This window comes from Oratosquilla oratoria, chromosome 1 (assembly GCF_046742065.1).
Source record: "Oratosquilla oratoria isolate Oo_2021 chromosome 1, ASM4674206v1, whole genome shotgun sequence".
Classification (NCBI taxonomy): Eukaryota; Metazoa; Arthropoda; class Malacostraca; order Stomatopoda; family Squillidae; genus Oratosquilla; species Oratosquilla oratoria.
In genome coordinates, this window is record NC_134777.1 from 100,293,403 (window position 1) to 100,437,581 (window position 144,179).

A 144,179-nucleotide genomic window follows, 5' to 3' on the forward strand; every position below is an offset into this window, starting at 1 on the left:
AATTATACAGCGAAGACGAAATAAACGTGAAAGAACAGAACGTAACTCCGACAACTGAAAGACACAGCAGAGCCTCATAGGAAGCGTCTTATCTTTGCCGGGAAAGAAAAAAATATATATAAAAAATAAAATGAAAAATAAATTAAAATGAAATAAAATAAAATAAAATAAAAATAAAATAAGATAACATAAAATTAAATTAAATTAAATCAAATAGAAATAAAAAACGAAGGGGAGAGAGAGAGAGAGAGAGAGAGAGAGAGAGAGAGAGAGAGAGAGAGAGAGAGAGAGAGAGAAATAGAGAAATAGAGAAATAGAGATAGAGAAAGAGAAAGAGAGAAAGCTTCGAGCCTCTCTCCTCGTGCGGCATTGCACCTTATTATATCATCCGAATTGATCGTCTCCTTATCAAAGAGTAGTTACGAAAGGTATGTAGCCTTCCGGGACTTTAGAAGTGGATGACATAATAATAATAGTCGGCAGGAAACATAAAAACCATCCTTCGCCTGTAGGGCCAGCCTAGGGTCAGGAGGGCAGCCAGAGATCAGGGGGAAGGAGAGGGAGGAGGAAGAGGAGGAGGAAGAGGAGGAGGAAGAGGAGGAGGAAGAGCAGGAAGAAAAGTCGAGAGGAAGAGAGAAAAAGGACAGAGAGGGGAGGAAGACGAGGAGGCGGAAATAGAGGAGGAGGAGAAGGATGAAGAGCAAGAGTAGGCTTAGGAGGTGGAAGAGGAAAGGAAGGGGAGATGGAGAAGAAAAAGAGATGGAGAAGGGAGAAATAAGAGAAGAGGGAGAGCCTCAGGAGAAGGAGGAATAAAAGGAGGTGGTGGAGGAGGAGGTCAGAGGAGAGAGAGGAGCCACAAAAAGAAAGCTGAAGGAGACGGAGGAGGAGGAGGAGGAGCAGCGACGGGAGGAAAAGAGGAAAGACGGGGAGTGGAGGGAGAGTAGTGGGAGAAGGAAAAGAGGAATACGATGAGAAGAAAGAGTAGAGGGCGTACGAAGAGAGGAAGACTAGATAAAGAGGAGTATCAAAAGAAGAAAGGAGGAGGAGGAGGAAAACGTGAGAAGAGGGGAGTATTAGAGGATTAGAAGGTAAAGACGTACCAAAAGGAGAGAGAGAAGAAGGGGGGAAGAGGGAGGACAAAGAGGAGGAGAAGGGGGAGGTGGTCGAAGAGGTCAGGAGTGGCAGAAGGAAAATGAGGAGGAGGAGGAGGAGGAGGAGGAGGAGGAAGAGGAGGAAGAGGAAGAACTAGATAAAGATAAAGATGATGAATGAGACAAGGAATACATATAGACTGAAGTGGAGGAATAAAGTGGGTAAGAAGGAGCGAACGCAGGGACTTGCGGGGTGAGGAGGAAAGGGAAAAGGAGGAGTAGGAAGGAAAGTAAGAGGAGGAGGAGGAACAAGAGGAGGAAGGAGGATGGAGAGGAGGAAGGAGGATGGAGAGGAGCAAACAGACACGAGGAGCCTGTCTGTACAAGAAAAGGAGGAGGTTGAGACAGGAAGCAACGAGGTAATAACGCAGGCAATAGGAGGGAATTGTCGCAAAATGAAGAGGTGAGAGGAGAAAGAGGAAAAGAGAGGAGTGAAGTGAAGAGGACTGGTGAGAGAGTACAGTAGATTCCAAGGGGGTAGGAGAAAAGAAAAAGAGTTTGAGGAGATCAACAAGAGAGTGGAACAGAGTAGGAGGAAAGGTAGGATGGGAAAGAGGAGGAAGAGGAGGAGAAGGAAGAGAAAGAGGATGGGGAGGAGTAGGAGGAAAAGGATGAGGAGGGGGAGAAAGAGTTAAAAGAGAAGGACGAATAGAAAGAGGAAAAAGAAGAGGAGGGGGAGAGGCAAGAGGAGAAGGACGAGGAAGAGAGGAAGGGAGAAAAGGAAAAGAGGAGATTGGAGGGAAAAGATGGACGAAGAGTGAAAAGAAAGTACACTAGAGGTGGAATGCAAGGAACGTGATGAAAGTGGGAGAGAGGAAGAGGATGATGGGGCGGTGGGACAGACAAACGGACAGACAGACCTAAACACTGATAGATGGAGAAACAGACAGACAGACAAGTAGACTAAAACAGAAAGAGTCAGACACAAATTCACAGACAAGCAGAAGGTTGAGACTTACACGCACACGCACACCCAACAACCCATATACACACACACACACACACACACACACAAACATATACACATGGACAAGGACAGAGAGACAAATACTCAAACACACACACACACATACGAATACACACAAAAACGCACAAACATGTACATACACAAGCACACACATACATACACACACGCATACATAAAACCTTGTTTGTGACAAAAAATCAGTCTAATGTCATTCCTCTTTATATACGAGAGGAACATATTCGTCGATACTGAGATGTTGTTAGCCTTAGCTTTTGTGCCAGTTGACGATATTTGTGGAGTGTGAATCTTTGCCTTCAGAATTGGAAGACTTAATTCATTTCCAAGATACATGGATGATGTGTTTAAACCAGGATTATGGAGTGTTTTTGATCGAGTTAAGAGAGACCCACCAAAGACCAACAATTCATTAAGAAGATTGGCACCAAAGTCTTCAAGTATCATTGGGTCATAACAACACAACATTTGATAAGTTTGTAGACTTTTTTTCACAAGGATGGGGTTGGCAGGAGTGAGGGAGGAGTAGCACTTTTCGTTAAAAATACAATAAATTGTATTACCAACAATTTGATTAAGGAAGAGGGTAGTACGGAATTTATTTGGGTGGAGATTATAGGCTAGAAAAAGAAACTTATTATTGGCGTTCTCTATAGACTTCCTAACCTCAGCATTGAAATTCGCAGGGCGTCCCAATACAAAAACGTTGTCATCATGGGAAATTTTAATCATAGAAACATTGACTGGGAAATTTTAGTAGATCAAGAAGCGATATTTTTCTTAGATGTTGTGAAGGATAACTTCCTAAAACAAATGATTACCGATCTTACGAAGGGAGAGAATACCCTGGACTTACTCTTAACTAATAATGAGCACCTAACGAGTAACATAAAAGTTGGTGATAGTCTAGGCTCTAGCGATCATCAAGAAATAAGAATTAAAAAGTACGAATAACGTTCAAGTACCGGACTTCAGGAGAGTCAATTTTGACAAGATAAGAAACTATAGGAGACATTTGGTCACTTCGGGACCGACCCAGGAGGCTATGAAGGGGTCAGATATACGATCAGTCCGGACATCATTAGCGCGGTCAGCGGTCGGAACATGGAGGGTATGTGTACTTTGGGTCAGATCACTTGCGTGCGCGGGGTCAACAGCCAGGTCAGCGATTTGGACGAAATGTATAGTAACCTAACAGATTTAATTCTAAATGCACAGAATAAATTTATTCCCCTCAAGTCAGTACGGAAGAATAGTAATACTCCCAAATGGATGACGGACAGGCTGAAACATGAGATCAGAATAAAAAGAGGACTTTACGTAAGAATAAAAAACGGGAAAATACACCTTAGATCCAAATATAACGATATGGCAAAACTGGTTAAAAAAAACACGCGCACAGCAAAACGTAACTATGAAATTAAGGTTGCCAGACAAGCGAGATCCAACCCAAAGGGCTTCTTTCATGTCTACATAACAAAAAATAAGGAAAGGATAGGCCCAATTCAGAATGACGAAAATGTCATGATAGACTCGGGGGGGAAAAGGAGTGAGGCGTTTAACAAATATTTTCTCTCGGTGCTTACTAAGGAGATGTTAGATAAGGTACCTGACTGCGATCCGATTTTCAGTGGGGGATGAAGAAAGTTGACTATCTAATATCAGCATTCGTAGGGTAGTAGTCAAGCAGATTGAAATACTTAAAGCTACAAAATACCCGGGTCCAGACAATTTTTTTTCCGAGAGTGCTTAAAGAGTGTAAATTTGAAATCTGCGACCAGTTAACAGAAATATTCAATAAGTCGGTAGACACTGGTTTTGTGCCTAATGCTTGGAGGCAGGAAAATGTTGTTCCTGTTTTCAAAAAGTGAGATAAATCGCCTATATGCTACAGGCCAATCAGTTAGACATCAGTTATAGATAAAATGTTTGAATCAATAACAGTTAATAGACTCGGAGAACACATCGAGACATAATTTGATTCGTGACACACACAATGGTTTCTCCAAAGGGTAAGTCGTGTGTGACTAATCTTCTATCCTTTTACACTAAACTATATAAGGCGTCAGATAACAATGATAGTTACGATGACTTTAGCAAAGCGTTCGACAAGGTTCCCCACCAGAGACTACTGAATAAAATCAAAGTCCATGGCATAGGAGGAAAAGTGTTAGAATGAATTCGAGATTGGATCAGTGACAGAAAACAGTGGGTCACTATAAATGGTGTAAAATCCAAATGGGGGATGTTTCTAGTGGGGTCCCCTAGGGCTCGGTTTTGGGTCCCTTATTGTTCATTATGTATTTAAACGACTTGGACAATGGGATTAATACTGATGTTAGTAAGTTTGCGGACGACACTAAAATAGGACGCCAAATTAGATCAGGAGACGACGCCAAGATTCTGCAGGACGATCTTAAACAAATTGTTCGCATGGTCGGTGAAATGGCATATGAACTTCAATATCTCAAAGTGCAGCGTGTTAAACGTGGGGCTACACAACCCCGAAAATAGATTAGCTTAGATAACACGTTTTTAGAGAAAACTGAGTGCGAGAGAGACTTGGGAGTTTAGTGAGTCCTGACCTTAAATCCAAGAAATAGTGCATTAGCGCCTGGAATAAAGCAAAGCATTAGGTTTCATTGCTAGGACGGTTACAAAAACAACTGCAGAGGTAATTATAACACTCTATCTAGCGTTGGACCCATCCTTGACTATGCGGTACAGTTTTGGTCTCAGTCTTATAAAATGGACATCAATTCACTAGAATCAGTACAGAGGAGAATGACCAAAATGATACATGGGCTCAGAAATTTACCTTACGAAGAGAGGCTTAGGCACCTTAATTTAAACTCTCTGGAAAGACGCGAGTGCGGGGTAATCTAATAGAGATGTTTAAGTGGATCAAAGGCTTACACAAGGGTGACGCAAACAAGGTCATTATATCAAGACAACAGGGCAGGACTCGCAGTAATGGATTTAAACTGGGCAAATGTAGATTTAAGAAGGAAATAGGCAAGAATTGGTTTATCAATAGGGTGGTCAACGAATGGAATAGACTTAGTAACCATGTAGTGAGCGCTGATACTATCAGTTGCTTTAGGAAACGGTTAGACAAGTTTATGGACCGGGATGGCAGGTGGTAATGGACACTTTTGTTCTTATGTTCTTATAAACACTTTAATAAATATGTTTCCTTGCGCTGAATCACCCTAACGCAAGAGTGCGAACAAGTTCCCAAATTGAACTACAAAAGTGAATTAGTATTCGTATTTCTATAAAAAAAAAAGTTTTTTATTTAGTATGCTATTTTAATCGCTGTTTTGTTTGTTTTTGTTTTTGTGTTTTGTTTTTTTCCTTGCGCTGAATTATCTTTACGCTGAATTGTCATGCACTAAATTGTCGGCGCGGAACTATCGGAGCGGAATTGTTCGGCGCGGTTTTGTCGGCTTACCCCCCCCCCCACACACACACACAACTGAACATACTCGCGCACACGCACCCACTCATATGCACAAGCGTGGGCGCGCACGCACACACACACACACACACACACACACACACACAATAACACGACACGGTGGCGCGGTTGGTAGAGTCCCCGACTGTCACTACGGCGCTCCGGGTTCGAATCCTGCCCAGGGCTGAAATAATTTCAGTATCGCTGCACTTCGAGTCGTTACTCCAACTCTCGTGGGCGGGGAGTTGGGTGTGTGTGTGCGTGTAAGGTCACAACATTACCCATAGATCGGGAGGGAAATTGTTGTCGATCACGAGTCCAGCACGTGATCCAAAGGCCAAGGTTAATACACACACACACAAACCCACACACAATCATACGAGCTCTAAGCTCTCATTCGGGAGGTTAATACCTGTCGATCACGAGTCCAACACGTAATCCAAGACCATGGTGAATCACAAACCCACGCGCGTGACGCACACACAAACATATACACGATTCAACGGCGCAGTAGTAACAGTCGCGACCGCTACCCCCAGCGGTCCAAGTTCGAATCCCGCCCAGGGCTGAAATAATTTCAGTATCGCTGTGCTGCGAGTCGTTACTCCAATTCTCGTGGGCGAGGAGTTGGGTGTGTGTGTGTGTGAGGTCACAGCATTACCCATAGATCGATCATATATGAGCTCTGAGCTCTCATCCGGGACTGGTAACAGCTGTCAATCACGAGTCCAACAAGTGATCCAAGACCATGGAATATGTAAGCCACACAATCAAGTACACAAACACACACACACGCACGCACACACACAAAATGGGAAGAAATGAGTAGTGGCGTCCCACAGGGGTCAGTAGTAGCTCCGATAATGTTTGCTGTATATGTGAATGACATGGACGAAAGTATTGAATGTTACATGAACTTCTTTGCGGATGTAGCAAAGTTATTAAAGAGAATAAACTCCGAAATAGACTGTGAGTCATTACACAGTGATTTGAACAAAGTCTCAGAGTGGAGCAAGAGATGGGAAGTAGAATTCAACATCAAGAAATGCAGTATAATCGAATTTGGGAAAACCAAGAATAGGATATCAGGAGAGTATAAAACTGACGGAAAAGAAGTAAAGAAAGTAAATTCTGAAAGGGACCTAGGAGTAATCATCCCCAAAGACATGTCGCCAGATAAACATATAAATAAAAGTCGGAGAAACATACAATTTGTTGAGATCAATAAAGGTGCCTTTTAAATACTTGGATAAGGAAATGATAGAAAATATATATTACAAACACTGATAAGACCAAAACTGGAATATGCAGCACTGATATGGTCACCCAGTGCAAAAAAGAATGTAAGAAAATTAGAAAATATACAAAGAGACAAAGACAAAGAATACAAAGACAAAGATGGCCCCAACACTTTCAAACTTGACATTTAAACAAAGACTGGCCGAACTGGAATTGCCGACCCTGGAACAAAGAGAACGAGGGGACCTACTAACCATCTACAGAATTATGAAAGGAAAAGAACGCGTTGATAGAGAGGAATTATTAACGTGGGACAGAGAGGACATGCAAGGGGACATGCAATGAAACTCAAAAAGGACAGCTACAGAAGAGACCTGAAAAAGAACAGCTTCCCACACAGAGTGATAGATATCTGGAACAAATTGGACGAAAAAATAGTGTGTGCAAACACAATACAAGAATTTAAATCAAACTTGATCTTGCGAGATACAAAAACGGGTCACCACGAGCATAGCTCCCCTTCCCGTAAAATACAACTAGGTAAATACACACACGCGCTCAAGCACACACACATACACACACACAAACACACACACACAAGCACATACACACAATCATACACACAAACACACATACACACACACACACACACACACACACACACACACACACACACAAGCAAGGATAACACACGCAAGCATACACACATGCACATGCGCGCGCGCACACACACACACACACACACACACATAAGCTCGGTGGCGCAATTGGTAAAGCACTGAACTGCCACGATAGTGGCCTGGAGTTCCTGGTTCGAATCCTGCTCTGAGCTCTCTTCCAGGAGGGAAATAGCTGTTGATCACGAGTCCAACACGTGATCCAAAGACCAAGTGAATACACACACACACACACACACACACAAGCAAGCAAGGACAACACAAGCATACACACATGCACAAACACACATAGCTCCCCTTCCCGTAAAATACAACTATAAATACATACACGCATGCACAAACACATACACACACATACACAAAAATATAAGCAGACATATAGACAAACAGGCAGAGGGACAGACAGACTGACAGGTAGAGAGTCAGACAGACAGACGAACGGACAGACGCGGATAGGAAGACGGACAGACGGACAGGTAGACAAGACAGACAAGTAGGTAGACGGACAGACAGACGGAAAGGCAGACAGACAGAAAAAACAGACAGAATGTAAAGAAAGACGAGGAGGGAAGAAGAGAGGAGAGGAGAGGAAAGGAGAGGAGAGGAGAGGAGAGAAGAGAGGAGAAGAGAAGAGAGGAGAGGAGAGGAAAAGAGAGGAGGGTAACCGAGAGAAGAGAGTGCGAGGAATTACGTCGCCAACGCGACGTGCGAGTGTCGCTCCGACGGTTCTGTGCATCGACATTTTGGCTGGATGTAAACAAGACCTCCCATATTTATGTCTGGAAATGCGCGTAATATAACGGGAGTTCACCCCTCTGGTGGCTGTATTTACCTCGTATACTACAGGGCGATTTTATTCATATGTGGAAATCCTTATAAATGTCAACGCATTAGTAATATTAATTTCACTTTTTTTATTCTTTTTAAGATTTGATTTTGGTGACTTTATTTTAATGCCTAATACGATTTTATTCAGTTGAGGGGGTGAGGAAGGGGGAAACCCAAGGACCAATTAAGAATTTAAAGCAATCGCTGAAGACCAACACCATTCCCCACCCCAAAGCCCGTTTTGCCTTTTGCTGTGAGTCGGCCCCTCTAATGAATGAAATCGCACCTCATCCGCTGGCATTAGACTAGTAAATGGCGCCGTCATAGCACAGGGGTTAACCTCATCTGGACCAAGTGGTACTTTATCTTTTGATTTGGCTTCCGCCAGATTTTTGTTTTGTTTTTCCTTGTGTTAACTCCCCCTCCCCCCTATGTTTAAATGTGATTTTCTCTTTCCATTTATGATTGTTGAGTAATGTTTTATATGGTTTGAGCTTCATTTGTTCACAATTACCTTTTTTTTTTCTACATATTTCAAAGGGCGTCAAAGAAAGACCAAAAGGGCACAAAGATAAAATGAGGATCTCCCTGAAAAGAAAAAAGAAAAAAAAAACAGAACCTAGCAATTCGAAAACAGGTGCTGGTATATGGAAAGATGGAAAGTGTCTTGAAAATCTCAGACACTGGGAAAGTATCAAGAGGAAGTGAGTACCAGAGCCTCCCAGTGAAAGGGAAGAACAACAGATTGACTCCTGCAAGAGATAATTCTACAGAAAAAAAGCGAGACGTTTCAGAAAACTGAGTGTTGTTGTTGTCGTTCCCTAGACTGTCTGTCCGAGCAGTCCCGTCTCCCCAAGGAATGCCATAGCCGAAACTGGGTTTTCCCACAAATCCTTTATAGAGCGTATGTTGTGTTGTTTGCGTGCATGATTGTGTATAATGCAGTCTTCCATTATGTGTTGTATGGTATGGGGTGAAGTGTTACATCCTGGGCAGCTGTTCACAATGCGGTCATCCAGCCTCTTCTGGTAGCTTAGAAGTGCTGGGTGGTGACCGCATCGCAGTCTGGCCAAGTGGACTCTGTCCTTTCGTGGGAGAGAGGATTCAGAAGGGTGGATATCAGGGGGTCTGGCATGCAGCAGTGTGTTGTCTTTCAGTGTGTTAATGGAGCGGTGAGTGATATGATTATGAATATGTTTCCGGAGGCTGGTATTTGGTGGTTGTGGAGGAAGAGAAGAGAGTATCTGTGCGTGATAAAGGTCTTTGGGTGTTGTTTTAATGTTTCTTGGTGTGTGTGGGTGTTCTGCTATGTAGTGTAGCGGGTGTAATGTGTTTGTGGTGGCTGCGGCAAGTGTTTGTGTGCCTCTCATGTCGAGGTGGTCCTTGACTTTGAGGACTTTTTTTTCATGGTGTAAATGGTCTGTAGGTGTTGTATTTGTGCAGCCTGTAATTGTTTTTAGGGCTTTGTTTTGTATGATTTGAAGGGTGTTGTGGTGTGTCTCACTGAGATTAGGAGCCCATGCAGGACTCACATAATTCAACACTGAGCGTATGCATTGTTTGTATATTGTTATATTAGTTTCTTTGTTTTGTCCAAATGTTGTTCCAGTGATTGACTTAAGTGCGTTAAGTCTGGGTGTGCATTTGTTTTTTATGTTTGTGATGTGTTGTTTGAAAGACATGGATGTATCGTATGTTACACCAAGAATTTTCGGTGTGTTTGTGTGTGGTATCAGAGTGTTGTTGATGTAGAGATGAGGTATGTATTTGTGTTCTTTTGTCCAGTTTGTGAGAAGTGTTGCTGTAGATTTGGTTGGAGCTATTTTGAGTCTGTTTGTGATGAACCATGTGTTGAGTGTGTCAAGGTATGGCTGGATTATTTCTGCAGCTTTGTCTGTGTTACGATGTGTGCATGTGATTGTTATGTCGTCTGCGTAGGAAGAGATTTGTATTTCTGAGGTGTCTGGCGTGGGTAAGTCATGCATGTATAGATTAAATAGTGTGGGGGATAGAACTGAGCCCTGTGGTACTCCGTTCTTAATGTTTCTGATGTGCGATGAGTGTTGGTTGGTCTGCTGAGGAGGAAAGGTTTGCATTTACTAAGCTCAAAGAAACACTGACTGTGAACACGGAGACAGAAAAAAGAAGGTACGAGATGTAATCCTACGACATACAAAAGGCTCAGTTTCTTGAAAACAAAATAAATAAATAAATTGGATTCCATTTTGTTCAGGAGCAAATTGAGGCAAATCACTCCAAACGTAAGAAGCGAACTTCATCTATCCAAGGGTGAACAAGTATGAACTCAACATCTGAATTGGAGTTAGAAAATGATGAAGACGGTACAGAACACCTAATTTTAATGAAGCCGTTCTAGCAATAGCCGAGATATGACAAATTTTGCCAGACAAAAGTAAACAATTGATGGTTTCATCCGTTTGAGAGGAACGATATCATCTGTAAATATTATCCCTGTTTTGGAAAGCACGAGAAAATCTGTAGTTAAACTAAAGATCTAGGGTTACAAAAATATATGTAGAATGTATCCATCTATACCTGAAGTAATCACTTCCGTAGTGCATCACTGAGGGCTTTCCACTAAGCAGCACAGGTGACACAAGCGCCTGCACGAGAGGAGATGTGGAACAATAGTGGAGTAGTAGATGTAACAGGAATGAGGTTATGATCGGAGACACCCAAAAGAGAAGAGTTTGACAGAATAAATAGAGGGATGATAAATAGGCCTGTCTCCATGACGGTCAGGGTGATGAACAAGCTGTTCTAAGATGATATCTTTCTGATATCCAAGCTAATATATCGTCTTTTGTACAAGGTCTGTATATGGGTGAACCTTCCATCTGTCAACATAACCCTTGTAGTCATGAAAATACACGAGCCCATCCACCAACGTCAAGGTTTCACTTCCCAGATATGCCTCAAAAGATCTAAATACTGGACATTAAACAACCTAAAAAAAATGAGGATCTCCACCTACAACGCAAGAACCCTGGCAAAAGACCACATGCTGGAGAGTTTGATGGAAGAAATAAAGAACACGAACTATGACACCGTGGGACTGAATGAAGTTCAAAGGGAGGAAGAAAAGTTAATTTAGTTTTAAGACAATCACCACCTGTTCTACTATTCATGTAAGAGGAAGGAAAATTCCAGTGGAGAATTAATCTTGGTAAATAGTAAGATTGCTAGTACATATATACATATACCTGGATTATGGGTCATCCCTGCATCTTGTCCACTGCCCTGGATCAGAAGCAGTGTCACAAGACACAGCACATCCACAGCAAGGCCGCTTCATTAATTGGGCAATCCCCCTCATGCAGAAAAGGAGATGGGGAGAAATCCTTTCAGGCTCCTTCATTTCTCATACATACTCCTTCACCCCCCCATCCCCCACCCACTTCCCCTCATGCATCACAGCATCTTTCATACACAATCATTCTCCATTCACCCCTATCTTGTCCTCTCCCATCCTTCCTCAACAAACATTCCCGTCTTTCCCAATGCCCCTTTTACTCCATCCATCTCATCCTAGGTCGCCCCGTCATGTTCACTCCTTCCACACCTTCAATCATTCTTTCCATATATCCAAATCATCCCAATATTCTTTTATCAACCCTATCTCCCAGCTCCCTTTCCACCCCTGTTCTCCTCCTCACCTCCTCATTTCTCACTTTATCTAGCCTAGTAATCCCAACCATAATTCTCAAGCATTTCATCTCAAAACACATTCAAACTCCTTCTCTCTTCCTCTCTTATGTTCCATGTTTCTGCCCCGTACAGTGCTGTTGGCATAACCACTCATTCATACAAACTCTTCTTAGCATCCATTCCCAAATGTCTATTTCTCATTACATTTTTTAATCCACCAAGGCATTTACTCGCTATTCTCAATCTACATTCTACCTCCACCCCCACTCCTCCCTTTCCTGCCACATTCACACCCAAGTATCTAAAACTATCCACTTCCTCCAATCTCTCTTCCTAAATACTCACTTCCAGTCTGCTGCCACTTTTTCCCCTTGTACATCTCATCACCTTTTACCCTCACAAACAACAAAGGATTACAAAGGCGGAGCATGCCGACAGGAGACCTTTTGATCCATATCTAGGTCGGATGCCAAAAAAAAAAAAAAAAAAAAAAAAAAAAAAAAAAAAAAAAAAAAAAAAAAAAAAAAAAAAAAAAAAAAAAAAAAAAAAAAAAAAAAAAAAAAATCATATTAGTAATAAAATAATAAATAAAAACTATAATAATGTAAATAACAAATAAAATACATAAATAAATGCATTGGTATAGTTAAAATGATAAACAAACAGGTAAATAGTAAATAATAAATTAACATATAACTAATAATAAATTAAAATCACAGACAAATGATAAAACAAAAACAAATAATATAAGATAAATTATAATCATTACAGCATCTTACTTAAGTATTTATCTAAATGATTCTTAAAGCTTTGAACTGAACTACATTGCACTACCTGTGCAGGAAGTTTATTCCATTCATTAACTACACGGTTGGCAAAGTTGTTTCTACCTACTTCCAAATTTAATCTATTTCCGGACAGTTTGAGACCATTGTTTCTTGTCTGATTCTCATTCAATGTGAAAATTTGGTCACTTTTGATGTTGTCAATTCCCTTTAAAATCTTAAAGACCTGTATCAAGTCACCTCTGAGTCTACGCTTTTTTAGGGGAAACAGATTCATGTGCTTTAGTCGATTTTCGTATGATTTATTTTTGATATTTGGAATCAGTTTTGTGGCTCGCCGTTGTACTTTTTCCAGTCTGTCAATGTCTTTAATGAGATTCGGTGACCATACGGAAACAGCATATTCCAAATGTGGACGAACTAACGATTTATATAGCTTGTTAATGAGTGATGGACTTTTGAAATCAAAAGATCGCGCAATCAGTCCCAGAATCTTATTTGCTTTCTCAGAGGCTGAAATACATTGCTTGGATGATTTGAGGTCGTTACTGATAATTACGCCGAGATCTTTTTCACTATCCACTTTTGTTAACGAATTTCCAAATAACTTGTAATCGTACTTACTGTTATTTTTACCTATGTGCATTACCTTGCATTTACTTGTGTTATATTTCATTAGCCACTTTTCAGACCATTGCTGTAATTGATCTAAATCTTCTTGAATATCTAATTGGTTTGAATGATCATTTGCCACTCCGCACAGTTTTGTATCATCAGCAAATTTGGAAACAGTAGATTTTAGTCCATGGTCTATATCATTTATATATACTATGAATAGAAGTGGCCCAAGAACGGAACCCTGAGGAACTCCACTTGCAACACTTTTCCATCCAGAAGTTTTTCCATTTAAAACAACTCTCTGTTTTCGACCATTCAACCAATTACTAGTCCAACCTAATAGGCTACCACTTATTCCATGCAAAGCTAGTTTAGTAAGTAGTCTTTCGTGTGGGACGGTATCAAAACAATTGGGTTAGCTCCCACTTTCTCCATTTTCTCTAACCATCTCCAATCCCTGACCCACTACCCTTGCATTCACCTCTCGCACCACCCCATCCATGTATAAATTGAACAGCCATGGTGACATAACACATCCCTGATGAAGTACCACCTTTACCTCAAACAACTCTCTCCATTTCTAATCCCAACACAAACATCTACTACTATTGTAAAAACTCTTGACTGCTTTTAACAGCTTTCCTATCCAATATATCTGCATAACCTCCCATAGTGCCATCCTGTCTACCCTGTCATAAGCCTTTTCTAAATCCATAAAAGCCCAAAAAACATCCTTATCTTTTCCTATAGCTTTCTCACATATCTGTCTTACCACAAAAATCTGATCTCCACAACCTCTACCTGTCCTAAACCCACACTTTCCTCACCAATTATTCCCTCTGTTCCTCTCCTAATCCACTCAATCAAGATCCTCCCATAAGCCTTCCCAACTACATTTAACAAGCTGATCCCTCTGAAACTATTACACTCACACTTGTCCCCCTTTCCCCTGTAAAATGGAACTATACAGGCACTCATCCAGTCCTCCGGCACTCTAACCTCTCTCAAAGGGTTACAAAGGCGGGCCATGCCGACAGAAGACCTTTTGGTCCATAACTAGGTCGGATGTGAAAAAATATATGATAAAAAAGATGAAATAAAATAACAATTAAATAACATTAAATAACCTCACCAGACAGTCCACCATCACTGTACCTCCTTTTTTCAGACATTCTGCATGGCAGCCATCCAACCCAGTTGCCTTACCTGCTCTCATCATCTTAACAGCTGCCTTCACATCATCCTTCCTTATTTCTCCATTTTCCTCACTCATCATGGTAATTTTCTTGGTACTTCCACTGCAACTATCTTTCCCTCCCTATCCTCCTTCACATTTAGCAACTCACTAAAATACTCTGCCCACCTTTCTCTCATGCCCTTCTCTTCCATTATCATCTCGCCATCTGAACCTTTTATCTTTTCTTCTCTACTTGATTCGCTTCCTATTTCTCTTTTAATTTCTTTCCAAAACATTTTTTCATTACTTTCAATTTTTTTTTGTCATACTCTTACCCCAATTCACATCTGCTCTCCTCTTTGCCTCCTTAATCTGCTTTACTTCTCATCTCTTTACTTTGTACCTTTCATATGATTCCTCGTCCTAATTTGTAACCAATCTATGAAAGCCTGCTTCTTCTCTTCTACACCCTTCTTTGCTTCCTCATTCCACCACTCACTGCCCTTCTATTTCCTCCCATCCTCCTTGTTCCACACACCATCTTTGCACACCCTATGACTCACTCCTTGAACCATCCTCATTCCTCCTCCACTCCTAGTTTTACTCTATCCTTCACTTCCTCCCAATCCTCTCTCAGCTTCTTCTTATCCTCCTTCTCCTTTTCTTTCTCATTTAAGCAGTTCACTCTAAGTACCTCCCAACCTCCTGCCCTTTTCTTTTTATCTCCACCTATTCTCCACTCTCAACTTACCTTCCACCAAAAAATGATCTGATATTCCCCCACTCTCTCCCCTTAGAAAATGTACATCCTTAACTTTTCCTACTATACTCCTGGTTACCACAATATAGTCCATTAACACTCTACCACCCTTCCATCCACCACTCTCTCCCATGTGTACTTAAGCTTGACTTTCTTCCAAAACACTTTATTTGCTATCATCATCTCTCTTTCAAGACACATCTCCAACATCAACTCTCCACTACAATTTTTTTCCTGGAACTCCATACTTCCCAATCACTCCATCTATTGGTTCATTTCCTACCATAGCATTAAGGCCTTCCAATAAAATTACATTGACATTTCTCCCTAAACCCTTTATGCATTCATTTAAATCCATCCAAAAAACCTCCCTTTCTTCTACACTCTTCTCACTACCAGGCCTATACGCATTTACAAAAACCCATATCTCCTTTCCCAGTTTCACCTTCATCCACATTAACCTTGAAGAAACCTCCTTCCACTCCACTACACGCTTACCTATCTCTTCACTTACTAGTATAGCCACCCCTTCTCTCACTCATCCTCTCTCCACTCCTGAGAACTTCCCATCTACACTCCCAAACTCACACTCACCCCTCCCTTTCAACTTAGTTTCACTCAATGCCAACACATCCATCTTTCTTCTCACGAACATACTGCCTATCTCCTCCCTTTTACTCTCATCTGTACATCCACGAACATTAAAAGACCCAAACCTTGGGGTACTGATTGGAAAACTCTGATCCTCTTATGCCTTTACTTTTTTAGGAATGTCCTCTTTGGGGCTACAGGTAGCAGGAAGTGGGAAGCTTGGTGGCAGCATTCTTTTTCACCAGCACAAGGTAGACGAAAATAGGAAATGAACAGTCAGAGAAATGGTACAGGACAGTAACAAGGGGTTGGGGGACCGCATAACGGAGGGACAGTCACAGTATAATAAAAGTGTCATCATTTCTCTTTGAACAGAGTCTCCTCTATCACAGACAAAATGATGTGTGGCTCTGGTCCATAGGGGCGCCCCATATAGACCCTAAAGTATCAACTGCATGCTACTTTGCCACAATAACATGCAGCCAATACCCCAGACAGGGTAGTAAAATTCAGTAGTGCATTAGATAGGGTACATTGGATTGTGCTGAGTGTATGTACAATGTACATACATACGTATACCAAAGGCCCCCCTTACAAGGGAGGAAGCCAAAAAAACAAAGGCATAAAAATCATTCCCACCCATTCCATCCCTCATACACTCCACTCCCCTCCACCCTCTACCCTCCCTCTTATCTTGGCACCTCCTGCATGACAGGTCATCCCTGCATCTTGTCCAGTACCCTGGGTCAGAAGCAATGTCGCAAGACACAGCACATCCACAGCAAGGCCGCTTCATTAAATCAGCGACCCCCCTCCCAGTCCCCTCATGCAGAAAAGGAGAAGACGGGGAGAAATCCCTTCGGGCTGCGTCCAATTTTTCTCACACATACTACCTCACCCCCCATTCCACCTCATGCATCACATCATCCATATACAACCATTCTCCATTCACTCTTATCTTCTGTCCTCTCTTGTCCTTCCTCAATAGACATTCCCCTCTTCCCCAGCCATCCATCTCATCCTAGGTCGCCCCCTCATGTTTACTCCCTCCACACCTCTTTTACTAGTCTTTCTTCACATGATCATTCTTTCCTTATGTCCAAACCAACCCAACACTTTCATCAACCCTTCTCCCAACTCCCTTACCACCCCTGTTCTCCTCATCACCTCCTCATTTCTCATTCTATCTAGCCTAGTTACCCCAACCATACTTCTCAGACACCTCATCTCAAACACATTCAAACTCCTTCTCTCTTCCTCTCTTATGTTCCATGTTTCTGCCCCATATAGTGCTGTTGGCACAATCACTCCTTCGTACAGTCTCCTCTTAGCATCCATTCCCAAATCTCTATTTCTAATTACACTTTTTAATCCGCCAAGGCATTTACTCGCTTCTCTCAATCTACATTCTACCTCCACCTCCACTCTCTTTCCTGCCAGATTTGCATCCAAATATCTAAAACTATCCACTTTCTCCAGTCAATCTCCCTTAATGCTCACTTCCGGTCTGCTGCCACTTTCACCCCTTGTACACCTCATCACCTTACTTTTACCCACATTTATCTTCAACTTCCTTCTTTCACACATTCTCCCAAACTATCACTAACTTCCTCAATCCCTCCTCTGATCCTACTACAAGCATAGCATCATCTGCAAACAACAGCTGACTCACCTCCTACTTTTCTCCATTTTCTTTAACCATCTCCAATCCCTGAACCACCATCCTTGCATTTACCTCTCACACCACCCCATCTATGTATAGGTTAAACAGCCAGGGCGACATAACACATCCCTAATGAAGTCCCATCTTTACCTCGAACCACTCACTCTCTCCATTTCTCATCCTGACACCCACTCTACTACTCTTGTAAAAACTCTTGACTGCTCCTAAAAGCTTTCCTCCTATCCCACATATCTGCAAAACCTCCCACTGCCTTCCTGTCTACCTTGTCATAAGCCTTTTCTAAATCCATAAATGCCCAAAAAACATCCTTACCTTTTCCTATAGCTTTCTCACATATCCATCTTACCACAAAAATCTGATCTACACAACCTCTACCTGTCCTAACGCCACACTGTTCCTCACCAATTACTCCCTCTGTTCCTCTCCTAATCCTCTCAATCAAGATCCTCCCACAAGCCTTTCAACTACACCAAGCTAATCCCTCTGAAACTACTATACTCACACTTATCCCCTTTTCCCTTGTACAGTGGAACTATACAGGCACTCCTCCAGTCCTCTGGCATTCTACCCTCTCTCAAACAAACACTAAATAACCTCACCAGCCAGTCCACCATCACTGTACCTCCTTTTTTCAGACATTCTGCATGGCATCCATTCAGACCAGGTGCCTTACCTGCTCTCATCATCTTAACAGCTGCCTTCACTTCATCTTTCCTTATTTCTCCTCCATTTTCCTCACTCATCACGATAATTTTCTTAGCACTTCCCACTACAACTACCTTTCCCTCCCTATCCTCTTTCACATTTAGCAACTCTCTAAAAAAAATCTGCCCATCATCCTCTTACTGCCTTCTCTTCCATTATCATCTCTCCATCTGCTACCTTTTCTTCTCTACTTGATTCGCCTCCTCTTCCTCTCTTAATTTCTTTCCAAAACATCTTTTTATTACTTTCAAAATTTTCTGTCATACTCTTACCCCATTTCACATCTGCTCTCCTCTTTGCCTCCTTTATCTTGTGCTTTACGTCTTTCTTTGTACGTCTCATATCACTCCCTCATTATATTTTGTAACCAATCTGTGAAAGCTCACTTCTACAACCTTCTTTGTTTCCTCATCCCACCTCTCACTACCCTCCCTTCTATTTCCTCCCATCCTTCTTGTTCCACACACCATCTTTGCACACCTTGTGACTCCCTCCTTGAACCATCCCCATTCCTCCTCCACTCCTAGCTCTACTCTATCCTTCACTCCCTCCCACTCCTTTCTCAGCCTCTTGTACTCCTCCTTTTCCTTCTCATTTAAGCAGTTCACTCTTAGCACCTCCCTACCTTTTGTCCTTTTCCTCTTTCTCCATCTATCCTCCACTCTCAACTTACCTTCCACCAACAAATTATCTGATATTCCCCCACTCTCTCCCATTAGAACATGTACATCCTTAACTCTTCCTATTATACTCCTATCTACCACTGCATAGTCCATTAACGCTCTATCTACCACCCTCTCCCATGTGTACTTATGCTTGACTTTCTTCCGAAACACTGTATTTGCTATTATCAATTCTCTTTCTAGACACATCTCCACCATCAACTTTCCACTACAATTCTTTCCTGGAGCTCCACATTTCCTACCCTAGCATTAAGGTCTCCCAATACTACTACATTGATGTTTCTCCCTAATCCCTCTATGCACTCATTTAAATCCATCCAAAAAGCCTCCCTTTCTTCTACTCTTCTCACTACCAGGCCCATATGCACTTACAAAAACCCACATCTCCTTTCCCAGTTTCACTTTCATCCACATTAACCTTGAAGCAACCTCCTTCCACTCCACTACAAGTTTACCTATCTCTTCACTTACTATCATAGCCACCCCTTCTTTCCCTTGTCCTTTCTTCACTCCTGAGAACCTCCCAAACTCACACTCGCCCTTCCCTCTCAACTTAGTTTCACTCAAAGCCAACACATCCATCTTTCTTCTCACAAACATATCTCTTCCCTTTTACTCTCATCTGTACCACATCCACACACATTAAAAGACCCAAACCTTGGGGTACTGGTTGGAAAACTCCAATCCTCTTATGCCTTTACTTTTTTTTAGGAATGTCCCCTGTGGGGCTACAGGGAGAAGGATGACTAGTCACAATCCCCGTCCCGTTTTTCTCGCCTCTTATGATCCAAGTGGGAATACTTGGTCGCAGCATTCTTTTCCTCCACCACACTCTAAAAATAACTTAGATTTATGTATCAACTTCACAGAGTTTAGATGATGAAACTAAGTCCTTCTATGATGATTTAAGTCAGGTATTGGATTAATGGATAAAGAATAAATACACATCAGTAATTGGTGACTCCACTGTTAAAGTGGTAAGGAACATGTTAAGTGAATTATGGATAAGGAAATTTGGAGTGGGTGTGATAAATGACAGACAAGAGAACTACAACATAAGAATAAATAACACTTTCCTCCAAAAGCAAGTAGGCCATAAGTGGACTTGGAGATGTCAAAATGAAACAACAAAGAGCAAAATAAACTTCATATTAGATGAGTAACAGCATTAACAATGTTACTGTTATAGATAAAGTAAATGTGGGTAGTTTTCATATAATGATAAGTTGCACAGATAAATTGAATTTCACAATTGAAAGTAAACCTTGTGAAGGTAAAGGATAAGAAAAAAATTAGCTGGAAATTAGAAATAGATTTGAAGCTCTGAGAAATAATGAGGACACCATCAAAGGTATGACTCTTGATTTAGTGAACATCATTTATATATATATATATAAAGTGAGAGACAGAGAGAGAGAGAGAGAGAGAGAGAGAGAGAGAGAGAGAGAGAGAGAGAGTAAACACTCCAGGGTTACAGATGGCCGGTTAAAAAGACTGTGCAGATTAAAATCAGGAGGGATGAAATAGAGCTATACTAAACACGCTTATCAATAAAAAACAGAGACCTGAGAAAAATAAATCACATAAAGGAAACTATTCAAAAAAGTAAAAGTATTAAAGGAACCAAGCACAGACTAGCTTTAGCGAGGCAGCAAAGGATATGATAGAAATTAAGATTGAATCACCTTATTTTTACCCACATTTACCTTTAACTTTCTCCTATCGCATACCTTTCTAAAATCTGTCACTAACTCCATTCATCCCTCCTCTGATCCTGCCACAAGCATAGTGTTGTCAGCAAACAACTGGCTTACCTCCACCCTTTCTCCATTTTTTAACAATCTTCAGCGCACCAACCCCTCCATGTACACATTGAACAGCTATGGCGACATGACACAGCACTAATGCAGTCCCACATTTACCCCAAACCACATCCTATCTCCATTTCCCATCCTAACACAGGCTTTACTACTCTCATAAAAACTTGGCTAGCCTTAACAGCTTTCCCCCAATCCTATATATCTGTAAAACCTTCCACAGTGCCTTTCTGTCTACCCTCTCGTATACCTTTTCCAAATCCATAGGGCCCGAAAAACAGCAGAGGAGAACAGAGGGAGTAATTGGTGAGGAATAAGGTGGGTTTAGGAAAGGTAGAGGTTGCAGGGATCAGATTTTTGCAGTAAGAAAGTAGTAGTAGTAGTGGTAGTACTACTACTAGTAGTAGTAGTGGTAGTACTACTAGTAGTAGTAGTAGTAGTAGTAGTAGAAATAGTAGTAATAATAGTACAAAATAGTAGTAATAGCATCAGTGCAAGAGGTTTCTGGACATGGGGACAACAGGCCTTCTTTGACACACAAATATTTGATCCAATGGCCCACTATTACAATAACCTAACTATTGAGGCATCCCACTCCTGAAATGAGAATGAGAAAATCAAGATGTACAAGGAGCATATATAGAAATGTGGACTAAGGTTCATTCACTTCAATAACATTTCCAACTTCAGGCAGGATGGGTCCATGGTTAAAGGCATTCCACACTCATCTAGCAGAGGTGATGGCAAAGAAGAAACCAAAGAGCAACATTGTAACATAAATGAGATGCTATCATTCTCACTCTTAAGGGGGTTCCAGACGCAGCGACTTACTTGCACGTTACGAGTTTGTGCAAACTATACGGAACACCCCTGCTTGTCCACACGTTACAAAAAAGTATGCACAATCGTCAGTCCATTTCTAGGTCTAGGTGGTGGTAGTCATGCCTGACGAAGAGCTTATTTTAGCATTTTTATACTGTTTACTACTTCGTCCACACGCATGGGAATCCGTATACAAACTGGTTTGTGCAGGCAAGCCTACGGTGAAGCATGCACGTGTGGAACCCCCTTTAAGATCGATGAGAAATGGACATCTGGGAATGGATGCTTTGAGAAGATTGTATGAAGGAGTGACTGTGCCAACAGCACACTATGGGGCAGAAATATGGAACATAAAAGAGGATGAGTTTAAATGTGTTTTGAGATAAAATGCCTGAGAAGTACAGTTGGGATTACTAGGTTGGATAGAGTAAAAACAAGGTGAGGAGGAGAGCAGGGGGGTGGAAAGGCAGTTGGGAGATAGGGTTGATGAAAGAGTATTGGGATGGTTTGGACACACAGAAAGAATGAGTGAAGAAAGATTAGTAAAAGAAGTGTGGAAGGCAGAGGGGGAGGGAGTGAACATAAGGGGGCAACCAAGTACGAGGGGTGATAAAAAAGTAATGACAGTGATACCATATATTTTCACGGTACAGAGGTAAATCCAAATAGTGGCCTACATTCCTTCAAAGTACTCCCCTCCTGCCTCTATGCAACGTTCCATCCTCTTTCGCCACTTCATGAAGCACTCACAGTACTCAGAAGCCAATATACCTCGTAGCTCTGAATTGACTGCTAGCGCCAGATCTTGGATGCGATGAAACAGCTTCCCTGCGATCGCACCCTTGATCTTTGGAAACAACCAAAAATCACAGGGAGCAAGGTCAGGCGAGTAGGGTGGGTGGGGGAGAAGTGTGATCCCCTGCTGCTCCAGGAACTGCACAGAGGTGAGCTTTGTGGGGGCCAGCATTGTCATGGTGCAGCAAAAGGCGCGATCGGCGACGGGTTGGTGCAGTCTTGGCCTGATATTCCAGGACTCGAGGAAGGACGTGATCAGTGTAGTACTGGGCTGTGATAGTACACTGTTGAGGCATTACATCCACACACATTGGTCCTTGTGAATTGAAGAAGATGGTGAAAAGGCGCTTCCTGCTGCGAAATCCTTCCTTCAGAATCTGAGGTCGAGGTTCTTCATCACTCAACCACACCATGTTAGACTGCTTGTCTCTGGTGGTGAAGAAAGAAATCCAACACTCATCTCCGGTAGCTACATCTGAGAACCGTTTCGGACCATTTGGCTCGAATTCAGCCAGCCATAGACGACAAATCCGCACCCGTTCGCTTTTCTGCTCTTCCGTAAGCAAATGAGGTATCCATCGAGCACACTTCTTCCTCAGCCCTAAGTGTTCATGCACGATGTCATGTGCACTCCCATAACTGACACCGAGCTCCAAGGATAAGAATCGAAGAGTAACAGTTGGATCTTCGTCAATGATGGCCCGCGCACGGACCGTCGTTGCTTCGGTCACGGATGTCCGAGGGCGGCCAGGACGATGATCATCTTCTAGCTGCAATTTTCCGGCTGCGAAAGCTCGAATCCAGCGGGAAACAGTTTCCAGTGATGGAGTAGACTCGGGAAAAACTTGCAACAATTCCTCTCTGATCTCCGTTGCTTTTTTCCCGAGTTTCCACCTTGTGAAGGTGTAGAATCTGCAGCCTTCTTTCGAAAAATCCATGTTTCCGGTTAGAGAGGCAAACCAACAATGACGCAATCGCACAGCGCAACGATAAAATGTAAGCTAGACAAACAGCGACAAGCTCAAACATGTAACAACAGGCAACACTTGCTGCCCCTTGCTCCCCGCCCCCCCCAACACTTATAGTCTCTCAGCTACGAGTCCGACTGTCATTACTTTCTGATCACCCCTCGTAAGAGATGGATGGATAGGGTTAAAAGGAGCATTGGGAAAGAGGGGGATGTCTGTTGAGGAAGAAAGGGAGAAGACAGAATATAGGGGTGAGCGGAGAATAGTTGTGTATAGATGATGCTGTGATGTATGGTAGTAGTTGATGGCAATGTGAGGTAATATGTGTGAATGATATTTTTACGCATCCCAAGGGAATGGAAAGGGGAGTTCCCGATTAAATAATGACCTTGCTGTGGATGACCTGTGTCTCACTGCATTGCTTCTGACCCAGGGCAGTGGACAAGATGAAGGGATGATCAGTGATCCACGAAGAGCCAAGAAAAGAGGGAGGGAGGGGTGGTGAATGGGAGATCAGTACAAGGGAATGAAATGGGTAGGAGTGGATTTATGTCTTTGAATTTGGCTACCTCCCTTGTAAGGGAGAAAGCCCTTGGTATATGTATTTTTGCCAGCATTTACTTTTAGCTTTCTCCTATCACATACCCTCCCAAGCTCTGACACAAACTGCTATAATCCCTCCTCCAACTCTGCTACAAGTGTAGTGTCATCAGCAAACAACAATTGGCTCATGTCCTTTCTTCCACTTTTAGTATTAGGGTTGATGAAAGAGTATTAGGATGGTTTGGACACATGGAAAGAATGAGTGAAGAAAGATTAGTAAAAGAAGTGTGGAAGGCGGAGGTGGAAGGAGTGAATATGAGGGGGCGTCCTAGGATGAGATGGATGGATGGGGTGAAAGGGGCTTTACAAAAGAGAGGAATGTCTGTAGAGGAAAGACGGGAGAGGACAGAAGATAGGGGTGAATAGAGAAGGGTTTTTTACAAAGGATTACAAAGGCGGAGCATGCCGACAGGAGACCTTTTGATCCATATCTAGGTCGGATGGAAAAAAAAAAAAAAAAAAAAAAAAAAAAAAAAAAAAAAAATATTTATAATAAAAAAAAAAAAAAAAAAATAGAAAAAAATCATATTAATAATAAAATAATAAATAAAAACTATAATAATGTAAATGACAAATAAATTACATAAATAAATGCATAGGTATAGTTAAAATAATAAACAAACCGGTAAATAGTAAATAATAAATTGACATATAACTAAAGATAAATGAAAATCATACAGACAAATGATAACAAAACAAAAACAAATAATATAAGATAAATTATAATCATTACAGCATCTTACTTGGGTATTTATCTAAATGATTCTTAAAGCTTCGAACTGAACTACATTGCACTACCTGTGCAGGAAGTTTATTCCATTCATTAACTACACGGTTGGCAAAGTTGTTTCTACCTACTTCCAAATTTAATCTATTTCCGGACAGTTTGAGACCATTGTTTCTTGTCTGATTCTCAATGTGAAAATTTGGTCACTTTTGATGTTGTCAATTCCCTTTAAAATCTTAAAGACCTGTATCAAGTCACCTCTGAGTCTACGCTTTTTTAGGGAAAACAGATTCATGTGCTTTAGTCGATTTTCGTATGATTTATTTTTTATATTTGGAATCAGTTTTGTGGCTCGCCGTTGTACTTTTTCCAGTCAATGTCTTTAATGAGATTCGGTGACCATACGGAAACAGCATATTCCAAATGTGGACGAACTAACGATTTATATAGCTTGTTAATGAGTGATGGACTTTTGAAATCAAAAGATCGCGCAATCAGTCCCAGAATCTTATTTGCTTTCTCAGAGGCTGAAATACATTGCTTGGATGATTTGAGGTCGTTACTGATAATTACGCCGAGATCTTTTTCACTATCCACTTTTGTTAACGAATTTCCAAATAACTTGTAATCGTACTTACTGTTATTTTTACCTATGTGCATTACCTTGCATTTACTTGTGTTAAATTTCATTAGCCACTTTTCAGACCATTGCTGTAATTGATCTAAATCTTCTTGTGTATAGATAAGGCTGTGATGCATGAGGGGGAGTGGGTGGGGGATGAGGAAGTATGTATGAGAAAAAATTTTGACACAGTCCGAAGGGATTTCTCCCCGTCTTCTCCTTTCCTGCATGAACGGACGGAGAGGGGGGGGTTGCCGAATTTATGAAGCAGCCTTGCTGTGGATGTGCTGTGTCTTGCAACACTGCTTCTGACCCAGGGCAGTGGACAGGATGCAGGGATGACCCGTCATCCAGGAGGTGCCAAGATAGGAGGGAGGGAGGGAGGAAGGTGGAGGGGAGTGGAATATATGGGAAATGAAATGGGTGGGAGTGATTTCTATGCCTTTTTCTTTTTGGCTACCCCCCCGTGTAAGGGGGAAAGAGCCTTTGGTATATGTATGTATGTATAAAATTGATGGAAAAGAAGTAAAGAAAGTGAATTCTGAAAGGGACCTAGGAGTAATCATCACTAAAGACGTCGCTGGATAAACATATAAATAAAATAGAGAAACATACAATTTGTTGAGATCAATAAAGGTGGTCTTTAAATACCTAGACAAGGAAATGATCAAAAAAATATTACAAACACTGATAAGGCCAAAACTGGAATATGCGGCACTGATATGGTCACCCAGTACAAAAAATACAAGAAAATTAGAAAGAATACAAAGAGCAACAACAAAGTTGGTTCCAACATTTGCAAACCTAACATACAAACAAAGACTGGCCGAACTGGAATTACCAACCCTGGAACAAAGAAGAGAACGAGGGGACCTAATAACCATCTACAGAATTATGAAAGGAAAAGAATACCTTGATAGAGAGGCCTATTAAAATGGGACAGAAGAAAAACAAAAGGACATGCAATGAAACTCAAAAAGGATAACTACAGAAGAGACCTGAAAAAGAACAGCCTCCCACAGAGTGATAGATGTATGGAAGAAATTGGATGAAGAAATAGTGTGCGCAAACACAATACAACAATTTAAAAACAAATTTGATCTTGTGAGATACAAAAACGGGTCACCACAAGCATAGCTCCTCTTCCCATATAATACATACATACATATACCAAGGCTTTTTCCCCCTTCCAAGGGAGGTAGCCAAAAAGGGAAAGCCATAAAAACACTCCCACCCATTTCATCCCTAAATACACTCCACACCCCTCCCACCCTCCCTCTCATCTGAGCACCTCCTGGATGACGGGTCATCCCTGCACCCTGCCCACCGCCCTGGGTCAGAAGCAGTGTCGCAAGACACAGTACATCCACAGCAAGGCCGCTTCATTTAATCGGCGACCCCCCTCTCCGTCCCCCTTTGCATATAAGGCGAGGACGGGGAGAAATCCCTTCGGGCTGCATCAAAATTTACTCACACATACTACCCCACCCCCCCACCCATTCCTCCTCATGCAGTCACATCATCCATATACAACCATTCTCCACTCACCTCTGTCTTCCGTCCTCTCCCTTCCTTCCTCAACAGACATTCCCCTCTTCCCCAAAGCCCCCTTCACCCCATCCATCCACCTCATCCTAGGACGTCCCCTCATGTTCACTCCCTCCACATCTGCCTTCCATACCTCTTTTACTAGTCTTTCTTCACTCATTCTTTCCATGTGTCCAAACCATCCTAATATTCTTTCATCAACCCTATCTCCCAAATCCTTTTTCACCCCTGTTCTCCTCCTCACCTCCTCATTTCTCACTCTATCCAGCCTAGTAACCCCCACCATACTTCTCAGACACCTCATCTCAAACACATTCAAACTCCTTCTCTCTTCTTCTCTTATGTTCCACGTTTCTGCCCCATACAGTGCTGTTGGCACAATCACTCCTTCATACAGTCTCCTCTTCGCATCCATTCCCATATAATACAACTACATAAATACAACTAGGTAAATACAGCTCATGTACTATATGTTTGCAACAGTATTTTGCTTCATCTTACTTTGATATCCTTATGCATCTTTATAAACAAGCTTTCATACTGTACTTGATTTGGCGTCCTTAGATAATTTACTTAAAGGACTCATCATTTGTAAAGGGTAATGAAAAGGCTCACAGAAGTCTTAATTCATATGTATTATGCAGACATACTTGACAATTTTTGTCAATTTTATTATGAAGACATCATTTGTCAATACTACATACATGTATATACCAAAGGCTTTTTCCCCCTTACAAGCCAAAAAACAAAGATATAAACCACTCCCACCCATTCCATCCCCAACATACTCCACTCCCCTCTACCCTCCCTCTTATCTTGGCACCTCCTGGATGATGGGTCATCCCTACATCTTGTCCACTGCCTTGGGTCAGAAGCAGTGTGGCAAGACAGCACATCCACAGCAAGTCTGCTTCATTAAATTGGCGACCCCCCTCCTCTCCATCTCCGTCAATAAATGGAATAATTTTGGGTCCTTAAAACCCAAAACTCATCATCTGCTGAGGGTAATGAAAAGGCTAACATAGGTCATAATTTATATGTATTATGAAGACATCACTTGTCAATACCTCAAAACATGTCAATATCCTGCAAATAAAAGGGGGCTACTAACACGAGTCTATTCAAAGATGCATCGTCACTGAACATGAAGGTATATTAATCTACAAATCTTTACACTATACACAATTGAGTCATGTGACAAACTGGTGACAAGAGAACCAAACAACTCCATTTCATTTTTTTTTTTTTTAATCTGCTTGGCTCCTCCTTGGTAGTTATAGACATATCTTTCAATGTGAACAACACACATACTCTATCTCATGTTTGACACAATCCTTTGACAGACTACCTATCCTCTCCTAGCTCTGCTCTGCATCAAGGGCTAAGTCTTTAGGGAATTGTCTCCTACTGTGTGTACCACCTCAACCTATAGCCAGAAGGGCGGCTGGCGCAGAGGCTGGAATAGAAATATTCATTAAACACTTATGATTCCTTAATGCTTTCCGAGAAATTTTAATTTCACACTAAGTGTCCCTTTCTAAATAATTAACAAAAAGTCTATGAATGTTAACTATTCAATTTAAGCTAAATGAAAGTTACCTAAACAGTTTGAAACTGAACATGAATAGTTTCAAACTGTTTCTGTAAATATTTGACATAATAGTAAACCTCTTCATTTTCATTCCCCTCCCCCAAGACAAAAACAAACAATTTTTTCCAACCCCAATTGACTAGACTGACAATCTCATAATTGACTGCTAACCACTGCTTCCCTTGCACAGGTACGTTGAGAAGGAAAAGCTGACAAAGGCCCTACACTTTCCTTCCCTTTTGTAGTATTCCAGCCCACACAGGTGCAAGTTCTGGAAAGCAACTGACAAAAAAAAAAATAATAATAATAATAATGATAATGATAATAATAAAATAAATGCATAAATAAACAATAAATAAATAAATGAATAAATAAATAAATAAATAAAAATAATAATAATAAATAAAATAAAATAAAAATGCACCAAATTCAAAGGCTTACCTTGGCTTCTTCTTACCACAGCATTCAAGAGGATGACCTAGATCGTCGCCTGGATTTTTTCTGTCTTGATGAACTCAAAGATCTTGAACGTCGCCTTTTCTTTGATTTCTTTGGGCTTCTAGACCTTGACCGGTCTCGCCCACATTTACGCATATAGTCTCTACTTCGGGATCTGCTTCGGCTATGTGACCTGGAACGTTTTCTGTTCCTTCCTGATCGACTTTCAATGCTCCCATTTCTGTACCCTCTTCTTCCTTCCCCTCTATCTCTCGACCTTCGTTCACCACTCTCGTCCCGATATCGTCTTCTACCTTCTCGTGACCTGCATCTACTCAATCTGCTCTCCCTAGATCTGCTCCTTCTAGATTTGCTTTCACTTCTATTATCTCTATGTCTCCTATCTTTAGATCTACTTCGCCTAGATCTACTATCACTACTACCATCCCTGTGTCTCCTTTCTCTTGATCTACTATGCCGTGGCCTACTCTCCTCACTTGCATCTCTATAGTGCTTGTCTCTTCTGTATCCATCATCACTGTCACTTTGACTCCCATCTCTGTGCCTGTGGCTGCGTTCATAGCTGTGGCTCCTTCTACTATCATGACTCCTACTGCGACTTCGACTTCTGTATTTGCTGCCACTGTATCGGTCCAAGCTTCGACTTCGACTACGACTAAAGGCTTTTCTCTTCTTCTTTTTCTTTCTTTCTTTTCTATCGTCACGCCCTCTCCTATCTGAAGTCCTACTACCAGATCGGCTTCGCCTTCTCTTTCTCTCCCTCTCCTCACTAACCCTGTATCTCCTACTATTCTTTCTCTTCTCTTTCTTGGATCTCTTTCTTCGAGACTTGTGATCATCACTGGAATGTGATACTTCACTAAGAGAGGAATGTGAATCCTCCTCTGAGTCAGCACTTTCCCCTGACCCTTTGGAATCTGAGCCATCTTGCGCTGATCCATTTTCACTTGAACCATTGGCTTGATTTGAGTGATCTTCTAATTCCTGTGGAGGAACAAACTTGACTGGTTTCACCACGGTTCCTGCAATGAAATACAGAACAGAGTGACACAAATCCTTTCCTAGCATAGCATCACACACTGAAGAAAGACACTTTAATATGACTTAGATTTGCACAAAGAGGTGAATGTAGTGCAGCTCCTCAAAGTTCATATTCAACAAGACTTACCTCCTTGCGATTCTCTATGTCCAGTGTCCTCAGTACGATCCTCAGAGAGTACTTGCCTACTGCCAGCCCCCTGGGGCTTCCCCACATCACTGCTCCCCTCTACCTCATCTCTGCTGCTTTCCGTGGGTGGTACCTTCCCCTCATCAACCTCTGACTCTGAATCCGAGGTTTGGAGATCTTGACGACGACGCTCAGCCATTTCCTCAGTTTGGAGGCGTTGCAAAATGTTGCGCTCTGTTGACTGAAAGTCCCTCCGCTTCCGCCTGATGGTCTCCCGCAGTTCCTCATCACTGTCCCCGTCATCATCGTCCCGCCCGGCATCCCCAGCTTCACCATCGCTGTCATCAGAGTCACTGTAGATGCTCAGCCCTGTGGAGTGTATAGCATTGTACTCACAGTTTTAAGCAAATGCTTCCCTGCACCCATAAGCATCGCCTTTCCCTAAACAAACAATTAAGGTTCTCTCATTTCAATATTAAGTAAATGAATGCCCATCCAATGAGTTGACTTTATTTGAATATTTTGTGGCTATAATTTTTCATCAACACAATGCAAATGAAACTAATGCCTGGCAAATTCTAGCATTATCTTTGTAACTAAACAAAATGAGAACTTCATAGTTGAAACCAAAGCTAGAAGCATTAAACCTTTTGAACAGGTCAAAAGGAGAATTGTCAAGGGTCTACACAACAAAAGGTGCTGCATCACTTACCAAGGCCACCTGACAAAGAAGCAAGGGCTGATGTCTTCTTCACCTGAACTGCTGGGGCTTAAGCAATACAGAAGTTTAGTTGCAGGGAACCCACCCCAGCTGGTCACCATAACCACCACCCCAGCTGGTCATCTTTACCACACAAAAACCAGCTGATACAAGCTATAAGGGAAGTGGACTCCTTTATACAAGAGGAAAGCTTGTGCCTGCCTGCTCATACATGACATCCGTCTTGAGGCCATGAGACCCCAGCTACCACCTTCCTCTTTGCTCAAATAGTTATGACACCAAGGCCAAATGCCCTTTATACACTGTGTCTTTCACACTGTCTCATCTGGACAAGGAATCCATTTTAAGAATATTTCGGCAAAAAATGCTAAGAATGTCAGCATAAGTCTTACTCCATCATCTAACAGAGTACTTTTATATGGACAAACCCCTAACAAGCATGTAATTCAACCCTTCTTGCTGATGAGTGCCCTTCAATGCAAGAGGCGTTCCTAGCACTTCAAGCAAGTGAATCAAGTGGGCTACACCCGAGTCTCTCCTTAATGTGGTCAAGGTTTGGACTGTACCTTTCATGCGTGCTCTGTTATATACTTCTGTTGCTACATCATACATCATATCTGTTGTCACATCTAAAAGAATTTCTGTCATCCATCGACGAAGCTTCAGCATCTGCAAATACAAAAATTTACCTTGAGCCTCATCATAGGAGCTAAATAGTCTTCATACTCGTCCAACACACAAGACATGCATATATATACCAAAAAGCCTTTTTCCCCTTATGAATGAGGGAGCAGTCAAAACACACAACTAATCCACAACCATGAGAAAAGAGGAGAGGATAGGAGAAGACATGAGGACAGGAGAGGAGAGAGGAGAGAGGAGATGAGAGATGTGAGAGGAGAGGGGATATGAGGGAGAAGAGGTGAGAGAAGAGAAGAGGAAGGAGGGAAGAGAGGAGAGGGAGGATAGGAGAGCAGAGGAGATGGGAGAGAGGAGAGGAGAGGAGAGAGGAGAAGAGAGACAAGAAGCATAAGAGAGCAAACAAAGAGGGGAGAGGAGACATGAGGCATGAGAGTAAACAAGCAAGAGGAGGGGGAGACAAGAGAGAGGAGAGGAGACATGAGACAGGAGATGAGACATGTGACAAGAGAGAAGAGATAGAAGAGGAAACAGGAGACAAGAGATAGAGGAGAATGAGGAGAAAAAAAAAAAATTGTCTCATATACAAATAAATCCCATTCAACCACCCCTCCCACCTAAGCATCCTGGGGATGAAGGATCATCTTGCTGTCACTAGTTGGATCAAACAAATGGTAATACTGCAGAGCAACATTAAGGGCTGGGTTACCCCCACTTTACTGTATGCATGGCTACCCCATCCCTTCATCCACTCATAACTTTACGAAATTAATGAGAACATCCCTTTGGGCTATGTCATCCCTTTATCCATTCACCTCCCTCCATTCACTCCTTTTATCTTTTTTTTTAATCTCTTTCCTGCTTGACTTCCATCTCAAAACTTTTGAAGTAGATGAGAACATCCCTTTAGGCAATGTCACCCTTTCATCCATTCACAAGGTACCTGTATGATGTGGTCCTGAAAGATGGTCAACAAAGCTGAGGACTGGGTCAAAAATCTTTCTTTATCAACTTCATCTGCAGTTATTATGCTTTTTCACACAGGAAGAGCCGACAACTAATAATTACTCTCCTCTCCCTACCACTCTGAACCAATGACACAGAAACAGTTCCACACTGATACAACAGACAACAGTTCAAAGTTTCTTCCCAGAAAGGTCTGTGGGAGGTTCTGAGGACTGTTGCCAGTCACTGAGGGGCTGTGGGTTTCCCCATTAGTGAAACTTGAGACAACAATTGATTGATCCATTCACATTCTCCCTCCATTCACTATCTTTTGCATTCTCTCTTCACTGCTCAGACATTCTACATATTTCCATAGCCCCCTTCACCTCATCCATACATCTCATTCTTGCTTTTACTCTGAAACTGAGAGTAAATAGTAAATATATGTCAAAGGAAACTCCACAAGATAAACTCACCATCTCCTTCATCTTTTCTTCAGCCGACTTGGTAGGTGGTTCTGGTGAAGGTGCTTTTACTTCTTTGCTTAACACTGCTCTTGCTTCCTCTTCACTCTCTACCTCTTCTTCTTCAGCTTCCTCCTCTTCTTCAGTTTCTTTTACAGACTGTACATTACCATACATGTCAGGTGGTGCAAACCGTGACTGGCGTTTCCGACCTAATGCAGCTGTTGATACAGGAGCTTCTGGACTTGAAGATCGACTATGGTCTGAAGCATCGCTGTCACTATCCTGTATCCAGTTGTAAACAAAATAATTACAGTATATAAAGTGAAACAAAGAAAAAAAAAAGTGACTAGCCAATATGACTTTGTCTAAGAAAATTTCTTATGCTATTTGTACACATTATACAATGCTGATATATCAAATGCTATAGTTTACACTTACAAATTTGCTCTTTCTTGGAACCCTGGGAATTCCATCATTGGCAAGGTCTTCTTGCAAGATCTGTCTAGCTCTTGCTTCTTCTTCCCTTCTCCTTCGTAGCATCTCCTCTTTCTCTGACATCTGCCTCTCTCGTTCCAACTGTGAAAAAAATAAATAAATAAATAATAATAATAATACATAAATACATGTACCAAAGGATTTCTCCCCCTTACAAGGGAGGTAGCCAAAAAAACAAAAGCATAAAACCCACACAACCCATTCCATCCCTATATACTCCACTCCCATTCACCCCCTTCCCTCCCTCTTATCTTGGCTCCTCCTGGATGACAGGTCATCCCTGCATCTCACCCACTGCAATAATATATATATATATATATATATATATATATATATATATATATATATATATTATATATATATATGTAAATATATATATATATATATAAATTAATACACACACACACACATATAGTGTTCAGAGATAAGTTCTACTTAGGAAGATTAGTGGAGTTCCACAAGGATTAGTATTGGCTCCAATAATGTTTGCTATTTATGTGAATGACATGGACAAAGGTGTGGAATAATACATTCCTTGCAAATGATGCAAAATTGTTAAAGAAAGTGAGTACTGAAACGGACTGTGACTCATTACAGAGAGATCTGAACAGGGTCTGGGAATGGAGCAGAAATGGGAGGTGGACTTCAACATTAAGAAATGTAGCATAATGGAATTTAGAAAAAGTTAAAAAGGATATCAGGACAATATAAAATTGGTGAAAAGAAAATAACAAAAGTGGGATCTGAAAAAGAACTGGGAGTGATGATCACAAAAGATATGTCCCCTGACAAACATATAAACAAAACAGTCGGCAAAACCTATTGCTTGCTAAGATCAATAAAAGTGGCTTTTACTTGGATGAAGAAATGGTAATAAAAAAAAAATACTAGTCACACTGATAAGACCTAAATCAGAGTATGCAGTGAAACTATGGTCACCCAGTACTAAAAAGAATATAAGGAAAATTGAGAGCATCCAGAGAGTAACTACAAAGATGGCCCCAACACTACAAAAAAGTCATATGAAGAAAGATTGTCAAAACTAGAACTACCAACTCTGGAACAAAGAAGAGAAAGAGGCAACTTGTTGACCATCTACACAATTATGAGAGGTGTGGAAGTCCTTGATAGAGATGACTTACTAAATTGAGATAAGAGAAACACAAGAGGACAAGGAAAGAAACTCAAAAAGGACAGTTACAGAAGAGACCTGAAGAAGAAAAAAAAAAAAAAAAAATAGTGGTGGATGTATGGAACATACTAGACAAAACAATAACATGTGCAAAACCAATACAAGAATTTAAGAGCACATTAGATATGGCGAGATACAGAGACGAGACGCCACAGGCGTACCTCCCCTTCCTGTAAGATACAACTAAGTAAATACATACATATACCAATGGGTATTTCCCCCTTACAAGGGAAGTAGCCAAAAAAACAAAGGCATAAATTCCACTCCCACCCATCTCATCCCCACATAATCCACTCCCACTCACCACCATCCCTCCCTCTTATCTTGGTTCCTCCTGGATGATGGGTCATCCCTGCATCTTGCCCACTGCCCTGGATCAGAGGCAATGTAGCAAGACAACACATCCGCAAGGCCACTTCATTTAATCAGCGACCCTTCCTCTCTGTCTACTCATGCAGAAAAAGAGATGGAGAGAAATCCCTTTAGGGTGCATCAAAATATCATTCACACATACTCCCTCACCCCCCATCCCCAACCCACTCCCTTCCATGCATCACAGCATCATCCATACACAACCATTCTCCACTCGCCCCTATCTTGTCTTCTCCCTTCCTTCCTCAACAGACATTCCCCTCTTTCCCAATGCCCCTTTTGCCACATCCATCCATCTCATCTTTGGTTCCCCCCTCATGTTCACTCCTGTCACATCTCTTTTACTAATCTTTCTTCACTCATTCTTTCCATGTGTCCAAACTATCCCAATACTATCCACCCTATTTCTCAACTCCCTTTACACCCCCACTCTCCTCCTCACATCCATGTTCCTCACCCTATCCAGCCTAGTAACCCCTATCATACTTCTCAGGTACCTAATCTCAAACACATTCAAACTCCTCCTCTCTTATGTTCCATGTTTCTGCCCTATACAATGCTGTTGGCACAATCGCTCCTTCTTGCAATCTCCTCTTAGCATCCATTCCCAAATGTCTATTTCTCATAAAACTTTTTAATCACCCAAGGTATTTACGTGCTTCTCTCAATCTACATTCCACCTCCACCTCATGCTCCTCTTCCACCAAGGTGCCAATTAATCATGCCTTCAACTAATAAAAGCAAGATGATGGAAAGAGGATTAATCTCCAAGGCACACTGCCCCCATAGAGGAACCATCAACATGATCAGTATCAATAATTTACCATGTCTTCCCTTCACCAAGAGATGTAGCACCAACATACTATACCAAAAGGCCCTTTCTCCCTTATAAGCAAGGTGGCAGAGTCAAATTATATGCCCACGATTCACCCATCCAAAGGTTCCATTAGTCCTTGTGGATAAAGGGTCATCCCTGTCCCCACCCATTGTTCGAGTCAAGAGGTAATGCAGCAAGACACAGCACTTCCAGAGAGCAGGGCCCCACAGCCAAAGCTGGTCTGACCCCACTGCTTTACTCCATGGCAATGTCCCCCCACCTTATCCACTCAAGAATTTACCAAGCAAACAAGAAATCCCTTCATGCCACATCAATTTATCATCTTTGAACATCTCCATTCACACCCATCTTTTGCCCTTTCCCTTCACCACCTGACAAACAATCCTTTCGTGCCAAAGGCCCCTTTAACCCCATCTATCCATCTCATTCATTGTCGTCTTTAAGTTTACTCAATCCACCTCTGCCTTCAAAACCCTTTTTGACATTCTTTCATCACACATTCTTTCCACATGCCCGAGCTATCCCAGTACTCTCTAATCAATTTGCCAGCACTCTTTCTACCCTCACTCTCTTCCTTTCTGCTTCCTTTAAACACCAATTCTTTGCTTAATACACCATCATGGAAACAATCACTCCTTTATAGTTTTTATCTGTGCATTCATCCCCAGATACCCATAACAATATTCATTCCCCCCAGATACTGACTCGTTTCCATTACTCTATATCACCTCCATTACCTGTTACATGTAACTGAAATACTTAAAGCTCTACACTCACTCTGGCTTCACACTTTTTATACCCTCCACTAATTCACTAACACCCTCACCCCTTGTACATCTCATCACCTTACTTCTGCCCACATTTACTTTCAGTTTTCATACATACATACATATACCAAAGCTTTCAGTTTTCACCTATCATTTATCCACCCAAACTCCACCAATTGTTTCAGGAATTCCGACATATGCACAAAGCATCTTCATAGTATTATGAACTTTTTTTTTAATATACATTTTCTATTTATCTATATACCAAGCACTTCTTCCCTCTTGTATAAGAAGGAGCCAAGTCAAATGCATGCACCTATTCCCACCCATTTCACTCCCATCCACCATCCTTGTTTCGGTTATTTTAGCTCCTCACAGATGAAGGGTCATCCCTGTCTCCTGCCCAGGTCAGAAGCAATGCAGCAAGTTATTGCACATCTACATCAGTGATTTACATGGGAACTCCCCCTGAAGCAGATAATAGAGGATAGGGAGAAATTAGTTTGGGCTGCATCAAAATATCATCCATACACAAACCTTCTCCACTAACCCCTATCCCCTACCTTCTCCTTTTCTTGCTCAACAGACATTTCCCTTGTGCTCAAATCCTTCACTCTATCCATCCATCTCATCCTTGGTAATCCCCTCAAGTTCACTCCATCTACCTCTACTTTCCACACCTCTTTAAGCTAATCTTTTTTCACTCATTCTTTGCATGTGTCCAAACCACCCCAATAATCTTTGATCAGACCTTTCCGTGAAAAACACATATTGTTGATTTATTCTTCCTGTTTTACATACACAAATATGATGTATACTATTAGAATATATTTCTAAATCACACAGCTGTCCCGTTTTTTATCTTGTTATTGGGAGAGAATATCTGCCTCATCCTCACAGCTCTCATCACTATTACCCAATTACCCCAGCGAGTGGTTTCCTGAGGACCACAAGTCTTCTGCAAGAGAACCAGGGCAATGGATTGACTGATAGGGGAGTGTCATGGTTACAGTGATACAATACATAGTATGAGTACAGTGAACCTCATAAAATGTCTATAAAACCTTCATCCCAAGGGCCCTAAGTGGTGGAGATGGTGTCTGTGGAGTTTTTGGTGTGGGTGTTAGCTTTGACTTTGCCAGAGTGGTTATTCCACTACCATCAAGGAAACAAACAGAACACCTGTGGGAACATAACACGTAATGAAAGGACAAGCGCACAGCATATATACTATTTTGCATGTATGGTAAATCACATCTAGAAACTGAAAAAAAAATTATTTCCCCCATCAATTGAAAATATCAAGCTGATTTTTATCTCTACTCTGCCCCAACATCCATTGTCCACAAAAAACTCATTGCTAGTGCCATCTTCCATTGATGATGTAGTGCAGTGTATTGTTGACCATGGCGGACTCAATATAAAAAGAACATTTCTTGGAGAATGATAATGAAAATTCTTCTACTTTAAGCAAAAGTACAATTCAAAATCGGTTGATCTCACAGGGAATGAACTTGAAGGTCAGAAGATCATGCCTGGGTCACCAGGGCATATGTTTGAGCCCACATACAGGGACATAGCGATGGGAATTACTCTAGTTCAGACTCTGAACAGGGTGAAGACAATGACCAAAACAAAAGGAAAATGATGCATTGTTGACCAAATGGATGCACAGGATACACACAATTTCGTGGTTCATACCTGTTATTGTCTTTAATGTCCAAGGCTCTTTATTCAGTCTGATAGAACCTCATGATTCCGTAAAACTTAGATAATGGTGACCCTGGCAACTGCCTTTGTTTACATCCTTCTCATAGTGATATATACATCATGTAGAACTAGCCTACATGTATATCATGTAGGCCTAAACCTGAACATGATGAAGCTATGGCATCAGGGTTGGGTCCACATATATGTAGTTGTACAGATTGTCATGTACTTGTACTTGGAGTTTCAAAATTCAATTGTACTTTTAGGTCTACTTGTACTTTGACCCAAAGTACTTGAAAAATACCAAGTACTTTCAAATATGCATAAGTAAATTGTTTTTAATCAAAAGTTATAAACTGTATATACATTATAGCAAACTTTGTGATGATACTTCTGGGTAAATGCACATATCTGTTATTTTCAGTAATAAAACTACCAGGTATATTATTAATATAGAACAAAGGTCAAGGTTTAATCTGGCATGATAGTGAGTAACCAAAAAAAAAAATCTACATTGGCCGGGGGCCCAAGGGCAGAGCCCCCAGTGGGGGTCAGGGGGCCTTGGGCCTAGGCTGAATCGCTATTAAACAAACGCATGCAAGCTGTTCTGTTGATGTTACTATCGATATAATTCGGCCAAAATAAAACCTACCCCAGTCATCACCTTGCTATACGTACACATGCACACCACACCACGCAATGCTACACAAGACGAGTCACTTGCAAGCCAGCACAAAATAAACCGCTTACACAGAGGTACAACCGACATACGAATCACCCAACACCTCACACCAACCAATAATTATTTGACCACTACAAAATAGTTTTTTTTTAACAGGATCGTTTATTACAATCAGGAATTAATGACAAAAATCTAGATCATTGTCAGGAAAAGAAAAAATCAGAATTCCGATTTAAATCGGAAGAATATCATGCCTGTTTAATGCCCTGATATTTACCTATACATTCTGCACCAAATTTAGTTGTATTACTGATATGAGAAATATATGGGTAGTCTTTTGCATTTGCAGCATAGGAAATATTGCTCATTCAAGTTATTCATAAAGTATATTTTCTTGTTTTGCAATTCTGTGATAAAAGCAGTGACATGCTAAAATAAAGGAAAAATTTCCATTTATTTTTCTATATCGAATCTCACTTTTTAACAGTGTGCTCATTAATGTGTATAAATGAAAACTGCTAACTCTAACTTCTATACTTTATAAATCTGTGACAAGAATTCTTTTTATCACATCAAGAACTTGTTCTTAAGGGGGTACGCGACACCTGGAGGTCATTTTCTAAAATATTTAGAGTAAAGAGCTGAAACTTCTCAGGTAAATAGGTATCCATATTGCCTACATTTTAGGTGAAGCAGAATGATGTATGTACACATGTACGTATACCAGTAGCAACATTCAAAAGTGCACAGCACCATAATACGTGGACCAACTTGTTTTATATTTTGGCTATGATTAGTCAGTAGGCACACCTAGGGCCGGTCATTGAGTAATTGAACAATTTCCTTTATACTTTTGCATACAGGCATTTAAATTTTAATGTCTGGCAAAAATCGTGAAAAATAAAACATTTTTGCTCGTTTTCATTATTACTCCGAACTCTTTCATCCTATTCAAAATATTCGAACGATCGGCCCTAGCAGTTACTAAAAGTAATATTCCCTGTAAGTTTCATCTAAATCTGATGTATATTAGATTTTTTATGATTAAAAAAAAGTAGAAAAATATCGAACGGAGATATGGCAACTTGAAATATGAATATATCTGTAACTTGCTTATAGTTTCACCAATTTGACTGATTTTTTCATGGCTTAATTCTTATTATATAATAAGTAAGTACAGTAAAAATTATCAACATATTTTAATTATAAGTACTTTAAATACTGAAAAACTAAAGTATAAGTATGTCACAGTAGTGACGACGCACAGACGACAACATCATATAATTTGCTTTTTTGCACCTTCGGCGGTTTCTTCATATGAAACCTCTCTGCTGGGGGTCTTCAGGGTATCTAAATCATTGGAAAGAGGTTTATTTTCCAGTAGTGGGCGCCTTCTCTTTCCTCATCAGATTCCCCTCGCCAATCTATGTTGGTAGGGCACCCCCTCCAGCATCATATGATGTCCCTTCTTCTTTCTTCTTCCTGTATAGCCTTGATCTTTTTCCTCTTGCTTTCTTCTTTGGATTTAATCTTCCTCTTTGAATTGTTTAGTCTAATGTTGTCCTTTACCTCTGTCACCGTCACAGAGGTGCAGGTGAGGGCGGTGGTGGAGTAAGAGGTGGTGAGATCTTTAGTCGTCTTTGACTGCTTGCCATCTTTAACTGCTGTTTTTTGTCATTGTGATGTTCTTTTGTTCTTTTTGCTACCCATGATGACTGTACTAAAGAGTAATATGTACTAGCTAAAGTAATAGATTGCAATGAGAGCTCATGAGACATGCGTACTTCCCTTTTCAGAGCTAGCCGGGAACTAACACTTAGTTTCGCACAAAGTTGGCGAAATATTCTCCCTCCACCTTCCTCCCTTCCCCTCCACAATCGTATTGGCTGTTGATACACTGGGCGAGTGTAAATTCAATCAAATTTCAACGTTATTCGCTGCGCCTGAAGGTCCTAAGTGGCACGCCTCCCTCTAGTGTGGGTTGCGCCTTTAAATCTGTCCCTTTAAACCTCACCCAGGACCTTTAAATTGCGCGCGGCTGGAAAATTATTTGTCGGGATTTATTTCTAAGTGGTATACGAACATTTTGAACACAGTTTTGAAAAATGCCATATCTTGACCAAATTCATCCCCCCCAGGTGTCGCGTACCCCCTTAATTACAATGGCAATTACAACTTAAATTTATAAACATTAGCGAAAGATTCACAGTTCTGCACGTCCGATGTACTGTTAATGCACAAAAGCAATGGCAGCTTTGTTTTTAGATTCAAGGTATTATGTCATCAACATAGCGACTACTATTTCCAACTTTTGAAGCAGACAATTATTTTAGGTGAAATAAAAATGCTGATAAAAAATTAAGAAAACTCCAGGATGACAGAAAAACAAACTTAATATAGTCACTTAGATATTATCTAAAAGTTAATTAGGAAAATCTAGATTTGCAAATTGTGATGTGCTTATCCTTGAAATCTAACACGGCTATTAACTATTACTGTCACCTTCTTTTGTTTTTCCCTTTCCATTTTCTCCAGCCCTTCACGAATCCATAGGGGCAATTTTCTTCGCTGAGCAGCATCCAGTTGAAAGTCAGCTTCTTTCTCTTGCATCCGAACACCATCAGGAGCTGCTCCACCTTTTAAAATAAATCTTAATTACCATGTGGCAATTCAAGAAAACATCAGACTATATCATATAAAGTAAAATTCTTAAGTGCACATGAAAAAATAAATAAATAATACATATACCAGCAGCTTTTTCCACCGTACAAGGGAGGTATTCAAAGGCATAAATCCACCCCCCACCCATTCCATCCCTACATAATCCACTCCCATGCACCACCCTTCCTTCCCTCTTTTCTTGGCTCCTCCTAGATGACAGGTTATACCTGCATCTCCCCCACTGCCTGGGTCAGAAGCAATTTATCCAAGACACAGCACATCCACAGCAAGGCCACTTCATTTGGTGACCATCCCCTCTCTGTCACCTCATGCAGAAAAAGAGAAGACAGAGAGAAATTCCTTCAGGCTGCGTCAAAATATCATTCACACGTACTCCCTCACACACACACCCCAGACTCCCTTCCATGTATCACATCATCCATACACAACCATTTTCCACTCACCCCTATCTTCTGTCTTCTCCCTTCCTTCCTCAACAGATATTCCCCTCTTTCCCAATGCCCCTTTTACCCCATCCATCTATCTCATCTTTGGTCGCCCCCTCATGTTCACTCCTTCCATCTCTGCCTTCCACACATCTTTTACTAATTTTTCTTCACTCATTCTTTTCATGTGTCCAAATCATCCCAATACTCTTTCATCAACCCTATCTCCCAACTCCCTTTCCACCCCTACTCTCCTCCTCACCTCCTCGTTTCTCATTCTATCCAGTCTAGTAATCCCTACCATATTTCTCATGCATTTCATCTCAAACACATTTAAATTCTTCCCTTTTTCCTCTTTATGTTCCATGCTTCTGCCCCATACTGTGCTGTTAGCACAATCACTTCTTCATACAATCTCCTCTTAGTATCCATTCCCAAATATCTATTTTTCATTACACTTTTTATTCACCATAGACATTTACTTGCTTCTCTCAATCTACATTCTACCTCCACCTCCACTCCTCCCTTTCCCACCTCATTCGCACCCAATAAATGATTGATGATTCATATAGTTTAATGTCAAACACTCCTCCCCCTATCGGGAGGCTAGGACAGTGCCCCTCACAGAGGGCTTTGTAGCGTGGAATTTAATGAACCATACCCTTGGTTCAACTTTGCCAGTGGCAGGATTCAAACTGCCCTCGCCTCGACTTTCGCCGCAAGTAACGACACCCTAATCCACTCAGCCAGTGAGTTCCAATAAGTACATACATACATACATATACCAAGGCTTTTTCCCCCTTACAAGGGAGGTAGCCAAAAAGGAAAAGGCATAAAATCATTCCCACCCATTCCATCCCTGAATACACTCCACACCCCTCCACCCTCCCTCTCATCTTAGCACCTCCCGGATGACTGGCCATCCCTGCACCTTGTCCACTGCCCTGGGTCAGAAGCAGTGTCACAAGACACAGCACATCCACAGCAAGGCCGCTTCATTAAATCGGCGACCCCCCCCTCTCTGTCCCCCCATGCATAAAAGGAGAAGACGGGTATGGAGGGACGGAGAGGGGGGTCGCCGATTTAATGAAGCGGCCTTGCTGTGGATGTGCTGTGTCTTGTGACACTGCTTCTGACCCAGGGCAGTGGACAAGGTGCAGGGATGACCCGTCATCTGGGAGGTGCTAAGATGAGAGGGAGGGTGGAGGAGTGTGGAGTGTATTCAGGGATGGAATGGGTGGGAATGATTTTATGCCTTTTCCTTTTTGGCTACCTCCCTTGTAAGTAAATAATAATAAATAAATAAGAAATAAATAAATATTGATACACATAACCACCAAAAGGTGGTGCATGGGAGTGAGCATGTGCCTCTGACTTTACTACCTCCCTTATAAGGTGGAAGAAGACTTTGGTATAAAGACATACATATATCAAATGGCCTTTTTCCCCTTATTAGGATGAGGTGGCTTGCCAAGACATGCACCTACTACTCACCCATCCAATGCCCATTTGTGTTCCCTTTAATCTCCGCTCCTTGTGGATAAAGGACCATCCCCATCCCCCACCCACTGCTTGGGTCAGAAGCAATACAGCAAGACACAGCACCTCCATAGCCCAACAGCTGAAGCTGGTTTACTCCACCACTTCATGACACTCCAAAATTTACTTGGCTTACAAGAAGAAATCCTTCAGACTGCATCAATATTTCACATATTCACAACCACTCTCCACTCGCATTGATTTGTTGCCTTCTCCCTTCCCTAGCCAATATTTTCCTTGTACTCTAAGGTCTCCTTCACACCATCCATCTATATTTCAATCTTCCCCTCAAGTTCACTCCATCCATCTCCGTTTTTCACACTCTATTTTCTAGTCATTCTTTATTTATTCTTTCCATGTTCCCAAACCAGCCCATACATAAATACATAGACATCAAAAAGCCACTTTCCCTTTATATAGTGTCAGGTAGTCAAAACACATACCCACACTGCTCTTATCCCATACCCGTCGAGTGAGTACCTACCTTAAATGGGGGAAGCAGCTCGTGGTATATTGATAGATAAATTTGAAATAAAACTTCAACCAATTCAGGAACATTAAAAGATAATCTCACCATAAAATTCTCTCCCCCTACGGTCTCTCATGTCTCTACGATGTCTGAAGTCTCCAGGTCCTGCTTCTCCATCTCCAGGTCCTCCAAGCATCCATCCATAGCCATCCTGATGAACAATCCAATGAAAATATACAAGATTCTGTTAGTATCTGTTATTTCAATTCAGTACAAGGTGTTCAATTTATGGGAAGATGAGGAAAAGTTCAATAGTGTTTGAGATGAAGTGTCTTATAAGTATGGTCGGGGTTACAAGGTTGGATAGAGTGAGAAATGAGGAGGTAAGGAGGAGAGTGGGGGTGGAAAAAGAGATGGCAGATAGGGCTGATGAAAGAGTATTGGGATGATTTGGACACATGGAAAGAATGTGTAAAAAAGGATTAGTGAAAGAGGTGTGGAAGGCAAAGGTGGAGGAGGTAAACTTGAGAGGACAACCAAGAATGCGGGATAGATGGTGAAAGGGGTTTTGAGCAAGAGGGGAATGTCTGCGGGAGAAGGCAGGAGATAGGGGTGAGTGGAGAATAGCTGTGTAGAGATGACACTTTGATGCAAAGGGAAGTAAGGAGTGGTTATGTGAATGTTATTTTGATGCAGCCCAAAATTATTTCTCCCCATCTTCTCTTTTTCTGTATGAAGGGAGAGAGAAAGAGGTTGGCAATTAACTGAAGCAGCCTTGCTGTAGATGTACAGTGTTTTGCTGCATTGCTCCTGACCTAGGGCAGTGGGCAGGTTACAGGCAGGGAAATACGAGTGGTGGATGGGAGTGGAATGGATGGGAGTGAAATGGGTGTGAGTGGGTACATGTCTTTTAACTTTGCTATCTCCTTTATAAGGTGGAAAAAAGCATTTGGTATATAGATAGATAAACAGATAAATGTTCAAATAAAAGTAATGTACAAACTCCACATTTTATAAGGGAAAAGGACCTCTGATAAATGAAAGATAGATCAATAAACAAATAAACATTAATTCATAAGTGTCTGCAGCCACACCATGACTAGCAACAGTCCTTAGAACCTCTCACAGCTCTCTCCAGGAAGAAATATCTGACCATTATTTGTGATGTATTAAAGTGGGACTTTCTATGTTACCTTCTAAAAGTGATAGGAGGAGGGGAGCAATTATCAAATGTCTGCTCTCCATGTGTGAAAGTGCAAGATATACAGATTTAGTTATTACTGAGAGATTTTGTACCCAGTCCAGACAACAACTGTTTGCCCCTCAAGGCATCTCCTGACTGGGGTGAGGGGTTAGACAGATTTTGGAAATGAGCAACAACACTGTCCATCATACAGAACCACTAAACACAACTACCCATCACTGGTCAATAAATTACTATAAAAATCATAGATGGGGAATGTCAAGCCATCAAGCTAAATATGGCCTGCAGAAGCATTTAGTCAGGCCTGCCATAGCAAACACAAGCTTAACATGAAATTCAATAAATCTAGGTCCCAGGAACTTTCTCATGGCAATATGTTAAGGGAGGTAACCAGCCAGAGCATACACCCACCTCTACCCAATTCCACTCCCACCCATCACCCATTAATTTCACTCTCTTCTTATATCCTCACTGATAAAAAGTCATCCCTGCCTCCTGCCCACTGCCCAGATTGGAAACAATGTAGCAAGACAGCACATCTACAACAGGGCCAGCCACTTCATTTACACAGTGACCTTCAATCCCTTCACCTTATGCAAAAATAAAAAAAAAGACGACACCCCTTCAGGCCACATCGATATACAGTTCATTCACAACCATTTTACACTCACATCTATTATTTGCCTTATCATGCATCAAAATATCCTCCATACACAACTACTCCCCAGCCCCCACCTTCTCCCTTCCTTGCTAACAGAGAAAAGAGAAGGCAGGAAGAAAAAATCCTTCAAGCTGTGTCAAAATATCACCCATACACAGCCATTCTCCACTCACCCCTATCCTTAGCCTTCTCCCTTCCTAGTTCAATAAACACCCTCTGGTTGAAAACCCCTTTCACCCCATCCATCTCATCCTTGGTCATCCCCTTAATTCACTCCATCCACCTCTACCTTCTACATTTCTTTTGCTAATCTTTCTTCACTCATTCCTTCCATGTGTCAATAATTCCTTACATCTTACATCAGCCCTATCTGTCAACTCCCTTTCCACCCCCACTCTCCTCCTCACTCTATCAAGCTTTGTAATCCCTACCATACTTTTCAGATATTTCATCTCAAACACATTTAAACTTCCTTTCTGCCATACACATAGGAATTATAACTGGAATGTGAGAGACAGCATCCCACAAGCCTTGCCCCTTTCCTGTATATTACAATTGGAACCTACAATTCTATATACAGCTCTTCTCCCTTCATCCCTATCTCCTGCTTTCTCCCTTGTTCAACAGAAATTCCCCTCCTGCTCAATACCCCTTTCGCCCCATCCATCCATCTCATCCTTGGTCATCCACCTCTGCTTTCCACTTTTACTAATCTTTCTTCATTATGTCCAAACTCTAACATTACCCTTTCATCAGCCATATCTGCCATCTCCTTTTCCACCTCCACTCTCCTTCTCACCTCCTCATTTCTCACTTGTAACCTCTACCATACCACTCAGACATTTCATCTCAAACACATTTAAACTTTTCCTCTCTGCCTTTCTTAAATTCCAAGTCTCTGCCCCATATAGTGCCATCAGCACAATCACCCTTTCATGTAATCTCATATTTGCATACATTCTCAAAAGCCTATTTCTTATCATACTTTTTAATCCCCCAAGGCACTAACTTGCTTCTCTCAGTCTACACTTTACCTCCATCTCCACTTCTCCCTTTCCAGCCACATGTGACAAATACCTAAAGCTATTTTCCTCAAGCCTCTCTCCTTTAGAGCATACTTCCAAATCATTGCCATCCTCTCCCCTTGTACATCTCATCACCTTACTTTTGCCCAGATTTACCTTAAACTTTCTCCTATTGAATACCTTCCCAAACTCTGTCACTAAAATCCCTACTCTGACCCTGACACAAATGCATCATCATCAGCAAACAACATCTGGCTCACCTGTGATACAAGGAAGAAGGGGGAGGTGGGGAATATGTGTGAATGATATTTTGATGATCCCCAAAAGGATTTCTCCCTCATCGTCTCTTTTCCTGTATGGAGGGACAGTGAAGGGGGTCACTGATTAAATTAAGAGACCTTGCTTTGGATATGCTGTGTCTTTGCTGCACTGCTTCTGACCAAGGGCAGTGGGCAGGATACAGGAATGACCTGTCATCCATGAGGAGCTGAGAGGGAGGAAAGGGTGGTGGATAGGAGCAAAATGGAGAGTGAAATGGATGAGAGTGAAATGGGTGGGAGTGGTCATATACTTTTTGACTTGGCTACCTCCATCATAAGGAGGAAAAACCCTTGGTATATAGACTGAGAGAACTACAAATAGGTAAATACACATATCAGTGTGCTTTAACTCTACCACTCTCATCAAGGTAACAGAATGCTTAGTATCTATCATATATAAATAAATATATATACAAACACTTACATCTTTGCCTTGGGTCCCTGAAATAGCATCTGGTCCCATAGACATATTAGATGGATCCATGCCTGGCCATCCCCAACCCCAGCTGCCTCCCATGTCCATCGCTGCTTGTGGCCATGCCTGACTAGACCAATTGGCCCAAGCCTCTCCTGTAATATACATTTTTCAGAATTAATACAAATGACAAAAACAATCTTAGTAAATCACTACTATTTAAATACCATGAAAAGAAAGACTGTAATTTACCAGCACTACTTTCCTTGTGGGAAATCTCACACGACTATTTAATTTCGTATTTTCTATGCTGGTGTGGAGAACATTTATGATTTGGTTAATTCCGGTTTTCTGTAGGAAGATGTGTAGAGATGTTACAGGTATTGGTTTTTTGTAACCCATTGCTGTTTAAGTGGGTAAATGACAGAACAGGTACTTGTTGCATCATGTGAAGTGGACATTAGTATGATGTGGGGAAGCTTACATTGGCAAATGAGAGGATAATTTTTTGTCACAGCATGGCATGTGTGAGGTAGAAAAATCCTCCCCTTAGGTATACTAGTCCTGTTTCAAAGTTCTACTATTCACCTCAAAACTCTTGACTCCCCACAATAGATTTCCCCTTATTCCATATATCTGCAACACATCCCATAACACTGTCAATGCTATCATGTCTTTTTTCAAATCCATAAAATCCCAACCCATCCTTACATTTTGCCAAAAACCTCTTGCATATCTGCTTTACCATGAAAAATTTATCCACACCACCTTTTCCTTAACCCACACTTCTCTTCCCAAATTACTCCCTCTGTTCTCATCCTCCCATATGTTCGATCAACTACATTCAACAGACTGATCCCTCTAAAGATACCAAATTTGTAATGTCCTTTTCCTTTGAATGCTGAAACTATACATGCATTCTTCCAGTCCTCAGGCATTCTTCCCTCCCTTAGTGCCAATCTACTTAAGAGTTCCTCCCTTTGTCAGACACTCCACTTGACACCCATGTAATCCAGATGCCTTACCAGCTTTCTTCCCTACCAATGCTCTCCTTACCCCATCTTTTCCTATACCCCTACCATATTCTCCTACAATCATTCATTTCCCTAGTATCTCCCACTGCCACAAACACTCCTTATCCACATTCTACTAATCCCTGAAATGCTTTATCCCTCTTCACCTTACTGCTTATATTTCCATTAGTATGTCAGTTTTATGCTTTTTTTTTTTTTTTTTTTGGGGGGGGGCTACAGAGAGTAAGATGTCTAGTCCTATCCCTATCCCTTTTTTGTTGCCTTTTATGACTCAAGTGGGAACACTAGGTGGCAGTGTTGTTTCTCCCCTACCAGAGAGTTTGGCAAAAAAAAGGAAATGAATATTCTGAGAAGTGGTATAGGACAATATTAAAAACAGGGGGGAACAACATAACAGAGGGACAGTTGCAGTATAATAAAGTATGAGCCAAGAAAAGTGGGAGGGAGGGAGGAGTGGTGAATGGGAGTGGGGTGTGCAGGGATGAAATAGGTGGGAGTGGATTAATGTATTTGACATTAGCTACTTCCCTTGTTAGGGGAAAAAAACCATTGGTATATCTATGTCAGTCTGCATACTTTGTCTCTTCCTCTCTGCCTAACTCCCCTCTCTTCATTCTTTCTATTTCATTTTTTTTCTTTTCAAAATTCTGTCAAATACCCACCCCACTTTATATCTGTACCCCACTTTGCCTGTTTCACCTGGTTTGTTTTATCTATGTCAGTCTACATACTTTGTCTCTTCCTCTCTGCCTAACTCCCCTCTCCTCATTCTTTCTATTTAATTTTTTTTTATTCTTTTCAAAATTCTGTCAAATACCCACCCCACTCTATATCTGTACCCCACTTTGCCTCTTTCATCTGGTTTGTTTTACCCTTCTTTTTGTACCTCTCATAGTTCCCTAGCTCTTCTTTGCAAACAATTTTCTTAAGCTCGCTTTTTTTTTCACCACAAAATTCACCTTTTCATTGCCAACTCTCATGTTCCCTTTCATCCTCATTCTAAATACTTATTCTTCCTCTATTTCTGTTTCTCTTTTATTCTTTACTACCTTCACTACTCCAAGAGGAGCCAAGTAAAGAGGGAGGGAGGAGTGGTGAATGGGAGTGGAGTATATGGGGATGAAATGGGAGTGAACTTAAGCCTTTGACTTTGGCTACCTCCCTTGTAAGGGAAAAAAAGCCATTGGTATATGTATGTATATATGTACCTTCACTACTTGTGTGCATGACCAAGGATGCGATGGATGGATGGGATGATAGGGACTTTGAGCAAGAGAGGAATGTCTGTTGAGCAGGAAAAGGTAGAAGACGGGTGAGAGGAGGATGGTTGTGCATGAACAACATTTTGAAGCAACCTGAAAGGATTTCTCCCCATTTTCTCTATTTTCTGCAAGAGGGGACAGGGATGGAGGTTTCCATGTAAGGCAGCCCTGCTGTGAATGTGCTGTGTCTTCCTGCATTGCTTCAAACCCAGGTAGTGGGCAGGAGACAGGGATGATGCCCTCATCCTCAAGTAGCTATGATAAACAGGAAACAATGGTGGTGGATTGGAGTGGGATGGGTAGGAGTGGATGTGTGATTTGACTCGATTACCTTATAATGGGTAAGAGACCCTTACAGCATATAGACAGATAGACCTCCCATACTTTTATCAGCTTCTGGTACACCAGGGTCTTGATTTATGACAGGGTTTGGTTCTGTGAACACCTCACATAAGGAAAACTCACACAAATCAAATCAATCCACTAATCATAGGGAATTACATTTCGATACTTTTACTCCCTTTACAGCTAATTTGGGCATTCTTTACCTACGACAATAATGGAGAGCCTCATAAAATACCAATAAAAATGTTACACTGAAACATCATACTTGCATGTACTTTTGTGAATGTGCTCATTTTAAAAATAACATACATATACCAACAGCTTTTTCCCCCTTACAAGGGAGGTAGCCAAAGTCAGAGGCATAAATCCACCCCCACCCATTTCATCCCCACATACTCCACTACCATTCACCACCCCTCCCTCCCTCTTTTCTTGACTCCTGGATGACTGGCCATCCCTGCATCTCACCCACTGCCCTGCATTAAATTTATCATAATCAAATCAGTCTTTTCATTAATTACAAGGGAATATGTTCCATGGTCATTTTGAACCCCTTTTACAGTTAATTTTGGTACTTTTTAGTGACAACAATGAAAGAAACCAGTATAACACAACAAAAATGATACATTGCAATATTGTAATATATGCATATGACATTGATATGGATATCACAACTTTAGAAAGAGGCACATACTTGAATCATTACATATTAGTTTGCCTTCCAACCTTCTGGGGATAAACACAGCACAAAGCAAATCACTTTACTGACACAGGAAATGAGCTAATCATGCAAAGCTCTGGTCAGTATAGACACTTGTATGAAACTTCCATATAACAGCACAATGAGGCAAGCGTGTTGTGGCGAGAAGAGAGGAGGTTCACCTTTGGTGTCCACCTCACTGACACACGCACAGTGATCTTGCATTGTTTTGTATAACTCGTATTTTTTTCTTGCAGAAATCAGATTCTTGGTAAATTTCAGGTCATTGCATAACTGATATCACATACACCAAATACACACAAATCAAGACCTCAGTATATTCTCTTTCCTTTTCATTTTATTTGCTCACCTTCAGCACTTCTCTGCCACTTCTTTTTCCTCTTCCTCCACTTTACAGATATTCATAACAATGATAAGATGTGGTTAATCAACTTTTTATAAGAAAATAGTAAAAAGTAACCCAAAACAACCAAATTTCTGGGACAGAAAAATATACCTTCACTTATGCTATTCCATCTTTTCACAAGCAATCTCCCAACCCTTGCACCAGAACTTAACACCATTGTACAATCCTATGTAGACAAAAATGACAGCATAGAAACTATAAAACTGCAGCTATGTACACTCAAGCCTACTTAGACAAGCTAGTGTGCTCAGTTATAACAAAATGGAATTCTCACCCATGAAATCATCACTATTATTACTTACCCCAGACAACCATGAAAAAACAGTGATATTAAATGGCCAAACCCTTCCACTGGAAAAGAAACTGAAATTCTAGGCCTTGCATTTGATACTCATTGGCTCCCCTTCAGCTGGCATGTCAAAGATATATCAGTGATAATCAGCAATAAAATAAACCTACTAAAATCCACTATATGCTTCACAATAATTAGCAAAACAAACACTTTCCAATCAACCAATCCCATGCCCCAAGTCTCTCATGCAGAAGACTTGAATTGATGCTGTCTTAGAGCTGGATGGTGTCCTGAACTTCCTTGTGAAAATGCCCAGAACAATGGGGTGCATGCCAAAGACCAGTATTTTTGTCTACAAGTTAATGTGCCATCATTCTCCACCATATATCAAGTAGCCCACCTTCAGTTATTTTTTATGATTTCATTATACTCTTTATCTATATAGCCCCTTTTATAAAATTAATTAGTCCCATTTCCATTGCCATTCAAATTTTTAGACACATTCACTTTTAATACTCTTCAATAAGACAATTCACTTATGAGGAACAACATACCACTACACTAAAACTCAAGCTTCTTCAATCATTTACCATTTTGCTGCTGGTCTGTTCCATCTTTGTCATCTTCAATTTCCATGTCCATCTCACCTCCTGCTGTGGCTGTTCCTCCTGGTGGTGGTCCTCCTCCTCCTCCTCCATCCATGCCAGGAGGAGCTGGAGCAGCATTTTGGGGAAACCTTTCACCACCACTACCACCTCCTTCAGCTCCATTACTACTACTACTACCTCCAGGTGTTGCAAGCTGCTGCTGTTGCTGCTGCTGTGGTGGCTGGTGCTGTTCCTGAGTCTCCTTCATCTGAATCCATTGTTTGGCAAGGGCTGCCCAATCCACTGAAATATTAGTTCAAAGGGTCACCAACTAATACTGCCAAACACATATAAAGCACTACTGCAATATCAACATTAACCTCGATAAACCAAGCTTCAGATACCCTGATCAACCACTGCTGCAGAATCAATACCTCCCACTTCTGCAATATCAACCATCCTTGAATTACCAACTTTTGCAAATTTATCAAACATATCTTATCATGAATATTTTATCAATAATATTAATACAAAAAGCTATGCACCAACATTTCTCAAAATAATGGCACTATTATCTGAATTATAAAGTTAATTCAGACATTGTGAATGTTCAAAAAAGCTTCAATTAAAATATTCATGAGTTGTAGCTATTGCTGATCATAACTTATAAAAAGTTTTGACAAATTAACTTCTATATACAACAGCATAAGTTATAAAAGATTATTTGTGCTTTCTACTAGTATAAAAAGCAAGCTGTTTTTGTTAAAAGCACAAACTAAGCTGACTGAACAGTTAAAAAAAAAACACTTCTGAACACGATAAATAAAAGTTGCATATCCTGTGCAATTTATTGTAAGCAAAAAAAAACAATCTAGAAGTAAGAAAATAATACCTTCTTCTGGTCTCATGGCTTGGGGGTTCTGGGACTGCAATGCCCATGATGCCCACTGTGGGGCCCCAGACCACATCTTGATTACTATTTACAGCAATACTTTACAATTTCCTGTAAAAAAGCATGAAATATATTCATTACAATTACCAACCCAAATTTTTCTGAGTATGTCTGCAGGATATACAAGTCAGTCTACTATAAGTGTAGTCTAAATAATTTGAGTCTAAGTCCAGAATATCCTACAAAGGTTTTCCATGAGGTACACTATGAAGTCCTTAGATTTACATAGCATCCTTCAAAAATTAGCAGACTAACAATTGGTCTCATGTTTATGTGGAAATTAAAGGACCTGTCAATTAGAACCTGAACAATGACCCATTAATCATGTCCACTGTAGTTCTACCAAGTGTAATCTAGAAAAACATCAAGTAAATCTCCATTTTTTTAGTAGCTTTATGCTGTGCATTTCATATTCATCATTCAATAAAACTACCTTCATATTTATGAAAAAAAAACAAAAAAAATTACCCTTCGGGACAATATTACACCATGAGGTGGTAATGTAGATAGGTTAGCAAAAAAGGAGAGGTCCAATGGGATGTAACAACACCCTGAAAGTAATGACTAGGTATAGGCATGAGTCCATGAATAAATATGACTGATTATTATTTGATCAGTCATTAATTAATGCAATATGTCATATTCTCCATCTAAATGTTACAGGACTTGTGGCAATCAATTATATGGGCCGAGATGCTTGTATTTGATGTCATTTCATCAATGCTACCCTCTCTTTATCATAAGGCAGCCTTTTCCTCTAAGAAAATGGCACAGTCTACAGTAATGAGGAAACTGTAACTGAATCAAAATCCACTGCAAACATAAAAGCAGACAACTATTGGCCATATTATGACTATCAAAATAATGTGCATAGTATAGCACTTCTTAAGTGATTAGTCATACATGCGTTTTCTTGAATGAATCAATCCTGGTCTGTCTTGCACAAGACTTACAGCCTTCGAGTAACTGGCAACAGCCATACAACACCAATGATTTCTTGAAAATATAAATTGGTGTCATACAGTTTCAAGTGCATTAAAATGATATCATGATGTGCAGTGGCAACTTTTATATGCTGATTTGATTGTGCCAATGTACCTAAATACTAAGAAATACAAATCCAACTAAACTGTCCTATCATAACTACCAGTTTAAGTCGATTCCACAATTCTATAATTGATGGGTTACAATTATAGGTTTAAATTTGGGATTTATTGGAGGATGGGTAGGCTGATGCCACTAGAGGCCTCTCACAAAATATAGTTACTGATACGTTGATGTGGGAGGTGGTTCATATTTCCACATTAGGGAATTCTGCAAAGAAAGTTCATGGGTAGGAAGCCTTTCCAAGGAGTAGGAAGAATGTGTTTCAAGGGGGAGGCGAGCACAAGACATAGACATAGAAGGGTCCCGAAAGAGGCTATTGAGTCTGTGACTCCGGCTCTAAATGACTAATACTTAGGTCATCTGGGGTCTAGTGGTCACTGTGGTCTAGGTATTTGTTTTTGTTGTTGTGTATTTGTTATTTATTTGAGCTGTGTAATCGAATATTTGATCTTGATGTTTCCATACACTATCCAATCTCTTTTCAAAACTCACAACTGAATTTGCATTCACAACATGATCAGGAAGACTATTCCAGTTGTTCACAACACGACTGCAGAAAGTGAATTTCCTGATGTCCAATCTTGGGCGCTGCTTGTAGATCCTCTTGGTGTGTCCTCGAGTCACTGAACCGGCAAGTTCAATAAATAATCCCCTGCTCACTTCACTATCATATAAATTGTTCACAATTTTAAAGGTTTCTATCATGTCCCCTCTTGATCTACAAGAGGATCAAGGTCAGGTAACTTTTTATTTTTATGTATTATTATTCAGGAAAGGGCCTTTGTATGCCCTAGAACATATGGAGATGCTACGCTTTAAGCTAATGAAATAACCAAGCAACCTATAACAAATATTATAAGACCTGCAAGGCTGAGAAGGGCAAGAAACGTAGTCTGCACAGACCCCAATTGCACAATATCCCAAGCATGGCAATGGCCAAGGCTCACAAGGAACAAGAGGAAGAACAAGTTTAAGATGGCAAGATAAACTCAGACCTGGTGATATCAAGCAACCTTACAAGAATGGACCTAATATTAGTAGTGAAGGGTCGCTGTGATAGCAACAAGTCTTCCATGGCCTGTGATGCTTGATAAAGTATATAGAAGGGAGCTACACTTGTGGGACCCTTTCTTTTTTTCTCTCCCCAACTATTATACCTGGTTTTGAATTTACTTTTGTTTTTTGATTGGGCTATATCATCTTTTAAACTTTTCCCCAACTATTATACCTAGTTTTGAATTTGCTTATGGTTTTTGATTGGGCTATATCATCTTTTAAACTTTTCCCAGGGTTCCATGGGAAACTCTTTTGACAACCTCCTTATTTCATTCCCACATCTTTGTGATGCTCTCCTGTCCCAAACCAAGCGATCTTCTCTGAGTTTTAGTTATACCATTTAATGACCTTATACTATTATCAAGTCACTTCTTTCCCTTTCAATACTGGTAGGTACTTTTAATTTCTCTTCGTACATTTTGGGCTATATCATCTTTTAAACCAGGGCTGCGGAGTCGGATGGTATAAGGTCCGACTCTGACTCCTTTGATTCCTCCAACTCCGACTCCTTAACTCCTTGACCCCTATGTGGAAATCTATTCTGCAGATCCATTTACCAGCCTCCCACACCTATTCAGCAAGCATTTTATATTTTTCATGTATATTATTTTTTACGTGAAACATTCACTTGTATGATAAATATGCTCACACATACACTCAACCAGCTTTATATATGTATATGCACACAAGCACGTATATTCGTATAAACATATATATATTAAATATATAATGGTATTATTTATGCTCATGATCATCTACCAGCTTATTAGCACTTTCAGATCTGTCATGGCAGAGTTGCCACTTCAAGCTAGATATTTTCTTTTTCCTTTGTGCCCCTCCCCTCCCCCCCCAAAAAAAATCATCTGTTATTTCATATGTCCAATGTCATAAACCTTCTATCACAATATTAGGAAAAAAATGTGACAAATCATGATGAGGAAAGGTTAATGGAGGATGCCCTACTTAGTACTTACTGCAGAATTAATTTCACCATGTTATCATAAAACCCAGGAATCAGTTCAGGAAAGAGAGAGACAACCTTCCCCTGTGCACACTGTTCATATCTGCTGTTGTTCCTCCCCTTTTCAGTCATCATCAAATGCTGTGACATATGCTCTAATGTCATTCCTATCTGGCCTCTGAGACTGGTCAAAGTTTATCTCAGGGCACTTCCGTTGACTTTTACATACATGAAGACGTACGTGCATAGTGCATACGTAGTGGATATATGATGGGTGGGAGTGGGTTTATGCCTTTTGACTTGGCTACCTCCCTGATGAGGGGGAAAAAGCCTTTTGTATATAGATAGATAGAATTATGGTTATGAGTTAAAGCATAAATATCTGGTACACTTAGGCCTAATTTGCAATTGTCTTTATAGCATAATCAGTTTTGAATTAGATTAAAATGGTTCGTGATTTTCTTTACTCTGATTTCTATTTTTCATTGCTTCACTTGTAGCCCTATTGTATTCACTAGTAACCATGATCAGTAGCCTGTTTCTTTTTCGTATATTTCAAACCACTAAATTTCTTTGATAAATGTATGATTTTCATATTCTGAAGTAGCTTTATCATAATCTAGCATATTTCTATTAAAGGAAAATGTGATAAAACTACCGAAAATGAAGGAAAAGTAAATTCACTGGGAGACACTGCTTCAGGCAGAATCTGCAGCTGTTTCTTTACATTAGTTAGTACTAGTAGCACACAATGCCGTCACATGGTGGCAGCACGAATTGATGTTTATTTATGTTGAAGTAAAAGCATTGCAGTATAGTACAAAATATTATATATATATATATATATATATATATATATATATATATATTTTTTTTTCACTCTCCTTACAGGAAACAACTACAAATACATGACCACAAACACTTTTACCCAGACTGACAACGATAGCTTGTCAGTATTGTGTATTTTTCTTTTTTTTTATTATTGATAGATTGTTTTTTGTTTCCATCTGGAGAGACCACTTAGTGTACATATACACTGCACACACTCACTATTGCCTCCAAAAATAAAAGCAAAACCATACAAAAACTGTTAAATTGTGCAACTGGTAAAACCAAACAGGGAAACCATGTTAAAAAAAAAAATAATATTATTGGACTTAAGGAGTCGGAGTCAGATAAAAATAAATCCGACTCCGACTCCTAGTACTCTTAGAAATCCGACTCCGACTCCAACTCCAGCTAAACCTCCGACTCCGAAGCCCTGTTTTAAACTTTCCCAAACTATTATACCTAGTTTTGAATTTGCTTATGGTTTCTGTTTGGGCTATATCATTTAAAAAAATTCCCCAACTATTATAACTAGTTTTGAATTTACTTATGGTTTTTGATTGGGCTATATCATCTTTTAACTTTTCCCCAACTTTTATACCTAGTTTTGAATTTGCTTATGGTTTTTGATTGGGCTATATCATCTTTTAAACTTTTCCCAGGGTTCAATGGGAAACTCTTTCAACAACCTCCTTATTTCATTCCCACATCTTTGTGATGCTCTCCTGTCCCAAACCAAGCGATCTTCTCTGAGTTTTAGTTATACCATTTAATGACCTTACACTATTATCAAGTCACTTCTTTCCCTTTCAATAATGGTAGGTACTTTTAACTTCTCTTCGTACATTTTATCTTCCAGGCTGAGAACCAATTTTATCGATGTTCCTTGTACTATCTCAATTTTTACATCCTTCACTTGATACTGAGGCCATACCACCACTGCATGTTTTAAACTATTGGATTTTTTTTAATATCCTTGTCCACGTAATCATGTTACTTTTATGTTCATGAGCCTTCAATTTTGTTGATTTGCTTGTCAGGTGACAAGGTATATGTCGTCAATACTCCCAGATCCTTCTTTTATTTTGCAAGATTTTCATTTCCTATTGAGTGAATCAATATTACAATTTCTAAGTTATCAATTTCCAATAATCTGCACTTTTATGGTCACGAGCCTGTATGCTTCACCTTCAATATTATTGATTTGCTTGTCAGGTGACAAGGTATATGTCGTCAATATTCCCAGATCCTTCTTTTCTTTTGCAAGATTTTCATTTCCTATTGAGTAAATCAATATTACAATTTCTAAGTTTTTATCAATTTCCAATAATCTGCACTTCTATGTTAGTGAGTTCTTTTGCAAGATTTTCATTTCCTATTGAGTAAATCAATATTACAATTTCTAAGTTTTTATCAATTTCCAATAATCTGCACTTTCTGATGGAGACAAGAGACCAGGGGCAACTAATCAATTCTGATGGAGAAGAAAGATACTCATGGGACAGGATCTGGAAACAGTGGGAGGGATCTCTAGATTTGGCTAATAAACTTTAAATTGACCAAAACCATTTATTCCAGTTAAGTTTTGGGGCATTATGCTATGACAGTTGGCAAGCAGTTTAGATTATTCTCCATAGAGAGTGTTTTGTTTTTAAATGTATGATTGGTGAAAGGCTATTTCAGCTTTGACCATTCTGAACTAGTGCAAATTTCAGCGAGTCAGGGGAAAGGGGATTGTCTAGGGTGTTAAGATGAGATTCTTCTAGTACCTATTTTGAGGTGGATAATACTTGTAATATACAGAGTAAAAGCTATGCTCTTGAGGTCCTATCCTATGTATGCTTCTAGTGGTCAAATTTAGCTATAAATTAACTTATATTATCTGGCTGAACTATTTTTATATCTCATTACAATGTCAATCAATACATCTACATAGAATCATATTTTTTCAATATCCTTTAAACAATCTGTCAGTTTCTTTCGTTTTGTCTATGAGGTGGCAAGCTCAATAAAAGCTTGGGGGAACATTAGTCTCAATAAATACAGCTATAATTTTTGATTGCCCCTATAGTATCACTATAATAATGATGAGCATCACTTTAGGATAACCAGCAATGGTATGCACTTGCCATGGTTACATGACAACCAAACAGACTATAATTTTCTTAAGCCCAAGCCCATAACATTAATAGTACTCTGTACACACTACTCACACTTATTCTTTCTGGTAAATTACAAGGTCTCAAATCTCCAAGTCTACAATTATTAACAATTTACTTAAAGTATCTAAAAACAAACTTCTTCACTAACCTAATACCAAAATAAAGAGCATCTGATATATCACAACATTCAGTAAAATATGTAAAAGCGTTAATGTAAGAGATATACTACTGACAAGCATATATCACGAAATATTCAATAAAATTCTACAGGTAGAGCCGTGATGAGAACAAGAGTAACTCGGAATTACAGTAAAAAAAGATCGCCTGCACAAGCTACGCTTGGCATTCACTTACATAACCACAGCGCCACCTAAATCCATCACATATGACAAAAATAAATCCACCATCATTACTGTTTACATTGCAAATTTCAGTACCATGGTAATATTGCCTTATTCACTTGTCCGTAATGTTTCTCTCAGCGGGCATTCTTGCTGTGTTTTCAAATCCCGCTAACGCTCTGAAGTGGTAAAACGCCTACTTGCTAAATTATCTTCTATTTCATCACACCACTAGGATAAATATCTACTCATTCTAAACACAAGTTATATGATAATATTCATGTAAATACTAAATAACTTGATTTAGCTTCCTAACCTCTCACTGAGAGTAATGGCGATTCCTTCATGCTACACAAGAGTCAGACAGGATACTTGACTGAACTTTCATACGCGTTTTCTCCGAGCAGTTCATAAGTACAGCTTCATATATCTTAGTAATTAATATAAAAACTTTATAACTTTTCACTTGAGTGCTTGTATGGAATAAACTTGTACATATCCAACACTGTGTATTTACGGTTGTTATCGTACATTTTGATTTCCTTGCTATGAAGACCTAAAGACAGAAGAATATCGTACATGCAACAAAAGCCTAATTTTACTGTATTTAATACTAGCAGTCAAATATTCTCAAACGTATTTCCACATTTAATTTAAAATTATTTTTATTATTTAAACTAATTAATGGTTGTAGGTTATTTAAAAAGAAATTGCACTGATTGAAACGAGCTACAGAGGTCATGTCACTTATTGGTGTTATGTAATCTCTGAGAAAAAAATACACATATTTTAAATTTATTGTAAATGTTTTCTTGTTCTTATTGTATGAAACTCTCCTTTCATTTACTAAAGTTCAAGTTATTACATAAACCGCTGTCTCACTGACACACGAAATAAATCGAGGTGGGAAACTTAAATGGCGTAAAATTGAATGAAATTGGGGGAACCAAGTATGAGAAACCGTCTTCAGTCGTGAAATTTATTTATCTTCCTTTCATAACAATAAAAAAAATTGCACCATTTCCAAGCGGAACTCTACAATTTTTACCTCTGATATTCACCACTATGATTACATGTTCATTTTTTCTTTAAATTTGGCATCTACTTGCCGCCCCTCTTCTGGGTTATCTTTACCAGGCGGATTTGTGTTTATGTATTTACACTTCTAGTATATATTTTTTTTTAGAATTTTGTTGCCACCATCATTGAAGGATTTAGTTAGGCTCACTCGGGCTTCGTCCCCTTATTATCAATATATTTGCTCTATATACTGGTCAGTGCATATTCATCGTTCATAGTTAGATAGATAGATAGACTTTATTTGGCAATGAATCAATGTACATGAAGTGCAAATAATGACAAGAACACATAGTTCGGAATAATAAATGCAAATTGCCGAGGATAGCACAAAAAACATGTACGCTTATTTCCATTCTGGTCCTCAATTTCCATTCTGGTCCTCAAGTTTTCGGTTTTAAGTAATTTATTAAAATTCATCGGAAAATCTTAAATTGTTTTTCTTGAGTTTTTCAGTTTTTGAACCGACTTAGCAAATTTAAAGCATATAGGATTTAGTGGAACAACTATCAAACATCTCACCATAATTTGTTGTATGGCAGAGGTGTAGCCGAGAGAGCAAGCACATGCATGACGCCAGATTGTTGATGAGGCAATTACTATGGCTGATATATTTGCCACAGCTTTTGCATCAGTGTATATACAAAATGTCGAGGCTAACCCATTACCTCATCAGGTTCACGGAGGTACAATAGGGGATCCTGATATATCGCAAGAATCTGTGACTAAGGCAATTGCACAGCTTAATTCATTTTCAGCCATGGGACCAGATGAAGTGCACCCTTATTTTTTAAAGACCTGTAGTGAACAGTTATCTTACCCATTAACTCTCATTTTTCAAAAATCATATGCAACTGGCCGTCTACCAGCTCCATGGAAAACATCATTTGTTGTGCCCATTTTTAGAAAGGTTCCCGTGCAGATCCATTAAAGTATAGACCTGTATCATTAACATCAGTTGTGTGCATATCCTTAGAAAGAATACTTGCTAAACTAATATATGATTACATTGAGGAAAATAATCTGTTAACACATGATCAATTTGGTTTTCGCCCTGGAAGATCTACCGAAGATCAGTTATTGATCACGTATGATGAAATTACTCTGGCACTTGATCGTGGAAAAACAGTTGACTTGATTTTATTTGACTATTCCAAGGCCTTTGATGTTGTTAATCATGACATTTTGTTGGACAAATTGATAAACCTAGGGATTACAGGCAAAGTTCTTTTCTGGATTAAAGATTTTCTTACAGATCGGGTAATGAATGTTGTTGTGGCACATGCTAAGAGTTCACCTAAACAGGTAACCAGTGGAGTCCCTCAGGGGTCAGTTTTGGGGCCTCTACTCTTCTTGCTGTACATTAACTTCATTACGTCAAATACCAGGTCTCCTACTAAGATATTTGCCGATGATTTGAAGCTGTATGTTAGTATTGAGGTAGGTTCAAAAGAAGATGCCTTGACTGCGGTGAGAAGATGTCAGGTGGACATTGATACTCTCTACCATGTATCTGAATCTTGGGGACTTGCACTCAATCCAGCAAAATGTGTTGCCATAAGGTTTACCAGAAGCAATGCTTTTTGGACAGATTTGGTAGATGTTCATTATCATGTCAATAACGTATTTATTCCATTTCAAGAATCAGTTACTGACTTGGGAGTGTGTATTGATAACAAACTTAAATTTCACCAACATATTTCTAATATTGTACATAAAGCAAGTGGAGTATCAACCAGTATTCTCCGATCAACAGTTAATCGGCAAGACTCTTTTATGCTTCCCCTTTTCACCACACATGTGCGTCCTTTGCTTGAATATGCATCCTCAGTCTGGAACTTGGGTTATGTAGGAGATGTTAGACAGTTGGAGTCTGTACAAAGGAGATGGACAAGGGAGATACATGGATTAGAGGGTTTGGATTACTCGCAGCGACTAAGGACTCTTAACGTATACTCAATTAAAGGGAGATTACTTAGGCATGATATAATTAAATGCTGGCATATTTTTCATGGGAAACTAGCAATTTCTCGTGATGACTTGTTTCCTCGACCCTTGTTGAGTAGCACAAGGGGCCATGATTTCAAAATTGGTCACACCAGAACACAAGTAGAAGTACGGAGAAGGTATTTTAGTATTAGATGTGTGAATTTGTGGAATGAATTGCCAGCAGAACTTGTTAACTGCAGTGATATTGATGTGTTCAAACGAGGTCTCGCAGCTTATCTCGGTGATATATTATTTGATTATACTGCATAAGGCAGTACCAATCGACACCTTGACACAGTTCCATACAATGTTGCTGCTTATGATACACTATCCAGCCAGTAGCAATTAATATATAAATGTCATGTGTAGAATTATGGGCTGGCGTATCAGCAGAGTGCGGCTTCCTTGCCTACATCATAAGTTGTGTGTGGATGGGAAGCCCACCAGGTAAGAGAACCATCATCAAACGCCGGGGAACACGTCGCTTCACTCAGGCACTGTCACCATCCCCCATGGTATCTCTAGGCAAACTTCCAGGCACTCACCATTCCCATTCCAAACAGCTCTCGGCAGGAATGGTTGGCATCTGTGTGTGTTAAAACTGTGGAATGAATTATAACCAAACTCATATTACATCGAAACTAACACTATAATTACTAATGAGCAGTTTGGTTTTAGATCAGGCCACTCCACTAAAGGTAAACTAATTCTAACCTACAATGATATTACACAACAGTTGGATTTTTATTGTTGATTTGATCTTTTTATTATTATTTCTCGAAAGCTTTTGAAGTAGTTTGTCATGATTTTTAATTACCAAATTACACACATTGGGCTTCGGGAATTTTGTTTCTTTTACTTATTTGATTTGATATATATATATATATATATATATATATATATATATATATATATATATATATATATATGTATATATATGTTTGTTTGTTTATTTATCTAATGTATAATCGTGATATGAGTGCTGTAGTCCACCATTATCATATGAACGCTAGAAATATAGTTAGTGGAGTACCCCAGGGATCTGTAACGGGTCCTCTTCTTTTTTATTGTGCATCAATTATCTTACAATATTTGTTCTTTTACAAAAAAAAAAAATATCTTAAAATGTATGTTTAGATCAAACTTGACACAGACTAATAATACCAATGATCTTGTCGTATGTGAATCTGGCATTAACACTCTAGTACATGTTGCCAAGTCCTGGGGTCTGAACATGAATCCTAACTAGTGTATCCTATTACGATTTACCAAAAGTCCAATACCTTGGGATACCATTAATCACAATGGTGTCACGTTATTAACGTAAATAGAATCCTGTGGTTGTGCTGTGTCACACCTTTGTGTGAATAAAGTCTCCTGTTTGTAATTTTAAGGCACGCCTGCGTGAATATATGTAATGTACGTTTCATATTGTACTGTATTATATATATATATATATATATATATATATATATATATATATATATATATATATATATATATATATATATATATATATATATATTTGTGTGTGTGTATGTATTTCTTGAAATGTTATACATTGCGCAATACCAGTATGTTGGAGCGCGCCCATTACGTATTATCAGTTAACGCCAAGCTCAGAAACGTATCATAATTTGGCGGGAAAAGCTCACTCTGCTTTCCCATTGGCTGGAGATCTTTAAACTATCACTTCACATAACGTTTTGCCATACTTTAAAACGGCTCCCATTCACGGAGTATAAAAGGCCAAGCAGAAAGCGACCCAGACAGAGAACAGAGTGACATCGAGAAGAGAATCAGATCCAGAACGAGAAAAGAACAGAGAAGAAAAGCAGACGTCCAGATCCCATCTGAATCTACGCAGAATTTCTTCTACCTTCGTCTACTACGAGAACTCCGCTAAACAAGTCCTTTGGACCACAAAGTACAGCCCGTCTCCAAGCGAAGTGCAGAGCCTTCGTGTATTCTCCGAATAGTATCGGAGATTCTCCAGATTGTTATTTTATCTATTTACGAAACATCCTCCATTATCTCACTTGTTCCCGACTACCAGAAGCTTCTACCAGAAAAACTACCAAAAACTTCCCATACCAGAAGTTATCGTCCATAATATTCACCACAAACTACCCATTTGTCCCCCAAGACCGTTGGTGCGACCTTAGCAGCCGGTATCAAGACTCGTCTACACCATAATCAAGACTTCGTTTCGCCCAACTGGACTTATGTGTTACAAATATAAGCATACTCAACAATTACTTGGTAATTAACCTAATCTATTTCCTGTCATATGCTTTGATGCATTGTTATTATTCTATATCAATTTATGTTGTATGTGTTATTTTTGTTCGTGTAGTAATATTTGATTTTAACGAAAATTTTAATCATCCTGCCTGAACTCCCTATCATTTATCCGACCTGCGCACGTTTTTCTTTATTTCTTTCTTTCTTTCTTTGCTTTTCTTTTCATGTCGCGACTAGTCTGACCCATAGGTGACTCGTGACAGTATTATCTAAATGGCTCTCCATATGAAGGAAACTGTGTGTGACATAGGAGCAGTGATAGATATATCTATGAAATTTCGCCAACATATTGAAAAAAAGGCATCTGTCAAATGCTATTTGTAAAGTTACGTGAAGTTTCTTTTATGGTCCCATTATCTATTCGATTATATTCTATATACCAAGGGCTTTCTCCCCCTTATAAGGGAGGTAGCCAAGTCAAAAGACACATACCTACTCCTACCCATTCCACTCCTCTTTGCATCCATTCCCAAATGCCTGTTTCTCATTACACTTTTTAATCCCCTAAGGCATTTACTTGCCTCTCTTAATCTACAATTTACTTCCACCTCCACTCTTCGCTTTCCTGCCACATACGACCCCAAATGCCTAAAACTATCCACTTCCTCCAGCATCTCTCCTTTAAGAATTACTTCGAACTCGCTACAATTCTCTCCCCTTGTGCACCTTATCATCTTGCTTTTACCCACATTTACCATCAACTTTCTCCTATCGAATACCTTCCTCCGTCACTAACTCCATTAACCCCCACCCTCTGTCCCTGCCACCAACGCAGTTTGATCAGCAAACAACAACTGGCTCCCCTCCCACTTTTCTCCATTTTTTTTAACCATCTCCCCATGGCCCAGTACTCTGAAGTAGTGGAGGGTGGGGGGCTTACGCGTTGCAAGGATGGCTAAGCTGTGACAGCCAGGTCCTATCATGCTGGAGAGGTCAGCCCTGAGCTCCCAGACTAAATCTGAGCCAAAGGATTTTCGTTGACGACCTTGGCCTGATTTTGACTACGACATGGAACGTTTTTGATTTGACGCTAATTTGACAGACCATATCTGTTAAGAGTCGGGCTCCAGGGATTCGGTTTTGAGTCCCATGTATTTGCAGGTAATGGGGGCGCCAGATTATGGAGCTGATGGTGGGAGGAGCCTCTGTGCCCTCACTGAGTGATAGCCCACCTTAAGGAAGGCAGCCCCTTCCTAGCAGAAGACGGGTCCTTGCGCAAACCCTATCTTATTGGATAAGAGTGATTCCCTCTGATTTTTTTTTTTTTTTTTTTTTTTAGCTTGCTTCCTCAACCGAACATCATGGGGTAGGATCTCCTGAACCTCCAACTGACCCCTATGGCAACGACCATGGACTGGATTGGGAAAACTCAAAGGTAAATGATAATTTGATACCTTCTAGAAGTGGTAAATGTGTTCTTTTCATAGTTCCGCTTCCTCTTGACATGAGCTATAATCTAATATATGAGAAATGCAGTGCCTATGGAAATATTATTGAAATAAGAGTAAAATTAATGACTATTAGACCTGGAAATATTGGATTACCCATTCATATCCCGACGATGCTGTCAATGTTCTTGAGAAATGTTTGGGCATGAAAGGAATCCTTGAAAAAAAAAATAATAATTAATGATTGGAGCTCCATCAGGCTTGGATGTAATCCATCCTAATAAATCTGAGGAAACCAGTAGTCCAGATGAGAATAGACTTCCACAACCACCAAAGTGGTCGATAGTTATTTCAACAAAATATTTTGAAACCCCACTTGGTGGCACAAGAACACCAACAACTCCCATGTGAAGCCTTTTGGACATAACAACTTCAGTCAACGATATATCATTTGAGCAAGCCGCTATGGCGAACAATTTAAAAGCAAAGGAAAATAATAATGAGAAGGTTAAACCTAATTCCAATTTCAGTTATGCAAAAGGAATTATCCTTAACCAAGCTCTTCACGATTTTTCTGAAGATGAAATATTGTATATGTGTCCAACGAATGCATGGAAGGTGTATAAGGTTTCGAAATCTATTATGATTATCCTCATTTTTTGGAATGAAGACTTGCCTGACTATATTGACATAGAAAAGCAAATTATCTATGTCAAACCTTTGTGACTTCGGCCTCCTCAGTGTTATAACTGTTTTGGCTTCGGGCATCCATCTCGCCGTTGTACAATAAAAAAAAAAAAAAAAAAAAAAAAATGTGCCATGTTTGCGCCCACCTCTAACATGGCAAATATGAAAAACAGAAATATGTGTCAACTGTCCAGAAAATCACAGTTCAAAAAGCAAGGACTGCAAATTCTATATAAAAAAGAAGCAGCAGAACATATAAGCGTGGACATGCGAAGAGACTACTTGCAAAAGCTAGTTATAGAGAGGTAGTAAAGTCAACAATAACAACGAGTGACAAATTTAAAACAACTCAAGTATTTGCTCCTCAAAATGTAAAAAAAGTAGTTCCTGAACTTATGACACAGTGATCTCCTACAAGAAAGCGGCTATCTTCAGAACTTCTTAAATAAATGTTGCTTCTGAAACCTCTGAAGAGACTCCTGAAACACGGCGTTGAAGTATCTTCTGCCCACCCACCCCGGGGGGGGGGGCTCCTCAGGCTTTATTGGAAGCTGTTCAGGCTCCTAATAGCCTCCCAGATAGACTTTCTCCCATATATAGGGGCCTCACTCAAGAAAAATCTGAACTCAGTACCTCTGACTGCAGAGGAACACAATACCGAACATGTGGAGTTGGAACAGGGGCGAAACAAGATGCTCCGAATCCCCTCTCATCCTCAATCTACTAAAGGTGGCCGCCGAGGGGTATCTGGTGGATCCTCTAGAGTCTAGAAAACCACCTCCATCTGGCAATCATTCCCGGAAATCAAAGAAAGAAAAGGTAATATCTGTCAGACCAAGCTCTATCAGAGGACTCTTGCAAAAATCGTAAATAATAAAATGTCCTTGATCCAGTGGATTATTTTCTAATTTTGAACGAATCCGGATTCTCTTCAAAGACCTTAACGCGTCTGCCATTAGTCTCCAGGTGACTAAATTACGAAATGATACTCCAAATATGGGTCATAGCTTTCCTTTTACAGACCCCCACCCCACCCCACCTGGAGTAAGAGTCTAACGAGGTACTGGTATCACAGTGAAAAAAGTCAGTATATCACAAAAGAATTCAACTATAAGTATTTTGTGAGCTATATTTTCTGGTTTTCCCTGAATTTTCCTGTTACATATTCTAATTTTTTTTAGCTAAAATGCCAAACGTGTTTTCAACCCTTCTAGCTAGGGCTGGGCGGGATCCGAGTACTGGACCCGAATCCACCGGATCCGACAAGGCAGGAGGGACCCGAGTACCAGATGTTGGTACTCGGATCCGCTGAGACGAGTACAAACGATTACTCAAGGATCTATTTTCCCTGTGGAGCCAAAATTCGTTATGACCACTATCTATACGAAGCATTACATTTATACCATACTTGATATTATCATTAATTAGTTACAAAGTCATATGTTGCAAATGAAATTACAATACAAAATAAACTATTATTTTCGGCTAGCGATACATGGCATACAATTTCAGTATTGCCATCGGCATCTCAAATTCTTCGGAGACTGATTGGCTGATGCGCTGTGACGTCACAGCAGAGGGTATAAATAGTGCCGCGCATGTATGCATGTATGCTGTATATTATATAGCTGTCAGTGAACAAATAAAACCAAAGGTCCTTAAAAAGTGTTTCAATTATACCACAAGGTTCACCCTAAATATGTTTTGTAACGTGCACCGTGTACAATCTTTTTTCGGTAGAGTATCACTGAACCGTAATATAACTAATGCAAACTTTTTTGTACAGCAGTAAATATGTAACAAATATAAATCTGTGTGCATAACTGACGTATTATAGTGGACAAAATACTTCAGCAGTCAGAGATAATTCAGCAGTCAGATAGAGATTCCTTGGTGTTCCTCTTGAGTGGGATTCGCCTAGTTGGTGTGGACTCGAGTAGATGTAGCTGTGGCGATTACCAATGCCAGGCGAATACCGCGCGACTGGGATCCGACAGAGGATGTCAGTCGGATCCCGCTCCCAAACGAATCCGTGGACTCGCGCTGCCAGTTCTCCGTGCTGAAGGAAGTACTCGGATCCGGATCCGAATCCCGCGGATCCGCCTGGCCAAGTACTCGGATCCGCGAATACTTAAGAACTCGGATCCTGCCCAGCCCTACTTCTAGCACGAGACAGTCGATTAAAGACACGCCTAGAAGAGTCCAAACCCTGTCCCGGATATGGTCGCACCAAATAAGTTTTTCAAAGGAAAGACTTCATCACCCGCCATTACATATGGAGCTTCAGTACTTGTACCTAGCAATGTAGCATTCCCTGATACATATAATGTACCTCGATGAAGTGCTTTCCCTAGACTAGAATTCGTAAAGATTCCACCATCACTGTTTTTCCCATATTCTCTAACATCAATAGCAATAAAATTATAACGCATATCAACAATCGCCAACACGACAACTGAAAATGTCTTAATAAAAGTAAGTAAAGAGACCCGCTATTTGGGGAAGCCTAAATGGTAAAATGTTTGCCGTCCAAAGCTCCCAGACAGTTAGGATAATTCCAAAATGTAGAAAAGTCATCGCCAATTGATTTCCACATCTCTGTTGAAGGATTTGGCAGCATTTCACTCAGGAGACCTTTTGGTCCATATCTAGGTTGGATGCGAAAAAATATGATAAAAATAAATAAATAAATAAAAATTATGATAATATAAATAATAATAAAAAAATACATAGGTATAGTTAAATAATAAACAAACAGGTAAATAGTGAATAATAATAAATTGACAGAAAACTGATAATAAATGAAAATCAAGCAAATAATTATAAATAATCAGAAAAAACAATAACAAACAAATAAACAAATAATATAGAATAAATGGTAGGCCTTACAGCATCTTGCCGAATAATAATAAACTGACAGAAAACTGATAATAAATGAAAATCAAGCAAATAATGATAAACAAACAAAAACAATAACAAACAAATAATATAGAATAAATGGTAGGCCTTACAGCATCTTGCTTAGACATTTGTCTTGAAATTAGACAACCTGCTCGACGTACGAGCTCCAGATGCTGTCCAGGATATAAAAAGCAACAAACTGTTATCCAGGGAAAAGAAAGGTGAGGACATCAGGTTCTACCAGGACCAGAAAAATGAGAGGAGATGTCGTATTTCGGGTCATGACAAGATCTTTGAGACAAGATCCCAGCAACAAGTAGGCCGGACTGAGAGGCAACTGCAGAGGGAAGAACAAGGTAATCGTACTTTCATACTTTTACTAATCATACTTTTGAATATCACAACAAGTTGGAAGTTTTACATGTTTACCACATTGTATTATTTTGCAGCTTTACATGCTTACCACATTGTATTATTTTGCAGCTGCAGCAGAACAAGAGTCAGTTAATCACGTGGATGACATTACCTGGGGGTGATTCCAGTGACAGTGACGCTAACACAGAGGATATGGATTACTAGCAGCCTCGTCCTGGATGTTCTTAGGTCGACCAGGGGCCCTTCACCAGGCCAGATGGATGGCCAGGAACTTGTATTCTTCGAAGATGCTGATGTTTTGTGACCAGCTTGAGTATGATAAAGAGACTTTTTCAAAGCTGGAATGACTCAACATCTTCCTGGCGCAGTTCTACACACCAATGTGGATGATGTCAACACCTGCTGCGGACCTCCTATGAATGATCTTCAGCTCATCCAAGACATGTTAAGGTACAAGAGATCAGACCCAGAGGTTGCTGAAGCAGTTCTTCGGAAGATGGAAAATCACAAGTGGTACTTGACACAGGAGGCCGTGCCATTCGCGCTCTTCATCAGCAGGCTGAGTAACAAGCAGAAACAGGACAGTGCTGTTCAGCTACACGCCACTCAGAAGCCAGACAGCTTCAGAAGGGGAAAAACCTGTGTTTCAGAAAGTGACAGCCAAGACCACACTAGTAGATCTCATTGGTCCAGAATCCCACCTTCTGTTAGACATCCTCAACATTGGATCTGACTGGCTCCTGGATCGGGTTGAATCATGGCCAGAGGACTACAAGAAAACCTTGAAATATGTGAGAAACCTCAGAGTAGTGAATGGCAACGTTGAGCGTGGAGTCAAGATGATGAATGAGTTTGCAAATGTCATCACCACAGATCCCAAGCAGAAGGAATATCTCCATACTGTGGAATACAACAGACGGCGCTTCGAAAGCTTCAAGAAGCAAGCACATAACAAATGACTGTGTATCATCATTTTGATACATATAATCATGATTATTTTGGTAGTTCCAGTTGATGGTTTGACTTGTCGCAAAATTACACTTTCTACTTTGTATGATGTAGGTCATATGTATGGAATTTTGATATTTTTCTGTAGATATTATAAATAACATGCCCTTTTTGTACAGTGTTAATCAGATTGTACATGTTCAAAAGAGCATTAAAATGCTTTAATTTGATAATTATTTTGTACTCTATCTTGCTCCATACAAAAACCATGTCTCCAGGTTAGGTAAAAAAGTAATGATTTTCAAGAATTTCGTATCTATTAAAAGTCACGGGGAAAATTAATCAATTCTAATGGTTGATGTTCACAAGCAATCTAGCCGGGGCAGCACTGAAATAGGTTGTAAGATTCGTGGGTTTATTAATTGATAGGTTATGCGCACAGAGGATAGGCACGGCATGTGCCCAAGGAGTCTAAAGAGTAACTGCCTGTGGGCGAAGGTGCTAGATGTTGTAAGCACACAGAAGAGAAGGAAGCTTTTGTTGGATGTATGAAAGGATTTTTGTCAGGGGACGTCACCGCTGGTCAGAGCACGCCGTTACACCATTGCACACTATTGCATGCTGTGCTAGTCTCCTATGTCGTCGAACAGGAGGATATCATCCACCACCTTAACGCATTTGGCCACGCCTTGCATAGCTGCGTCTCCCCGGAGGCAGTAGGCATCGTCGGTGGCTGCAAAGCCTATCGGTCCCCAGCAGTGTTTGTACTGCTCGCACGGGGTGATGAACGTAGTCAGGTGCTGGTCCTCTTCTGTGAGGTCTATCTGCTAGTAACTGTGGAGGGCGTCCGCCGTCGTGAAGAACCTCGCGGAGGGTGTGACGATGCGGACCGCCGCAAACGGCGTGGGCGAAGGATGAGCGGGACGCGATACCTAAAAGTTGAGTTTCGTAATGTCGACTGTGATGAGTACCCCCTTATTCTTGGTCACGAGGGTGGCACCATTCTGAAGGTTCCTCGCCGACAGGCGTGTTGATACCTTGCTGCACCATTGAGTCAAGTTCTTCCCTCACTTGATCCCGGAATACGAACGGTATCGGCTTGGGCGTGTGGATGGTGAAGGGCACCATGTCAGCCTTCAGGAGGATTCTCATGGGGGGACCCACCATCTTCCCTAGGGGGATGGTGCAGAGGTCATCCTTGGAGACCAGCACGTCGCTGAATTCCCGTAGGAAGTAGTCGCGAGCGGCGGCTGGTGAGCTGTCAGAGGGAAGTGTTAGCGCGGCGCACCTGTTTGCGTACGTCACCTCAAGGATAGGCTTTGGGAAGTCGGGTTGGATTATGGCCAACTCTCGACAGTAGCCAAAGGAGAGGAGCGGGGTTTGGACACCCTCGTGAACCCGTATGTCGGTGGTGCAGTTTCTGCCGCCGAGCGTCAAAGTAGTCTGAAAGCGCCCCACGGCGGGGGACATCTGGGATCCGTCGGCCATGTATGCCGGCGCTAAGAGTGACGGCTGCAAGCTGTCCCTGGATATCCTCAATGTGCCCAGGTGCCGGGCGCCATCACTGTGATGTCTGCGCCTGTGCCCGGCAGCATAAGCAAGCTCGAGGACACGTTCTCGAGGCGGATGTGGATGCTGATAGGTGGCAGGGAGTTGGAACCGTCAGACACCCGGCGGCAGGCGCCGGCCTTCCCAGGTGGAGGTGTGGGGGCGCCGGGACTTGGCGGTTCGTGACGATTCTCGTCCCGATCCCTGGTCGGCTTGCAATACTTCTCCCAGTGACTCTTCTTGTGGTAGGTGCGGCATCGGGCGTTCCTGGCAGAATATTGGTGGGTGCGAGGGCGGTGTCCCTTGGTCCCGCAATTGTGGCAGGTGTCGCCGGGTCGCAAGGAGGGCGCGGGAGGTAGCTGAGGTAGGGGTACACACGCCTGGGGTTGAGCCCTTTTTATGCCGAAACGGTGCATACCTGCGGGTTGTCCTGGCGGTCCGAGACTGTCTCCCTCGCTGCGCGCGGCATTTGGTCACTACCTCCTGCAGTGACGCGGTTGCGGGGAGGGAGCTGATGCGCTGTACGAGTTCCTCGTCCTTGACGCCCATGAGTATAACCGTTTTCATCTGGGCCTACGCGCAAGCGACGGCCCCTAGAGCGTACAGGTCTACATCCCGGGCCTTGTCCTTGGCGCGGCCGTAGAAGTCGTCGAAGGACTCGCCTTGCGCTTGCTTGCATTGGAACAGGTCACGGTGGCGGAGGGCCTCGACTCGCGCGTCCCGGGGGTGGGATTGCAGCCGGTCGAGTACTTCGTCGGCCGACAGTGGGGTATCGTGGGGGATGTCCAGTGAGTTCCACAAAACAACCTGTACGCCGAGAGATAAGCACGATCTGAGTTGTATAACCTATATGTCCTGCGGCATCCTATTGACGCCGGTCATGGCGGCGTAGTCGGCCCAGCCGCGGCGCCACGCCAGGAACGACTGGAAGTGGGCGTCGGCCTGCAACGGTGGCGGGCGTGGGACCGTCAGGTTGTCCGGTGGTTGAGGGGCGGGCAGCGCACCCGGTGACAGGCGGGGCCGGGACGGGCAAAGTCGGCGGAGGGTTCGATGGAAGGGACGGCGTGCGGGCTAGGAGTTGTTGCAGGGTCTCCGCGATTGCGTCACTTTTCGCACGATCTTCCCTCTGTTCATTTTGTACCACCGCTAGGCTCGCCGCCAGGCGTTGCACGACGTCGCCGCCGCCATCCCGCGGAAGCGTCACGTTTGGTGTAAGCGTGGGTGGGGCGGGTAATTCGACGTCGCCCTTTAGCGACAAAGGTGAATCACTCCGTTGTGCCATAGACCGGGTTTGGGGGTGCGGTCTACGTGAGTCAGCTGGGGTGTTGCATGACGTCAGCGTCGTTCCCCACGTGGGTCGCGGTCGTGTCGGGGGGCTCTACCGAGGCACTGTATCCAAGGGGTTGGAATGAAAGGCTTCTTTGTACGGTCCTCTACGGGCCCGCCAAAGCGCATCGCACGGCAGGACTCCCTGAATTGCACTGCCCTGTACTGCACCGCACGGTCTAGCATGAACACTATAGCAGGATTCCTTCAACACCTCGTTCACGTAGGCACCACCGGATCGTGTATCGTCACGTTACTGTCACTCGTTCGCTTGTACGCCACCGATTACCGAACCGTGCTTCTGTTTCACTGTTTCCCGTAGCAAGAGTGCTTGCAGTTGCAAGCAATTGCGAGCATCCTACTCACCGCGCCATGTTCACAAGCAATTTAGCCGGGGCAGCAATGAAACAGGTTGTACTGTTCGTGGGTTTATTAATCGGTAGGTTATACGTACAGAAGATAGGCACCACATGTGCCCAAGGAGTCTAAAGAGTAACTGCCTGTGGGCGAAGGTGCTAGATGCTGTAAGCACACAGAAGAGAAGGGAGCCTTTGTTGGGTGTATGAAAGGGCTTTTTTTGGGGGGCGTCGCTGTTGGTCAGAGCACGCCGTTACACCATTGCACAATATTGCATGCTGTGCTAGTCTCCTATGTCAATTACACTATACCACATTTGATATATGTAGAGTCCTACTCATTCATTTGGTACCTAATTTGTTGCTCTATCTTGTATAGATAAAAAAAATTATACCACAAAATATGTTTAGAAATGCCTCAAAATTGTCCCTTTTGGTAAGATATATAGCAAAAAACTTCAGCCTCCATGCGGCAATGCTTCCATACATCCTAGATAAAGATCGATGCAATTTTTGGCTTTTCAGGTCAAAAAGCATGGGAAAAAGTACAGTAACATATGAAAATATGAAAAAAAAATTCTTGAACAGGTCTAACCTAGCCATTTATGTACATTTCCAACTTAATCTATATCCTTGATTTCAAATTATCATATTTAGATTCGAGCTCATGTATTGTTTGAGCTTGGACTATATCACTTCCTAATCTAAGTATACAGAAAACTGTAATTTCTTCACATCCTTTAGATTTTTTTTTTTTTTTTTTTTAATTCCATGATCTCTTAAAGCCTTCCCATCATTAATCAGATATCTTCTCTCTAGTGATAGGAAGAAAAGCAGGATTTAATCGATCTATGGAAACCGAGGTTTCTCCCTGAGGGAGAATAAGGATGAAGTACTTAGGTTCATGGCGGAGAACGTAATAAAGACCAGGGTATGGAGCTTCCAAACTCTTACGGTTTCTGTCAACTTTCACTCAAACTTTAGAGCGGAAGTGAAGATCATGAGGCATGTATGGTTGAGGTAGCGTATGACAATCACTGAATGTAAGGTCATGGAAATTCATGAACTACATCTTTAATCAGGAGATCTCTTCTGTCAAGGCAATCTCTCCCCATTAGTGACCTGCATTTCTTTTACAAGGTGGAAATGGTCACGTCGTACGAGGTGATGGTGTATTCCTTAGTGATGACAACTGAAGGACACAACATGTGAGTGCTGGTCATCGCAGTAATTGGGAAAACTTTATTGGCGTGAGGCGTCAAGCGGTGGCCAAGGAGGGCTATGGGTAAGGAATAGAACCAGTTATCCCGCCTAGCACAGTGATAACGTTCAACCATTCCGTTAGCTCAGGGGTGATAACTAGTAGTATGCATGATGGAAACCAATGACAGACAAAAGCTCAAAGAAAAGTTCGCTTTCGAACTGGGAACCTCAATCTGTGATGACGTGAAGTGGGACTCTGAAATGACATAACCATCCACTCATGAGGGAAATTGTTATTGAATTGGCAGCGGTGTCAATAAGGGGGATCGCTTCAGTCCAATGAGTAGCTCGGTCAATGCAAGTCAACAAGTATTTGTATTGAAGAGGATAAGGATAGGGAGAATAGCAGGTGGCAGTGGTCTAACGATACCAATGAGCACTGATTGGAAATGGTCAGTACGAGTAGATATGGGTGAAACAGGTGATGAGGTGTGGTGCATAGTCTTAGCCTGTTGACATTTAAGACATTCTCTGACAAAATTCTTCATATCTTTGTCAATGTAAGGCCAGAAATAGTGTTGTTTCACCAACTTAGAGGTGAACAGAACACCAGGATGGGAAAGGTTATGCAAGGAAGCAACTACATTATCTTGTCAGGATAATGGGACAAAAGGTCAAGGAGTCTTAGTAGAGATATCATACCAAAGTGTCAATTTAGAGGGTAAGGTAAACTTAATCTAGACTTGAAAGTTTCAAATTCATCATAATTTTCCTGTCTTTGAGCAAAACCAAAGTCAAAGACATCAAGTGATACAGAACATGTTGGTCATGATAAACAATTGGCAACAACATTGTTGTCACAGCAGATGTACTCAGCTGAGGAAACATGTTCAGAGGTGACAGAAAGTTGCCATTGCTGTCTGTCAGGTTTAGCTAAAAACATGGAGTAAAAAGCTGCAACTAGAGGTTTGTGGTCAAGGAATAGGGTAACTGTGTGGCCATCAATGAAGAACTTAAACTGTAAGATAAGCAGCCAACAGTTTGCAGACGTAGGTAGAGTTAGTCTGTTGTGTGTTTGACAGTTTGTATAAAAACCCAGGGGCGGCTTGCCGTCTATGATTTGATAGAGGGTAGCACCAGCGGCTAGGCTTGAATAGTCACTCACAAGTTGATAGTCTGTTGGTATGAGTGAAGGGTAGACTAAGGTAGGACAGTCCAACAAGGTTTGCTTCAAATTACTGAGGGAGTCCTTTTCTGCTTTTGTCCAAGTGAGACACTTTCAAGATGGATACTGTTTAAGAAGCACAATTTGGGAATGGGCCATGGTTGCAAAGTTAGGAATCATGGACTGAAAGAAATTTATCATGCCCATAAAATGGCATAAGGCCTGTGAAATCTGTGGCAAAGGGAAGTCTAAAATAGCTTTGGCAGCTCTCTAGACAGCTTAATCCCTTTTGAGCTAATCTCGTAACCAAGAAAAGTAAGTTCTGACTTGAAGAATTCATATTTGTTGAGGTAAAGTCTCATGTTGTCTTTTGCCAAAATGGAAAGAACAGTTTGAATATTGTTAATATACTCCTCAAGAGCCTCACTAGCAACCAATACGTCATCAAGGTATGTAAAGGTATTGTTCATATTAGTTAAGTGGAAGACAGCATGCACCGACGTTTACACGACTTAGCTCGACTGCCATAGAAGATACGGTGGCAGTAAATTTGTTGCCGCTCGTGACCTCAGCTCAGTCCGCTCGTGACCTCAGCTCAGTCCGCTCGTGACCTCAGCTAGAGACCTCGTTTTTCTGCACAGACACCAGCTAGCGAATACCTGTGAATTTTATATCTCCGAATAGTGTTAAGTGATTGTGTTGTGTTTTTGTAATTGTATACGTATAGCGCTATACAGTTACAGATATAATATAAAGTGCAGGGTTCTATTTAATTTCAAAACAGTTTTCTGTTACCGTACTCCAAAGGTAGGAGAAATAGTATAAGGTAAGCAGAGTAAGCTTCGCGTATTTAGTTTATTAGAGACAGCTTTGATTTTTGTTGTTGTTGATTTGTATTTTCTCTTTGCCGTTTTTATTGCTAAAGGGGGAGCGAAATGGCTTGTGAAGGTTGCGTGAACCTAGAGGTCCGTCTCAGGATGTGTGAGGAGGAAATTCGGCTTCTCAGGAGTGCGCTCCGTGAGAAGAGTGAACCCTCCCCACATACCAAAGAGCGTTCCACTTCTTCACCTACTGTCACTGCCATGAGCGAGTGGCGCTCCGTGGGGTCCCGTTTGTCGAGCCCGCGTTCGGTAGACGTGTGCCCTGTGGAGCAACCGCTGGCTCTAGTCAATCGTTTTGCTCTACTGGAGGATGAAGTGGCTGAAAACCAGGAGTTCTTGGTGGTGGGGGACTCCATGGTTCGAGGCTATGACGACATCCTGCAGCGAAAGACTAAGCGACGTTGCAAGCTTGTATGTCAACCGGGCCGTGGGATCGTTGATTGTACCCGGTCCATCAGGGAGCAAGGACGGAAGAACACGGTTACGATTGTTCATACGGGAAGTAACGATGTAGGTTGGGTGAGATCAGAGGAGCTTGTTCGGAATTACAAGGTCCTCCTTCAGGAGATGAAGGAACGTGGGAGCCGTCACGTAGTCTGTGGGATCCTCCCGAGGATCTACGCAGGTTCGTGTTGGAACAGTAGAGCCATAGGGATCAATGATAGGATATCGCAGTTGTGCACACAATTGGGATACCACTTTCTTGATCCTTGGTATCTCTTTTCTAGGCGCCATGACCTTTACGCTTCTGATGGGATCCACCTTACCCGCAGAGGCAAAGATGTTCTTACAAACCTCATTGTGGGAGTTTGTAATGAACTAGCTCCTTTTTTAGGGTAGAAGGCCAAAGGGAAGGGGAAATAGAATGTACTTGGGAAAACAGTGTAGAGTATAGCATTAATGTAGAACAATGTACCAGTATAGGACAAAATATAATTTTAGGATTTAATGTCGCTAGAGGACGAAATGTCACATTAGGATATAATGTCATAGGCCAAAATGTCACAATGGGATGTAATGACAGTGGAGGACAAAAGATCACGATGGGAAGTAATGATAGTGGAGAACAAAATATCACGATAGGATGTAATGATAATGGAGGAGAAAATATCAATATCACGGTAGGATATGTCATTGAAGGCCAAAATGTAATTTTAGGAAGGGATACCGGACAGAATGTCAATGAAGGCCAAAATATCATGATAGGATGTAATGTCGCTAGAGGACGATATGACACATTAGGATGTAATGTCATAGGACAAAATGTCACAATGGGATGTAATGACAGTGGAGGACAAAATATCACGATGGGAAATAATGATAGTGGAGAACAAAATATCACGATAGGATGTAATGATAATGGAGGAGAAAATATCACGGTAGGATATAATGTCAGTGAAGGACAAAATATAATTTTAGGAAGAGATACCGGACAGAATGTCAATGAAGGCCAAAATATCAAGATAGGATGTAATGACAGTGGAAGACAAAAGATCACGATGGGATGTAATTATAGTGGAGGAAAAATATCACGGTAGGATATAATGTCACTGGAGGACAAAATATAATTTTAGAAAGGGATGCCGGACATAATGTCACTGAACGATGGGAGGCTGGCGTGAATCACGGTGACGTAGGGGGACAAAATGTACAAAATAGATCGGATGACCGTAATCGACCAGATGTCCGTGATGGGGGAATTTTTAATTTTGATAGGAGAAATGTTAATGAGGCATTGAATGTCAATGAAGGACCAAATAATAATAATATAGAGCAAGGCATAAATAAAAAACAAAATTATAATACAAGACATGATATTGAAACTCAAAATGTGGCAAAAAGAAATAATCAGGAGTTTCTTAAAACTATGTACTTTAATGCTCGTAGTATTAGGAACAAATTTCAAGAAATACAGGCGTATGTCAAAAGCGAAAATCTCGATATGATAGGAATAACTGAGACATGGTTAAATGGTACAGAGTTCGAAGCTGAATTTAATATTGCGGGATTTAAACACTTTCATCAGGATAGAAACCACAAGAAAGGTGGGGGTGTTCTATTGTACGTTAAAAACAATGTTCATGCTTGTGTTTTAGAGAAAGTGAAACAGGATGCATATGACAGTTTGTGGGTTGAGTTAACCCTAACAAATGGACAAAAAATGAATATAGGTGTAATATATAGGCCAAAGACATTATCATTAGCAGACGACAAACTGTTATTTCAAGAACTGTCTAGTTTCTGCAACCGGGATTTATTGATAATGGGTGATTTCAGTTTTACTGACATTGATTGGATGACCCTTGAACATGGCCATATAGGTAGTCGCTTGATTGATTTTCTTGGTGACAATTACTTATTTCAGCATGTAAAAGAGCCCACAAGATATGGAAACTTGCTCGATTTATTGATCACTTGCCGCGAAAGCATGGTAACTGATGTAGAAGTCGGTGAATCTGTTGCAAATAGCGATCACAATTTAGTCAGATTCAAACTCCTAAACAATTTTAGAATAGATACTTGTGCTTCTAAAATACCCGATTTCAGTAAAGCTCAGTTCATAGAACTACGTCAGGAGCTTCAGCTTACAGATTGGGAGGCAAAATTAAATGAAAGGCCTGTAGATCAGATGTGGGAAATATTTCAAAATACGCTCACTAAGATGTTTCAAACTTACATTCCTTTTAAGGACAGACGTCCCCCAAATCAGGCTCGCCCAAAGTGGCTCGACAAAGAAACTGAAAAAAGTATTGCTAAAAAGAGACAGGCTTATAAGAAATATAAGTGCTCGGGTGCATCTAATGACTGAAAGTTATGTATCAATACAGAGAGATTTAAAAAAGACAATAAGAAAAAGAAAACGACAATACGAAATGAACATCGCTGATAAATCCAAAGAGAATCCCAAAGAATTCTATAGTTACATTAGAGATAAAAAGGTTGTTAGGAATCACATTGGTCCACTATTATCTGCTGACGGTCAACTTGAATATTCAAATGAAGGAATGTGTAATATCTTAAACAATTATTTTAGCTCGGTATTCGTAAACGAAACACCTCAAAGTGAATTCCAAACTGAAACCTGTGAAAAGTCTCGGGTAAACTTACTCACTACGGTAAATATAACAAAAGAAAAAATTAAAAGGTGTATAGACAAACTCAAAGTTAATAAAACACCAGGGCCTGACGGTTGGCATCCAAGAATCTTAAAGGAAATGAAAAATTAGATTGTTATTCCATTAGAAATTATTTTCAAGAAATCCATCATATCCGGAGATGTCCCAAGAGAATGGAAGCTAGCTAACGTTACTCCCATATTCAAAAAAGGTGACAAAAAGAAACCAAATAACTATAGGCCTATAAGTTTGACTTCGATCGTAGGAAAAATAATGGAAACTATCATCAGAGATGATATCGAATATCATTTAGAAAGTAACCGTTTGATAAATGATAGCCAGCATGGTTTCAGACGGAAACGTTCTTGCGTGACTAACTTACTCGAATTCTACAACACAGTTATCTCGAATTATGACAAAAGAAACAATATAGATTTAATATATCTAGACTTTGCAAAAGCTTTTGATACCGTCCCACATGAAAGACTACTTACTAAATTAGCTTTGCATGGAATAAGTGGTAGCCTATTAGGTTGGACTAGTAATTGGTTGAAAGGTCGAAAACAGAGAGTTGTTTTAAATGGAAAAACTTCTGGATGGAAAAATGTTGCAAGTGGAGTTCCTCAGGGTTCCGTTCTTGGGCCACTTCTATTCATAGTATATATAAATGATATAGACAATGGACTAAAATCTACTGTTTCCAAATTTGCTGATGATACAAAACTGTGCGGAGTGGCAAATGATCACTCAAACCAATTAGATATTCAAGAAGATTTAGATCAATTACAGCAATGGTCTGAAAAGTGGCTAATGAAATTTAACACAAGTAAATGCAAGGTAATGCACATAGGTAAAAATAACAGTAAGTACGATTACAAGTTATTTGGAAATTCGTTAACAAAAGTGGATAGTGCAAAAGATCTCGGCATAATTATCAGTAACGACCTCAAATCATCCAAGCAGTGTATTTCAGCCTCTGAGAAAGCAAATAAGATTCTGGGATTGATTGCGCGATCTTTTGATTTCAAAAGTCCATCACTCATTAACAAGCTATATAAATCGTTAGTTCGTCCACATTTGGAATATGCTGTTTCCGTATGGTCACCGAATCTCATTAAAGACATTGACAGACTGGAAAAAGTACAATGGCGAGCCACAAAACTGATTCCAAATATCAAAAATAAATCATACGAAAATCGACTTAAGCACATGAATCTGTTTTCCCTAAAAAAACGTAGACTCAGAGGTGACTTGATACAGGTCTTTAAGATTTTAAAGGGAATTGACAACATCAAAAGTGACCAAATTTTCACATTGAATGAGAATCAGACAAGAAACAATGGTCTCAAACAGTCCGGAAATAGATTCAACATGGAAGTAGGTAGAAACAACTTTGCCAACCGTGTAGTTAATGAATGGAATAAACTTCCTGCACAGGTAGTGCAATGTAGTTCAGTTTGAAGCTTTAAGAATCATTTAGATAAATACCTAAGATGCTGTAATGATTATAATTTATGTTATATTATTTGTTTTTGTTTTGTTATAATTTGTCTGTCTGATTTTCATTTATTATTAGTTACATGTCAATTTATAATCATTTACTATTTACCTTTTTGTTTGTTATTCAACTATACCTATGCATTTATTTGTGTATTTTATTTGTTATTTTTACATTATTATAGTTTTAATTTATTATTAATATTAATTTTTTTTTTTTTTTTTTTAATCCGACCTAGATATGGATCAAAAGGTCTCCTGTCGGCATGCTCCGCCTTTGTAATCCTTTGTAATGAAACAGTAATATTCGTATGGGAAAGTTAGTAAAAGCGGAACCACTGGTAGTGGTGTTACTACTACAAAACATTAGTGCAGCATCATTATTCAGTCTCTGGACACTGGTACTTTTAACATTGGCCTACTATTCACAGACAACACTTGCACTCCTGATGCCATGGGCCATAAGTATCTCGGCAACATGGGTCAGCTAGTCTATGGAACCACTCTGCATCACAACAAGAGGTCTAATGTCTCTTGGCAACACGTGAAGAAATTTAACCACTACAAGAGGTTAACACGGACTGCCTCAGGAGTAGGTCTGGGCATCAAGTCTAGTACACACTCTGTCACATCTATTGCCAGGTAGAAAGTGTAGGTAGAACAATAAATATATATATATACATATATATATATATATATAACATAAGGGAAATATAATACAAGGGAAACACTTTATGTATGAGGAGCCTGCTTTCCTAAAATTGAGTCTCCCTAGCCTGTGTGATTCATTCCTTGGCTCTATTTACTTATCTTCCATCTGAAACTCAATGAGCTGATGTTTGGTTAGTAACAGATATAATATTGTAGGAATGCCATCTCTTAACCATGTCACTTTCTTTACCTATTTGGTCACTGTGCTCTCCATTGCTATACTTTACAGGGTATTTCCCCAGGCAACTGTTTAGCCAATTACTTTCCATTCCTCCCAGATGACCCCACTGCAATTAAAATCTCCAATAAGGACTATGTTGCTACTTTGTTCATTGTCTTTAGGAAGATCTGCATCTAATTTCTTGATTTTCAGCTTCATTCCAAGCTATTGTCTCGGGAGAGGACATATGCAACCATGAAGTCTTATTCTGCCTTTTAGTACTAATTTTTAGGAGAATTCATTCAGCCTTGCCTTCAGTCAAATTCACTTCTTCCACCCGTCATTTCTTAACACAAACATTACCCCTCCACCCTTTTTACCTTCTCTGTCTCTTCTGCAGATGTATCTATTGTTCCCCAAATGTAGGTCAATTTTGGGGGGTTTTGTTTCCATTAGACACAAAATATCATGCCCATTATCTCCTAGCTGATAGTAAACCTTCAACATTAGCATATGCTACTCAGTTTCCTTATGGTGTTTCTTTTGGTGCATTATCTAGTCTATGTAATTTCTTTGCTATTCACTATTATTTCTCCTGGTTTCATTTTTCTAAGCCCATCTGATAAATCTAATAAAAAAATCCAAAAACAATCTCATCATTTGTTTTATATGCTTTAAAAATGCCATTTAGTATTATTGTATGAGAATCTAGCCTCATTATTCAACTCCATGTGTACGTTCTGTACATGAATAATATATTTGTCAGTGGGTGGTTATCATAAGCTTCTCCTGCCTTTTTTTTTCTTTCAAGTTTTTGGATGAGGAAAAGGGGCATACAAGTATATGTGCACTAATGCAAACTGCAGTAAAATAAACATACAGTTAGGCAAAACTCACCACCCCCCTTTCTAGCATTGCTACTGTACATCAGATCCACTATACTGTTGGTCATCTTATCTTATGTCAGCAAAAAGGAAACATGTCATGTGCTCCAACAAATATCTTTCTATTTTGTTTATTCATTTTCCGTGACTTAACCATCAAAGCACTTTTTTTTACTATTATACATATTTTGCTAGAAAGCATTACAATGACTTATTTATGGTCATATTTTCATAAAAATTTGTACTAAGGATTTGAAAATAAGGGAAAGTTTATGTATGAATTTAAAGGACTATTAACTGAAGTTGCCAATTTAAAGATACAGTCAAACCTCGGTTATCGAACGCTTCTGTTCTCGACCAAATCGGTTTTCGACCAAAAATTTCGAGAATTTTACGTCTCAGAACTCGACCAAATTTCGGCTCTCGAACAAACCGAAAGAAGCCGAGCGTACCCGAACGCGGCTCACTCGCGAGCCGAGAGAACTCGAACGCTAAGGACGCTTCCTCCGTAGCGCATTTGCGATCAAAGTTCATTCCGAGCAGACGTGTTCGTTCTTATTTACGTAAATCTGACTTTTTTTCATCTTTGCATCGTGTATTAGCCCCTAATCATGGGTCCAAAGAAAGCAAGTTCAAGTGGTGAAGAAAAGAGGAAAGTAGTGCGCAAAACTATTGAATTTAAAAAAGAATTAATAGCGAAATATGAATCTGGCGTTCGTGTGTCTGCGTTGGCTAAGGAGTTTGGGATGGCGAAATCGACGATAAGCACCATCCTAAAAAATAAAGACCAGGTTAAAGCAAGTGATGTGGCTAAAAGATCAAGTGTTTTTAGCAAACAAAGGCCACAGGTATTGGAGGAAGTGGAAAAACTTTTGCTGATTTTCGTAAATGAGAAACAGTTAGCAGGTGATACTCTTAGTGAAGATGCAATTTGTGCCAAAGCAAGACAATTGTATGAAGATTTGATAAAAAAAGATCCTAGCATTATTCCGGAAGGGTTTGATAAGCAAGCAGAGGGTGGTTTGAAAAGTTTAAGAAAAGAAGTGGGATACACTTATTTATGGTAAACAGTATACAGTGCAGTTTATGGTGTAAAATAGTAAAAAAAAAATTAGAAAAAGTTGTTTTTTAGACTTGGAACGGATTAAAATTATTTACATTGATTATAATGAGAAAAATTGTTTCGGTTTTCGAACAAATCGCTTTTCGAACAGCCTTCTAGAACGGATTATGTTCGAAAACCGAGGTTTGACTGTAGTTAATTAGTCTATTAATAATTTTCAGTTAACTTGAGAGTCAACCCATTAATGGAATAACAGACTGGTGCCCAGCTCTGGAAATGGGGAATAGTGGCAAAAGGCCATCCTTAACCCCTTCTGTACAATGACGCTTACGCAAGCGTCATGAAGTGTGAGTGGGTATACGAGGATTCTGGCACTGGAGTCTATTTTGTAGTTGTAGCTGAATGACCCCCATATTCTGTGAGCTGTATCATATTTTCTGTGGTTATCAATATTCAGAGTAAAAGAGAATGAGTAATACAGCTGTAACTTTATATTCTATTACACGAGTATTGTGATGCTGCCTATGAGAATTTGACTCACATTGAAGAGGTTAAACTTCCTTGGGAAGTGAACCAATTATAAAAGCAAAAGAGGAGAACAATTTTGGAGTCTTGATAAAAGACAACCTGGAAGGGAGTGGGTGAGGGAAGGGGGGGTGTTAGGGAGTATGTGTGAATATTTTGATGCAGTCCAAAGGGGTTCCTCCCCATCTTCTGTTTTTCTGGATGAGGGAATGAAGAAGGGAGGTTGCTGATTAAATGAAGTGGCCTTGCTGTGGATGTGCTGTCTTGCTGCATTGCCTCAGACCCAGGGCAGTGGGCAAGATGCAGGGATGACCTATCATCCAGGAGGAGCCAAGAAAAGAGGGAGGGAGAGACATAAGGAATACTGCAGAAGATTAATGTGGCATCGAAACAGATATGTTCAAGACTGGAATGTGCATCAGTAGTGTGTTTGAGATGAAATGTCTGAGAAGTATGGTTGGGATTACTAGGCTGGATAGAATGAGAAACGAGGTGAGGAAGAGAGCAGAGGTGGAAAAGGAGTTGGGAGTTAAGTTTGATGAAGGGGGTATTGGGATGGTTTGAACACATGGAAAGAACGAGTGAAGAAATATTAGTAAAAGAAGTGTGGAAGTCAGAGGTGGATAGAGTGAGCATGAGAGGGCAACCAAGGATGAGATGGATGGATGGGATATAAAGGGTATTGGAAAAGAGGGTAATGTCTGTTGAGAAAGGAAGGGAGAAGACAGAAGATAGGGGTGAGTGGAGAATTGTTGTGTATGGATGATGCTGTGATGCATGTATGGGAGTGGGTGGGGGAAGGAGGGATAGGGAATACGTTTGAATGATATTTTGATGCAGCCTGACGGGATTTCTTCCCATCTTCTCTTTTTCTGGATGAGGGGATGGTTGCTGATTAAATTAAATGGCCTTGCTGTGGATGTGCTGTGTCTTGCTGCATTGCCTCTGACCCGGGGCAGTGGGTGAGATGCAGGGATGACCAGTCATCCAGGAGCCAAGAGGGAGGGTGGGGTGGTGAACGAGAGTGGAGTATGTGGGAAATGGGTGGGAGTGGATTTATGCCTTTGATTTTTGCCACCTCCCTTGTAAGGGGGAAAAAGACCTTGGTATATGTATGTAGTATGATCCCCACATAATGAAGGATATAAGCAAGATCGAGAGAATATACAAGGCAGCAACCAAACTAGTTCCCATCCTGGCAGATAAACCATACGAGGAAAGATTAAAATTACTGGGTCTGCCAACTATGAAAGATCGAAGAGGTGATTTGACTGCAGTATTTAGGTTACTAAAGGGGATAGATTGCACTGACAGAAGAGATGACCAGCAAGTTTGAATATCAAAAGTAGAAGTGGAAAATGGTTGTCAGTGGATGACTACATAACATGGTCTGAAGAGACATTCCTGTTAGCTCGTATTTTTTCAAGTGATAATCCAGCTCCAGCTGTCAGGCCCTGCTGTGGACATGGTGTTTTTTTCCACCACTTTTGACCCCGAGTAGTTTAGTATGAAACAGTGATGACTTTTCATTTATGAAATGTGAAGGGAGGGGCAACAAGTGAATTTTGGAAGGGTGGGTGTATGTGTGGATTTGGTTACCCTTTTATACAGGGAAAAGGTTATTATACATGCATTGTTTATAGTTCACACTCTTTACAGGCAACCTCAATATTTGCAGGGGCTAGTGGGATATAGCCCCCTGGCTTATGTGGAGAGAGAGAGAGAGAGAGAGAGGAGAGAGAGAGAGAGAGAGAGAGAGAGAGAGAGAGAGAGAGAGAGAGAGAGAGAGAGAGAGAGAGAGAGAGAGAGAGAGAAAAAAAAAAAAATCTTAAAGAGGGAAAGGCTGTACAGAAACAACTCCTGAGAAAACTACCACTAAAGCAAAAGGATATATTGAAAGTTAAATTTTTATGACAACCATATTATTTACATGATACATTACAGAGAACCAATATTACACACTGAAGTTCGTGCCTGGGGCTCTTCTAATAGAGGTGTTATATTAACTGGCTATTATTACATAAGACACTGTAGAAAATGTCCTTTCTAAATAGCTCCACACCATGCTACCGGATACAGTTTCTGCATCTCAAAGTGATGACCAAAAGAAACAGCTTTTAAATATAATGGAATACATCAGAGTTGCAACTTTTGGTTAATGTGATATGCAGAACTTAGGTCCAGAAGGAGAAGAAAGCACGGCGAGCAAATGTGCCACTAGGGCCATGGGCAAAATATTCCTGGATTACAGGGTCGATGAACTTATTGTTATCCACAGTCTTGTAGATTGGCTCCCCATAGTATGTCCCCACTTCCCAACCTTCAACTCCAGACATCAACTTTTCCTGCAATGGATTTGTAAATTAAACACTGCATCTATATTATATATATATATATACATACATTGCAAACATCTTTATGGCCCTGACTAATTATATTACACTTACCTCTTCTGCACGATTGCGCTTAACTTGTTTGAGGAACTCCCTGTCACGTTCAGCAATTAGGAGTGGTTCTAGGGCTAAAGAACCACTTCGCATTTCCACATCTTCCCTCCTGTGGAAATTGGAAATGTAGAGATAGAATAAAAGGGAGGAAAAAATAAATAAAAAAATAACATGAATAATAAATTATCCCCATATAGAGAAATGACTACAATTTTTCTGAAGTCACTACATTTGGGATTTTGACACCCTGTGAATCAGTCACTATTTTTCTGACTCAATTTCTTTGGAATGATGCTGTCCAAGGAGTATGGAGGAAATATATATGTATATATATATATATATATATATATATATATATATACATATACATATATATATATATATATATATATATATATATATATATATATGAGTGGAAGGGTGGTGAGATAAACACCGAGTAATGTTGGAGTGTAAATTTACTGACGTTTCGTCCTTAACAGGACTTCTTCAGAGTATGAGTACATAAGCATAAAATCAACATATATATACACGCGTTCATGTCCGCGTTCCTGCTAACCCACGCCACTCGAGTCCACTTGTTTCCTCATCTCCCGGCGGATGAGTCGTCTGGACATTTGAGACAGTTTGATGAATCCGTCCCTGTGATTAAGGCAAGGCTGAGATGCTATATATGCTGCCTCAACTAGTTTCCTCTTTTTCTTTTCTAACCCCTGTTGTAAAATCTCTACCCCGCTCCAGTTGGGAAGGTGTCCCAACTGGACTCATTCTGTCGTCCTTCTGTCCAATATATATATATATATATATATATATATATATATATATATATATACATACACACACACACGCACACAAAATTATGTGGATCCAGCAAATGCTGGGGTCAGGTAAAGCAGGGGGATAGTAGCTACTGGTTGTCTGCTCTCCATACAGTTCCAGCCAATAGAGGGCCCAGTCCAGAGCCCAAGTGTCAGTCCCTTTGGGCTGCACTTTCCAGGTGACCAACCCTTTCTTCATCCATTCAAAAAAAAAAAAAAAAAAAAAAAAAATTCCATGTGAACAAGTTGCATAAATGAAACATCAGGAAGAAACGCTTCACTCCCAGTCCATGCTGCTTCCTTTGCCGTGTTTATGCAACTCATTCAAAATAAATTGTTGAGAAAATAAAACTTCCTTTCACAGCTCCTATATCATCCTTTCATCAATTCAAGTTTCCCTCTCCCTCCAATCACTATCTTTTGCACTTTTTTTCTCCTGTGAGACATGGAGGAAAGCAGACGTGTGTGTTTCCCACGTATTTTGTGATCTTAACACTGATGGAAGTGCCACAGGAGGGAATAGTCTTACATCAGTAAGATTTTTAAATTCTCATTTGTCTGTTTTTGTGGAGTCAGACTCTCTATTAAGTGTATTTTGTTAAGGAAGCAAGCCAAGAAACCCACCGCTTTCAGAAGGAGTCCTATCCAATGATGCTCAACATGGAAAGGGTTTGAGCAGGAACTGGTCTTCTACTAGGAAGGAGCTGCCTTCCTTGAGGTGGGCCAACACTGGTCAAAGAGGGCAGAGCCCCCTCCCATCATCAGCTCTAGGGCCTGGTGCCCCCCCCCCCCTCCATTACCACAAATACAGGGGACTTAAAACTGAATCCCTAGATTCCGACTCTTAACAGACATGGTCTGCACCTCCAAGGGTCTCCTAGAGGGTGAATGTGTCAAATCCAAAGCATTTCTATTTGTAATCAAAATCAGCCCAAGGTTGTCAACAAAGATCCATTGGCTCAGATTTAGTCTGGAAGCTCAGGGCTGACTTCTCCAGCATGGTAGGACCTGGCTGGCAGCTCAGACCATCCTTGCAACATGCATGACCCCAGTACATCAAAGTACTGGGATATGGAGGGGGGGGGGGGGTTGATGAAACTGTTACAGTCTTTTGCTTACATCAGCTGGTATACATCTGTCAGCAGCTTTTGAATCTCGTAGTAATCCTATTGGAGCTCAGGGGTCAGGTATTGAACTAAGTCCCCAGCCTTTGTTGGGATAAGAGAGAGAAGGCAAGTTAGTGCATCCATTGTGCCGTAGCCCACACTTTGGACATATGGATTGAACCTTTCCAAGTGGTCCAGTTTCTTGTTCTCCAGGGTGAAGTTCGTGGTGAAGGTATGAGCCTTGGTACTAGAATGGAAGCAGGTGTGTGTTGATTCAGGCACCTTGGGTTCTCCATGGTGCTGAAGTTCTGTTAATACATAGTGAAGGTAATCTCCACTGTCTTCCACATATCCCAGCAGCTGGGCTTCCATGTGAATGTCATAGCTTGTGGCAAGGGCTTCATCTCCATTACAAAGACTGTCTCCTGCATGGGCCATTGTCAGTGTTGGGAGTTGACAGTTGAGATTGCTAGTCATTAGCTTTACCAGAGTTGAGGTGCAGAACCTTGCGATTTCCAGTGAGCATGTGAGTGGGTCACAGCTCTAGTGTGCTATATGATCTAGTGGTGGTGGTGGTAGGCCACAAAATGATGCAGCATAGTACTCAGCAGTCAGACACTGTACTGACCAGACTGGTAGCTTTGGGGTGGACTAGGGTCAAATGTCATATTGTGACTGGCTGGTACCTGTGCTAGAAAAGAGTGCAGCTGGCAAGCACTGACAAGCAGCAGCAGGCAAGTGGTGGCAGAGCAGGTAATCAGGGCCTCAAATGTAGGGCAGCCAGATGTGAGGATGTGGAGAAGCCCCACATTGGATGCCAAATGTGAGGATGTAAAGGATGTGGGCCTAGCTGGAGGGCAAACTCTGAATGAGAAGAACAAGTTCTTACTGAATGAATGAGTAAACTTGGCCCACAGGACTGCAGCCGAGAGTTAAGAGTTGGGTGCCGGAAGACTGGTCATTTTTGTGGTTGGCTTGCTCATGTCAGTAGCTGAGGGAAGTGAAGTTCCCAAAGGTGATCTGCTTGAGGGGTGCGGGGAGGGGGGGGTGGAGGCAAGGGAAGTGGTGATGTTCACACATGGTGCTCCCAAGGCAATGATGTTCGCCATCGAGTCAGAGGTATTGACTGTCTTTGATGGATTGTGCCTGTAGTTATATACTGGCAGGTCAGGTCATGACCCATATCCTGATTGGCCACAGTGAAACGAGTTAACTTTTCAGAATGCAAAATTGCTTGTGTTCTGGGCACCAAATGGCCACTGGGAGAAGCTACCAATATACTTTGAGCCACACCTCTGTATCTATCCATTTCCTTCAGCCTCTCACCCTTCAATTTCACATTTAACCTGACATCACACCTTGCATAACAGAATGCACCAAAACCATCCCTTTCAGACACCTGTATACAGAAACAAAAATCCTCTCCATAGTACACATGAAAATAATTGACTGATCAAACCTTGTACACTAATACTTTTGCTCTAGTTTACTATCAACTTCTTCCTCTAAGAAACCCTTTCAATTGCTCCTCATAATCAACCACAAGTATCATGTAATCTTGCAAACAATTGGCTTGCCTCCTACCCTTCGCATTCTTCCACCAACTTCAAACCTCTGGCCAGCATGCATACTGAACTTCCTTACTACCTCATCTATATTATATAATTTGGAGAGAGAAGCAAGTCTATATAAAAACACTTTCTATTCTTAATGGTAAAAATTAGGCTAGGGTTAGGATCATGGAGAGAAATAAAGGTTGTGGGCAGGGTAGAAATGTGAAACTTACGTGATCCTTTTCAGGTTTCTGAAATAGAGGTAAGCAGCAACTGAGGTGATCACTGCATATCCAGCAAACAACTGGTATCCTGCAAAACAAGAAAATAATTTTAGCCTTATCTTTTAACATTATAAGGCCAGTTTGAATGTATCTCAACTCAATGGTACTGACAACAGATCTAAGTCAGCAGGGACCATCAACCCCCCCCCCCAAATAAATATATAAATAATAATAATAACCCGAGCATTAATCTGTTGCCACAGTCTCTTCCAGGACAGCAATTACCAATTAATTCCAGTGAAGTCAAAATTACTTAGATTTAAGCCTATTCTACTTATTTGTAACATACAGTATTGCCCCTCACAATCTGAAAGCCCCAGAATTCAAATTCTATTTGAGGAAATTTTGCCCTGGAATCCAAACACTTCTTTGGAATCTTAATACCCAGCATGTTATTTGTGTGCATGTACATTTCTCCAATGCTCAAACCACCCAAATGTTTTATACATTTAGTTCATTGTCAGATGCTATATTGAAAAGATTTCATGCAATTTTTTGCTGCCAATTTGATGCTTTTGAGCCTGTTTTGAGTTATCTTTCATATAACTTAGTGTATTCACTATGTGTTTTAAAAAGTGTAGTGGGGATAATAAGAATAAGTGGAAATGTGCTACAACTACAACTGAAGTTAAGAAAAGTCTTATCGTTAAGCATGAAAGGGGATGCGTGTTTAACATTGCTATATTTGGGATGCCTAAATCAACAGTTTTTACAATTTTGAGAAATAAAGAATCTATCAAAGCAGCTGATGTGGCAAAAGGTATTATGACAATGACCTCTAGGATATCAAAAAGTATGGAGATGGAAAAACTCCTCTTAGTCTGGATTAATGAAAAATAGCTGGCTGGTGATGTGATTTCTAAGACAATAATTTGTGAGAAAACCAAGATCCTCCACAATGATTTAGTGAAAGGCATGCTTGATACTTGTGCTCAAAAGGAGTTTAAAGCCAGTAGGTGGTTCGAGAACTTTTCTTATGAGATTGGAGATCCATAGTGTTGTTATGCATGGAGAGGCTCTCAGCTCTAATTCAGAAGTAGCAGAAAAGTTTGTGATCTAACCCCTTCCATACTATGACGCCTACGTAGGCATCATGTGGCGTAAGTGGGTATATAAGGATGATGGCATTGGTGTCTTATTTTGTAGTTGTAGCTGAGTGACTCCATGTTCTGTGAACTGGCTTGATCATATTTTCTGCAGTTATTATTATTCAGAGTGAAAGAGAATGAGTAATACAGCTTTATATTTCATAATACAAGTATTGTGAGGCATCATTGAATTGTTGTACATCAGGCAACTGATGCTGCCTGCGAGAATTTGACTCGTATTGAAGAGGTCAAGGAATTTGTGTACAGTGAGGGTTATGTTCCAAACCAAGTGTTCAATTGTAATGAAACAGGCCTCAATTAGACAATAGCTTTCATGTTGTGGACTGGGTATTCATCAACTCCAGGAGTCATCAATAAGCACTGTTACAAAGACAAAGTTTCCTTGGACTTTGAGAGAACACGGGGTTCTGCCATCATCTGTTAATTGCCTGAGGTACAATAATAATCAGGCTGTCAGTATCCGAGACGATGACGACCCAGATGATCTTTAGAATTTGAGGTACCAAATTACTAAATATAGGTTAGGTAGGTTAGGTTAGAATAGACAAATTTATCATCCTTTCATTTCTTTCACCTTGGCATCTATCAAAACAAACATGGCATATCATTCAACCACCACAACTTCGTTTGTTTATAAACCGATAGACAACTTTGATAGTACTTCTATCATAGTTTTAAAGTTAAATTTTAAGTTACGCACAAATACGATATATAGCAATAGAAAATTAATTAATTTTGTAAATTATAATATATTAACATAATATGCAATTTTCTTGGCAGAAATGAAAAGCAAAAAAGTTGCTAAAACAGATTTCATAAGTAGTGAAGTTGCACTGGACGAATGGTATGCCATGTTTGTTTTGTTTGGTGCCGACGTCAAACAAATAAAGATGATAAATCAGTCTATTCTATCCTATCCTAACATGTATTTAGTAAATCGGTACCTGTAATTTATGGTCATCCAGATCATTGTTGTCATCACGGATGTTGGCTGCCTGTTCGACCACTCTTTCTGATTGCAAGGTATATAGGTTTTAACAGTTTCTCATAGCTTGAAGGAATGCATGGATTTCAGCTCCATAGCATTCCTTCAAGAATATATACTTTGTGAGGTACTGGCGGAAGTACCGAGGGCGTACACCAAGCCTCAACTGGACAAACAAGATGGTATCCCAATCCTATGCTAGACTTCATTCGTTAGTATATTTGCTTATAGCAAGGTACTTCTTTATTTACTTCCACCAAGTAAATCGCATATTACGTTCATGTATTGTAATTTACAAAATATTTAATTTTCTAATGCTATATCGTGTATTTGTGTACAACTGAACAAATACCGTTTTAAATATAATTATGGTATTTAGCTTCGGCTTTATACTCGAAGTTATTCTCGTTCGTCAATACAGAATTGTCTCTTGACATTCTTCAGACAAGTGTATTTCAACTGGTTTGGATGCCAGTAAAAATTCTGAGAACAGTAAATGTAAGGTTTAAGACTTAATTTTAGTTTTACTTAGTAAAATTTAGAGGGTTTTCCTCATAGCTGTGGTGATTGTTCGTTATTCGATTTGCTTGTAGCAAGGTTTTTTGTTATTTATTTCCACCAAGAAAATCACATATTACATTCATGTATTATAATTTACAAAATTAATAGCTAATTTCCTAATGTTATATCGTGATCATCAGGATATGATCATATGGCATTAGGAAATTAGCTATTATTTTTGTAAATTATAATATAATAATGCATGACCTACATATACATCTACATCATGATGTAGGTGTGCACAACTAAAATAATACCAATTCATGTAGTTCCACCTTAATCTATATACTTGATTTCCAATCATCATATTTACGAGTATACCCCTTTTCCTGTATAAGCAAATACAAAAAGTTAGTATTTAACAATTTCTTTTTGACCGGCTGGAATCTCAAAATGAAAAACCCGAATTTTCTCGACCATTACATGCTCTCAGTAACTTTAAGATACGCTAATCTGGCACTTCAGTCATTTACCGTAAATTAACCTATGTCTATCGTTACATTGTTATGATTGTAACATTCCTCTGCTTACAGTAACAGTAAGTTGTACGGTTGCAACATCTGATACGACCAATATTCCTAAAACCCTCGTATGTTATTGCAATATGAAAATAATTCTAGCATATGCATTTACCGTTAAAGTAACTTCTGGCTGGTATTCTCTTAAAATTGATTGGCGAATAACCCCCTTTCGGGGGCATATCTTGCTTCGCCGCCGTCTCCATCTTGTTTCTAGATGGAGTCCACAGCTGATGGGTGCAGGGAACTGTGAAGAAGATTTCATCACCCAGATTACGAGTAGAGAATTATAGATGTAGAATATTTTATTTTTGTGATTTTAGATTCAAGCATGCCACCGCAAAATATTGCATATATAATTTTGACTACATTCTTTTAGGATTTTGTTCGAACAATTTTCTTATGTTTTGACATGCGGTCATATCCAATAGTGTTACTTTAATTCTTAAAGAAATTTTATAAATATATATAATTAATAATTTCAATGCACAAATACTAAAATAACAATTTGGCAACTTTGAGTTCTAAATACTTGATGTTGACGTTCCAAACACTTCATACCATCACAACCAATGTAAACAATCAAACTCCGTCTGCTACGAAACAAGGTAATAGATCATGACGGAGGAAAATACCAAAGATGCCCAGGGAGAAGACACAAAATTGGATTATGACAAGAAAACAACTAAAGGAGAGCTTGCTGTCAAAGTCATATGTCTTGGTGACAGTGCTGTAGGGAAGTCCAAGTAAGTGCAGCATTTGAAATACATAAAGTTAGCCTATATTTCTCACTCATCTAAGATAATTTATCTAGTGATAAAGAAAGAGGAAATTCAATTAAGTGCTCATAAAGGGTGCCTCTTCTCTGTCGTTTAGTGACATACCTGTCGTACTCATTCTTGATGCACTGACACTGGACTGGTTTATGACGAAGTTTTTGGAGAGACTTCCACTGGTTGCTATGCTACTAAGCTAATCTTATCATCTTGCTTTGAAAAACTCGCTTTTTCTTTGTAGTCCAGTACTGGGTCTTTGCAAGTTTCAGGCTGTGTCTTCTGGTCCCTGGCTGGTTTTCTCTTGGGGTAAGCGGAAGGAAGTGGCCATTCGTGATTACATCGGTTCCTTGGAGGATCTTGCACATCTGAATCATAGCCCCTCAATTTCTTTTCTACTCCAGAGTTGTTAGCCCTAGACAGGTCAGCCACTCCTCATATGATAGGTCTGCTAACTGAGGGACCAGTTTGGTAGCTGTCTGCTGAACTTGCCCAAATTTGTTTATGCCCCTTCAGGTATATGGTGACCATGCTTGAATGCTGTATGATGTCTGATCAGGGATTTGTATAGTGGGAGGAACATCTCCACATCCAGGTAGGTAAAGGTTTGCTTTAGTATATCAACCATGGAATTGATACTAACCACTGCCTTGGCCATTTAGAATGCTGGCTTCAGATTTGGGATGACATACACTCCTAGATCTTTTTCTTCTTCAATGGTGGATAGGGATGTATTTCCCATGTTGTATCACAACTCTGGGCTTTCCGTCGCTAGGTGCATGACCTTATATTTCTCTTCTGTTTTATTCATGGTGCTTATTTTCTGGGATAAAAATTGAAAAATGTCTGTACTCTTTGTATGATATTCATTTCTTTATATACAAAGTCCTCTGTCAGGGGCACCGTCCTAGCCTTCTGATAAGGGGGAGTTTGTGACATTAAACCATATCATCATATATATCATATTTGGATCTGTACAACAAATTATCTCTATATTCAACACAAGTTACCATACTCCTTATAGCTGGATTTATCTTCAAGTTTTACCTTGGGCATAGAAAACTATGATAGTATTCATAAATGTCCATACATCTTGAATGATATGTCATTCTTTATATCTATCTACCTATACTAAAAATCATGCACTCATCCTTCACCCATTCCACAACCATCCAACCCTTATGGTTTCTGTTATAAAAGTCTCTTAGGTCCTTTTGGGCAAAGGGTTATCCCTATCTCCTTCTAACTACCTGGATCAGAAGCAATGTAGCAAGACATAACACCTCCACATCAGGGCCTAACAGCCCAACAGCCAAGGATGGCTTACTTGTACTGCTCATCTCTTCATGAGTTCTTAGAGAAGACAAGGAGAAATCCCTTCAGGCAGCATCAGTTTATCATCCATTTACAACCATTCTCCACTCACACCTATCTTATACCCTGCTCAACAGACATTCACCTTTCACCCAAGGCCTCCTTCACCCCATTCATTCATCCTAATCTTGGTCTTCCTATCAAGTTCACTCCATCCACCTCTGCCTTCTACACCCATTGTGCTAGTCTTTCTTTACTCATTTTTTACATGTGCCTAAACCATCCCTGTATTCTTTCATCAGCCCTATCTGCCAACTCCCTTTCCACCTTCATTCTCCACCTCACCTTTTCATTTCTCATTTTATCCATCTTTGTAACCCCCACCATACTTCTCAAAAACTTTATCTCAAACATATTTATTTTCTTCTTTCTGCCTTATATACCAAGTCTCTGTCCCATATAGTGTCATAGGCACAATCACCCTTTCGTATAGGTTTCTCTTTGCGTTCATCCCTAGATACCTATTTCCCATGACATGTTTGATTCCCCCAATATATTTACTTGATTCCCTCTCTACAGTTTACTTACAGTCCCACTCCTCCATTCCCTACTACATGTGACTCTGAATACTTAAAACTATTCACTTCTTCTAACCTCTCTCATTTAAGACTTACCTCTAACTCACCCTTTGTACACCTCATCACCTTTAACATTATATAAAGAATGATGATTCATTCATTATATGTCATATTCAGATCAATACAACTCTCAAGTCTATGAGTAATTGTGTCAAACTACTCCATATAGCTGAGTACTTTCACTGGAGTTTTGTAGAGGCAGTCCTCTGACTAGGTAAAATACACTAGACTGGGGGATCTGGGGGCAATACCTCCTACTAGGCAATATTTTCTAGGTAATGTACACTCTCGTGGGGATCTGGGGATAAAGCCGCCTGGCTGAGCAATATGCACCCCACTGTGGTCTTTCATAACTTGTTCCCGTGACGTCTTAAAACTCGTGTATTGTTTGAGTTTGGGCTATATCACCTTCTAAGCTATTCCACATATTTATACATCTATAGGAAAAATTTATTTCTTCACATCCTTTTGACATGCGGTCTTTCTCAATTTACTTCCATGACCTCTTAATGCCCTCCCATCTTTAATCAGGAGATCTCTTCTATCAATTCAAGATCTATCCACATTAGTGACCTGAAAAATGTAATCATGTCACATCTTTCCCTTTGATCTTTCAAAGTTGGTAGACCTAGTTCTTGTCATGCCTCATATGGTTTATCTGCCAAGCTGCGGACCAGTTTGGTTGTTGTCCTTTGTATTCTCTCAGTGTGGCTCTTTCACTCTGTGTGGAGACCATGCTACTGATGTATATTCCAGTCTTGAATGTATCAGTGTCTCACTGAGTATTTTTGTCATCTCTTCATCCATATAATGTAACACCACTTTAATCTTCTGCAGTAGCCCATATGTCTCTCCCACAATCTTGTGACACTGCTTCTGACCCAGGGCAGTGGGCGAGATGCAGGGATGACCTGTCATCTAGGAGGTGCCAAGATAAGAGGGGAAGAGGGTGGAGGGGAGCGGAGTATGGTAGGGATGGAATGGGTGGGGGTGGTTTTATACTTTTGTGTTTTGGCTACCTCCCTTATAAGGGGGAAAAAGTCTTTGGTACAGTGAGTCCTCTTTATACGGTAATTCTTTATCCGGTAAATTCACAGTTACGGTATTTGGTAAATACTACCCTCGATTCTATTTACAGTAAGAAAAATTCACAGATATGGTATCTGCTAGATATTTTGAAGAGGAAAGAGCAGGGAGAAGGTATGTCTGCTATATCCTATTATTACATGTAATAATGGATTCGGTATACTGTAATTTCAAGTTGTGGTAAGGTTTTCAAGGATGCATATGTACCGTATAACTAGGACTTACTATACGTGTATGATTTTTTTTTTAACATGATTATATTTGTATCTTGTAGGGAGACCACACCACAGCTGGATATTGGAGCCTAGACCTGGATAGGTTTTCTCTGAACTTTTTCATCATTGCTTCCTCCATGTATTGAAAAGGATACCTAATAGTTTTTAACAGACCGTTGGTTTCTACAACAACTTTGTTCACATGTTTTCAGGAGAGGTTGTCCATGACCACAACTCTAAGGTCTTTTTCTACACTGGCTCTGTTGTTTGATTTATTACCCATTGTATGTGTCAGAGTGGGTCTTTTTTGTGACTGATCTAATTTATATATATATATATATATATATATATACATATATATATATATATATATATATTTTTTTTTTCATTCCCTACTTTTGACTCCATAATACAGTAGTTAGTTCACAACCTGAATATGAATTGTCTGAGTGTGTGTATGTTTACTTATAATATTAATTTAAATTTTATCTAGGTTAGTGGAACGATTTCTTATGGATGGGTACCAGCACCAGCAGCTCTCTACATTTGCATTAACATTGTACCGTTACCGTACCAAAGTTGATGGGGAAGCTGTACTTGTGGGTGAGTTTAGGTGTACTGTTCTGTACTTCATATGAACTAGCCATTAGCATTAATTGTTCATGTTTGGAGAATTGTTAGCTTTGATCTTAACCCCTTCGTTACCGACCCGTCAACCTTACGTAAACAAACGTTTCAAACCGTCCCACGAATGGCTGGAGCCTTATGTTTGTAAACACAGACACTTGCCACCACGTGGGTAGAAATGACCCAGAAACTGAGGCTTTAAGAGCCCTCAATACACACAGCTTATAACTGTGACACATGCGTGTCACGGGGAGCACGCTCGGTTCCTGGCGGATGCACTCAGCCATGACATGCAGATGTCACAAAACACACATGTGGTACTCAAGGGGTTAATATGTAAACTGCAAAAAATTATGACAATAGGATGAAAATTTCATCATCTATTACAGTTTTCATTTTTAAAAATAACATCATTATCTTGTAATAATTTTTAAGTTATTACATCACATATAAGAAATTTCATTTTTTTCTCTAGATTTTTGGGATACAGCAGGGCAAGAAAGATTCCAGACAATGCATGCATCTTATTATCATCAGGTATAGAATTTGTTTTTTAGTTGTGGAATTTACTCACTGTGATCAGTTGTACATGATATTAAGTTGCTTGACTTTCAAAACATATATTCATTAAACAAAATGGCCTATTGCTAATAATGGAAGTATTCCCTTCCTCAGGCTCATGCAACAATTCTGGTATTTGACGCTACTCGGAAAGTCACCTACAAGAACCTCCCAAATTGGTACAAGGAGCTTCGGCAACATCGACCAGAGATTCCATGCTTTTGTGCTGTGAATAAAATTGATGGTCTGTATTTATTTTTGCGTAATGATTTAGCACTTTGTGTTACTTTGTACTTACATGAATACATATACCAAGGGCCTTTTTCCCCTTACAAGGGAGGTAACCAAAGTCAAAAGGCATAATTCCACTCCCACCCATTCCACTCCCATTTACTACCCCTCCCTCTCTCCCTCCTCTCATCTTGGTTCCTCCTGGATAACAGGTCACCTCTGCATCTCCCCCATTGCCCTGGGTCAGAGGCAGTGCAGCAAAACACAGCACATCCACAGCAAGGTCACTTCATTTAATCGGCAACTCCCACTCTCTGTCCCCTCATGCAGTAACATTGAAGATGGGGGAGAAATCCCTTTGGGCTGCATCAAAATACCATTCACACATAACCATTCCTTAACCCCCCCTGCCCCCCACCCAATCCCTTCCATGTATCACAGTATACACAGCCATTCTCAGCCCAATCCTATCATCTGTCTTCTCCCTTCTTCCTCAACAAATACCCCCCTCCTCCTCAATGTCCCTTTTACCTCATCCATCCATCTCATCCTTGGTTGACCCTCCTGTTCACTCCATCTGTCTCTGCCTTCCACACTTCTTTTACTAATCTTTCTTCACTCATTCTTTCCATGTGTCCAAACCATCCCAATGCTATTTAATCAACCCTATCTGCCATTTCCTTTTCCACCTCCAATTCTCCTCCTCACCTCCTCGTTTCTCACTCTGTCCAGCCTAGTAACCCCTACCATACTTCTCAGACACTTCATCTCAAACACATTTAAACTCCTCCTCGCATATGTTCCACACCTCTGGCCTTTATAGTGCTGTTGGCACAACCATAGAGAAATTATGCTACTTTATTGTACTATGACTGTCCCTCTGGTATGCTGTCCTGTACCACTTCTTTGAATTTGTATTTCCATTTTTGCCAAACCCACTTGAGTTGTAAAAGGTGACTAAGACAGGATAGAGGATAGGGCTAGGCATCCTACTCTCTGCAGCCCTAAAGGGTAAATCCTAAAAAAGGTTAAAAGTAATACTTTGTACTCTCACTTAAAGAATAGGGACATTGTCTTGATATTTGGTTGTTGCACTAGAGCTGGTTTGATAGAAGCTGCTAGTGATGCCAGGGTCCAGTCACAGATATCTGCAAGTGGTGGTCTTGCAAAGTGGACAGTAGAAAGAATCATCTCCTTGCTGCAAAGAACACCCAAGGCCATGGAATGAGACTGAGAAATGTGTTTAAAGGACTTTAAAAAATACAGCTTTCTGTATAGAAGCACTGATCCATGGAATGGCTGATAACATGAAAAATGGATTGTCGAATTCCATCATCAAATTCAAAATTAGAATTGACCACTGGAAGCACAGAGACAGGACCCCATGATCATAATTGTTATATTATCTACTGCAACTTAGTAAATACATGCTTCAGTACTCTTTAAGTAGTCATTAGTACAGACTTTTGATAAGACAATGACACCAATAAAAAGTACAAAAAGTACATAAGGTCCCTGTTGAACAAATGGTGGTCCAGCACTGGTAGTGCCTATTGCAGATACACTGATTGGAACTTTCCAGCCCCACAGGAGACAACAAAATTCCTCTCTCCATTTCCCCCAAGCCACATTTTTATTATTATTTTTTCATTATTATTATTTTTTAAGCTATCTCACTTTTTATTGAACCAGTCTTGTTTCCAGTTCTTCCTTTCACAAATCTTTGACTCATGCGTATTCACTTCCAAGTATAGAAAGATTTCCTATTTCCTTATAGATCCAGTGGTATTCTTGAATTCCTTCCAGTCTGCCTCTTCAAAGAATTTCTTCAAGCCTGAGAAATCTACCCTCTCAAAATTGAGTCTACCCTGCATGTGTAATTTGTTTCTTAGCTTTATTTTTTCATTTGCCAACTGAAATTTAATTGTTATAAAGTCAGTTTTTCCTGTGGATCAAAGTTATTATAGAGAGGTAATGATGTATGGTTCTTTGGTAAATGGAATGTCATCCTCTCTCACCTGAGTCACCTTTATCCATTGGATTGTTGTGTTCTTCCTTGCATCATTTATTTGGGTATTACCCTAGGAATCTGCCTTACAACTTGCTTCTAACTCTTCCCAATTGACCTTACTGCAATTAGTGCCCCACAAGGATTACATCATTACTTTTATTTATTTATCTATTTATTTGTTTATTTATTTTCTGTTTAAAGGAGGAAAGTTGTATCGGACATTTATTGAAATTCAGCTTTGTTCCTTGTTTATGTCTCTGGGGGGAGAGGATATATGTAACCATGAGGTCTTTTATTAAAGCCTTTTAGTTTTTATTTTATTGCTTCAGCCTCGTCTTTACTCAGAATTGCTTCTTTTACCATTAGGTAATTTCTCACAACAATCGTCACCCCACTGCCCATTTTATCTTCTTTGTCTCTTTTTAAGATGATGTATTATTCTTCAGCTGTAGATCAACACTTCTTAGGAGCTTGGTGTCTACTAAACACAAAATATCAGGCTCATCAAATAATCATTTATCTCCAACCTGGTCAATAGTAAACAATTTACATTAGTATGGTAGTCATCCAACCCAAGTGCCTCCCCAGTTTTCATCTCTTTTAATGTTCTTTGTATCTCCTCTTTTACTATAACCCTATCATTTTCCTCTCCAATCAATCATTATTCTAGGCATCTCCCACTACCACAATCAAAGCCTCCCTATCCTCCTCTACAATCAACCACTCCTTGAAATACTCAACTCATCTACTTACCACCATTACTTCTATTAGCATCTGTCCCTCTACATCCTTTACTTTTTCTTCTTTACCTGACTTGCTTTGTATCATTCTTTTCATTTCTTTCCAAAACATATTTTTATTCTTTTCTTGAAATGACATCCATGTAAGAGGTTAGAAAAAACATATAAACATCTCAGTTAAACTTTAGCCTATTAAACAGTTAGCCCATCATTACTTAGAAGAATGAATTGGGCTCCTTTAAGGATTCTATCCTGGCTAATATACTTTTGGCCAGATTTAAGGGATCCCTGGGCAATATAGATTTGAAGGATGGTAATGTCTATCATGTGATATGTTGTTGTTGTTGTTTTTATTATCATTATTATTATTATTATTATTATTATTATTATCATCATCATTATTGTTATTATTATAATTAATTCATTATTATTATTTCTTTTGCAGAGAATGAAGAAGTTGCAGGAAAAGCTTTTGCATTTACAGAAAAGAATAATATCCCCCTGTACTATGTATCTGCATCAACAGGAACTAATGTTGTTAAGGTAATTTAGCTAGTCACTTCATGTAGTTAGAAAAATGAGTTGGAGTTCTTGGGTAGCCCATAGTATAAGTGTATTATGGCACCAGTGATGGAAGGAACTGATTGACTCCTTGGACTTCCACCAAAGGTCTTCAACCTTGGATATGTTGTGTATTGTCAGTGCTGTTCAATTTGTGAAGATGTGTGTAACTATATGTAGGCAGCTTGATAAAAATACATGTTTTATTGTCTGAAATGTTGTGTGGTGACCACAATGGAGGGTGCTTAAGTGTATGTGTCCCAGCTGGAGTATTGGCTGCATATTATTGTGAGGTTAAAATCTGCTCAGTAGCACGCAGCTGATACTTTTGAGTTTATATGGGGTACCCCTATGGACCAGAGATATGCATCATTTTGTTTGTGTTAGAGGAAATCTCTACTCATAGAAAAATTATGCTATTTTATTATACTGCATCTGTTCCTCCATTATGCTGTCTCCCCCAGTCATAATATTGTCCTGTACCAATTCTCTGAATATACATTTCCATTTTTGCCAAAGACTGTGGTAGTGAGAAGGCTGTAGAGGAAAGGGGTGCTTTTGGGATAAATTTAAATGAGTGCATAGAGGGTTTAGGGAGAAATGTGAATGTAGTGGTCTTGGGAAATCTCAATGCTAGAGTAGGAGATGAACCAATAGTCGGAGTGATTGGGAAATTTGGAGTGCCAGGAAAAAAATTGTAGTGGAGAGTTGATGGTGGAGATATGTTTAGAGAGTTGATGGTAGCTACAACAGTGTTTTGGAAGAAAGTTAAGCATAAGTACACATTGGAGAGGGTGGTGGATGGAAGGATGGTACATAGGGCTTTAATGGACTATATAGTGGTACCAGGAGAAGAGTAGGAAGATTTTTGGATGTACATGATATTAGGGGAGAGAGTGAGAATCAGATAATTTTTTGGTGGAAGGTAAGTTCAGAGTGGAGGATAGATGGAGAAAGAGGAAAAGGACAGAAGTTAGGGAAGTATTTAAACTACTTCAATGAGAAGGAAAAGGAGGAGTACAAGAAGAAGCTGAGAGAAGAGTAGGAAGAAGTGAAGAATATAGTGGAGGAGGAAAGGGGATGTTTCAAAGAGAGAGTTGCAAGGTGTGCAAAGATGGTGTGTGGAACAAGGAGGATATGAGGAAATAGATGGAAAGGTAGTCAGTGGTAGGATGATTAAGCAAAGAAGGTTGTTGAAGAGAAGAAACAAGTTTTCACAGACTGGTTGCAAAATAGGACAAGAGAAACATATTAGAGGTACAAAGAAAAAAATAAGAGAAGTAAAACATAAAATAAAAGAGGCAAAAAGGAGAGCAGATGTAAAATGGGGTAAGAATATGACAGACAATTTTGAAAGTATTAAAAAGATGTTTTGGAAGGAAATTAAGAGAGGAAGAGGAGGTGAAGCAAGTAGAGAAGAAAAAGTAAAAGATGCAGATATAGAGATGATAATGGAATAGGCAGTGGTAAGAGGAAGATGGATAGAGTATTTTAGGGAATTGTTAAATGTGATAATGTTTAACGTCACACACTCCCCCCCCCCCCACCCTATCGGGAGGCTAGGACGGTGCACCTCACAGAGGGCTTTGTAGTGTGGAATTTAGTGAGCCATGCCCTTGGTTCAACTTCGCCGGTGGCAGGATTCGAACCGCCCTCACCTCGACCTTCGCCTCAAGTAATGACACCCTAATCTGCTCAGCCAGCGGGCTTCTGAAGGAAGATAGACAGGGAAAGGTGGTTGCAGTGGGAGGTGCTAAGAAAATGACAGTGATGAATGAGGAAAATTGAGGAGAAATAAGAAAAGGTGAGATTAAAGCAGTTATCAAAATTATGAAAGTAGGTAAGGCACCTGAATTAGGTGGATGTCATGCAGAGTGTCTAAAAAAGGGAGGCACAGTGATGGTGGACTGACTGGTGAGGTTGATTAATGCTTGTCTAAAAGAGGGTAGAGTGCTGGAGGACTGCCTGTACAGTTCTATTTTACAAGGGAAAAGGGGACAAGTGTGAGTGTAGTAGTTTCATAGGGATCAATTTGTTGAGTGTAGTTTGGAAGGCTTATAGGAGGGTTTTGATTGAGAGGATTAGGGGAGGAACAGAGGGAGTAACTAGTGAGGATAGGTAGGATCAGGTTTTTGTGGTAAGAGAGATATGTGAGAAAGTTTTAGCAAAGGGTAAGGATTTTTTTTGGGCCTTTATGGATTTGGAAAAAGCTTATAACAGGGTATACAGATGCTCCTCTACTTACGTTCATTCTTTTTACATTTTTTCGATTTTACGTTTGAAATGACTGTAAAAAAAAAAGTGAATTTTTTTAGTTTAGCACGCTCTCCGTAGTTCAAACGATACTTGCGCATGACGCTGCGTCCATTGTTTACATTGCACAAACGACAAACTGAACATGCCTTGCCTCATCCTCATCCTCCCCCTCCTCCTCCACCATCTCAATTTATGTTGCTTGAATTTAATTTATTTGAAATTAACCCCTTCCATACGGTGCCGCACACGTAGGCGTCATGGACTTAGATCTCGGTGGCAGCAGCCAATGCCAGCCGTACGACGTGTCGTAATAATACTCGCGTCATAAAATATAGTCACCGCTTATATCGATCGTTCTCTCTTCACCCGTGAATTTTGATAACCATAGAAAATGCGATTACAAAAGAATTAGAAAGAATGTCATTATGGAGGGGCGACTACAATAAATATAATCAAGACGCCGATATGGCAGCCTCGCGAATACACTCGCTCCCCATGACGCCTACGTGTGCGGCACCGTATGGAAGGGGTTAATGTTGTTATTTTACAATGTTATGTGTATTATTAATGATTTAGGGGTGTTTTATAAGATACGGTAATAGAATTTACGGATGTATAGTACAGTAACAACTTACGTTCATTTTCAACTTACGTTCGGCCGTTCGGAACATAACTAAAACGTAAGTTGAGGAGCATCTGTATAGGAAGTCACTGTGGGAGATATTGCAGATATATGGGATAGGAGCAAAACTGTTTAGAGCAGTCAAGAGTTTTTTATGAAAGTAGTAGAGTCTGTGTTAGAATTGGAAATGGAGAGAGCAAGTGGTTTGAGGTAAAGTTGGGACATCACCATGGCTGTTCAATGTGTTTGTGAATGGGGTGGTGCAAGAGTTGAATGCAAAGGTAATGGGCATTGGATTAGAGAAAATGAAGAAAAATGTGAGATAAACCAGTTGTTGTTTGCTGATGACACTGCGCTTGAAGCAGGATTAGAGGAGGGATTAAGAAAGTGACAAAGTTTGGGAAGGTGTGTGAAAGGAGGAAGTTGAAGGTAAATGTGTGTAAAAGTAATGTTATGAGAAGTACAAGGGGAGAGGATGGCAGCAAAATGGAAGCAAGTGTTAAGGGAGAGAGGCTGGAGTAAGTGGATAGCTTTAGATACTTGGGGATGCATGTGGCAGGAAAAGGAGGAGTGGAGGTGGAGGTAGAATATAGACTAAGAGAAGCAAGTAAATGTCTTGAGGGATTAAAAAGTGCAATAAGAAATAGACATTTGTTAATGGATGCTAAGGGGAGATTGCATTTTACCTAGTTATTATGCAGGAAGAGAGCTATGCATGTAGTGACCCATCTTTGTATCTTTCAGCATGGAGTTTGTTCTTAAATTCTAATATAGTTTCTGCACACAATGTTGCCTCATCCAATTTGTTCCAGATATCTACCACTGTGTGTGGGAAACTATTCTTTTTCAGATCTCTTCTATAACTATCCTTTTTGAGTTTGTTTTCATGTCCTCTTGTTTTTTCTCTTATCTCACTTTAATAAATCTTCTCTGTCGAGGACTTCCATCCCTGTTATAATTCTGTAAGTGGCCAGTAGATCTCCTCTTTCTCTTCTTTGTTCCACAGCTGGTAGTTCCAGTTTGGACAATTTTTGTTGGTATTTCAATTTAGAGTGTTGGTGCCATCTTTGTCATTGCTCTTTCAATTCTTTCTACATACATACATACATATACCAAGGCTTTTTCTCCCTTTCAAGGGAGGTAGCCAAAAAGAAAAAGGCATAAAATCATTCCCACCTATTCCATCCCCACACACACTCCACTCCACTCCCCTCCACCCTCCCTCTTATCTTAGCACCTCCTGGATGACGGGTCATCCCTGCACCTTTCTAATTTCCTTATATTCTTTTTAGTACTGGGTGTCCATAGTGTCACAGCATACTGCAATCTTGGTCTTATCAGTGTAACTAGTATTTTCTTGACCATTTCCTCATCCAAATTGTCAAAAGCAACTTTCATCGACCTTAGTAATTTGAAGGTTTCTCCGACTATTTTATTGATATGCTTGTCTGGTTACAAGTCTTTGCTGATAATTACTCCAAAGTCCCTTTCCGAGCCCTGCTTTTTTTTTTTTTTTTCCCTTGATATTCTATTTTTACTTTTTCCATACTCCACTATACTACATTTCTTGATGTTGAAGTTCACTTCCCACTTTTGACTCCATTCCCAGACTTTATCCAGGTCTTTCTGTAGTGATTCACAGTCTTCCTCTGTACTTACTTTCTTTAGTAGTTTTGCATCATCTGCAAAGAAGTTCACATAACATTCCACACCTTCATCCATGTCATTTATTTATCGGAGCCAATACAGAACCTTGTGGGACTCTACTTATCATTTCTTCTCAAGTCGAGTTTTTGTCTCTAAGCACCACCCTCATTTTTCTCCTGTTCAAGAAATCTTCCATCCATTTCAATAACTTTCCTTATACACCACCTATTATTTCAATTTTTCTTAGTAGTTTTTTGTGTGGTACTTTATCAAATGTATGAAGGGGTGATTGTACCAACAGTACTGTATGGGGCAGAAACATGGAACATAAGAGAGGAACAGTTTAAATGTGAGAAACAAGGAGGTGAGGAGGAGAGCAGAGGTGGAAAGGGAGTTGGGAGATAGGGTCGATAAAAAAGTATTGGGTTGGTTTGGACACAGAAAAAGTGAGTGAAGAAAGATTAGTAAAAGAAGTGTGGAAGGCAGAGGTGGATGGAGTGAACAGGAGGCAGCATCTGAAAATGAAATGGATGGATGGGGTAAAAGTTGCATTGAGAAAGAGAGAGGAATGTCTGTTGAGTAAGGAAGGGAGAAGACAGAAGATAGGTGTGTTTGAATGGACTATTTGAATGACATTAATTTATGTGGATGAAAAATTAGCAAAATGCTTTTAGAAGTACAAATGACTATATTTTAGAGAAAAAGAGGAAATACTTTCAGGAGTATGTATGACATGATTGTTTTTATGATAAAAGGGATTAGCTACTTTTATAAGCACAGATGACATGATGTGTATATAGAAAAAGAAGAAAGATGCTTTCAGAAAAGTAAATTGCAACATATGTAGGTATAGAAGAAATTCCAAAATACAATATTTGCATGTAGGGGCAAGGGACAAAATACTGTATGCACAAATGTCAAATATCAATACTATGTAAGTAAAGGTGGTAAATATTTTGACAGGTACAAATGCCATGATTTGCATGATGAAAAGGGGACAAATTACTTTCAGTTACCATTTACATGAAATAGATTTAGGGAATTGGGGCAAAATATTTTCAAAAGCATGAGTAACGTGACTTATATCATTGCAGCTGTTTAAGGATGCCATTAAGGAAGCAGTTACCTATAAGAAAAACCCAACAGACTTCACTGATCAAGTCATGGAAGAACTGGAGATGGAATTTGATTCATGAACTCGTCTCACTTAGTAGTCATCTAATTATGTAATATAGTTCTCTCTTTGTGTGTGCAAGTGGTATGTATGTAGTATTTATACACATTGATTCAAGTGTTGGCTAGTGCTGAAAATCATATTCAATTTTATTCACATGATTATTGGATGCAGTTTATATGCTTATTTGGTATTATAAATAATTCTGTTTATGGATTATCCTTTTCATGAAAAAAGATAGTTGAATGTGCATTATTGTAAAAAGCTTGCAGGATTTAATCCCATCAACAGGAGCCTATTCTTCATCTGAACAAAATCGTACATAAAATTTAGCGCAGGTTCATAATAGAATCATCTGATATTACCCAAAACAAAATATAATATTAAGTGTACTTCCAGGACAAAGGGAGGAAGGCTCTCCTCTCATGGAGGATGGCTAACTATTGCCTCACTACCACCTCATGGTGCCTTCTGAGATTGATTCCCACTAAGGAAGCTGGTGTTAAGTATTAGGTAGTGGCTAACTGAAAGACATTATACTCAGTCACTGTAAATACTTTCTCCCTATCATACACTAGCTGTCTTCTTCCCTGCCACTAAGAAAAGGCCCACTGGCAATGGTACATTATAGTCAGGGCAGATGGTGATATCTGGAAGTGTATTGTCACAACCTACACAGGGTTGGTGCAGGTCTAACGGTTGCCTTGTACTGAGATTAGGGCAGCAATATAGCTCAGCAGATGCTTTCTTGTCTGAGCAGTCCTTTTTTTTTTCAACTTTGCTCACTCTAAAGGTACCATAACCATAGTTTGCCTTTCCTCCACCTGATTGGGGAACTGCCACATGCAAAGTCACCCAGTTTGCAGAAAAAAATCTCACTAGGGATATATCAATGAGGAGAGAATGTTTGATGAAACGAAAAATCATTATTAAAGTCATTAATTAATATCACCAGTAAATGAGAATTAATTTTAATCTTTCTGGGACTCCAAAATAACATTTATGTTGAATAATAACAATTGTTACCTTGAGTTTCTCTACATGAAAAACCTGCAGTTCCACTGCGGCAGGTAAAGGTCCTTGGCCCTCCCACAGATCTCTGAGAAGAAACTCTGGACTGTCTGCATTGTATTGGTTTCTATGTTACAAACTTAAAGTAGCAGGAGGAGAGCAGTTGTTGGCTCTCAGCTCTATGTGGAGGTGAGGGGGTTGATTGATTTTGAAAAAGGACAGTTCCACTGTTCATCTTATAGGGCCAAACAAGTACCTGTCATCAGTTCCATTCATAAGGAGTCAAACATAGAATACATACATACATATACCAACAACTTTTTCCCCCTTTCCAAGGAGGAAGCCAAAAACAAAGGCATAAAATCTACTCCCACCCATTCCATCCCCACATACTCCACTCCCACTCACCCCCCTCCCTCCCTCTTATCTTGGCTCCAGCTGGATGACAGGTCATCCCTGCATCTCACTCACTGCCCTGGGTCAGAAGCAATGTAGCAAGACACAGTACATCCACAGCAAGAGTGCTTCATTTAACTGGTGACCCCCCCCCCCCTTCCCTTCTTGCAGAAAAAGAAAAGATGGAGAGAAATCCCTTTGGGCTGCATCAAAATATCATTCACACATACTCCCTCACCCCTATCCCCCACCCACTCCCCCTCATGCATCACAGCATCATCCATACACAACCATTCTCCACTCACCCTCATCTTCTGTCTTCTTCCATCCTTCCTCAACAGACATTCCCCTCTTTCCCAGTGCCCCTTATACCCCATCCATCCATCTCATCCTTGGTCCCCCTCATGTTCACTCCTTCCACCTCTGCCTTCCACACCTCTTTTACTAATCTTTCTTCACTCTTTCTATGTATCTAAACCATCCCAATACTCCCTCATCCACTCTCCCTCCCAACTCCCTTTCCACCCGTGCTTTCTCCCTCATCTTCTTATTTCCCACTCTATCCAGCCTAGTAACCCCTATCATACTTCTCAGGCACCTCATCTTAAACACATTCAAATTTCTCTTTTCTTCTCTTATGTTCCATGTTTCTGCCCCATACAATGCTATCGGCACAATCACTCCGTACAATATCCTTTTAGCCTCTATTCCCAAATGTCTATTTCTCATTAATCTTTTTAATCCCCCAAGGCATTTACTTGCTTCTCTCAGTCTACATCCCACCTTCACTCTCCCATGACATTTGCACCTGAATATCTAAAGCTATCCATTTCCTCTAGTCTCTCTCCCTTAATAATTGCTTCCAGTTTGTTGCCACATTCCCCCTTGTACATCTCATCATCTTACTTTTACCCACATTTATCTTCAACTTCCTTCTTTTGCACACTATCTTCCATAATCTCTCCTCTGATCCTGCCACAAGCGGAGTGTCATAACCAAACAACAACTGGCTTATCTCCCATTTTTTCTCCATTTTCTTTAACCATCTCCAATCCCAAGCCTATTACCCATGTGTTTACCTCTCACACCACCATGTATTTATTGAACAGCCAAGGGAACATAACACATCCCTGGCAAAGTCCCACCTTTGCCTAAAAGCACTCATTCTCTCCATTTCTTATTCTAACACAGGCCCTACTACTCTTGTAAAAGCTCGTGACTGCTCTTAACAGTTTTCCTCCTATTCCATATATCTGCAATACCTCCCACAGTGCCTTCCTGTCTACTCTGTCATAAGCCTTTTCCAAATCCATAAAGGTCCAAAAAACATCCTTACCTTTTCCTAAAGCTTTCTCACATATCTGCCTTACCACAAAAATCTGATCCATGCAACCCTTACCTGTCCTAAACCCACACTGTTCCTCACCAAATATTCCCTCTGTTCCTCTCCTAATCCTCTCAATCAAAATCCTCCCATAAGCCTTCCCAACTACACTCAACAAACTGATCCCCCTGAAACTACTACACTCACACTTGTCCCCTTTTCCCTTGTAAAGTGGAACTATACAGACACTCCTCCAGTCCTCCAGCACTCTACCCTCTTTTAGACAAACATTAAACAACCTCACTAGCCAGTCCACCATCACTATACCTCCCTTTTGTTTTAGACACTTCACAAGACACCCATCCAACCTAGGTGCCTTACTTGTTCTCATCATTTTAATAACTTCTTTCACCTCATCTTTCCTTAATTCTCCTCCATTTTTCCCACTCATCACTGTCATTTTCTTAGTGCTTCCCACTACAAGTACCTTTCCCTCCCTATCCTCCTTCACATTTAGCATCTCACTTAAAATACTCTGCCCATCTTCCTTTTACTGCCATCTCTTCCATTATCATCTCTCCATCTGTATCTTTTACCTTTACTTCTCTACATGATTTGCCTCCTCTCTCTTAAAGGTCAGATATCAACAGATATACCATTCGCTAAAAATCATCGTATTGCTCGAAAAAGTACTTTTTAAAAGCATACAAATAAAGTTTTTACCTATTACAGAAGAATTTATTCAGAAAATTCACTTTTAATTGCGCCTCGCATACCACTTTTCCGAAGTCTAGATATTCAGAATAACAATATTGTTTGTTTGGCAACTGTGACGTCATGAATGCGGAATTCCCCGAACCTTTCCCGAAGCGCACGGGCGGAATGTTTCGAATAGCAGACGACGCAATGAAATGAAGACAAAACTGATTTTTGCCAAATTTGATAAGATGTAGATGGTGGAATTATATAGAATACTGTCAGTATGTTTTTCTATGTAAATTAAACTGTAAATACAAAAAGTTATTGAAGTCTTGAAGGTCAGATATCAAGACTTCCATAACTTTTTGTATTTACAGTTTAATTTACATAGAAAAACATACTGACAGTATTCTATATAATTCCACCATCTACATCTTATCAAATTTGGCAAAAATCAGTTTTGTCTTCATTTCATTGCGTCGTCTGCTATTCGAAACATTCCGCCCGTGCGCTTCGGGAAAGGTTCGGGGAATTCCGCGTTCGTGACGTCACAGTTGCCAAACAAACAATATTGTTATTCTGAATATCTAGACTTCGGAAAAGTGGTATGCGAGGCGCAATTAAAAGTGAATTTTCTGAATAAATTCTTCTGTAATAGGTAAAAACTTTATTTGTATGCTTTTAAAAAGTACTTTTTCGATGATTTTTAGTGAATGGTATATCTGTTGATATCTGACCTTTAATTTCCTTCCAAAACATCTTTTTATTACTTTCAAAACTTTCTGTCATACTCTTACCCTATTTCACATTTGCTCCTCTTTGCCTCCTCTACCTTATGTTTTACTTCTCTTTTCTTTGTACCTCTCATATGATCCTCCCATCTTATTTCATAATCTATCTGTAAATGCTCACTTCTTCTCTTCTACAACCTTCTTTGCTTCATCATCCTGCCACTCACCACCCTTCCCTCTCTTTCTTCCATCCTTCTTGTTCCACACACCAACTTTACACACCCTGTGACTCCCTCCTTGAACCATCCCCATTCCTCCTCCACTCCTAGTTCTACTCTATCCTTCACTCCCTCCCAATCCTCTCTCAGCTTCTTCTCACACTCCTCCTTCTTTTCTCATTTAAGCAGTTCACTCTAAGTACCTCCCTACCTTCTGCCTTTTTCCTCTTTCTCTACCTATTCTCCACTCTCAACTTACCTTCCACCAAAAAATGATCTGATATTTCCCCACTCTCTCCCCTTAGAACATGTACATCCTTATCTCTTCCTACTATACTCCTCGTTACCACATCAAATACTTATACTTAATTACAATGGCAATTAAAATTACAAACATTTGCAAAAGATTCACAGCACAGTTCTATACATCCTACATACTCTAAATGCTAAAAAGCAATGGCATCTTTTAGGTTCACAGCATTACGTCATCAACATGGTGACCACTATTCCCAACTTTTGTAGCAGATTACTCATTTAGGTGAAATAAAAATGCTGATGAAAATATAAGAAAACTACAGGATGATGGAAAAACAAATTTAATCTATTTATTTAGATATGCAGAGATGACCCATCATCCAGGAGGAGCTAAGATGAGAGGGAGGGAGGGAAGGGTGGTGAATGGGGTTGAAATGGGTGGGAGTGGAATTATACCTTTTGACTTTGGCTACCTCCCTTGTTAGGGGGAAAAAGTCAATTGGGAAATTTTGGATTTGAAAATTGTGATGTGCTTATCTCTTAACTTCCTTCCAAAACATCTTTTTATATTACTTTAAAAAAATTCTGTCATACTTTTACCCCATTTTATATCTGCTTTCCTTTTTCTCTTCTTTTTTCTTTATACCTCTCATGTTTCTCAAGAAAAATTCTGAAACGGGAACTACTTCTGGTCCTAAGCATTTTTTCTTTTATAACGGATTCTCAATCTGGAGTATCAATAGGACCCATTTATGCATTGAGTCTCCTAATCTGAATGAAATCTTTTTGGCATTAATTTGTGTAAATTCTGAAAGTGAAACTTAGGCACAAATGAAAGTTAATTCATTTATGCCTTGAGTTCTTGCTTAGGTGAATAAAATTGTCTGATTGTAATTAGAATGAAATTCCTAAGGTGCAACATGGTTACAGATGGATTATTACCTGAGACATATAGTAGCACTGAAGACTTCCTTGTTTCAAGAAATCCAATTTTAGTTTTGTTCATTATAAACCCTGTTATATTTTTGTTTTTGCTACTGTAGTCCCAGGGAATAGATTAACCTGTCATAGCACCATGGTTTAGGTAATGGTTACACAAACTATTCCCTAGGGGACCAAATGCTCAAGCATAAGACAATCGAAATGACTCCTAAGTCAAACACAATGTAATTGTGGTGAAGTGCTCTAGAAATTAAAGTCTTGGCCTTTCCTAGTATATTCAAAGATGACAGAGCAGTTAAATATAGCTCTGATGATTATCATGATAATTGCAGTTTTGTTTTTTAAGGTTGTTAATGTGTATATAACTACTGTGTTAATTCCAATAAGCTGAGCCTCTGTTGGAAGTAGACAGAAGGAATATGAAGGACTTAGTGAAGTAAACCCATTGTATAGCAGGAACTGTATCTCCTCCACTGAAAGGGTACCACAGAGTTGATTAAAATAATGTAACAGCAAGCAGAATATAAGTGTAAGTACCCTTTGGTGTGGGAGGAACAAGTCAAGGTAGGTTTAACCTCTTCCATGGTTAAGGGGTACTACAAACCTTAGAATGATTAGGTGACTGCCAGAACAAAGACTAGGTTCCCTTCATGTTTCTAACTTTAGCCTAAGCCTTGCCACAATGGATTTTCTTCACCAAAGAGGGCATATTTAAAATTGTGATGTTATGTATACAATGCTCAACTTATACCTAGCATGTAAGATTTCACAAACCCATAGAAATAATTTGATGCCGTCCATTTAGATTTAAGCCAAAGAATGAAATCACTTGCAAGTCTCAAATGTGAATTTTATTTGAGTGTAGAGGGCATTCCCTCAGTGATAAATGAATAGGCTGGTCAACAAAAGAAGCAAAAGTTACTTTTCATTTTTGCATGTTGCACACTTATGTATTCTATGCATTTTAATTATGCAAAAGGCATTCACACTCAGGTATTCAGTGCACTAATCCTGTATGGCACCACAAAAGGGCAGGAGTTAGACAGTGGACAAGCCCCATCAGTGTTGGGCTATGTCATGGCTGAATAAAGTCACTTGGCAGTAGCCATGAATATATCTATAAAGCACATCTTTGATTGAAGGGTGTACAATAATTTTCACTCCTTCATTCTGGAGGTTGCCATTCAGCTGAATAAATTCATTTGGTATTAGTCAGGATAGAATCTGTTACTAGGGTGAAGTGACTAGAAATCCCCCCTCCCCCCCAAACATGGAAAGTAAGTCTAAATTAAGGATTGGACAGGAGCTTCCTCAGGTGCCTTGAGTGGAATAATCAACTCCAGACTAATTATAGAAAGAGTCCTAACAAAAACAGACACCCTACATTAAAAATGTACCAACACAGAATTAGTCTGGCTACAGACCCCAGTTGCCCCAGATACAACCACCACTCAGAGGACAATGATCACATCATTCTACACTGCCCTGCTATCACCCTATCCCTATTGTAATATAAAATCACTTCTCTGAGTGATTTATGGAGCAAACTGGTGACCATGGCCAGTTATCTGGGGACTGTGGGTCTTCTGTCTAGACTATGCTGGAGAAACAGGGAGGGGATTCCTAGTCTCCTCACTCCATGCTATTTAGTTACTTTGTACAAAATGCATGAGCACATGGTGGCAATATTCTTATCCCCACTGCAAGAAAGTGAAAAGGTAGAGATTTTGATGTAATGGTTAAGGATAAATTCAAGAGGAACAGCAAAAGTAAAAAAAAAAAGTAGCTCAGCATTCCTCTGAGTGGAGATTTGTCTCTGACATAGGTGAATACTAAGTGACTGTGAGATCTATAGAAGTATTTCTAAGTTCCAAAAGTTTTGAATCTATATGACTATGCAGATAATACCCAGAGCTGGGCACCAGTCTGTTTATCTGTTAATCGTTGATTAACAAAGTTGAATTTTTTATCATTGGATTAACTTTTAAGTTAACTTTGAAAATCATCAACGGACTAATCATCATCCGTTAAATTGGCAGCTTCTGTTAATAGTCCGTTAACTTCATACATAAACTTTCCCTTATCTTCAGATTTTTAGTACAGATTCTTATGAGAATATGAAAATATAATTGAATAAGTCATGTAACACTTTACAACAAAATGAATATGTATTATTTTATAGTAAAAAAAAAAAAAAAGATCTGTGCCTCGGAAAATGAGTAAACGAAAAGAGTATAAAGATATATTTGTTGTAACACAAGACACAAGTCCTTTTCGTTGACATAAGCTCACCAATAGTATATATATAGTAGATCTGACATACGGTAGCTATGCTAATAGGGGTTTTGGAAGTTTTGCCTGTCTGCATGCTTGTTACATTGTCATTTGCATTTGTGTACACATACACTCCCTTTCCTTGTCCGAAAACTTCAGAGCAAAAGAAAATATGAGTCCTTCTCCATCCCTAGCCTTGGGGTCTATTACAATGTAGTGATTTCATATTGTGTCTGACTGATTCTAAATTTGTACCCCACTGATTTCTCTCTCTCTCTATCTCTCTCTCCCTCCCCCCCCCCCCAATGGAAACTAGTTTCTTATCTGATTTAAGTTGTTACTCAAATGACATATTTGAATTCAAAACCAAAACAATGTAATTAGTCTGTCTGATTCCACCTGTTAAGGTAAGAGTTGGACAATGGTCACTATTAGCAGATACAATAATACCAACTGATATTCATTGTAGATCTGTATACGCATAAAATTCAAAACTAGAAAATGAAGGTTTACTGTCAATATGGTTTTTATTATGATTATTATTTCATATATATATATATATATATACATATATATATATATATATATGTATATATTCATATATACAGTATATATATATAAAATATATATATATATATATATATACATATATATATATATATATATATATATATATATATATATATATTTTTTTTCTAGTAATATCCCAAATTCAACCACTTTTGCATGTTACCAAGCTTTGTAGAACATGTCTTATTTCAAAACCCAACTGGAGGACTACTTTCTCAAGGAAGAGTAGTTGATTTTCAGCTGCAAGGTATGCCTACCCATTAAAGGGCACATGTCAAATCTGAGCAATTTCAAACAACACACGAAAAGAATGCATACTGCCAAGTTCGTACAGATTGAGAAGAGGGTGAAGGCAGGTTGTTTTGACAGGAAAGCTAGGCTTAGGCTACCTTAGATTTGAGTAGCTGCACTTCATTGAGCTCATTTTCACCCTTGTTTCCCAAGAAAGCATGCCAATAAACCATTGGGGAGTTTTTTAGCATCATGGCTGCTGCCAGTGACATGATGGATTAACAGTAACTTCTGTTACATTCTTCTTAAATTAATGGAATGATAACACTGGGTAACAAATTTTTTTTGTTTAAAAATCGTCCAGGGTTTTCCAGCGGAATTAGACTAATTGTGATGCTCTGAGTCCGAAAATGCCCTTGGTTTTTCTCAATCAGGTCAGGATTGTTCGCTACAGACATTTAAGAAAAAAAAGATTTTTCGTCCAAAAACCCAATTTCTGCGGATCATAAAAATTCGGTTTTTCCGTTTTCCTGGGGAAATAAAAGTCAAAGTATCCAAATTCATTCATTTTTTATATACTCGATTACATTTGATAAGCTTAATACATGTACATGAGCGTTACGTGACACAAAAGTTCGGAGTTCACGGCGTAAATCGCCGTTTCCTCGAATTCCGTGTGTGAGCAGCTGCTGGGTTGTCTCTCTTCAGCGACCAGCAGTAGTCCGCGAGCATGACTGCGTCCCACCTCCCCTGGTACCTCTCCTCCATTTGACGCATGTCCTGATGGAACCTTTCTCCCTGCTCGTCGCTGACCGCACCAAGGTTTTCAGGAAACTTCTCCATGTGTGAGAACAGGAAATGCATCTTTATACTCATCAAACACCCGAGGTTTTGGAAGTTCTTTATCATGCTGTTGATGAGTGTGGCGTGGTTTGCTGCCTTCTTGTTCCCCAGGAAGTTGTTCACCACCTGCACAAACGACCTCCAGGCGGCGCACTCTAGCGTGTTCATGGAGTTTTCGAACTCTGTGTCCTTGATGAGCTGCCGTATCTGTGGGCCATCGAAAATGCCGGCCTTCAGCTTCTCAATGGTCACTCCAGGGAAGGCTCGCCACAGGTAGTTGAAGCACCTCCTATCCTTGTCCAGAGCGCGCGTGAACTGTTTCATTAACCCAAGCTTGATGTGAAGCGGTGGGAACAAAATCTTTTCCCGGTCAACAAGAGGTTCGTTCATGATGTTGCTCGCCCCAGGTACTAACTGCTTTCGCGCCGGCCACTCTTTCTTCACATAGTGCTGGGCTCTGTCTCGACTGTCCCACTTACATATAAAGCATGGGTACTTTGTGTACCCGGACTGCTGACCAAGTAGAAAGTTCACCATCTTAAGGTCGACGCAGATGAGCCATTGGTGCTGCTCATATTGGATTTTGTCGAGCACGTACTTGACTGCTTCATATTTCTCTTTGAGAGTTGTGGAGTACGCAAGAGGAATTGAGGCGAACTCGTTCCCGTTGTGGATGAGCACACTCTTCAAAGAGCGCTTGCTACTGTCTATGAAGAGTCGCCAATCTCTCGGATCATATTGAGGAGCGCCGAGTTTAACAAGAAGACCGGCGACATCTCGGCAGTACACGAGGTCTTCCTCCTGGCAGAAGTAGCCCATGTAGTCCTGATGCCTTCTACGAAAGAACGTGATACGCGCGTCCTCGCCGAGTAGATTTTTCTCTTTGAGTCTGGAGGCCAACAGCTCGGCGGAAGTCTTCGACAAGCTGAGATCCCGAACCAGATCATTAAGCTCACATTGTGAAAAGGGCTGCGGACCATCTTGTGTTTCATACTCTTCTTCTGTATCTCCTCCCTCATATGCAGTGGTGGCCTCGTCGTCGCTGTCAGGAAGCTCTCTGCACGCTGGTACAGGAAGTTCTTTGCAGTGAGCAACTGGACGGCGGGCAGATGGAAGGTCGGGGTACTGGAGGCTGCTCCGATTCTTCCGGTTGATGCCAGTAGTATTGATGGCGCAGAAGTAACAATCCGATTCATGGTCAGACGGCTCCCTCCAAACCATCGGAATCCCAAACTTCAGTGAAGTTTTCGTGCCCTTCGTCCACCGCCGGAGGTATTCCACGCACGTCATGCACACCGTGTGCGGTGCCCAGGACTTATCTTGGTCACCCAGCTTGACTTGAAAATAAGCCTGGTATGCGCGCTTCACAAAGCTTGTGATGCTCTTCAAGTGCATTGACAGCGTGTATTCTCCGCAAATGTAGCAGAAAATGTCAGGATTATTCCTGCATGACCGTCGTGCCGAAGCCATATCAATACCCTGAAAAGAAAGAAATAAGTCAATTAGTCAATTTCAAACAGAAACACACCAGAAGCAACCATTTATATATGAATAATTCGCTATATTCTTCAAGAAAAATAGGATTGAACTCAAAACCCTTCAAATTATCATATGTATAGCTCGTCAGGTAGGCCTATGGCTGTATCTCAAAAAGTTGACCTGATTGAGCAAAACCAATGTGATATTCGGACTCAGAACACCAAAATTAGTCTAAATCAGCTGAGAAACCCCTGACGATTTTTTGGCTGTTACCCAGTGTAATTAATGAAGTTAACTTTTTGGTTAACAGATTAACAATTAATGAAGTTAACTTTTTGGTTAACGGTGCCCACCTCTGATAATACCCCAGCACAGGGTAAGTCCAACCACAAGTGCCCAGTAATGCACCCAGGTGCACATCCATGAATAAAAGAAAAATAAATATTCATTGTTTCCTTCTCCAATATGAACAGTATACATTTTTTCTAACATTGGATAACTAAAGCATCACAAGTATGCCTTACAAGATTGCCATTTCTACATGTGGGTACCTCTTTGCCGAACATCTTTAATTCCTTTATGATTAAATTTAGTGATGCAATGTCCTACTGGCAAGTGATAATTACCAAAAAGAAAACATGACCCAAAGAAGATAAGAACTTTTCACTGAGTTTGGTACTGACCTGGTGCATGTGGACACAACCCTACCTCCACAAACAGATATGGCCTGAGTGGCCAGATCAAGCCCAGAAACTCACTCTGTTCTATTTAATGCTCACCATCTATTTTCCCATCTTTTATTTTATCTTATTTTATTTTATTTTTTTTTTCACATAAGGATGTCAGTACCCCAGTGCCTACCCTACCACACCTAATAGGCAGTAACGGAGAAGCCAACAACATGTACAAAACCAATAACCTCACATCCATCAAATGCAACACATGCCATACATGTGTGGACTTATGTTGTTCTACGTTAGTTTGGAGGCATTGAAGTAAGGGCATTGCTTAGGTACTTCTCTTTATTGGTAAGTCTTGACAGTAGTGTAGTCAAGCTTTGTGCCACTTTTGCTACTTTTGTCACTTTCTCCCCCTTTTTGCCTCCAATCATTCAATTTTGTCAAGTTCTAGACTGTTAGTTCCACTTAGTATTGGTTCTTTTCATTGACAGGCATCTACCTCTCAATTCACTATATTTTTCTGTCTAGGAGAATTAAATATAGATTTTTCTATCTTCAGTTAATTCTTATACAGTGCTCTCCAAAGGAATCCTCCTAGAGCATGTATGCAAGACCATATGTGAGCTTTGCAGTGACGTATTGATTTCTTAAGTCCAATGATCATAAACTTTATATTCAAGATCCTCCTCAAAGGGTGTAATCTTACAATTGAATTTTCGCCACCCTTTCACCAATCAGATTTGTTGTTACAAGTCTATATGGCAATATTGTTTACTTAAATAATCTTAGATCTCTACATATCTCACTTAGGTTACAAGGAATAACATGTCAGCAATTCATTCAAGCCCCTGGCTATTGGTTACAAATATGAATTTTATTACCTAAACAAAGTGGAAAGCAAACTTAGGCAACTCATTCTCTTGCCTCTATATAGTTTTATATACACATGTTTCATAAACACCTGACCCATAAAATGTAACACCTGTCTTCTACCCCTCTTTCTACCTTCTTTTCTACCAGCTTCTTACAGGGCTTAGCAGCTGCCACTTGGTCATCCCGAATAACTTCTACTACCCTCTTACAGGGCTGTGGCATACTACAATATTCTGGAAAAAAACATTTGAGATAAAATTTTACACAGGGAGCTAATTCAAACTCTTTTTTTGCATAAACTGTATTTGTACTGGCTAAAAACAAGGTTGGAAAATAAATCCTCTTCAATGGATGTTGTCATCAACTTAATGGTAACCCAAAATATGCTATAAATACCAACGAAATATGCAACCACTCCAACATGTACAAATGTCTGCAACACCAATTACTTACTGATCTTAGGAGTAGTAAAATTACAGATGATTTGTTCATATATTACTGAAGCAATTGTTTCAGCTCACTTGGTATGAGTTATAAAATACAAAATATTGAAAGATAATCAGTGGCAACAAATATATCCATTTTCAGATATAGGTAACTAATGTATTTAAGTGAACTCTTTCCAAAGTTCTCTGTGGTATGGGGTATAGCATAGGAGCAGGCTTATGTGTATTTCCTTTTACCTCAGCACATTTCAAGCAATTTTCAATATGTAAATATCTCTCTTCATACTTGGCCAAAAGTATTTAAGTTGTGCTTGTCTGTAAGTTTTATCTTTTCCTGGATGAGAACTGTAATCACTATCATGAAGCAATTTTAATACCCCTGGTACAAGATTTTGTGGAATTATGAACTGATTCACTGGGCCCCTAGAAATATCCTTCCCACTTACAACTGTTTTTTTACACAAAAGTTCATTGCTCAAATGAAATTCCTCTATCTTATACCCCTTTTTTCCAAGTCTGTGTTCCCATATTAATTCCTCATCTAATGTTACTAGTTTATTAATACTGCAGATAAAATTTATCAACCCTGCCATTGATTAGCTAATATTCCTGGATAGTGCATCTGCTGCAACATTCATCCTACCTGGAATATATTCAAACTTAACTTTGTTACACTGAAGTGTAGTAAACTTCCTGGCTAATCTGCCCCTAAGATTCTTATATTTAAATAAGTTCTGAATAGCTGTATGACCAGTCCACACTCTGGATATCCCAGTATCATATCTCTAAAAATCTCTTGTGAATATATCACTGCTAATCTTTCTGTAATGGAGTAGTTTCTACTATAACAAAGTCTTGATGTGAAAGCTATCGGTTGCAGTTTTCCATCTCTTGCATCAGTATGCCTCCTAACCCAATGTCTGACACATCAGTACAAAGAATGAACTCTTTAACATAATTAGAAAATATGAGAACTGGAGAACTAATAAGTTTATCATACAACTTGTCAAAAGCTTGTTGTGCAGATCCCCAAATGAACTTTGAATCTTTCCTCAACAAAGAACTTAATGGATTAGCTATGTCTGCATAACCCTTAATAAACTTCCTATAATACCCTATCAGTCCCAAGAAACTACCAACTTTTTCTACATTGTTTGGTACTGGGTTGTTGTTTACTGCTTCTACCTTTGAATTCACTGTACTAAGTCCATGTCCATTTTATGTCCCAAATAAATGACACCGCACTGCAAAAACTTATATTTTTCAAATTTCACTTTCAACCCTGCTTCAACAAGTCTTGAGAATACCAGATCTAATTTCTTAAAATGTTCAGTTGCTGTTAGGGAAACTATTAAAATATCTAGAAATACACTGGCAATGTTTCCTAACAACCCAACTAGTACTGTATTCATTAATCTCATATAAGTTAATGGACTGTTACATAACCCAAATAGCATTCATTTGAATGCATAATTCCCTGTTGTTGTGGAAAATGCTCTATAATCCTGTGAATCTTCGTGCAACTCAATTTGCCAGAATGCTGATTTGATATCTATAGTGCTAAAATACCAATTCTTGGTTCCCAAACTATGAAGTATAATTGTTTGTTGATCAAGTATTATTTGTTTATTCAATTCCCCATAGTCAATAACTGGATGCATAGTAGCATCTAATTTTGGCACCAGGATCAATGGGAAGTTCCATATATAAATTGAACAGCCAAGGCAACATAATGCATCCCTGGCGAAGTCCCACCTTTACCTCAAACCACTCACTCTCTTCACTTCTAATTCTAACACTACTCTCATAAAAAATCTTGACTGCCCTTAACAGCTTTCCTCCTATCCCATATATCTGCAATACCTCCCGCAGTGCCTTCCTGTCTACCCTGTCATAAGCCTTCCAAATCCATAAAGGCCCAAAAGACATCCTTACCTTTTTTCTAAAGCTTTCTCATATATCTGTCTTACCACAAAAACTGATCCACATAACCCCTACCTGTACTAAACCCACACACCTGTATTTACCTAGTTGTATTTTACGGGAAGGGGAGCTATGCTCGTGGTGTCCTGTCTTCATATCTCATTTTATCTAAACTATTTTTAAATTCATGTATTGTTTTTGCACACACCACTTTCTCATCTAACTTGTTCCAAATGTCTATTATTCTGTGAGGAAAGCTGTTCTTTTTCATATCTCTTCTATAGCTGTCTTTCTTGATTTTCTTTCCGTGTCCTCTTGTATTTCTATCATCCCATTTTATTAGATCCTCTCTATCAATAATTTCTATGCCTTTCATGATTCTGTAAATAGCTATCAAATCTCCTCTCTCTCTTCTTTGCTCTAGTGTCTGTAGCTCAAGTTTTGCTAGTCTCTCTTCATATGATAGTTTTGAGAGTGTTGGTGCTAATTTTGTAATTGCTCTTTGTATTCTTTCAAGTTTTTTATACATTTTTTTTTGTACTTGGTGACCACATCATTGCTGCATATTCCAATCTTGGTCTTATCAAAGTGATTAGTATTTTCTTCACCATTTCTTCATCCAGGTATGTAAATGCTACTTTGATTGTTCTTATTAAATTATAGGTTTCTCCAAAAATCTTAATTATATGTTTCTTAGGTGACATATTATTCATAATGACTCCCAGGTCCTTCTCATATTCAACTTTTTTTTATTCCTTCTTCACCCAATTTATATGATCCTGTTATTCTGTTTTTGCTTTTTCCAAATTCCATTATACTACGCTATTTAGTATAGAACTCCATCTCCCATTTCCTACTCCATTCCCATACTTTATTGAGATCACTCTGTAGTGACTCACAATCTTCAGTGTTCACTTTAATTTTTTTTTTTTTTTTTTTTTTTTTTTTTTTTTTACAGTTTTGCATCATCTGCAAAGAAGCTCATATAACTTTCAATTTCTTCATCCATATCATTGATATATATAGCAAACATTATTGGGGCCAGAACTGTTCCTTGTGGAACACCACTTATTACTTCATCCCAATTAGAGTGTTTGTCTCTTATAACTACTTTCATTTTTCTTTCTTGCAAAAAGTCTTCCATCCATTTAAGCAGTTTGCCCTGTATTCCTCCTACAGTTTCTAATTTCTTAAGCAACTTCTTATGTGGTACTTTGTCAAAAACTTTTTTTAGGTCTAGAAATGCACAATCAGCCCATCTATCTCTTTCTTGTATTATATCTATTAGCCTTGAATAGAAACATATTAAATTGGCGACGCATGATTGTCCTTGTCTGAATCCAAATTGCCTTGGATTTAGCACATTGTTTTTTTCTCAATATTTTACCCATCTACTTTTGACAATTCTTTCATAAATTTTTGCTATTGTACTTGTAAGAGAGACTGGTCTATAGTTGGTAGGGTCTTCTTTATTTCCCCCTTTATATATAGGTACAGGTACTATATTTGCTTTTTTCCAATCTTTTGGAATTTTTCTTTCTTTCAAGGAACTGTTTATTATGCTATGTATTTTGTCTGCCAGTTCATTCCTGCATTCTTTCAGAATCCAGTTTGCTATTTCATCTGGTCCATGTGATTTTCTGAAATAAAGATTACTCGTGTTTCATTATTTCATTCTTTGTTACTTCTATTTCTTTCATAGGGGGGACTTTCTCTTTCCATTCGATCTCTTCAGGTTGTATGTTTTCCCTTGTAAACACTGATTTAAAATGCTTGTTCATAATTTCCGCCATTTCTATTTCCTCTGTGTATTCAACTCCTCCTTGTCTTAATTTCTCCAAATCTTGTTTGTTTTTCAGTTTGTTGTTTACAAATCTGTAAAATAATTTTGGTTGATCTTTACATTTTTCTATGACATCTTTTTCATATTTTCTCTTTTCCTCTCTGCACACTTGTACATATTCATTTCTATAACAAGTATATATTTTCCATTTTTCAGGCCTTTTGTCTTCCATTTGGTTCAAGCTTTATCTCTTTTGCCTTTTAACTTTCTACAACTTTTGCTGTACCAGCACTTTATATATTCTTTTTCTTGTTTTTGTCTTGGGACATACTTTTCCACTCCTTTTTTGTAAAATTTTGTCAAAATTTTCCATTTGTCTTCCACTGTAGTTTCTTCTTTGTATATTCCTTCCCAGTTTTCTTTTTGAAAGAATTCTCTTATTTTATCAAAGTTTGTTTTTTCTTACATCATTCTTCCTTTTCTATATTGTTCATTTCTTTTCATGTATTTTTCCTCGTTTAATTCCAGTTCAATCAATATGTGGTCACTTTTACTTATTGGTTCTTTTATATTAAATATTTTCCACTATTCTAGGTTCAGATGCAATTATTAGGTCTAGTCTCGATGGTTCTTCATTTCTATACCTAATGTTCTCCTGTATCCACTGTGTCATTGTATGGTCAATAATCATCTCGAGTAGAACATTTCCCCATGAACCGTCTCCACCCTTTACTGTCATCTCTTCCAAGCAGACTTCTTTGCAATTAAAGTCACCCATCATAACTATTCTTCCTCCATTATCTTATTTAATGTTATCCTTGTGTCTTCTAACATATTTTTATGTTCACTCTCTTCCCACGACGCTGTTTTTGGAGGCACATAATTTATCACGAACTTTCTGCTCTTCTTATCTCTGTCTTCCACTTCGATCATAATCATCTCTACTGTATTCTTTCCATATGTGACACACCTCACGTTTATATCCTTCTTAGTCAGGAACATAACTCCACCCCCTTGTTTTGTCTCTCTGTTTCTAATCCAATAATTATATGCATCATTGCCTACACTGTTGGGTGGTAGTGGACTGGACCTTTTAATTTCGTTTATACAATTCCCATTATGTCAGGTTCTTTTTCTTTCAGATAATCATTCAGCTCATTCAGTCCTGTTATTAATCCATCTATATCTATGTAAGACACTTTTAGTTTTCTGCCACTTCCATTGTATTCTCTGTTTCCCTTTTGTTTTTCTCTAGTATGTCGTATTTCCTTATTTTCATATTCACTACTCTCCAATAGAATTTCTCTTTTTCTGACTGTTCTGTTCTCGTTTTTTTCCTTAGCTTCATGTCTTTTTTTTTTCCTCTCTTTCCTCTCTATTCATTTCTCTTTTTATCCATACCTTTTTATATTGTTCACTTGTTGCTAGTTTCCCTGTTTTTGCTAAGATATTCTCTGCCGTCGTTTGTAACCTGAATTTAATCTTAATTGGTCTGGTCTTATCTGTATTATACTTCCCGAGTCTATACATCTCTGCAATTTGTTTCATGATTTCGGGTTCATCTTCCTGAACTAATTCTAGTAAACTGCTTACTTTTTCTTTTTCCTCATTCTTGTGGTTTTATTTAGGTCATATTTCTCTTCTATACCTAATATAACTATACATTTCTTTTTATCTGCTAAGTCTCTTACAATATTCTCCTTCTGTCTCATCACTTTAATAACTGAGTCTTCAGTTTGTTCTTTCATTTGCTGTTTAATTATGTCAGTAAATGCAACTCTACTGTTTTCTTGGATCTTTTTCCAACCCTGTGCTTCCTTCGCTAAGGCCTCTTTATTGTCCTTATTATTCCTCTTTAATTCCTCATTCTCCTCTTTTACTTCTTTTAACTGCCTTTTTAAATCTTCTATTTCTTTAGTTAAATTTTTGATCACCTTTTCAAGTTCTTCCAGTTTTTCAACTCTTTGCGCAATCTTTGCTACGTTACCGAACCTCTTCTCCCAATGTTCGGTCATTTGTTCAAGTTTTTCCTCTAGTCTTGCCAATCGGGGGAGGTTGGTATCCTCCCCCCCCCCTCATTAAATCCCTGGAAATTATTTTCTTCACCTTCCATTGTGCTGCTCATATCTATATTTCTAATCTTAATGCTTTTACTGATATTTTCGATTTCCCCAGTGTCGTCAGCTGATCTTTTGTTTACATTTTTCCTGCTGTCAGGGGGAGCCCGTTCGTCTCCCTCCTCATTTTCTTCCATTTCCCTCAGTAATCCCTCCCCTTCTCCCCTTTCATTACCTTTTTACTACACCACGAGAATTCCCCTTCCCTACAAATACAATAAGGTACTTCCTCGTAGTTGAGATCCACGAAAAATGAGTTTTTTTTTCCGGAGTTCCAATCCACGCCGTGAATCCGACGAAAGTGTGTGTGTGTGTATCATTTTCTTTTTATCTTTTTTTTTCGTATTTCTTCTCTTTTAATGAATTCGTTTTGGTTTCCCATCCCAAGGGATGAAAGAACCATCATTACTGTCAATTTTGTGAAATCTTTTCACTTATCTGAACACTGCAATCACGTCGCCTTTTTTTTTTCTTTTCTTTTTTTGACGAGGTCAGTTTTAATATTTCTATTCTGCTTTGGTGAATTCTGTTCTTTTTGGAGTTGTGTAATGGCAATAGAGGCCCCACAAAACCCTGTTAGGCTCCAGACAAGCTGGAGCTTTTCCGTGAGAATAAATTTACTAATCATAAAGTAGTCCAAATATCAAAAATAAATCATACGAAAATCGACTAAAACATATGAATCTGTTTTCCCTAAAAAAGCGTAGACTCAGAGGTGACTTGATACAGGTCTTTAAAATTCTCAAGGGAATTGACATCATCAAAAGTGACAAAAATTTTCATACTGAATGAGAATCAGACAAGAAACAATGGTCTCAAACTTTCCGGAAATAGATTCAATTTGGGAGTAGGTAGAAATAACTTCGCCAACCGTGTAGTTAATGAATGGAATAAACTTCCTGCACAGGTAGTGCAATATAGTTCAGTACGAAGATTTAAGAATCATTTAGAATTTTAGATAAACACCTAAGCAAGATGCTGTAATGATTATAAGTTATTTTATATTATTTGTTTTTGTTTTGTTATCATTTGTCTGTTTGATTTTCATTTATTATTAGTTATATTTCAATTTATCATTATTTAATATTTACCTGTTTATCATTAAACTATACCTATGCATATATTTATGTATTATATTTGTTATTTATATTATTATAGTTTTTATTTATTTATTTATTATTATTATAATTTTTCTTTTCGCATCCGACCTAGATATGGACCAAAAGGTCTCCTGTCGGCATGCTCCGCCTTTGTAATCCTTTGTAGGTCCATTGATCCATTCTCTGTCACCATTGATCACACCTATCTTTAAATTCGTATATGTTTTTTAGTTGGACTGTTTTCTTTTTTCATGACATTTCACAAATTAACGCATATGTACAGGAAACTCTCTCGTTATTCCTCCAGCAAATAGGCCTTCGTTCTTTTCCTTTTACCTCGTGTCAGTCACACATCCCCAACTAAGAGATCATTGTCAACCTTACCTACTCCTATTATGACTATTTGTACTACTACATTCTTAATGTTTGAGTTTTCATGTATTTTCTTGCTAAGGATGTCCCGTTAATCTAAATAAGACAAGAATGTGAGGAGCGGAGATAGAAATATTTTTTAGTTAGCGGTTTTCCTGGTTGGCGTTCCTGTGCCCATCTCGGGCGATACAGTATTTGAAAATGAAAAAAGATGACCATAGCGAAATCAGGCACTAACAACTTGTTTGTGGTTGTTTAAATGAATTTCATATGGTGTACTAAATTTATATATTAATTATCTACTTTTTTAGTGTTCGGTAAATAACATTTTGGTAAACAAAGGACATTATGGCAACCTTTCCACTGCGACTGTGCGACACGTCTACTCGTACATGGCCCGGAGGGAATATGCAGTCTCAGACTCAGGTGGGTGGAGACTTGATCAGGTGAGTAATAAATTTCTGTGCATTCCTCTATAATCATTTGAACTTGGGTGTCGGCCAAGTAATCTGACGATGCAGAAGAGTGTATACATACCTCTATGAAGATGCTCAAAGTGATGTGAAGTTGATATACTCATATAGCCTAGAAAAACTGAAATTAAACTACGGAAGTATTTTTTAGTAATTAACAGCACTCCCATCTTTGGGAACAGTATTGCACTGAAAACATTGAATCAAAGGGGAGATTTAAGGAGAGATAGAACTTAAAGGTGGTCAGCATTGTTTTATGACAAAAGGATGACGAGGGACTTGGTCCGTAGAGATGTTGAAATATCGATTGCATGAAACATGCAGTCATTACCTTGTATGATGTTGCTTCTTGCCCGGAAACTGCAGATGTTAATGTGGTCATTCTAAATCAGTGTCATGTTATTTCTCATAAGTCAACTATGTGATGAATTAAATTGGTTGTTATAGTCTGTACATATCGGTACTTATATATTTGTGGACAATCCCGCGCCGAATAAAATTGTTGTACGAATTTATTAGTCAGAGAAACTATCTTGGGCCATTATGTTTTGGTGCTTATGATGGGAAATAAATAACTGCATTGATTTCTGGTCTTATAAAAATGTAATATTTCATTTCGCTGAATTTTACGAATTCATCATTCCAGGTATCGACATGCGATTTTATTCTGCTAAAGGAAACCACCTCGACACCAAAAAGGAATTAATTTCGAGATTATTTTATAATGTTGCGTCGTGCCTTTGGTATTTATCGTATTCAACCGAAGGAAACAGTGAAAGGGTTAAAGGGTAACCATCACGCTACTAAACAACTTCTTAGGATATTATACTATAGAATTTTATATGCATACATAAGTACACACACACACACACACACACACACACACACACTATATATATATATATATATATATATATATATATATATATATATATATATACACGAGTAGGATATGCATATATGTATATATATATATATATATGTTTATATATATTTATATATATAAAAACACACATATTTATATATATATATATATATATATATATATATGTATATATATGTGTGCATGTATATATATATATATATATATATATATGTATATATATATATAAATATATATATATATATATATATATATATATATATATATATATATATATATATATATATATATATATATATATATATATATATATATATATATATATATATCCCGTTTAAGGACAGACGCCCCCAAATCAGAATCGTCCATACTGGCTTGACAAAGAAACTGAAAAAAATATTGCTAAAAAGAGACCGGCTTTTAAGAAATACAAGTGCTCGGATGCACCTAATGACTATCAAAGTTATGTAATAATACAGAGAGATTAAAAAAAGACGATAGGAAACAAAAACGACAATACGAAATGAATATTGCTGAGAAATCTGAAGAGAATTCCAAAGAATTGTATAACTATATTAGAGATAAAAAAGTTTATTAGGAATCACATTGGCCCACTATTATCTGCTAATGGCCAACTTGAATATTCAAATGAAGGAATGTGTAATATTTCAAATAAATATTTTATCTCAGTATTCGTAAACGAAACACCTGAAAGTGAACTCCAAACTAAAACCTGTGAAAAATCTAGGGTGAAGCCTACTACAGTAAATATAACAAAAGAAAAAAAGAAAAGGTGTATAGAGAATCTCAAAATTAATAAAACACCAGGGCTTGACGGTTGGCATCCAAGAATCTTAAAGGAAATGAAAAATTAGATCGTTGCTCCATTAGAAATTATTTTCAAGAAATCTATCATATCCGGAGATGTCCCATGAGAATGGAAGCTAGCTAACGTTACTCCCATATTCCAAATAGGTGACAAAATAAATAAATAAATAAATAAATAATAATAATAATAACTGCAAGTTTTTAAGCTTGACTTCAATCGTGGAAAAAATTATGGAAATTATCATCAGAGATGCTGTCGAACATCATTTAGAAAGTGTCTGATAAATGATAGCCAGCATGGATTCAAACGGAAACGTTTTTGCGTGACTAACTTACTTGAATTCTACAACACAGTCATATCAAATTATGACAAAAGAAACAATATAGATTTAATATATCTAGACTTTGCAAAAGCTTTTGATACCGTCTCCCACGGAAGACTACTTAATAAGTTAGCTTTACACGGAGTAAGTGGTAGCCTATTAAGTTGGACTAGTAATTGGTTGAATGATCGAAAACAGAGTATTTTTTAAATGGCAAAAACTTCTAAATGGAAATTTGTTACGAGTGGAGTTCCTCAGGGTTCCGTTCTTGGGCCACTTCTATTCATAGTATATATAAATTATATAGACCACGGACTAAAATCTCCAAATTTGCTGATGATACAAAACTGTGCGGAATGGCAAATGATCACTTAAATCAATTAGGTGTTCAAGAAGATTTAGATAATTTGCAGCAATGGTCTGAAAAGTGGCTAATGAAACTTAACACAAGTAAATGCATGGTTATTCACATAGGTAAAAATAACAGTAAATACAATAACAAGTTATTTGGAAATTCGTTATCAAAAGTGGATAGTGAAAATAATCTCGGCGTAATTATCAGTAACGATCTCAAATCATCTAAGCAGTGTATTTTAGCCTCTGAGAAAGCAAATAAGATTCTAGGACTGATTGCGCGATCTTTTGTCTTCCAAAGTCCCTCTCTCATTAACAAGCTATATAAATCGTTAGTTCGTCCACATTTCAAATATTCTGTTTTCGTATGGTCACCGAATCTCATTAAAGACATTGACAGATTGGGAAAAAGTACAACGGCGAACCACAAAACTGATTCCAAGTATCAAAACTAAATCATACGAAAATCGACTTAAACATATGAATCTATTTTCCCTAAAAACCGTAGACTCAGAGGTGGCTTGATACAGGTCTTTAAGATTCTAAAGGGAATTGGCAACATCAAGTGACAAAATTTTCACACTGAATGAAAATCCGACAAGAAATAATGATCTCAAACTATCAGGAAATATAATTTGGAAGTGGGTAGAAACAACTTTGCCAACCGTGTAGTTAATGAATAGAATAAACATCCTGCAGAGGCAGTGCAATGTAGTTCAGTTCGAAGCTTTAAAATTCGTTTAGATAAGCACCTAAGCAAGATGCTGTGATGACTGCCATTTATTTCATATTATTTGTTTATTTGTTTGTTGTTATTTGTCCGTTTGTTTATTATTATTTGCTTGAATTTAATTTATTATTATTATTGGAGCACCTCAGTGTCAGAGATTTTATCTTGCCACTTGATAGGAGAATCTTTCTGAGGCATCTCATGAGGAAAGAGTTCAGTTATTTTGCATGTCGGCTGTATATCATCCAAGTTTCACAGGGATATAGTAAGAAAGGGAAGACAACTGCTCGATACACTCACAGCTTTGTCTGTAAACTGGTCCCTCTTCGCTCCCACACTCTGCCTCGCAGTTTGCCGAAAGCTGCACTAGCCCTGGCTATACTGTAGGAGACTTCCCTGTCGATGGTGACAGCTCGCGATAAAGTACACCAAGGTAGATGAACCTATCTGCTATTGCGAACTTCTGACTTTTGATGGTGATGGTGGGCTCGACGTATGAATTCTAGATGTAGGCTAATACATCATCTCGGTCTTCTTCATGCTCATTTGAAGACCATAGTCGCCGCAGGACTTAGAGAACAGGTCCATGTTTTCTTGCATGTCTGACCAAGCACTAGCGTTTAATGCGCACTCACCAGAAAAAAAAGGTCACTGATGGTATCCTCCTAGACTTTGGTTTTTGCTTGCAGCCCCCGTAACTTGAACAGCTTTCCGTTTGTCCTGTATTTGATACCAACTCCAATGTCGTCGTCACGAAAAGCATCTGTTAGCATCGCCGAGGACATCATGCTGAACAAAGTTGGAGTCAGCTTGCAGCCTTGTTTCACACCGTTGGTTACGGGGAAGGGCGTGGAATATTCCCCATCATTATGCACGCTTGCCTGCATGCCGTCATGGAACTCCCTGACCATGGAGATGAACTTATTGGGGCAACCAAACATAGACACGATCTTCCAGAGCCCATCTCTGCAAGCAGTGTCGAAGGCTTTGGTTTGGTCCACGAATGTGATGTAAAGGCTGACGTTCTGCTCCTAATATTTCTGCAGTTGGCGTGCAGCGAAGATTATGTCCACAATACCGGGGTCCTACTTGAATCCGCACTGGCTCTCTGGTAATAGATCTTTATCCAAGTGCTAATTCAGACTGTTTAGCAGAACCCCTAATCAGAATCTTTCCAGCGGAGGAGAACAGTGAGATTCTGCGGTGATTGCCACATATTTGCTTGTTTCCTTCCCACTTGTACATGTGGACTATGGAAGCGTACTTAGATTCCAGAAGCAATGACATGACAGGCACATTCTTTTACGCACCTGAGAAACGTCGGCGGCATTTTCCCTTTCTGGAATAAAGAAACATTTCATAGACAACCATTACTTGCGATGTAGCTGTAGACTGTAGCTAGTTATTCAAACATTCTTTCTCTTTGTGGTTTTCTTCACACAATTAAACCAACTTAAATGTTGGTTATTCATTCAACCAACACCAATCTTCAGATGCAGGTATTCCTTGCTAGCCCTGAGAGAAGAGGGGTCTAAGGGTTGCAAACCCCTGTCATGGTTAGGTAAGATAGTGTATCTTCATCTACCAATTAGTCATCAAGCCACCTGACGCACACCCCAATCGTACTGTCTCTTTGTCATCACCTTCTCACTCTGTTCTTATTATATTATTTTCATATTCATTCTTAGTATTTATTTTTATACAATGAATAAATTTATCAACATTTATTGGTGTTATCCATGCATGTCGCCAAAACTGGCAACGTGGAAAAGTAGTAAGGTCTCTCTTATGTGTAAATGCCCACTGATCATTCTGTTCACCATTCCTTTGAAAAATTTCATGTACAAAACTAGTCAGGAATAGACTCAGACTAAGACTCTTGTGTCTCCTACTCGCTTTTCCGTCAAACTGTCAGAATGTCTCAACTTACGTATGAGAGTGGCACTTGGCTAGGTGAAGCCGCGCATTTCTGAAATTGTCTCTGAGAGGCAACAGCAAAAGTCACATTAATTTGCAGTAAATATTCATTGTTATTGTTTTATGTGAAGTTTATGTTTTGTTGGTTTTGTTCTTTGAACACAGTGATTTCGTGTGCAAATGATCCATGGTACAGTACCTCCAACAAGGTTAAGAACCACTGATGTAGATTGAGAGAAGCGAGTAAATGCCTTGGTGGATTAAAAAGTGTAATGAGAAATAGACATTTGGAAATGGATGCTAAGAGGAGAGTGTATGAAGGAGTGTTTGTGCCGACAGCACTGTATGGGACAGAAACATGGAACTTAAGAGAGGAAGAGAGGAGATTGATAGGAATGGAATAGGTGGGAGTGTTTTTTTATGCCTTTGTTTTTTGGCTACCTCCCTTATAAAGTGGAAAAAGCTTTTCGTATATGTATGTACGAATCCTCATGACATCCACATACTCGTAAATATTTACAAGATTTTCTCAACAACAGTTGTTATAAAAATGTATAATTTAACAAATTGCAAAATAAACTGCATGTCTTTTAATAACGTTCGTAACTGACTGGAGCCATCATCAGTTGACGTTATCAAGAGTAAATGCCACAGAGATTGTTTCTTTAAAATGGATTACATGTAATGCAAGTAATTTAAGTAATATATAAACCTGAATTATGTATTGTGCATCCACTCAATACTTCATTGAGCTAATAATAGAAAATCTGTAGAGTAGATTTTAATCCTCACGGATACTACAAGAACCCTTGAGCAAGTAAGGCAGTGTATGATAGGAAAGATCACATTCCCATGCATTGTGACCAGTTAGCCCAGTATCACCACAAAATACACACTTCCTACATTGCATCAGACCAACCTAGCAGCTAAGTAAACTGCAAATTAACCAAACAAGCAAACAGAATATTGTAATAACGAATAAATACAATAATATTTAGGCTAGCTCGGTTAATTTCTAATGAAAACACAAGGTGTGTCACTGCCACTACTTTCCACATTTAATAATTATTACCACCCCTCAATAACGTAACCAATTATCGCCAGTTTACGACAAACATAGCTCGTAGGCCCTGTCGATTGTTCACTTCCATAATTCTTATTCCCGACTTCCTCCAACACACACTAATGGTAGGCGCGGATCATCATCATCATCATCATCATGGGAAGGAAAATGCTTTCAATTATTTCTTACTTGAACGAAACGATATCTATTTTGGACTGATATAATCGAAGGGAGCCGATTTTTGTTGCCACCCCCTCCCTAAGTCCCGTTCTCTTTAGTCATTGAAATGGTGATCGTTAATTTAGCGTTCATAGTTCATGTATTCATAATTTTGTGTTTTTAAGCGACTATTTACATATATATATTTTTATTAAAGACAAAATTATTGCCTTTAAGACTGTAGATAAATGTATGATATCATATCCATATATGTTGAATGATTGCATAGTTTTATTTTTTACGTTGCTCGTCCATACTTAGGAATTTTGTCTTGTACACTTCACTACAGGTAATGTAGAGAGAGGCAAAGCATAAGTGAGTAAGATATAAAGTAATGTGAATTTGGGGATCCCAAATGGATCTTTGTGTCGACAGAAAGGGAGTTTTTGGAAGTTGGTTTTAATGATATCGATCATATTGAAAATTCATACGTAACTGTTTTGCACGGAATGCATGATAACAGGAGAGTGTGCAAACACAGTGTACTAATACTTATTGGGGAACTTTTAAATTTTAGTCCCACTGTTTTTCATTCCAAACAAGTTCTTCTTGTTAACCATCAGGAAATCCTCTTAAATATAAATAATATAAATCAAACACATGTATATAATATGGCGTCTCAGTTCTCCACTACTGCTAACGACAAATTAAGAAACTACTTTAGATGTATTTATTCGTGATTCACGTAAAGCAGTATTGCCTGTGCTTCCACAGCAAAAACAAAGAAAATCGGTACCCTAGACAGTTCAATTACCCTAAAATGTAACTTTATTTGATATATATATATATATATATTGTTATCACAATGTTTTTTTTTGCTGGCAAATAATAGAACTTCATAAGAACAGTATCATGTAAGTCAAAGTCACTTTTATGTAAAGATTTAGGTATTTCTATAAAAATAACAAGAACAATACTGAGCGTAATCCAGAAAATTAAGACAGAACTCCTGCTTCCAAATAGGTGCAACATGCTATTTTTTGAAGTACTGGAGACCGTAATCCAGAAAATAAAGACAGAACTCCTGGTTCCAAATAGGAGCAACATGCTATTTTATGAAGTACTGGAGCTAGGTTCTTCCCTTAGAGCAGCAGATTCGTTGCAAGTAGCATTGCTTTTCACATTTATAACAGTTTTAAGTAAACTTTCGTCAATAACTAAGGTATCTGCTTTTGCATTGTTGTTCTTCATGTGATAAATTGCGTGCATGGTCCCACAGATTGCTTCATTTTTCAGACTGTTCCTCTGGGATGTTTTGGTTAAATTTAGTTTGCTAAACAACCTTTCAACAGATGCATTTGAAAAGGGCAGCAACATTAAGCTACTGATCACAGTTTTTAGGTTGGGAAAGCATATAATTCCAGCTGCATTTCTTTTATTGAAAACCATGATCCAGTACTCACCACAAGACATGTTTGGATAACCCATCTACTAAATAGTGAGATCTCCACTCATCATCCAGCTTTCGCTTGTCTACAAATTTTGATAATTGTGGTAAAGTATTAGTTACATCCACAAGAGATTTAGGAATAAGCTCAAAAATTTTAAATGGCCAAGGAGTTACTGGACAGAACATTATCATACCTGTCCATCATATATATTCGTTATCTATCAATGTCGAAAAAAAAAAATCTAAATTGGTTTTGTTCTAATGGAATGTAAATGTGTCTGATTGCCCTAGATTCTCTATTTGTACCCCAAAATTTGCCCAATTACCCTAGAAAAACATTACCCTAAACTCTACCCAGCATAGGCTTGATTACCCTAAAATAGGGTAATTACCCTAAAAGTGGAAGCACTGAGTATTTCTTAACCTGGGTTCGGTGAGTCAGTTTCCGGGGTTCGACGGATACTTCCCCACCAGAGAGTCCTATCCAGCATGGGTGAGACAGCCGTTCACAATTAGTGTTGTGACAGCAGATGTCAATGTTGAATACCTGGACGAAATCATTGAACTGCAGCAGAGCCAGGTTCAACAGCAACTCTTCAAAACAACAACGCTCTCAACGTTTTGATGTCACCAAATCGTAGCGAACCCTCTTATTGTTAAGCCCTCGAGATACTCATACCGTTTGTTACAACATATCTTTGCGAGCAATCCTTCTCGAGGATGGTAGACATAAAACGAAGAAAAGGAACAGACTTTGTTGTGAAAATGATATGAGAGTGGCACTTGCCAAGGTGAAGCCGCACATTTCTGAAATTGTCTCTGAGAGGCAACAGCAAAAGTCACATTAATTTGCAGTAAATATTCATTGTTATTGTTTTATGTGAAATTCATGTTTTGTTCATTGAACACAGTGATTTCGTGTGTAAATGATCCATGGTACAGTACCTCCAACAAGGTTAAGAACCACTGATGTAGATTGAGAGAAACGAGTAAATGCCTTGGTGGATTGAAAAGTGTAATGAGAAATAGACATTTGGAAATGGATGCTAAGAGGAGAGTGTATGAAGGAGTGTTTGTGCCGACAGCACTGTATGGGACAGAAACATGGAACTTAAGAGAGGAAGAGAGGAGATTGATAGGAATGGAATAGGTGGGAGTGTTTTTTTATGCCTTTGTTTTTTGGCTACCTCCCTTATAAAGTGGAAAAAGCTTTTCGTATATGTATGTACGAATCCTCATGACATCCACATACTCGTAAATATTTACAAGATTTTCTCAACAACAGTTGTTATAAAAATGTATAATTTAACAAATTGCAAAATAAACTGCATGTCTTTTAATAACGTTCGTAACTGACTGGAGCCATCATCAGTTGACGTTATCAAGAGTAAATGCCACAGAGATTGTTTCTCTAAAAATGGATTACATGTAATGCAAGTAATTTAAGTAATATATAAACCTGAATTATGCATTGTGCATCCACTCGGTACTTCATTGAACTAATAACAAAATCCGTAGAGTAGATTTTAATCCTTACGGATACTACAAGAACCCTTGAGCAAGTAAGGCAGTGTATGATAGGAAAGATCACATATACATGCAATGTGGCCAGTTAGCCCAGTATCACCACAAAACACTTCATACATTGCATCAGACCAACCTAGCAGCTAAGTAAACTGCAAATGAACCAAACATGTAAACAGAATATAGTAATAACCAATTAATACAATATTCAGGCTAGCTCGGTTAATTACTAATGAAAACACAAGGTGTGTCACTGCCACTACTTTCCACATTTAATAATTATTACCACCCCTCAATAACGTAACCAATTATCGCGTTTACGACAACATAGATCGTAGGCCCTGTAGATGGTTCACTTCCATAAGTCTTATTCCCGAGTTGCTCTAACACACACTAGTTGTAGGCGCGGATCATCGTCATCATCATCATCATCATGGGAAGGAAAATGCTTTCAATTATTTCTTACTTGAACGAAACGATATCTATTGTGGACTGATATAATCGAAGGGAGCCGATTTTTGTTGCCACCCCCTCCCTAAGTCCCGTTCTCTTTAGTCATTGAAATGGTGATCGTTAATTTAGCGTTCATAGTTCATGTATTCATAATTTTGTGTTTTTAAGCGACTATTTATAATTATATTGTTATTAAAGACAAAATTATTGCCTTTAAGACTGTAGATAAATGTATGATATCATATCCATATATGTTGAATGATTGCATAGTTTTTTTTTACGTTGCTCGTCCATACTTAAGAATTTTGTCTTGTACACCTCACTACAGGTAATGTAGAGAGAGGCAAAGCATAAGTGAGTAAGATATAAAGTAATGTGAATTTGGGGATCCCAAATGGATCTTTGTATCGACAGAAAGGGAGCTTTTGGAAGTTGGTTTTAATGATATCGATCATATTGAAAATTCATACGTGACTGTTTTGCACGGAATGCATGATAACAGGAGAGTGTCCAAACACAGTGTATTAACACTTATTGGGAACACTTACTTTCATATACAGCTTTCTAGTCCATAATTAACAATATATTTTTACATCAGGAAGCGTTCCTGTGCCAATATAATAAATAAGTAGTGTATCTATATTATCTGTAATCATCATTTTCTACTTGTGCTACAGGGAAATTAAGAAAAATTTAAATGTTTAATCATGATTCACGTTATGCAGTATTGCCTGTACTTCCACAGCAAAAAAAGAAAGAAAAAAATCAATCGTTACCCTAGACAGTTGTGTCAATTACCCTAAATTGTAATTTTATTTGATATATATATATATTGTTATCACAATTTTTTTTTGCTGGCAAATAATAGAACTTCATAAGAACAGTATTATGTAAGTCAAAGTCACTTTTATGTAAAGATTTAGGTATTTCTATAAAAATAACAAGTACAATACTGGGCGTAATCCAGAAAATTAAGACAGAACTCCTGCTTCCAAATAGGTGCAACATGCTATTTTATGAAGTACTGGAGACCGTAATCCAGAAAATAAAGACAGAACTCCTGGTTCCAAATAGGAGCAACATGCTATTTTATGAAGTACTGGAGCTAGGTTCTCCCCTTAGAGCAGCAGATTCGTTGCAAGTAGCACTGCTTTTCACATTTCTAACAGTTTTAAGTAAACTTTCGTCAATAATTAAGGTATCTGCTTTTGCATTGTTGTTCTTCATGTGATAAATTGCGTGCATGGTCCCACAGATTGCTTCATTTTTCAGACTGTTCCTCTGGGATGTTTTGGTTAAATTTAGTTTGCTAAACAACCTTTCAACATATGCATTTGAAAAGGGCAGCAACATTAAGCTACTGATCACAGTTTTTAGGTTGGGAAAGCATATAATTCCAGCTGCATTTCTTTTATTGAAAACCATGATCCAGTACTCACCACAAGACATGTTTGGATAACCCATCTACTAAATAGTGAGATCTCCACTCATCATCCAGCTTTCGCTTGTCTACAAATTTTGATAATTGTGGTAAAGTATTAGTTACATCCACAAGAGATTTAGGAATAAGCTCAACAATTTTAAATGGCCAAGGAGTTACTGGACAGAACATTATCATACCTGTCCATCATATATATTCGTTATCTATCAATGTCGAAAAAAAAAATCTAAATGGATTTTGTTCTAATGGAATGTAAATGTGTCTGATTGCCCTAGATTCTCTATTTGTACCCCAAAATTTGCCCAATTACCCTAGAAAATACATTACCCTAAACTCTACCCAGCATAGGCTTGATTACCCCAAAATAGGGTAATTACCCTAAAAGTGGAAGCACTGAGTATTTCTTAACCTGGGTTCGGTGAGTCAGTTTCCGGGGTTCGGCGGATACTTCCCCACCAGAGAGTCCTATCCAGCATGGGTGAGACAGCCGTTCACAATTAATGTTGTGACAGCAGATGTCAATGTTGAATACCTGGACGAAATCATTGAACTGCAGCAGAGCCAGGTTCAACAGCAACTCTTCAAAACAACAACGCTCTCAACGTTTTGATGTCACAATCGTAGCGAACCCTCTTATTGTTAAGCCCTCGAGATACTCATACCGTTTGTTACAACATATCTTTGCGAGCAATCCTTCACGAGGATGATAGACATAAAACGAAGAAAAGGAACAGACTTTGTTGTGAAAATGATATGAGAGTGGCACTTGCCAAGGTGAAGCCGCACATTTCTGAAATTGTCTCTGAGAGGCAACAGCAAAAGTCACATTAATTTGCAGTAAATATTCATAATGTTTTATGTGAAATTCATGTTTTGTTGGTTTTGTTCATTGAACACAGTGGTTTCGTGTGCAAATGATCCATGGCACAGTTTGTGCACTAATACAGTATATAGTTCCTATGTTTTGAATTTGAAGAAAAAAAAACACATTTTATTTTTCCAACTACGAAGGGTTCGATGAATGCATGCATGTAACTTGCGGGGTTCAGTACTTCCAATAAGGTTAAGAGCCACTGGTTTACTTTAACATTGCGACCAACATGCTCTTCAGAGAGTTGTCTACAGAAAGTTTAACATAGGTTACAAATTTTGGTTACGTATACTGGTCATCTTTAAAGCTCCTTCGAATGTAGGCTCAAACATATGTACTATTTTCACTTGAGAAATATTGAGCTCAATTTAATATTCTCTCAACCCTTTACTCCTCAAGAATTCTTCAAATTTTAATCAAATCGCCTTGAATGGAATCTACTCTATTGGGCAATAACGAGTTAAATGGCCGTAGTTGTACACAGACAGTACAGGTGGGTGGGCGGATGGGCCTGTTTTAAATAAATTTTCCTAAAGGTTATCATCAATATGTCATCCTTCACAACAAAGAGCAAACTGCTATAAAAAAGAACAATAATCTAATGGAAACAAGGACGAATTAATTATTCATTCTAAACATTTATGTGGTCCTCCAGTGCACGTTCCAACTTTGTTGTATCATTTACACTCATCCTTTCCCTTCACTCATCCCCTCCCTCCTGCTCTCTTTCTTGTGTATCCTCCACTCCTATCACCCTTTTCGGTTAGAATTATCAAACCAAAGTTTTCTTCTCCTTCTCTTTCAGATTTTTCTCTGGCTCTGAAGCGTGAATGCTACTGGTACTACTGGTCTGGTCGGTGACGAAATGCCACGGCTGCGGCACTGCCGATTTGTGACTTGCCTGACACTTGCTGTTGCTTCTTTCACCTTAGTTTCCATTGCGCTTGTGCACTCGCGTCAGAAATTAGATACCAGAGTAGAGGAGCACCTTAGGGTCGTTCCAAGTAGAAAAAGTGATGATGAGGTTATCAGGGAGAGACGGAAGCTCAACCTACAAATTGTTAGGAGTGAGGGTGAGGAGGCCTTGAGCCCAGTGGAAGGAGGAAAAGAAGCTCCCATTGGGGAAGATGGCGCCGAGGGAGATCGGAAACATGTTCAGCGTCTCGAGTTTGGCAGAATGAAACTGGAGGAGAGGATGCAACTGCCCCAGTGGAGGTTTCCCTTGGTATGCGTCATTTGTTCGCAGGTCGCCTCCGACAGTACGTTGGTCCATGGCAAAGGTGAAAGGCAGCACCAGCAGGTGATCACGCTTCTGAAGACAGTCGCCCTGTTCTCATTCACTACTTGTCGAATCATCTTAATGACAGATACGTTTCCCACCTTCGAGAAGATCCAGAGTGAGATCCTTACCTGGCCTTTCAAACTTCGGCGGAATCTACATCTGGAGCACAGAACTCTTACTCTGCCTAGACATCAGGGCCTTGCGACGGAATGGCGGCCCTGCGTTTGGGCAAAACACTTCCTGCCGGACATGCTGAAGGATTTGGAAGCCGCCATCTATCTCGATACCGACACTATCTTCCTCGGCCCACCGACTGACCTCTGGTGGCTGTTAGATGTAGTATGGGAGAACCCTACGGCAGTGATGGCTCTGGGTCCCGAAGGGATGTATCAGAGGGAGGACGTGGAGAGGCCCTTTGCGGGGAAAGAGGGCGTCAACACGGGAGTGATGGCCATGGACTTAAACAGGA

The 144,179-nt window shown here is 39.5% G+C and overlaps 4 protein-coding genes across 13 annotated transcripts in view; 2 read left to right on the plus strand and 2 right to left on the minus strand.

The window, feature by feature from the left end:
• Nucleotides 1-27,931: 27,931 nt before the first annotated feature.
• Nucleotides 27,932-60,316, minus strand: LOC143024429 (uncharacterized). 9 transcript variants are annotated; one of them, XM_076183238.1, is made up of 14 exons: nucleotides 60,283-60,316; nucleotides 53,237-53,347; nucleotides 52,749-52,787; nucleotides 52,348-52,647; nucleotides 47,707-47,852; nucleotides 44,178-44,283; nucleotides 41,460-41,593; nucleotides 33,340-33,477; nucleotides 32,911-33,183; nucleotides 31,417-31,519; nucleotides 30,842-30,898; nucleotides 30,130-30,498; nucleotides 28,944-29,983; nucleotides 27,932-28,367 (listed from the first exon to the last, which is right to left on the minus strand). In XM_076183238.1, the coding sequence occupies exons 2-13, from the start codon at nucleotides 53,310-53,312 to the stop codon at nucleotides 28,968-28,970; spliced, it is 2,757 nt and encodes a 918-aa protein (XP_076039353.1). In that variant the 5' UTR covers nucleotides 53,313-53,347; nucleotides 60,283-60,316; the 3' UTR covers nucleotides 27,932-28,367; nucleotides 28,944-28,967. The 9 variants fall into 9 exon arrangements, with proteins under 9 accessions (XP_076039353.1, XP_076039349.1, XP_076039357.1 ...); XM_076183234.1 differs by lacking the exon at nucleotides 60,283-60,316 and adding an exon at nucleotides 60,068-60,262; XM_076183242.1 differs by lacking the exon at nucleotides 60,283-60,316 and adding an exon at nucleotides 60,068-60,262 and having other exon boundaries at nucleotides 27,932-28,784.
• A 27,444-nt stretch (nucleotides 60,317-87,760) lies between these two features.
• On the minus strand, nucleotides 87,761-95,526 carry ND-B16.6 (NADH dehydrogenase (ubiquinone) B16.6 subunit). The gene is made up of 4 exons (XM_076183293.1): nucleotides 95,352-95,526; nucleotides 92,013-92,091; nucleotides 88,303-88,411; nucleotides 87,761-88,200 (listed from the first exon to the last, which is right to left on the minus strand). The coding sequence occupies exons 1-4, from the start codon at nucleotides 95,440-95,442 to the stop codon at nucleotides 88,030-88,032; spliced, it is 450 nt and encodes a 149-aa protein (XP_076039408.1). The 5' UTR covers nucleotides 95,443-95,526; the 3' UTR covers nucleotides 87,761-88,029.
• Nucleotides 95,527-95,672: 146 nt separating this feature from the next.
• Nucleotides 95,673-113,441, plus strand: LOC143024468 (rab-like protein 2A). Of its 2 annotated transcripts, XR_012966287.1 has the most exons (7): nucleotides 95,673-95,982; nucleotides 99,756-99,865; nucleotides 100,365-100,426; nucleotides 100,565-100,694; nucleotides 103,878-103,975; nucleotides 109,613-109,776; nucleotides 110,092-113,441. XR_012966287.1 is itself a non-coding variant. In XM_076183279.1 (6 exons), the coding sequence occupies exons 1-6, from the start codon at nucleotides 95,855-95,857 to the stop codon at nucleotides 109,712-109,714; spliced, it is 630 nt and encodes a 209-aa protein (XP_076039394.1). In that variant the 5' UTR covers nucleotides 95,673-95,854; the 3' UTR covers nucleotides 109,715-113,441. The 2 variants fall into 2 exon arrangements, 1 of the variants encoding a protein (XP_076039394.1); XM_076183279.1 differs by having other exon boundaries at nucleotides 109,613-113,441.
• A 29,818-nt stretch (nucleotides 113,442-143,259) lies between these two features.
• LOC143031001 (glucoside xylosyltransferase 2-like) overlaps nucleotides 143,260-144,179 on the plus strand; it is a 3,429-nt gene continuing 2,509 nt past the window's right edge. Inside the window, exon 1 of the mRNA XM_076194331.1 lies at nucleotides 143,260-144,179. This exon is cut by the window's right edge and continues 23 nt beyond it. Coding sequence (XP_076050446.1) covers nucleotides 143,294-144,179 — 886 coding nt within the window. The 5' untranslated portion in view covers nucleotides 143,260-143,293.

Bases quoted from the DNA above. Each gene is read 5' to 3' on its own strand.
- LOC143024468 (XM_076183279.1), top strand. From the start codon at position 95,855: ATGACGGAGGAAAATACCAAAGATGCCCAGGGAGAAGACACAAAATTG. The intron at 100,427-100,564 runs GTATAGAATTTG...TCCCTTCCTCAG, and splicing joins ATGCATCTTATTATCATCAG to GCTCATGCAACAATTCTGGT. The intron at 100,695-103,877 runs GTCTGTATTTAT...TTTCTTTTGCAG, and splicing joins TGCTGTGAATAAAATTGATG to AGAATGAAGAAGTTGCAGGA.
- LOC143024429 (XM_076183238.1), bottom strand. From the start codon at position 53,312: ATGTGGTCTGGGGCCCCACAGTGGGCATCATGGGCATTGCAGTCCCAG. The intron at 52,788-53,236 runs GTATTATTTTCT...TTGATATTGCAG, and splicing joins AGCCATGAGACCAGAAGAAG to AAGTGGGAGGTATTGATTCT. The intron at 30,499-30,841 runs GTAAGTGATGCA...TACACTCCACAG, and splicing joins TTCTTTGTCAGGTGGCCTTG to GGCTGAGCATCTACAGTGAC.
- ND-B16.6 (XM_076183293.1), bottom strand. From the start codon at position 95,442: ATGGAGACGGCGGCGAAGCAAGATATGCCCCCGAAAGGGGGTTATTCG. The intron at 92,092-95,351 runs GTAAATGCATAT...CTTGTTTTGCAG, and splicing joins AGCCAGAAGTTACTTTAACG to GATACCAGTTGTTTGCTGGA. The intron at 88,412-92,012 runs GTAAGTTTCACA...CAATTTCCACAG, and splicing joins AGAAACCTGAAAAGGATCAC to GAGGGAAGATGTGGAAATGC.